Source organism: Schistocerca nitens, chromosome 1 (genome assembly GCF_023898315.1).
Source record: "Schistocerca nitens isolate TAMUIC-IGC-003100 chromosome 1, iqSchNite1.1, whole genome shotgun sequence".
NCBI lineage: Eukaryota > Metazoa > Arthropoda > Insecta > Orthoptera > Acrididae > Schistocerca > Schistocerca nitens.
Genome location: NC_064614.1, coordinates 511,369,535 through 511,491,430, shown reverse-complemented (window position 1 = coordinate 511,491,430; position 121,896 = coordinate 511,369,535). Strand labels below are relative to the sequence as shown.

The window sequence follows — 121,896 nt, the reverse complement described above, 5'->3', positions numbered from 1 at the left end:
ATGTTACGGACTGTGTGAATTAGCGTCTTTCATTTCTTGTTTGTAGCAAACTTCCGACTCACTGTAAACTTATTACTAATGTAAAATTCATACCAGAAACAAATATTAAAAATATTACGTTCTCTGGTGGAAAATCAATCAATTTGACACAACCGAAGTTTTCGTCTGCTACCTTGTGCCCACGTATACAAACACGGATTTCTTTCGATAGGGAGCATCTTTGGCAACTTCGCTGAAGGCGCATCTTTGAATGATAAAATATTGTGACGTGCAGCTGAGCCATGTGGTCAGTGTAAATATAAACATTAACAGTAGTGGAAGAAAATTGTTTCCGAAGAAGGACGAAAATGCCAACAATCGGTATCAAACGCGACTGGCTCTTCGAAGCTCTTGGAGAGAAATACAGTAAGTAACAGCGGACGATAAAAATTTACACAGTTTCTGCTTGGAAATGTCAGTACCTTGGTCAATATTTTGCTAGCCACCGGTATGTCATTTACACGAAATCGGACGATTTGCGCCTCTCAAAATAACAGAATGTTTTTTTTTCGAAGACATATTATATCTTGCTACTGTGACATCGAAGTAAGTGTGGGATATTTCAAGATGCATGAGTATTTCATACACAGAATCAGTTATTTATTATTGTTCAACATAACGATTCACTCGTACTCCACAGATTACGTGTCGCTAGTTCATATCACAAATTATTTATGTGCAAAAAAATAATTGTGTATGTATTCTGTTGGTATCCGCCCACTAAAACCACATAAATTATAAATTGCCATAAGTCATTTGACTACCAGTGCTGAATGAAATCGTACCAATCCATGCTTTACGATCGTTTTCCGTATTCATCGTTGTTGTTCTTTCAAATCAACAACCCTCCAATTTATTTACTTTCCTGTTTAGGCACTCATTGTTTCGATCTGTGTTATATACAAATCCTCATTAACTGGTTTACTTATTTCGTTGTGTATTTGTTTAATTTTCCTTTCAGTGTGTTAACTGTTGATCATTTTAATCATTCTGTAGATGATTTTCAAGTCTACTTTCAAAGTTTCCATGTTATGTTGTTGCATTAGTTGTTGAAGTTTATTAATGTGACTATAGTAGTAAACTGTCATCAGCATAATGGTTACTGTTTAGGTACATATGTTTCATTAACACTCAGTCCTTACCCTTTGCACCAGTTTCACTTGATAAGCTACATGTGACTTCTGGGTTATGCCAAGTTGCAAAAATCTCAGGGAATTAGGCAAGCATTGATGGTGGAATATTGTGTGCTACAGGGACAAGAGATCTTGGTAATGGGGTTTATTACCTTTTTTGTTAATTTTGTGCTTTTTCCTTTTTCGTGTGTGTATGTGGGGCGAGGGGTTTGCTTGGCACTGTTGTGTGGCTGACCATTGATTTAAAAGTAGTTATAAGCTAGGAACCTCTATGAATACTACTGTGTACTGATTGTGTAATACTTGCCCAATAAATGGAGCTGTGTGTGGATGAACCCTTATTTCCATAGCTGTCATGGCCCTTAATAGAGGCTATTCAGTCTATAAAATAAAAAAGTTAAAATTAGTTACAATGGGTTGTGTGGCCTGCTAGTGAGCACACACACTCAGTCAACACAGAGAGCTTGGATGGATAGTTTACCAGAGCAAAATAAAATCTTGAAACTACTGATTTTTACCAAAATGTGTATTTAGTCATAAAAAGAGAAGTTGTCCTCATTTTACATTGAAAAACTGTTAGAAACCTTGAGAAAATACATCAATTCTTTAAAAAGATTAGAAATTACACCTTTTTCATGGAATGTCAACATCCAATTAGGCAGAATGCCATCTTCTATGCAAGAAGTTGGTTAAGCATGTTGTCGCCCTTGAAAGTCACAACAAAATGAAAGACAGCAGTGGTGCCATGGCCTGCAAAAGAAATAGTCCATATAGATCATTATAAAGGTGAGTGGGATTACCGAAACTTTTAGTTCCAACAGCCTTCTTTGACCTGTGATACGATCAAGATTGTGGCGACCCATAGTTAAGCATATTCAATATGGTGACCACAACACCACTTATTACACCTGTAAACAAACATAAATAAGAGGTGAAATATTTAACTTGGGCGGTGAACTGGAATTAACAGGACAACTGTTAAAGTTTTGGCAGGGGATTAACTGTATATCCAACAATAAGAATAATGATGCCGCCCTGAAACAAGTATTAACCAAAACATGACAAGCATGAAATTCTTGACAATCGACCCAAACAAAAAAATTCAGAATACACATTATTGTTATCAGCAAGCCAGATACAAATCGAACACCCGGTATGGCAAATTTCACTTGAACTATACAGCTCAAATGAAGACAGTGATACCAGAAACACCAATACAACTTAAAAACTGTTACCACATCTTTCACCCAACTTATATAGCCCAACTGTAAACCACAATCCCTCCAGTCCCCCTCCAGCTCCCTCCAAACTGACAAAACTGGACAACACCTACAACAGCCATCAGTGTAAATTAATAAATATCCTCAAGATAATACAAACTGATTAAGCATAAATGACAAAATCCACATTGCAAAGAAAATTACTTATATAAACAAACTATATTCTTAAAATGAAATTGTAAAGATCACAAAATGTACTTACCAAGCACAGTCAAATACAAAAATAATCTGGACATCACACACACACGCACACACACAAACACACACACAAAGAAAAACATTCCAAAAAACCATCCTGCTCAGACCATACTCCCTAAACACTGCCCAACTACCAGCTAATGCCCGTCTTCAATAAAGTACCCACAAAAAAATACCAATTAACACGTACACACACAATTCACAACTCCCGAACAGATAAACCACAAAAGCAAAACAGACATGCCAGCCTAATGCCATAAAAAAAAAAAACCCTCTTCCTGCCACAAAACCCTAAACTGCATGATCCCCCTCCCCCTCTCCCAGTTTAACTATCTACCTTCAGGCTATACATTTTATGCACCAGCTTCTAACACATTTAAACGGACATTAATTCTCAGGCACACTTTTCCGCCAACAATACTTGAGATGAGATTGCAGAGTCAAAGGGTGCGTCTTGGACCTCCCCTCCCCCCTACCTACCTCTTCACCCCCCACCCCTCCTCTCTCACAACAGATTTAACTGATCCCCAATAATCCTCAAAAGTGTTAGTGCCAGCCACAATTGAATAATCCTTAAACTCTGCAGTGTGGTTTACAGTCAGATGCTCTGACCCAAACCCCTAGAGGAAGAACCACATTCTACAGATAACCCTCGCTCCCTCTATAAAACCAAATAGGATAATGATAACATCAACAGTATGTCAACAACACAATATCATGCAAGGCCAGCCTAGATTGCTCAAACCAGGGACCTCACCTAATTTATCTCAAAACATCACCTCAGTGACACCTCCACTCATGTGAGTCCCTTGCTTGTGAAAGAAGGAACTCTAGGAAACCTTATCAGCTCCCTACACCGGTGGCACCTAACACACACATCAAAAAAACTAAGTAGGTTAACTGTAGAACCTTTGACACGAGTCATATCATCCCCTGTGGCAGCTTCTAATGACTAACTGCTAAATTTAAAAGTTGGATCCGTAACTAGAAATGAATGACAAACATACTACATTCAATTTAACATTCGAACAAATTTGAAATGATAAACTAAGAGCTACAAAAATCAGAAATGAAAAAGCCATTAAGTAACGAATTTGAAAATTAGAAGTCAACAACTACCAAAAAGACAATGTACAGCACTGAAAAAAATCCAATGTAATAACCTTCAAAAAGTTGACATACAACAGTGTAAAAATCCAGTATGACTCTACCATTACTCATAAATGGATTAGAAAAGCAAACATACAATACTAGAGTGTGCCATCACTAACAACATGCCCTCTACAAACAAGATGTATTTCAAATATACTGCATCCCCCTGACTACATACAACACACTGCCGATGGGTGGATCACAGCTGTCGGCTGGCCCAGGTGAGGAAAATCATAAAAAGTATAGCTAAGTTAGAAAAATGGCTTCCTTAACTTATAAATCACTGACTTTTTCCAAATATGTCAAGGCAGCTTCTCTCCAGCTTATAGTGTGATGATATTCTCCAAAACCAATATTTTGTAGTAAATGTTGATATTATGGGCATATTATCTTCCTTTGTAAAGGACAAAAAATGTGCAGTAGCCACCATGAGCCAGCTTGTGAAGGAGGAAATGTGTCTGCTATCCATGCTCTGTGCAAAGTGCTTGGATGGTAAATCTGCATGTAGCCACAAAGAAAGGAAAATGCAAGAAATCAAGGTGACAAAATTGATGCCTTATGTGGAAGCCAAAAAGCCTACAAGACAGTGAAGTCTCTTTCTTTTGGAGTGCCCTTCACTTCATTTGAAAAGAAGCAACACAAAAATTTTACCTGCCTACTTAGTCTCAAACAAGTAACACTAACATGAATACATGTGTGTGCAAATTCACCTGAAAATATAGCATAGCAGAAATAAAAACTAGTATAAGATCAACGGCAGAGGGTATAGGCAAGTCACCAAAGATGACAACCAGTTGTAGGCAAAGAATATGAAAAAGAAAAAAACCAAGAAAGGTGGGTCCAAAGTCACCAGACCATCCAATAATTATTTTGTCAGGAAATAGTAACGATAAACTGCTTATCAATGTATAGAACTGTAAATCAGTGTGAGGGAACTAAAAGGTTCATATATATCTGCCTTGACCAATACAGACTCCAACCAAAGGTAAAAAGTTAAAGAGAGTCGCATAAAAAAATTCAGTGATAAAATGGCCCTCACTCTAAATTGAAACGTACTGGGTTCAGGACTCACATTAAGAAACTGAGACTGGTAACACAAGTAAGGCATTATGTTTGCATCTCCAGGAAACCCAATCCAAAGATGGGGCCCCTGTTCTTAGAGCTTATATACTCCACAGAATGGATGACCTCGGTGGGAGGAGGGCTAAAGGTGCTATCGCCACATTAATTAATGTGGAATATCGCTCCTTACCTCTCCCATTAGATGTCAGCTTGCAAGCACTTGCTGCAACAGTGCATGTGTTGTGTAGAATGGCCACGTGGACCTCAGTATCGAACCCATATGACGTTCTAGATAACAAATTTCAGAACCACCTCATCACACAGTTCCACCAACCATTTCTTCAAGTTTTAATGCATACAGTATGTTATGGAACTCTGTTGAAACATGTCCATAGGGCAGAGCCTTTGAGAGCCTTACACAAAAAAGAGAATTATCTCTTCAGAACATAAAACCGAGCACACATTTCAGTATTGCTACTAATTTTCCCAGCTCTCTCTGACAGCATTCATTGGAACTTCGTCAACAATTTGCACTTCCCAACCTGGATACATCGAATAAATCAGGCACTGCCTGAAAGGAAGCTGCCTGAATGAATGATCAGCAAAACTTACTAGACACTATACGTTAACGAACTGTGTTTCAACACTGTGACAGTGTCCAAGAATGGCTGGATCACATTACAACCGTTATCCATGTTGCTGGTACAGCCATTCCAAAGTCATTAGTTCACTTGCAAAGATCATATGTCTCTTTGTGGAATCAGAGACAGAGGAGTGGCTCGTGACAGTTGGAATGCAAATCAGCCAACATTTACATGGGAGATCATCAGGAGTATTTCTGCAAGCGGCAGGCAGTGGCAGGACATTTTGCAGAAGTTCACATCTAGTCGTAATGCATAGTATGCCAAGTTGTGGCAGCTTGCAGGTAATGTAAAGGAAATCCTTCTGTTAAAATCTGTGAAAGAAACAGGAGACATTCTTGACTCTTCAAGGGATGCATTCCTGATCCCACTCCTGAATCTAGGGAAAGACTGAATTTGCCTGAGTGACTGTTGTGGTGTTGCTCTTAAGAGCTGCATGGGAATTACCTTAAAACGTATGGTGGATTGCCATCATGTGTGTTTTCTCAAATACCAGCTGCTCCTCAGTGAGTTATAGTGTGGGCTCTGGAAATTGATAACCTTACCCTCCTGAAATTGTTTTAGCTTTGCTATGCAAGCAACATGCCATAAAAGACTTTCTCAATCTTGATGAGGCCTACAATATCCCTTGGAGGCAAACCATCTTCAGTGAGGTACCCAGAAATGACTACCCATATTTACATGATCATTTCTGTATTTCTGCCACAGAGTTATTTCCTATCCAATCCAATCAGACCCATTTGTGCAAGACGATGGTGCCCAACAAGAAAGCAATATTTGTCACCTTACTTGCCATCATCATTAACAGCATAACATCTACAATAAGATAACCATGCCAGAGCTCATAATTTTTGTACAGTTTTGTCCTTCTCCAACCCAGAAACAAATTAGTTATCTTTTGCAACTGACATTTAAGAGATAAGAAAATTGACTGCATGCCGAATCTTAAAGGTCTTGACTGTTGTTCATGCCACTTGTGTGATCTCCTTGAAAGTGATGCAGGAACAGAAACTGTGGAGAGTTGGTGGAGGAAATGTTTGGTATCTTTTATACAGGGTGGTCCATTGATCGTGACCGGGCCAAATATCTCACTCAGTGAAAATTCTGGACCTCAAATAATAAATTATATTAAAAAAAAAAGTTTGGGGCTACAACACTTGTAAAACTTGAAAACATGATCCTTCAGTGCACTCAATGCTTCAACTATGGGTCTAGGGGAGTCTATTTGGGCAACTATTATGTGATATATGACTTTTGTGTGGTCTACATTGCATTATCGATGCCTTGTGTGGGAGTCAGTTACAGCACATATAAAGATCTGAAATGTCACCTACTATTAGGGGATGAGAAAAACTGACTGGTTAAAACTGATACCTGTATTTTACTTGTTAATAATCGATGTTATTTTATGTTTGTTCACTGTAGGTTAAACAGGTTTTTTTGCATTTGTTATTGATTACCAGTTAAAAAAACTGGCATACTAATTTGCCAAAGTTTTTGGTTTTCAAATAAAACTTTTTTTTACAAGCGAGTAAGTTTATTCGCAAAATTTCCATCGGTTTGAAGTACTGGATTTTTTATAGACTGTGAGAAAAGCGATAAGTGCTATTTTAATTACAATGCTGACAGAAACAAGCAACAAATGTGAGATAAGAATTGCTCCAGCATTGCTTGGACAATACTGTACCTGTTGCCATGTGGTGTGGTCTGTTAGACAGTGCAGGTGTACGTGAAGGAGCAAATTGTGCCCCCGCCTGGTCTATTCAGCTATTTTGCACTGTCATCTTCAGACATCAGTTGTGTCACAGAATGCCACTTCCCTAGTTTGGAAGGTGGAGACACAACAAACTTGCAACATTATATAAGGAGAAAACATCCATACTGTTCCTTGGAAGAGAAGGTAAATTTGATTAATGTACCTATAATTTTATTGATATGCTATAAACTAGGGATTTCTGTTGAGGAGGACCAGATGAAGCAAAAGGGGGAAAAGATGTTGAGGTTCTGGAGGAATGTGGATAGATGTTGTCACCCTCAATCCATATCGCAAAGATGTCATCAGTGGTCATGAACCAGGTGAGGGGTTTGAAAGTCTGTGTTGTTAAAGAAAGGATCCATGTAGATGGTAGGCACAGGATGGTGCCATGGTGGTGCCCATTGCTGCACCCAAGATATGTTTGTTGGTGATGCATTCAGCAGAGAAGTAATTATGGGTGAGGATACAGTTGGTCGTGGCAACTAGGAAGGAGGATGTTGGTTTGGAATCTGTTGGGCATTGGGAAAGACAGTGGTTCAATAGCTGCATTAGGGATGTTAGTGTAAAGGGAGGTGGTGTCAATAATGACTTTTAGCAGGGCATCATGTGGTAAAGGAACAGAAACTGTGGAGAGTTGGTGGAGGAAATGTTTGGTATCTTTTATACAGGGTGGTCCATTGATTGTGACCGGGCCAAATATCTCACGAAATAAGCGTCAAATGAAAAAACTACAAAGAACGAAACTTGTCTAGCTGGAAGGGGGAAACCAGACGGCGCTATGGTTGGCCCACTAGATGGCGCTGCCATAGGTCAAAAGCATGTCAACAGCGTTTTTTTTAAATAGGAACCCCCATTTTTTATTACAAATTCATGTAGTACGTAAAGAAATATGAATGTTTTAGTTGGACCACTTTTTTTGCTTTGTGATAGATGGCGCTAATAGTCACAAACATTTGGCTCACAATTTTAGACGAACAGTTGGTAACGGGTAGGTTTTTTAAATCAAAATACAGAATGTAGGTATGTTTGAACATTTTATTTTGGTTGTTCCAATGTGATACATGTACCTTTGTGAAATTATCATTTCTGAGAATGCGTGCTGTTACAGCGTGATTACCTGTAAATATCACATTAATGCAATAAATGCTCAAATTTATGTCCGTCAATCTCAGTGCATTTGGCAATACTTGTAACGACATTCCTCTCAACAGCAAGTAGTTTGCCTTCTGTAATGTTCGCACATGCATTGACAATGCGCTGACGCATGTTGTCAGGCATTGTCGGTGGATCACGATAGCAAATATCCTTCAACTTTCCCCTCAGAAAGGAATCCGGGGATGTCAGATCTGGTGAACGTGTGGGCCATGGTATCGTGCTTCGATGACCAATCCACCTGTCATGAAATATGCTATTCAATACCGCTTCAACCGCACGCGAGCTATGTGCTGGACACCCATCATGTTGGAAGTACATCGTCATTCTGTCATGCAGTGAAACATCTTGTAGTAACATCGGTAGAATATTACTTAGGAAATCAGCCTACATTGCACCATTTAGGTTGCCATTGATAAAATGGGGCCCAATTATCCTTCCTGCCACAATGCCGCACCATACATTAACCCACCAAGGTCGCTGATGTTCCACTTGTCGCAGCCATCGTGGATTTTCCGTTGCCCAATAGTGCATATTATGCCAGTTTATGTTACCGCTGTTGGTGAATGATGCTTCTTCGCTAAATGGAACGCGTGCAAAAAATCTGTCATCATCCTGTAATTTCTCTTGTGCCCAGTGGCAGAACTGTACACCACGTTCAAAGTCATCGCCATGCAATTCTTGATGCATAGAAATATGACATGGGTGCAATCGATGTTGATGTAGCATTCTCAACACCGACATTTTTGAGATTCCCGATTCTCGCGCAATTTGTCTGCTACTGATGTGCGGATTAGCCGTGACAGCAGCTAAAACACCTACTTGGGCATCATCATTTGTTGCAGGTCATAGTTGATGTTTCAGATATGTCTGAACACTTCCTGTTTCCTTAAATAACGTAACTATCCGGCGAACAGTCCAGACACTTGGACGATGTCGTCCAGGATACCGAGCAGCATACATAGCACACACCCGTTGGGCATTTTGAACCCAATAGCCATACATCAACACAATATCGACCTTTTCCGCAATTGGTAAACGGTCCATTTTAACACGGATAATGTATCACGAAGCAAATACCGTCCGCACTGGCGGAATGTTACGTGATACCACGTACTTATGTGTTAGTAACTATTACAGCGCCATCTATCACAAAGCAAAAAAAGTGGTCCAACTAAAATGTTCATATTTCCTTACGTAGTACACGAATATGTAATAAAAAGTGGGGGTTCCTATTTAAAAAAAGCGCAGTTGATATCCGTTTGACCTATGGCAGTGCCATCTAGCGGGCCAACCATAGTGCCATCTGGTTTCCCCCTTCAAGCTAGATGAGTTTTGTTCTTTGTAGTTTTTTCGTTTGATGTTTATTTTGTGAGATATTTGACCTGGTCACTATCAATGGACCACCCTGTGTAGGAGGGTAGGTTGCGGGTAATAGGTGTATGACAAACTTTGGCCAAGAAATAGCTGGTCCACCCAGTTGCTGAGCACGCTGTCCAGCAGTGTTCTTCATTTTAATGACTGCTTCACAGCCCATGCCATCAGGATTCTTTCTACCAACACCAGCTTTTCTGAATTGCACAGATGGGAACTCTCCCTGCAGTATCTCATACATTCGCATAATCCTCCTGGCCTCAATTCAGTAGTCATTGTCCTGCACCCTCCTATCCCTTTCATCCCCTTCCCTGTTCCCATTCCTGCACTACAGTGATGAAGTGGGGATTTTCCCATATGACCATTTCACAAGTGTACCATGAATATCAGGAATCTGGTAAAACATCAAATCTCCAACGAGAATCATTCAGTGTGACAGAAGTGCAACAGGATTTGATACCAGATGCCCCAAAGGCAATTGTGGCACATATTTCTGTCATTCGCAGTCTTTAACAGTGGCTTACATAGTGTCTGACGGATTGGTACAAATCTGACCAGTGGTACTGTCTGTAGTCTTCACTAATACCAGGTGACTGGACATTGGAGCTTTGTGGAAATACTTCAGGATAGTTGGCAGTAGATGGGCTGGGATGATGAGTGGCCATTTTCACCACATTGGATTGTAGTTCCATTTATACAGTGCTCTGTTTATTAATATAAATTTCCCTTTGGTCAGTTCCTCCTCTTTCAAGGCTTCTTTGTTTTCAGCAGTGGTGTATCTTCCCTCCTTTGAGCAGTAATGTCATTTAATGAAGTGATGTTTGCGATTTCATCCATTCTACTGTGTTGCACCAAAGTTGGCATCCTTGTGTTTGTGTCTGCATTTGTATGCCACTATGATGTCATACTCCTGAAGTCTCAGTGCCCATCTCACCAATCAACCCGACATATACTTCGGGACAGTCAGCCAATATAGGGATGATGGCCTGTCAAAAAGCTAAATGGTTTGCCAAATAAATTTTAGGCTCATAGAGGCTGTTTAGAGTTATGAAAGCAATTTTTCCATAGTCGACATCGACAACCTTGATCTGCCAATAGCCTGTGTGGATGTCTTGGCTCCTTTCAATTAGTTCAGGCTATCATCATTGCGCAGCAATGGATAATCTTTCTTCATGGTTTTGTTGATTTGTTGGTAGTTGACACAGAAATGCTATGTGCCATCCTGCTTCTTCATCAGGTCACAGGAGAGGACCACATACTCCCTGAAGATTAATTGATGTTATCTTCCATCATCTTCTCCTCTTCCTTCCAGATTATTCATCATTCAGCAGGTGACACATTTGAGCAGTGACTAGTTGATGGATGATCCCCAGTATTGGTAGGATGTTTTCTGTGGGTTGCTTGGTCTGTCTTTTTTCCATTCTGGATCTGAAAGCATCCAAAAATTGACACAGAATGGCTCTCTCTCACTGACGGTGTTCTTCGGCCAGGCCAGATCTTATTGACAATTTGTCAGTAGTTTCCTCCCCTATGTTGTCTGTAGTGGTAGTAGAGCATGATTCTTCATAGATGATACTAAGCTGCCATTCCTGGAGTGATTTGGCTGTCCCTATGCACATACCCTTAGGAATGAGTTGTGGATGCTCATGACAATTAGTGATTCAAAGTTATTCTTGACCATCCACAGCGCTTATGATCATCAGTGGTTTGTAGGTTACCTTTGTGAGCCTCAGAAGTTTATTTGCAGTTGACAGTAGCATCACAGTTCAGCTGAGCACCTCGATTGGTGACTGAATTCCTTCTGTTGATGGTGGGATGACAATGTCTTCAGTGGTAAAACCTCATGCAGAACAATCTTTGTTATGAGTCCTTGTTGGAATAGTTTTGTCAATCTGGAGCTTAGACCTTCCTGTCTATGGCTGATTGTGAAGCTTTCAAGAAGTGTCCCATGTAAGATAACATTATAACTACTTCCTGTTAAAATTAGAGATTCAAAGGGCTGTGTTCCGTCATTGGTAGTTATTCATGCAGTACGTGTTCCTGTCAGCTGGATATATTTCCCATTTGTGACTTTCAGCACAGTCACTTTCACATCATGTAATACAGTCTTGTTTAGCTGATGACGATAAGCATCTGACATTACAGAAAAGGAAGCCCCTGAGTTGACTAGCACTCATACAGGTTGGCTATTGGTGACATTTCCTGACATCTTGGTGTCTGCCACCATGAAGGGTTCGTATCTGTGCTGCCACACCTCCATAGATGGTTGCCTTGTTCAGTTTCCTGAAGTCAGTGGCTAGGTGAGCGTCTGGTGCCTCTGCACGGCAACCTGTTGAAGAGCGATCTTATCCAGGGTACAGTAAGGGGCTTCGTCACAGGTCGACTATAATTGTCTGTAGATATCTGGCGTTAATAGTACTGATCTCTGGCGGTATGGTGGTTGTGAAAAATTCGTTTTCTTTATATGCGGTAGCATACAGTGTTTCCTGGGGTCCATAGTGGAAACGTACCTGCTTGTTGTCCTCTGGCCTCTAAATGTCTGTTCTTCCGTGGGCCACAGTACTTGGCAGAGGAGTTGGTTGCAGTTGCATTGGTTGGATGTATGTTTGTTGTTTGATAGTTGCAGCATAAGCTCAAGTAGGCAGAATCCATTTTTCATGGAACTTTTGACTAATTATGGAAATTGGTGCTATCAATCAATAAGCCTATTCTTTGATGCATCGAGTTGACATTCATGGCTGTTGGCTCATATGTACTCAATCTGACACTCCTAGTTGCCATACAGTGCTGTATGTCTTCTCTTACTATCTGGGGTATGGGAGAGGTGAGCTCATGGACCACCAACTGCCATAGGGACCCATTCAGCAGATGGTCATACCTCTTCCATCCAGCTCTTTTCTGATATCTTTCTTCTGTTTACTGGCACCACTTGATGAATTCCTCTGTTGTTGATGTCCTTTGCCAAAGAGCTTAAGTACATGTCTTCTGTGACCCCTTTTAATCAGGTGTGAGATTTTGTCAGCATCTGTCATATTTGTATTCGTGATGTGGTATAGGACCAAAACATTCTGTGTGTACAACTGCTTCATTTTCCAAAGATGGGATCTGTTCTTTAATTTCTTGTTAACTAAGGAAACTTGCTGTTGATTGTCACAAAACATTTTTCTCAGTTCAGCCCGGAATTTTTCCCAGCTATTGAGCTTCCCTTCATTGTTTGTGAACCACTGATGGTGTGAGCCATTAAAATTAAAGTACACATTTTCTGAACACACTGTGTTGTCTCACCAGTTGTATTTGGCAATTCAGTTGAATCCTTTCTACCATCTTGTTGGTTCCTGACCAGCATTTCCGGAGAACGCTAATGGATGCCTGATGTGCAGCTGACTTACTGGTCGTTTGGAATTCACCTGTCTCCTGAATATATAGATCTGAGGAACATGTTTTGCTTGCATTCTGTTTCTTGTCCATGTATGTGATGGGTTTTCCATCGCCTAGTTGGAGTCACGGTGATGTAGGTGTTCTGAAGTACCTGGTATCTACACCAAGCTACATCAAGTCAAAACTGCAATCAAGTCCAAATCTGAAGGCAAGGTCCTCATTGAAGTAGAACACTTTAGAGCTCAAAGCAAGTTGATTACTGATGCCATTGTATAGCCAGAACAGAACTGACCTCCTGGATGGAGAATGTTGCTATTTATAAAAACATCATTCAATATTCCAGAATATGTAAACAATACAACATAAGATATTTCAAGAATCTTCCAGAAGTGATAAATACTAAATAACAAATAAATGCAGTTGGTCTGGTATCAACTGGCAACCTGCAGGGTGCCAGCCAGCAGTGCTAACTAATACGCCATGCTGCATTGTCACATCTTGCAACAATATTTTCAGTGTAATATAAGTGCTACAGAGCTTCCAGTGGCAGCAGATATTCTTCCATAATCATGAAGCCAAGTCAGGAGACAGCTCTTACAAGAGAAATGCCATACTATCAGTAGGAGGAAGGAGATAATCAGTGAGAATACCTGTATTGCAGTCGAAGGTCATCAACAACAAGACAAAGGAAGAAGGGGAAGGGGAGAGATTTCTGAAACCGATGTCCACACTTCAGCAGTATTTGAATGGTTACAGCACTAACATAGAAGAGTGTAAGATACTACCACAGTTGAAGTCTGTCTTCATATATTTACAACACACACTTCGAGCCTTCTGATTCCTCATTTGTTAGCATATATGAGGTTTATAGGAATGATGACCTCAATAGTGAAAAGGCAAATCATAGAGTATTGTTATCTTCATGTGAATGTCACCACACTTAGCACTTGACTACAAGCTATGGCTGTATCACTACATATTTTACATCTAATAACAGTATGCTGTGTTTACTTGCCCCATCATATTGATAGTAAAGTGTAGTAAAGTGCACACAGACTTCATTCAAGAACTTCTCCAACAATTTCTCATATTTGGATATGTTAGAACTCAATGTGCTTTGAGGCTCTTCCACCACCCACAGCCGGAGTCAAGTTTTAGAAAACCTGCTTCTGTTGGAAGAGTTGTCTTCTAACTGCTGGTAAAATGAGACATTTCAGCACTGCGTGGGGATCATTCTCCATCATGGGGACTTCACAACCATCCTTTGCAGATGCTGCTTATGAGAAGTGATACTGACTGAAAGTCTAGTGACCAGTTCCTTATTCACCCAAAACAAGGGGCAGTATCTAACTCGGAGAGCAGTGACAGCAGCAAAAACAGGTATTCTGGGAAACTAACTGGATGCTGTACAGCCAGTTGCCTGTGATGAACATCATGTCAGTATTTAGAGTAGGTCTACTGTGTGACATAGATCTTCCACAAAGCTACTGATGCAGCCTTCCTGAAATCAGGGTCTTATTTTAGGAGGCAGCCAGTTCTGTGGTGAAACAGCAATTGCCAGTGAACACTGAGTAGCAGGAGAGAGTTGCTGTGAAGACTCGGAAACAGTACATCTGCAATATTTTGAGTAAAGAGAAAGGTTAAAGCTGTCATCATGATTGGCCTTTAGTAGACATGATTCTGTTGGAGGTGGTCTGCCTTAACTTTCCTCTCACCTGTGGACTGACTTACCTAACCAGTTATAGGGGGACCTACTGCTTAACATGGATTCCGAACCACAGAGCCGGTCAGCATTTTTCACTTGAACAGACATCGATAAAGGTAAAAGAAGTGATAAGTGACAAAGTAAATATCTTGGGTGTGACTGGAGATTGATTAGTTAGTTCATTACTTTGTTGGTTATTTAGTTAGTGAATTACATGTTCCATAGATCGTTTGAATGTTTCTTTATTTAAATGATGTGGAATGAGTCAGTTTACAGGTATACTTGATGCATGATTATCGTTAAGATTAAAGAACATATTAATCTGCATTAATAACTGGATCCACAGCTACCAGTTTTACTACTGAGTCAGTTTTTAGTAGCTGAGGCTAAATCCAGTAAGACTGAAGAGGCCAAAACCATATTAATAACTGGAGCCATAGTCTGCCACTATTACTACTGAGTCAGTGTTTAGTAAATCAAAGAAGATTAAAGAGACCAAAACATCGATTATGTGGTGTATAAACCGTCCCACTTCCTCAACAAAAGCATGCTAACCAGTAAGGAGGATTTCTGGGAGAGTATGATTGTCAACCCACTGCTGTAAAACTTTCTATTTTGCACTCCAGAAGTTATTGCCCAGATGGTGATAGAACCATCAGATCAGCTATACCAGCTGAAGTCCCAATGATACTTCATTTGGGATAGATATGCATTTCTGTACTCAACATTACTGGTGTAGGCCTGTTCAATAGCCCTTGATGAGTAGTAATCGGCTCAAATCCAGGTGGTGGCAGGAAGTTTCACCTTGTATTTGGCCATCAAAGTGAGGAGAAGTAGTGATGTAAGATTCTTGATCAGCAGGCTTTGTTCCAGTGTCTTGCATTGAAGTCCATACATCTCTGCAGTGTACAATAAAGTGCTTGACACTCTCGATGGTGGTCCATCTTTGGGATGGATATGTTAATCTTGGAGCCCCACTTGTTTCCAGCCTAGAGGAGTAGACTGTGTGTTGGCACTGGGTTTCACCCTACCCCTTCTCTTATCAATAACAACACAAACTTGACTCTACACTATATACATACATCCATTACTGTCATGTACACTCATCTGATACACATTCATTACTGTCATTTGCATTCATCTGATACTTTTAAACACAACTTTCATACTTTCATGTATGGAGAAGAAAACATTTTCCAATTAGGTGACTGAACAACTTCTCATCATCTCCGAGCCAACAATATTGTGTGACTCTAACTTATTTGTGACAAATAAGATTCAATACAGCATAAAATGATTAAGAAAGAGGGGGGAAAAGGCATTTACACATATAATGAAAACATAATATTTTTTATTTATTTATTCGAGTGAACTTATACATTGCAATAAATAAATTAAAAATTACAGTAAACTTTTAAAAACCTAAAAAAGGAACAGAATGTCTATTTTGTTCATTGCATTCATTTGCATGTCCATTAAGCAAAAAGAATGTGATTCCTAATTAATTCTAGTTTAATGAGACTGCTACTGAGAATTGCTTCATGTGGGCAATTTTACAGTAGGCACAGCTCAGATGGAGTTTTGTACCATGGCACATGGACTGCAAGTTTGATGACATCTCACCACTTTCCTGGTGTACATGTCACAATCTGTGCTTCTCTGCGTGACAGGTATTTTCTCTGTAAGATACTTCTACTACTGAATGGATTGAATCTTATTCAAATAATATACTCGAATGCAGATGGATGACGTCTTCAGCAATTGCTGATATTTCGACATGTGCACATCCAGTCATATTAAAGGCACAAATGCAGTCTCCTAAGTTATTTGAAAATTTTATACATCGGGAGATTCTCAAGTTTTTCACTGAGTGGTTCTTATCTGCAAGTCATGTGTCTTCGATGTTTTCGGGTCACATCAGTTGGCACCAGCAGAGTTTCAGACAGAATGTACCAGTGGGTCTCAAAAGGAATCACAGTGTTGTCAAAGAAGGTCTCAAAATGTCTCCTTGCTCTCTGCCCATCAGCTTATAAAAGCACGGTGCCTACCACTTTCTCCTGTCTCGGAGTGTCAAATCAGGATTGTTCATGCATTTTGGCAGAATTGTTTCATTATTACTGTTGTTCTTTCTTCTCCAGTCTTTTTGCCTGTTCATCTTTTTCCTCTCACTATCAACATATGCAGAAAGTATTCCCAACTTCACTAAACTGCTTCCACATTCTTTATGGGTTTTTTTTCTCCTGGTGAAGACTGGAAGTCAGATTCCTGTGGCAATTACTTGCTTGAAGCTAGTGATCCATCCCTTTGAAGTTTGAAAATCCTGCTGCCCAGCTTATTGCAAACGTCTACCACCACTGTTACACCTTGTGTCTATTTCTGAAGACTGTGTTGAATTAACATGAAAATCAGCTTATAGAATTTTAAGTTGTTATATGACATTGTGGGATATGGCTAATCATGGCCAGAGTGTGGCTGGCTGTTCCATTGCTTGAATCTCCTTGTTAACTGTTGGAGCGTTGTACTTGTGATTGCCAGTCATTGGTTGTGAGGAGAGGAATTTTAATTATGTACTGTGGCATTCACTGCACAGACCCATTCATTACAAGTATGATGCACCCCCACAGCCTGTGATCAAAAGAGCTCACCTTGCTGCTTTTAGCAGAAATTAGACTGATGCTACCCATTACTTTGACTCAAGGAAAGGAAGCCATTTTAATAATGTGCCTTGAAATACAGGGTGTTACAAAAAGGTACGGCCAAACTTGCAGGAAACATTCCTCACACACAAAGAAAGAAAATATGTTATGTGGACATGTGTCCGGAAACGCTTACTTTCCATGTTAGAGCTCATTTTATTACTTCTCTTCAAATCACTTTAATCATGGAATGGAAACACACAGCAGCAGAACGTACCAGTGTGACTTCAAACACTTTGTTACAGGAAATGTTCAAAATGTTCTCCGTTAGCGAGGATACATGCATCCACCCTCCATCGCATGGAATCCCTGATGCACTGATGCAGCCCTGGAGAATGGCATATTGTATCACAGCCGTCCACAATACGAGCACGAAGAGTCTCTACATTTGGTACCAGGGTTGCATAGACAAGAGCTTTCAAATGCCCCCATAAATGAAAGTCAAGAGGGTTGAGGTCAGTAGAGCGTGGAGGCCATGGAATTGGTCCGCCTCTACCAATCCATTGGTCACCGAATCTGTTGTTGAGAAGCGCACGAACACTTCGACTGAAATGTGCAGGAGCTCCATCGTGCATGAACCACATGTTGTGTCGTACTTGACAAAGCACATGTTCTAGCAGCACAGGTAGAGTATCCCGTATGAAATCATGATAACGTGCTCCATTGAGCGTAGGTGGAAGAACATACTGACGAAACTAAAATGAGCTCTAACATGGAAATTAAGTGTTTCTGGACACATGTCCACATAACATCTTTTCTTTATTTTGTATGTGAGGAATGTTTCCTGGAAGTTTGGCTGTACCTTTTTGTAACACCCTGTAGAGTATTTGTACTCGAAACACATTCTTCTCTACAGAATACCATCACCATTTTAAAGAATGTTCTATGGGAATATACAGTTGTTGTAGAAATGTACAGTATTCTAAATTTCAGCAAAGGTATTGCAGCGTGCAAAGAATTTACGCACACCCCAGTGGCAGAGGAGGAGGAGGAGGACTGGGTAGGAAGAGTGGGTAGGTAGTAGTAGTACCATATGCACACATGCATTTAATGTCTGAAGTAAACAAATAGTAGGAAAGACAGCAGCTTTTACTCTTAACTTTGATTGTTCAACATTGGCAGAATACCATAAAGGAGGGTGTACCTATCAAAGTTATAACCGTCTGTCTCAGATCCCACATATTGTTGCAATTATCAGAAGTCCAGACACACAGCAATTGAATATGGAGACAAAGGAATATGTGGAAAATGTGAATCAATTGCACATTAGCTGGGAACACCCCATGTGTTTTGTGTACTTTCTCTGATAGTTGCTCATTGTGGAGCAAGGACTGTCTTGCATTTGGTTAGAAGCAAAAAAATGAAGGATTGAAAATCATTGAACAAATACATCATGTTAAAGCATGGAAGGCATTTAAAGCAGTTAAGTCTGTAGTGTAACCTACGTCATTTACCTTGACACTCAAGTAAATCGTCGCAAAGGCATATAGTGCCACATAGACAGAAATTGATATTGCTGTAAATACTACCTGTATGACCTACAGCAGAAATTCCACACTTGCCAGCAAGGAATTTAGAAACCACCATAATTAAAACAAAAGTTAACATTAAGTATAAAAAGTGTCTGGTGTGGAATCACCACCTTATGCCAGCTCAAGTATCGCTATGTTAACTTGTACCTCCTCTCTCTAATATAAGAAAGTGTTGGCCAGGAAATGTAAACATAAAAAGGGTGAGAACAAGCTAGCAGGAATCTACAGTAGACAGGTGCAGCTACAAAATGGAACTTGATGTACATAACATGGAATCATTAAGTGTTGAAAGCACTTTCTTCCAACACTGTAGACTCACCATCTAGACAGCTTTCATTATGCAGTAGAATGTAAATGGATTCAGAATGTGGGTGGGAGCATTGAAGCTCTTTGCTCATGGAAGACCATTATACATGTGTCTCTGGGAGGAACAATTTAAAGATACTAATCTACCAATTATATGGGGATAAAATCTTCACAAAATGAATGAGCTGGGTATTGATATGCCAAAGATGGCATTGTTGTGTTTGCTAATGACACCTACCACATCTCACCAATCTTTCTCTCTTGCTTGCACAAACACATGTCCCTCCCGTGACCCCCCCCCCCCCCCCCCACACACACACACACAAAACTGCATTAATACACTAACAACTACCCTCTTATATTATTTAGTTACTACTTGCACTAGAGAACCAACTAGTCACTCACTACTGGAATGTGTACCAAAATAAAGGGATATTTTAGTGTGTCACAAATTGGCTGGTCAATCCAGTATTTGTCTGTGACTAATAGACCTTTGTTATCATTTTGTTTGTATTTGAAATATTTATTTATTTGAATCAAAAGCAAATTCAGTATATCATAATTATGATTAAAAACAAAAGAGAGAAATAATTACTAAGCTACACTATTGTTACCCAAAATCTCACAACATCAATTTTACAGAACCACACAATCACTTGAGAATGGTGTAGAAGACTGAAACTAGTTGTGACTAAATAAAATTAATACAGCAAAAGTACAAAATGTCACAGTCTTTTAATAAATTCATTGCCTTGGTACCCACTATGAAAAAAATAAATGGAAAAAAAGAACCACACATCAATTATACTTGGAGTCACGAGCAGGTCATCATCTTCTGTGCAAGACACAGGGAATAGCTGACAGACCAATATGTGTTCCGTGGTGTGTTTGTCTCCATAGTCACTTTTGGTGGTATCCACAGAGAAGTACCATTTCTGGAGGCTAGTCCTGGCTCTTCCAGTTCCAGACTGAAGCCAGTTGAGTGGCCTCCACATGATCCAGCTCTGTTCATATCCAGGTGGGATGGTCTCCTAAGGAGGTGGTCAGGTTCACTTATTCTGGAATCAAGAAATGCACATTTTTTTCCCCTTGTTGTAGCTGCCGCTTGCAATACTGAATTTGTCTTGATGTAACTTTTTATGGATCTCAGATTTCAGGCTACTGGAATGTGTCTGTATAATGGATGGTTTTGTTGATAAATCTGATTGTTCTTTCCACATTAGCAGCTACTTCATTACAAATATTTGGTGGTGCTATGCCTGTGAACTTGTAAAGTTTTACAAATGGCATAGGTTCCAAACATCCTATAGCAAGTGTACATATTTTGTTTGTTGCCCTGCTGATTTGGTCAAGAGACTTTTTTTTTTCTTTTCTTTCCAAGCACCAATGTTATCAGTGTGCTCAAATACTTGCTGATGTATGAACATTGTTTTATCTGAATTGTCCTTAATCACCAGTGTCATTCACCCCTTGCTGTGGGCTCCACATTGTGGAATGGAAAATATTGAAATTCCATCCAGACATTCCTTTGGAAAAAAAGTGCAGCTGGTTTATGTTCATGGATTGCAGGAATGCAGTCACATTAATATCATCAGAAATGAAAGTGGTTGACTGAAGAAAAGTTGTACCACAAAAGGCTCAGCTACAAAAAACAAACCCAAAATGTAGTTGTTTTATAATGTACCTGCTAATTTCCTTTTTTAATATTGTTCTATTGTAATAGCAGCTTTTGAAACAGAAGTAAATTAAATTTTCTTCTTTCATTTGTGAAGTGGCACATTTTTATTTTTTTTCTATCTACAGTGGTGGTGAAAATCCTTGATGGAACTGCAGTGTCAGAAAAATGAAACTGGCCTAGACTGTATAGCAATGCACATAAATGTATGTGTACTCTGTAACCAAACAATGGAAATTCCAAGATAGAATAACAAAAATATTATGAAAAGGGCAGATTGCTTCTCAGAACATAAATGAGGTGTTGGTCACAGGCAGGCACTATGAAAAGATTGCTAAACATTTAAGCTTTTGGACAAAATGTCCTTCTTCAGAAATAGAACACACAAGCACAGTTCATACATATGGCTGTTGTCTGTGGCCGCTGTGGCCCAACTTCGACTGCATCTGACCATCTGACAAGAGCAGCAGTCAGGGGTATGTGGGGGGTGGGATATCAGGGGAGGGGTGGGAGAAGATGTGCTGCCTGTGACGGTGTGCAGGGACATGGTGGGGACAGGACAAGACTGGAAAGTGCAGCCAAGTGGCTGTGCTGGGAAGGGAAGGGAAGGGAAGGGGGCAGGGGAGGGGAGTGGAAAAGGAAGAGGAGAGAAGTAAAGAACGGCAAAAGACTGTAGGTGCATTGGCAGAATAGAAGGCATACAATAATGGAGCAGGAACAAAGAAGGGGATAGGTAATTGGAGGATGGGGGCTAGTGAATGCTGAATCCTGGGATTATGGGAACGACGGGTAACGTGTACGGAGGGTTCCCATATGCACCATTCAGAAATGGTGGCATTGGTAGGAGGATCCAGATGGCACAGGCTATGAAACAGTCATGGAAGGAAGTGCATCTGTTGGGCAGCATGTTCAGCAACTGGGTGGTCCAGCTGTCTTCTGGTCAATGTTTGGCAGTGGTCTTAAAATGCAGACAGACAGCTTGTTGATAAGCATGACTACATAGAATACAGTACAGTGGTTGCAGCGTAGTGTGTTGATCACATGGCAGCTTTCACAGGAAGCCCTGCCTTGAATGGGATAGGAGATACCTGTGACTGAACTGGAGTAGATGATAGTGGGAGTGTGTTTGGAACAGGTCTTGCATTTAGGTATATTGCAAGGATATGAGTCATGAGTCAAGGGGTTGGGAACAGGCATGGTTTAGGGGTGGATAAGTATATTGCCTAGGTTTGGTGGGTGGTGGAATACTATTGTGGGAGGGATTGTGACAATAGTGGATAGGATATTCCTCATTTCAAGGAAAGACAAGATATAGTTGAAATCATGGCAGAGACTGTAATTCAGGCTCTAGTTGTATGTGGTACTGAGATATGAAGTAAATGCTCCCCTGTGACCAGGCAGTGAGTATTTGGAAAGTGGTAAGGTTACTGGAGAGACAAGTCATGGGAGATCTGTTTCTAAACAAGGTTGGGAGGGTAATTTTGGTCTGTAGAGGCCTCAGTGAGACCATTGGCATATTTGAAGACAAACTGTTGGTCACTACAGATGCGATGATCACAAATGGCTAGGCTGTATGGAAGGGACTTGTTGGTATGGAATGGGTGCCAGTTGTCAAAGTGGAGGTATAGGTTGTGGTTCATATGTTTGGTGTGGACGGAAGCACTGATGTAGCCATCCTTGAGGTTTGGGTCAACATTGAGGAAGAGAGGATGTTTGGTTGAAGAGCATCAGGTTAAGCGAACTGGGGAGAAGGTGTTCAGGTTCTGCAGGAAGTGGATAGGGTGTCCTCACTGTTCCTGTCAGTCCAGATCACAAAAATATCATCAGTGGATCTGAACCATGTGAGCCATTTGGGATTTTGGGTGATTAGGGAGTATTTCTCTGTTAGCCCATGAATAGGTTGGTATAGGATGTTGCCATACAGGTGCTCATTGCTGTATCATGGATTTGTTTGTAGGTCACCAAAAAAGAGGTTCCATGTTTTTAGTTAGTTGGTCTTTAGGAAAGGTTGTGTAAAATAGCAGCAATGCCACTGCCGTTGGGGGATGTTAGTGCAGAGGAAGGTAGCATTGACAGTGACGGGCAGAGTGGCATGTGGTAAAGGAACAGGAGTTGTAGAGAGTCGGTGAATGAAATGATTGGTATCTTGTATAAAGGAGGGTAGGTTACGATTCATAGGCTGAGGATGTTGGTCCACAAGAGCAGAGATTCTCTTTGTGGGGACACAGCAACTGGCCACAATGGGGTCTCTTGGGTTGTTGGCTGTATGGACATTGCGAAGCACGTAGAAGGTAGGAGTATGGAGGGGGGGGGGGAGGGAGAGAGAGAGAGAGAGAGAGAGAGAGAGAGAGGGGGGGGGGGGGGGTTCTGGGATGACCTAAGGATTTCAAGAGGGTCTGGAGAGTCTGCTGGATTTCTGGAATGGGGTAGTGTGGTAGGGTTTGTAGTTGGACATATCTCTGCCAGGTAATCCCTGCAGTTCATAACCACAGTTGCAGAATCTTTGTTGGGAGGAAGGATTATAATGTCGGGATCAGTTTTTAGGTTGTGAATTGTGGTTTTTTTTCTGCAGGTGTAAAGTTTGTTTCCACATAGAAGGATTTGGGGAATGATTATGAGGCAAGCTTTGAGGTTAGGAAATTCTGGAATGTTAAAGGGGGTAATTTGGGGGCAGTGTGAATGGATCATGGTTGGTTGGAGGAGTGAACAGTCAGTCAGGGTTCAGTATTGGTTTTATTATGCTGCTTGGTCAGGTCTGTGGTGAAAAAGTGTTTTCACTGTAGAGACCTGGAGAAGGAGAGAAGGTCTTTAATAAGTCTAGCATGATTGGATTTGGGAGTGGGGTGAAAGATAAGTCCTGTGATACTTCTGTGGGACTGAGACTTTTTGAGGACAGGTTTATGACTGTATTTTGGGTCTATTTAGGTTCTGGGTTTTGTATAGCAGTGGGAGTGAGTTTTGATGGTAAATTTAGTTGGTCTGTGTAGCAGGACTTGTTGGCTATGAGCATATGTGGGAGAGGTTTGGTGGAGGAACCCGTAATACAGCAATGGGCACCCACATGGCGCCATCCTGTGCCAACCCTTTCATGGGTCATGTAGAGCACCCAGAGTCCCAAACCCCTCACGTGGTTTGATTTATTGATGACATATTTGTGGTTTGGACTGAGGGTGATGACACCATATTCATTTTCCTCCAGAACTTCAACACCTGCCGAGTTCGGTTAACCTGGTCCTCATCAAACCAGCTAGACATCTTCCTTGATGTTGACCTAAACCTCAAGGGTGGCAGCATCAGTTCCTCTGTCAAAATCAAAACCATACAACAACCAGCAGTATTCTCACTTTGGTAGCTGCCACCCATTCCATACCAAGAAGTCTCTTCCACACAGCCTAGCCACCTCTGGTTGTCATGTCTGTACTGATAAGTAGTTTGTCTCCAAATAAGCCAAGGGTTGCACTGAGGTCTTCACAGACCAAAATTACCCTCCCAACATTGTTCAGAAACAGATCTGTTGTGCCTTGTCTCACCAATCACCTACCACCTCCCACATATCCACTTTCCAGCCACAAAGGAGCACTCCTCTTGTGACTCAGTATGACCCAGGACGGGAGCAATTGAATCGGATATTCTGTCTGGGTTTCAACTATCTCTTGTTGTATGAGGAGCATCCTACCCACTATTATACCTGCCCCTCCTGCAGTGTTATTCCACTGCTCACCAAACCTATGCAGTATCTTTGTCCATATATACTATAGCCCTGCTCCTAACCCCCTTGCCTCATGGCTTACATATCCACAACAGATGTAGATGCAAGACCTGTTCCTTACATCCTCACCGTAACACTTACACCAATACAGTCACAGGCACACCTATCCCATCAGAGGCAGGGCTACCTGTGCAAGCAACCATGTGATCTACGGGCTAAGCTGCAACCACTGTCCTGCTTTCTAAGTGGGCTTGACAACTAACAAGTTTTCTGTCCACATGAATGACCACTATGGTAACCAAGAGACACCTGAACCACCCTGTTACTGAATGTACGGCCCAAAATGATGATGCTTCAGAGCCTGCACCATGTGAAACCTTCCTACCAATACCAACTTTTCTGAATTGCACAGGTGGGAACTCTCCGAACAATGTAGCCTTCATTCCCGTAACCCCCATGGCTTCAACCTCCGCCAGTCCCTGTCCTCCCCTTGCTTGCTCCCACTCCAGCACTACATGTCTTCCACTCCGCCACACCTACAGTCTTTTGCCCTTTTCTGCTTCTCTCTGCTCCTTACAGCCTCCTGACTGCATCTTGCAGCCCTATCCTTTCCCTGTGTCATTGCATGCCCTCACAGGTAGCACAACTACTTCTCCCACTCCTACCCTGCTACCCCTCCCCCTCCCTGTCCCCTTACTCATCCCTTGCCATTTCCTTACCCCTACCACCCTCTCCTGATTGGTGCTCATGTCAGCTGCAGTCACAGTCAGCAGTCGGACCACGGTGGCTGGAGACAGTGGCCATGTATGGGTGAGTTGTACTTTTGTGTTGTATTTTTGACGAAGGACATTCTGTCTAAAAGCTTAAATGTTCAGCAGTCTTTAGAGTGTGCCTGTCTGCAACTCAGTGCCTCGTTTGTGGTGAGTAGCGATTGATCTTCTTCATTATATTGTTGTATTCTGTAACTTGTTAGTTCTAAGAAGGCCATCATCCAAAATCTTCAGCAAATTTTCAGTTTTGTTTATGTGCCCATTGGCCACCCAGTGCGTCAACTACACAATGAGTTGTGACTTTTACCTTTCTTTATTTTCTTGTGATATCCTAAACCTAAATTAATCTAACAAGCAACCAAGCAATATGGAAACAAAAGTCAATTGACTTCATATTTTCATTTGTACATGGGTATCTACATGTACACCTGTTTTCAATAAACCACATCTGAACAGTCTTGGAAGGCCCACCTACTGACCGACCACTGTGACGAATGTTTGTTTGAATGCCTCTGTGCATGCAGTAATTATGCTAATCTTATCTTCACGATTCCTAGGTAAGCGATATGTAGGGGGTTGTAGTATATTCCGTAGAGTAGTCATTTAAAGCCAATTCTTGAAACTTTGTTGATGGACTTTCTTGGGACAGTTTACATCTGTCTTCAAGAGTCGTTCAGTTCAGTTCCTTCAGTATTTCTGTGACACTCTCCCACAGAGTAAACAAACCTGTGACCATTCTTGCTGCCCTTCTCTGTGTATATTAAATATCCCCTGCTAGTCCTGTTTGGTACAGGTCCCACACACTTGAACAGCATTCCAAAACCAGTTGCATGAGTGATTTGTAAGCAATTTCCTTTGTAGATTGATTCCAGTTCCCCAGTATTCTACCAAAAATCGGAGTCCGCCACCTGCTTTACCCATGACTGAATCTATGTGATCATTCCATTTCATATCCATGCAAAGTGTTACACCCAGGAATTTGTATGAGTTGGTCGATTCCAGCAGTGACTCACTGATATTACAGTCATAGGGGGCCACATTTTTTTTATTTTGTGAAGTGCAAAATTTGACATATCTGAACATTTAAAGCAAGTTGCCAATCTCTGCACCACTTTGGAATCTTAGCAAGATCTGACTGAATATTTATGCAGCTTCTTTCAGATACTACTTCATAATAGATAACTGCGTCATCTGCAAAAAGTCTGATTTTACTGTTAATATTGTTTTCAAGGTCATTAGTATACACTATGAAGAGCAAAGGTCCCAGCACACTTCCGTGGGGCACACCCAAAGTTACTTCTACATATGACAATTAGGCTCCATCCAAGGTAAGATGTTGCATCCTCCCTAACAAAAAGTCCTAAATCCAATCACAAATTTCACTTGACACCCCATGAAAACTAACAACCTGTTTCCAGTACAGAATCTAAATGATGCAGGATGAAGAATTATTTTCATTTATCGAAATATAATAAAATGACCAGCAGTGATGTAAGAAAATACTGATAAGCTCATAGAGCATAATTGGTCCAGATAGTGTTAAACTAGAAATCTTGTAGTGATGAATCCATAATTTTAAACTCACTCACATTTGATGGCCTTGTATGTAGTTGTTCTCCAATTATCCATATTATAATCCAAAGGTCACGTACCTTCCAAGTGTTCCATTCATTATATACTGTTTCTTTGTCATATGTTGTCCATCATATCTTCTGATGTATTTCAAGTTTGAAAACAATTTAAGATGTTTTGGTTGCACCACGAAATTTTCCCCACCTTTCAAGTACTGTTTCTGCTCTTCTTCTTAATAAGCCACAATAATACTTACCTCTGAGAATAATGTAACCACCCAGCACAAGCACATTTATTTCTAATGAAATAATATTTGAATTATAACACAAAATCATATAAATTGTGTTCAAATTTTAACATAAAATGGCATAACATAGAGTAGGCCATATTCTGTTGACAGTAAACATTGTCTAATATTAAATAATACTTGAGATACATAGTGATTAAGAGTTACATTTTATTGTGAATAAGTTAACAGATATTGCAGTTAAGTGAGTTTTGAGTTCTTATTTTAAGCAGAAATAATTAAGTTTTACATTGTGTCATACACACATCAAAAGAAGTTTTGCATCACCCTGGTTCCCAGAACTCCTGAAGATAAACGTTGACTGTGAATACTGTATCACAGACACAGTCCCTTTGACTGTTCAGAGATGTCACTAAACCCACCCAAAGATTTAAACAACCAAGCATGGGCAGCATTTTATTAGATGGAGGTGGTCCGACAGCTGATCAGTTCCAATCATTCCACCAGGAAGGAGGTACACAGCTTGTGTTGTCTGTAGTTCAACCATGCCTAGATGGTCAATATCTGGGTACAATTGCGTCCGCACTGTTACTTTGTGGCAGGAGGGGCTCTCAACAAGGAAACTGTCCATGTGTCTCGGAGTGAACCAAAGCGATGTTGTTCGGACATGGGAGGTACGGAGAGACAGGAACTGTCTGACATGCCTTGCTCAGGCTGTCCAAGGGCTACTACTCCTTAAACAGTTGAGCAGGCTCTTGTGATGTATGCAATCATAGGCCTTCTTAAAATCAACGAATAAAATATGCAAATCTTTACCATATTCACCCAGTTTCTCAGTGAGCTGCCGGAGACTGAAGATGTGATCTACTGTTGACCATCCTGGCCAGAAACCTCCCTGGTACTCCCCAATCACTGATTCTGCCACTGGCTGAATTCTATGTGTGAGGCAATTAGACAGGATCTTATAGGAGACGTTAATCGGGGCGATTCCTTGATAGTTGTCACATTTCAGTTTGTCGCCCTTCTTATGTATTGGACAAATCAGAGCTGTTTTCCATTCTCCTGGTAGTTCTTCTTTGGTCCATATTGCCTGTATCAGCTGGTGTATTTTTTCTGCAAGTTTCTCTCCTCGTGCCAGGATCATTTCAGCCTGTATTCCATTTTCACCTGGACTCTTATTCTGCTTAAGGTGTTTGATTCTGGTTTTTATCTCATCCAGGGTAGGTGGTGGATAGTCTGCATCAGCTGTAATTGGGTACTGGAAATAAAACTGCAGTTTGGGTTCATCATAATTTAGCAGCTGTCAAAAGTACTCTTTCCATCTCTCAGCTACGTCCCTATCGTTCGTCAGGATCTTATCATGGGAATCTTTGACAAATTTCTGCTTGGCCTGATGACCTTTGCAGAGGTACTGGACCTTCAGAAACATTTACCTAGTCTTTTGTCCTCTGAAGTCTGTTTATGCTTCAGTTATGATAACCCTTATGTATTTCCTCTTTGCTCTTCTGAGAGTTGCTTGTGTAGTCTTTCGGAGCTCCTCAAATTGTGCTTTGCCCTGTGCCAGATTTGTCCCCTTCAGCCACTTGCTCCTGGCTTCTGTCCTCCTTTCCATGGCATCTGCACATTCCTTTCCAAACCTGATCTTCTTGCCCACTGTGTTTCCCATGAGTGTTTCCTTTACTGTATCCCTAACTGAGCTCTGGATGTTTCTCCACATTAGTTCAAGGTCCTGATTCGCGTCCATTTCACTGAGTGCTTCAAAGCGGTTACTAAGTTGCGACTGGTATCCGGTCTTCGTTGCTTCATCTTTAAGTTTCTCTACATGGTACCTTTCCACTCTTTTTAACTTAAGTCCCGTTCTTCCTTTACACTGTATGTTTAACAGGCCTCTGACCAGGAAATGATCACTCCCACCTTCGGCACCACGCGCTGTCTTAACATCTAACACCCATCTCTTGGCTCTGAGATGAATGGCAACATGGTCTATTTGATTTATAGTTCTCCATCTGGTGACACACAGGTTCCTTTATGTATGTTTTTCCGCTGGAAGTTTGTGCTGGAGATGAACAACCCTAATGATGTAGTGAAGCTGATAAACCTAACCCCATTGTCATTGCTTAGGTTGTGTAGACTGAGCCTTCCTGTTGTGTCTTGGAATATTTGTTCTTTCCCAACCTTGGCATTCGTATCACCAAGGAGTATCCTCAGGTGTCCATTTGGTATAGCGTCCATCACTGCCTCTAGCTGTGCATAGAACTCATTGTTCACTTCACTTTCGCTCTCCTCCGCGGGAGCATGACAGTTCACAAAAGTCACCTTAATATGCTTTACGTCCAGTGTTAGAACAGATATTCTTGGGTTGACTGAAATGAACTCTGAAGCATTAGTGGCCAAAGTCTTACTGAGGCAGAAACTAGTGCCTAACAGATGACCTTGTTCACAGACTCCATACAGAATAGTACAGTTTTCAACATCAATGCTGCCAGCATCCTCCCACCGGATTTCTTGCAGTGCAACTAGGTCTAGTTCATATTTCTGAATTTCCTTGACGACACTGATTGCAGCTCCTGTCTTGTACAGACTCCTTACATTCCACATTCCAGATCGTATACCGTTTCTTTGCCATTGACACCGTCTATTTTTGTCAGTAATGTTCCGAGGCTTACTTGTAATCTTGAAAGCATGTTTAATTTTTTACAAAGAGAGGGCGCTGGCCTCCCATCCAACCTGTGGTGTTAAACTCACAGCTTACAGGATTGCTGGCTTTTCTTAAGGGGCGGGCTCCCCTCAGGAGTTGGGTTAGAAGTAGGAATAAGAAAATTGGAAAGACACCCTCAGGCCTCGAAACCTAATACCGTTGGCGTCGAAAAAGCAAGAGTTGGCCAAGGAGGGCCGACAGGGAAGGAGAAAGAAGGAGCCTGACACAAGTAAGTGGAAGCAATGTCAGACTCAGCTCGGGTCCCCGCGGACGCCACCCGCGTACTTCTAGCTGAAGTCCCCTGGGGGATGAGCAACAATAATATCATCAGTAAATCACAGTTTGAATTTCAGAAGAGTTGCTCAACTGAGAATGTGATTTACACACTCACTCAACAAATTTTACTATCATTAAATAACAAAATAACATCAGTCGGTATCTTCTGCAACCTATCTAAGGCTTATGACTATGTGAATCAAAATATTCTCTGAGATAAATTGAGGTTTTATGCAAATGATGCTTTCGTCAACCAGTGGACTGTGTAGTACCTAACATAAAGAATGCAGAATGTTGTACTTAATAATCCACCCAGTGCAGTCTTTTGTATAGGAGGAAATCATGTAAAGAGTTCCCAAACATTCAATCTTAGGCCCCATGTTGTTCCTCATGTACAGAAATGATGTTTCATATAATGTACAACAAACAGAATTATTTCTTTTTGCTGGTGACAGTAGCATTGTAATCAGTCCCAGCATACATACAGCACCAGAATAAATTGTAAACAGTCATTGACTCTCTTTCTGCAAATCGTCATACTCTAAATTTAAAAAACGCACAATATATTCAGTTCTGTACATCTAGAGATTCTACACCAGTGATACGTGCAACACAGAATGAGGAAATAATGAATAGGTTGGAAGCTTCTTAGTTTTTAGGTGTGCATATTGATGAGAATTTATACGGGAAAAAGTACATTTTGGAACTCCTAAAACAACTCAGTTCAGCCACATTTGCACGTAAAATCAATACCAGAAGAAAAAATGACATTCATTACTCCACATGAAGATTGTTTTTAGTACGGGAAGGGGTGTAAAGTGTTGCATCCAAAGCTTTTGATCACTTATCCAGTGGTATAAAATGTCTGACAGACAGCAGAGTAAAATTTGAAAACAAACTGAAGAAGTTCCTCCCTTATAACTCCTCCTGTTCTGCAGAAGTAATTCTGTTATTGTATATAGTAAAAAATTATCACACAAATGATCCATAGAACATGAAATTAACTATCTAACCAATTTTGGCCAACATTGGCCATCCTCAGTTAATAAAATACAGGCAGTGCTTCATTCCCAACTCAGCAGAAATTGAGAGGCAGTCTGATTCTTTCCAAAACACTTACCTCTGTTTCATCAAGCTGATTATGAATTCCTGGATAATATTAGTTCTCCAGCATAAATTTTTATCCTGTGGTATGATGCGCACGGTTTTGAAACTTCCTGGCAGCTTAAAGCTGTGTGCCAGACTGAGACTCAAATATAGGATCTTCATCTTTTGCAGGCAAGTGCCCTACTGACTGAGCTATCCAAGAAAGACTTACGGTCTGTCCTAACAACTTTACTTCTGCCAGTACCTCATTCCTACCTTCCAAACTTCACAGAAGTTCTCTTTCATAACTTGTGGGACTAGCACATCTAGAAGAAAGTATGTTGTGAAGACATGGCTTAGCCACAGCCTAGGGGATTGTTTCCAGAACGAATTTTCACTGTACAGAGGAGTGTGCACTGATTTTTGCAGAATTGCTAGTCCTGCAAGGTATGCAGGAGAATTCTCTGAATTTTGGAAGGTAGGAGATGAGGAGTGAGGGCAGTTTGAGTTGTGTTTGGATACCTCAGTCATTAGAGCAGTTTTCTGTGAGAGGCAAACTTCCCACATTCGAGTCCTGGTCTAGCGCACAGTTTTAATCTGTCAGGAAGTTTCAGTATTAGTTCGGGTTGATATGTACTTGTGTAATTGTGCAATTGTGTCCTGTTCATTTCTCCCTTCTTGACCTTGGAACTGAGAGATAACCGATTACATAATTTTTTCTGTTGTGTTTCAAAGTCATTGTTGGTTAATCATTAACCAAGAGCACACAAATATTCATTGTTTAATAGCAATTAATTACTAAAAATAATATCTTATCTTTCTCAGAAACCTTGATATCTGCAAGATAAGTTTGTGAAAAGTTCTTTCGTTAAGGTAGTACAAAAGTCCAGTTTTAAAGATATTTGTTGAGTTTCTTTTTCTGCCAAAGTGATGGTTCTCCCAGCTTCCTATTATTGCAGTTGGACTTCATTATGCTGTTAGTTAAGCTAGGATTCTATCGTTCTATCCACTAAGATTTTGTATGTTTTCTTTTGACTCGTGTGGAAGCCTTGGTATTGTGCCAACAAGAATCCTATCACCTTTTGAGATTGATTTGATTCTTTTCTCATAATTTTTTGGTACATATAAACCTCTGTTCATTTCCCTGTTCTGGCACATTACATCACTTATTTCACAACCCTTGGCAGCCGTATCTGAAAACAAAAACATTGGCTGGGAGTATTGTGGTTAACCTTTGACATGTAATTTCTTATGAACAAAGCAGCAATTTTCACTCTAGATTCTACCACTGTGCAGCATTTGCAGAATAGCAATGCTAGAGCAACAATCCTGACTCCACAGAAGTGGTGAAGCTGCACTTACACAGTAAGAATCAAAACTACTCAGGAATGTACTGTTTTTACAATACTAAGAATCAAAAGTACTTATAGCATTTACAGGATTTTACATACTTTTAAGCCAAGAAAAAGACGCAGCATAAGGATGGCTCCAGGAACAAGATGCAACAGAAAGGAATCACTAAAGTGATGGAACAATATTGCAGTTATAGGTAAAGTTACCTCCCATGAACCATGGACCTTGCTGTTGGTGGGGAGGCTTGCGTGCCTCAACGATACAGATAGCCGTACCGTATGTGCAACCACAACGGAGGGGTATCTGTTGAGAGGCCAGACAAATGTGTGGTTCCTAAAGAGGGGCAGCAGCCTTTTCAGTAGTTGCAGGGGCAACAGTCTGGATGATTGACCGATTTGGCCCTGTAACACTAACCAAAATGGCCTTGCTGTTTTGGTACTGCGAACAGCTGAAAGCAAGGGGAAACTACAGCCGTAATTTTTCCCGAGGGCATGCAGCTTTACTGTATGATTAAATGATGGTGGCGTCCTCTTGGGTAAAATATTCCGGAGGTAAAATAGTTCCCCATTCGGATCTCCGGGCGGGGGACTACTCAAGAGGACATCGTTATCAGGAGAAAGAAAACTGGCGTTCTACGGATCGGAGTGTGGAATATCAGATCCCTTCATCGGGCAGGTAGGTTAGAAAATTTAAAAAGGGAAATGGATAGGTTAAAGTTAGATACAGTGGGAATTAGTGAAGTTCGGTGGCAGGAGGAACAAGACTTTTGGTCAGGTGAATACAGGGTTATAAATACAAAATCAAATAGGGGTAATGCAGGAGTACGTTTAATAATGAATAAAAAAATAGGAATGTGGGTAAGCTACTACAAACAGCATAGTGAACCCATTATTGTGGCCAAGATAGACACGACCCACGCCCACCACAGTAGTACAAGTTTATATGCCAACTAGCTCTGCAGATGATGAAGAAATTGATGAAATGTATGATGAGATAAAAGAAATTATTCGGGTAGTGAAGGGAGATGGAAAATTTAATAGTCATGGGTGACTGGAATTCGACAGTAGGAAAAGGAAGAGAAGGAAACGTAGTAGGTGAATATGGATTAGGGCTAAGAATTGAAAGAGGAAGCTGCCTGGTAGAATTTTGCACAGAGCATAACTTAATCATAGCTAACACTTGGTTCAAGAATCATGAAAGAAGGTTGTATACATGGAAGAACCCTGGAGATACTAGAAGGTTTCAGATAGATTATATAATGGTAAGACATAGATTCAGGAACCAGGTTTTAAATTGTAAGACATTTCCAGGGGCAGATGTGGATTCTGACCACAATCTATTGGTTATGAACCGCAGATTAAAACTGAAGAAACTGCAAAAAGGTGGGAATTTAAGGAGATGGGACCTGGATAAACTAAAAGAACCAGAGGCTGTACAGAGTTTCAGGGAGAGCATAAGGAAACAATTGACAGGAATGGGGGAAAGAAATACAGTAGAAGAAGACTGGGTAGCTTTAAGGAATGAAATAGTGAAGGCAGCAGAGGATCAAGTAGGTAAAAAGACGAGGGCTAGTAGAAATCCTTGGATAACAGAAGAAATATTGAATTTAATTGATGAAAGGAGAAAATACAAAAATGCAGTAAATGAAGCAGGCAAAAAGGAATACAAACGTCTCAAAAATGAGATCGACAGGAAGTGCAAAATGGCTAAGCAGGGATGGCTAGAGGACAAATGTAAGGATGTTGATGCTTATCTCATGAGGGGTAAGATAGATACTGCCTACAGGAAAATTAAAGAGACCTTTGGAGGAAAGAGAACCACTTGCATGAATATCAAGAGCTCAGATGGATACCCAGTTCTAAGCAAAGAAGGGAAAGCAGAAAGGTGGAAGGAGTATATAGAGGATCTATACAGGGGCGATGTTCTTGAGGACAATATTATGGAAATGGAAGAGGAGGTAGATGAAGATGAAATGGGAGATATGATACTGCGTGAAGAGTTTGACAGAGCACTGAAAGACCTAAGTCGAAACAAGGCCCTGGGAGTAGACAACATTCCATTAGAACTACTGACAGCCTTGAGAGAGCCAGTCCTGACAAAACTCTACCACCTGGTGAGCAAGATGTATGAGACAGGCGAAATACCCACAGACTTCAAGAAGAATATAATAATTCCAATCCCAAAGAAAGCAGGTGTTGACAGATGTGAAAATTACCAAACTATCAGTTTAATAAGTCACAGCTGCAAAATACTAATGCGAATTCTTTACAAATGAATGGAAAAACTGGTAGAAGCCTACATCGGGGAAGATTAGTTTGGATTCCGTAGAAATGTTGGAACACGTGAGGCAATACTGACCCTACGACTTATCTTACAAAATAGATTAAGGAAAGGCAAACCTACGTTTCTAGCATTTGTAGACTTGGAGAAAGCTTTTTACAATGTTGAGTGGAATACTCTCTTTCAAATTCTAAAGGTGGTAGGGGTAAAATACAGGGAGCGAAAGGCTATTTACAATTTGTACAGAAACTAGATGGCAGTTATAATAGTCGAGGGACATGCAAGGGAAGCAGTGGTGGGGAAGGGAGTGAGACAGGGTTGTAGCCTCTCCCCGATGCTATTCAATCTGAATATTGAGCAAGCAGTAAAGGAAACGAAAGAAAAGTTCGGAGTAGGTATTAAAATCCATGGAGAAGAAATAAAAACTGTGAGGTTTGCCGATGACATTGTAATTCTGTCAGAGACAGCAAAGGACTTGGAAGAGCAGTTGAACGGAATGGACAGTGTCTTGAAAGGAGGGTATAAGATGAACATCAACAAAAGCAAAACGAGGATAATGTAATGGAGTCGAATTAAGTCGGGTGATGCTGAGGGAATTAGATTAGGAAATGAGACACTTAAAGTAGTAAAGGAGTTTTCCTATTTCGGGAGCAAAATAACTGATGATGGTCGAAGTAGAGAGGATATAAAATGTAGACTGGCAATGGCAAGGAAAGCGTTTCTGAAGAAGAGAAATTTGTTAACATCGAGTATTGATTTTAAGTGTCAGGAAGTCGTTTCTGAAAGTATTTGTATGGAGTGTAGCCATGTATGGAAGTGAAACATGGACGATAAATAGTTTAGACAAGAAGAGAATAGAAGCTTTTGAAATGTGCTGCTACAGAAGAATGCTGAAGATTAGATGGGTAGATCACATAACTAATGAGAAGGTATTGAATAGAATTGGGGAGAAGGGAAGTTTGTGGCACAACTTGACTAGAAGAAGGGATCGGTTGATAGGACATGTTCTGAGGCATCAAAGGATCACCAATTTAGTACTGGAGGGCAGCATGGAGGGTAAAAATCATAGAGGGAGATCAAGAGATGAATACACTAAGCAGATTCAGAAGGATGTAGGCTGCAGCAGGTACTGGGAGATGAGGAGGCTTGCACAGGATAGAGTAGCATGGAGAGCTGCATCAAACCAATATCAGGACTGAAGACCACAACAACAGGTAAAGTTAATGTCCCCTCACTTTTCATCGACTTGAGGATTTAGCTTTTTTTTTATGTAGCGATGTCAGGTTGTGTTTGGCCTGCTTGTATCTTGTGCCCCCAAGCAATGTATTCAAATTCAGATCAGCAACATTGAAGGTTTCAATGGAATAAAAGTCAGCAGTTTGAGAAACCAATTCTGATGTCTATATCCCCCTAAAATGACAAAGCAGTTCTGAACCAATGTGTTACTAGCTGCTATTAAACCTTGTCCCAGTAATTCTGTGAAATTGCTGTCCTATCCCCCATGACAAGAAGTTATGTTTCAATAAATTGCTAACAGCTTTATGGATGGGACTCTTCCCTGTACAGCCTATATGCCATGGGCTGGTATCTCTTATGTTTCGATAGGCTCTCCCAACCTAACAGCTGCCACTCTGCTAATGGTGTTGTCAGATGATGGCACGCTGGAGCTCATTGCCAGATGCTGAGAGGAAGGGTGGCATCCCTCTGAAGTCTCTGCTGCTGTCCCAGGCCACTCACCTTTTAACAAGCAGTTATCACTGTCAACAGTAAGCCAGCGCCTCCACAGCAGTTCTGTTGTCATTAGTAGTGAGCGATGTGTTGTACCCTCCAATCCTTCCCCCTCCAAGGGATGTGCTCACTTTGATTAGTTTTATGGCGTATTGTTTCTGTAATATGCTTAACTGTTGCTTGGTTGAGAAAATCATTTTTATTTTGTATGTACAATTTTAGATTAGTATCTACCTTTTCCCTCTTTGTCAGCATCAAATATGACATTATGAGCGTTTCTTAGTTTCTTTCAGCAATGACAGGCTTTCTGCTCATTGCTGGGGCTGCGTGCCCCTTTTGTGCCTTTGCTCATGATGCCACAACAACTAAGGCAACCATATTTGGCCCCTTGATGCATTATTGTACATATTTAATTAAAAAAAAAAAAAGATTCCGCACATTTGATCATGAAACATAACTGTAACATTGTTACAATGTCATTGCTGAAGGGATATATGTTCTAAAACTTGTGTAATATGTTGCGTGGCAGAGACAGCGTATTGGTGTATTATTTATTTATTTTCTTTTTTTTTTTTCAGCTGATGAACAGTTTAGTGATTTGTGTTTTAAATTTGGCTTGGAACTTGATGAAGTGGTGAGTGTTATAAACTACTTATTACTTCCAAAGTAGTTTTTATTGGAAGTCTTTTTTTGTGATTTTAGACCAGTTGTTCTGTTTAAGTTTTGTGTTGAAAAGCTTATCTCACTTCTCTTTATTTATTAGTTTGATATAATTCAAAATATTGTATGAAGTTGGTATGGTGATAAAGCATGTGGAACATGCTACAAAGAGGCAGAATAAACTGGAAGACTTTCTTGTAATACAATAATTTAGACATACAAATAATGTCAAACAGTAATGTATAAAGAAAATATGTGTGAAAAATTGAAAAATATGAGAACCGATAGCACTTATGTCAAAGCAACATTAAAAATCTGTCAAGTGCACATACATTCTTTACTTCGAGCAGGCATGCTCATAATGTTACTTTCAAACTTTACTGCAACTTAATATAAATATTAGAACATGCATAATTTTTAAAGGTGCGTCATAAGGAGGCAAAATAAAAATTAACAGTTGCTGCATAGTTTCCTATGGAGTCTTTAATGGAACAGATTGGCAGAGCGGTTAAACACTATAACTTAAAACCAACGTTAGTTGTTCACAAATTTGATTTACTTTTGTGTCAGAGAAAAGTGTTAATCAAATGACACATTCCTCACCCCTTGCATGTAATCACTCATAGGAAATTTAATTTTTGTATCACCAGCCATTTGTGGTGCATCAAGAGTCCAGCTCAGCTGGCCACCCTGTACAGTGTCCCACTCCTACCCCAGCTAACATAATGACCAAACATCAAACATGATGCTATGTAGCAATGGTGTGGGATAGACTTTTACTGTGGAAAAAGCTTAGACGCATTATATTGTAATGATGAAAGTAGAAAATATTACGTACGAGCACATTGTCAAAACTAATGTTCCAATATTTCCTAGCCTTCTGAATAAGTTGATTAAAATTTCGTCTTTATGCCGGCTTATTTTCTGTACAGATAAGTCATTCCTACAGGTTAAGAATGTTGTGATGTTGTGATGGCTATTGGATGTGTTTAACGTTAATGAATGTCACAGCCAGCCAGCTGGGCACTACTTGTCACTTCACTGGCCCTGCAGTACTTGCCACATACTGAGGTCATCTTGGCTGCTACTCCACGTTGGTACAGTGCAAATGTCAGACTGAAATAAAGTGATTATTTTGATATCTCTGCTTCTCTGAGCCATCTATAGCCAGCAACCCCGCCACAACTGTCTGCTGTCAGCCACCCTGCTCCAAAGTGCCCTACCACCCTGGGGGTCAGCTTCATTTGGCATCAGAAATGGGATCTTTGACCCTGTCACCACATTGATGGCGACAGAAGGATTGGTACTGTCTATAAATGCAATCTGTGGATGAAGAAGGTGGCTTGACTACTGCTAGTTTGCAGTCTCTTCAACATGTGATTGGGCGAGTGCAGTCTTTTTGTCTTGTTTGACTGCAAGTATCGTGGCAAGTCAGTGGACCTTTGATCAGATGTATAATTGTTCAGGGTTATTACAAATGATTGAAGCGATTTCACAGCTCTACAATAACTTTATTGTTTGAGATATTTTCACAATGCTTTGCACACACATACAAAAACTCAAAAAGTTTTTTTAGGCATTCACAAATGTTCGATATGTGCCCCTTTAGTGATTCGGCAGACATCAAGCCGATAATCAAGTTCCTCCCACACTCGGCGCAGCATGTCCCCATCAATGAGTTCGAAAGCATCGTTGATGCGAGCTCGCAGTTCTGGCACGTTTCTTGGTAGAGGAGGTTTAAACACTGAATCTTTCACATAACCCCACAGAAAGAAATCGCATGGGGTTAAGTCGGGAGAGCGTGGAGGCCATGACATGAATTGCTGATCATGATCTCCACCATTACCGATCCATCGGTTTTCCAATCTCCTGTTTAAGAAATGCCGAACATCATGATGGAAGTGCGGTGGAGCACCATCCTGTTGAAAGATGAAGTCGGCGCTGTCGGTCTCCAGTTGTGGCATGAGCCAATTTTCCAGCATGTCCGCGGGCTACGCGTGAAACTTGCACGCACGCGTTCAACCGTTTCTTCGGTCACTGCAGACCGACCCGTTGATTTCCCCTTACAGAGGCATTCAGAAGCTTTAAACTGCGCATACCATCGCCGTATGGAGTTAGCAGTTGGTGGATCTTTGTTGAACTTCGTCCTGAAGTGTCGTTGCACTGTTATGACTGACTGATGTGAGTGCATTTCAAGCACGACATACGATTTCTCGGCTCCTGTCTCCATTTTGTCTCACTGCGCTCTCGAGCGGTCTGGCGGTAGAAACCTGAAGTGCGGCTTCAGCCGAACAAAACTTTATGAGTTTTTCTACGTATCTGTAGTGTGTCGTGACCATATGTCAATGAATGGAGCTACAGTGAATTTATGAAATCGCTTCAATCATTTGTAATAGCCCTGTATTTATCCACTAGTGGCAGGTAAACACAGATGTTGTTCTCTGGATGTGGAAATAAGAATGTTGGTTTTGCAGTTGGTGTTATGAGCAATAGGTTTGACTTGTCGTATCTAAGTTGTTAACCAAGTGTAACAATTCAGGAGATGATTCTAAGTCGTTGTTGAGATGTGTATGTAATAATTATGAGCTGTCACTTGGGCAAGAGTAGTTTATTTGTAGTAAGAAGTAATATGATAATGTTATGGTTAAGTGTTCTCGTAATTTGATTTCATTCTAATGTATTTACTGACTGGAGTTATTAAGACGCCAGAGTCTGAGACTAGTAGGAAACATGGCAGATTGTGTTGTGACCCTAACAGTGGGTCCTTTGGTTACTCTGGGAGAAGGCTCATCAAGCTAGAACACACAAAATATTAGTTGAGTTCGTTACATAAATTAATAAAAGATTTACTTAGCTTTGACACACTTCTTTGCCACTGGATAATTTACAACAGTCATTGACTATGAAAGCATCATCTGATGCACTAAGTTACAAACTGTTCTCTTGAGATATGGTGTTTGACATTTACAACAGTTCTAGTTCGTCTGAAACCTTACCACATTGTTGGTCCTACACCATGATGCTGACTCCTTCAGATGAGGCCACAAACTGGGCTGAGCTCTTGCATGCTTGGCACTATATTGACCTCGGTGTGAGGGTACCACTATGCTGAAAGGGAGGTGTGGTTTTGTTGAGTGCCTCCCAGAGGTTGTCGTGAATTGTAGTGAGTCCTCACTAATGTCACTGTTGACTTTGATGTGGCACTACAATCTCTGTACAATATCACAGTTTGTGCCATTTGGAATGGACAGGGTGAAGAGCAAGGAGTATGGCTCAATGTGTAAAGCATGTAAAGTAGTGAGAGGTGTGGGATGGTAGTGCGCTTAAGTGTCCTTGTTGCTTGTGTGTCTAATTGATAAAAGGTAATCACACCATGGTCAGCGTCAAAGGGGGCAATCATGGAGTAGATGTCAGAAATTGTAGCAGCCAAAGCAGATAAAATGCAAAGGACATAATTGTCTAAGACATGGAAGCACTGCGGGATAGGGAGAGGGAAATAGCTTATCGCAAGACTCCAGAGTACACAGAAAAGCGATCAGAAAGACTCAAGGATAATGTATTGAAAACAGGCCTCAGGATGTAAGGAATAGGAAGATTTTGGAGAAGATGGAAAGGAGGGAAGCAAATGGAGGGAGAAGGAGAAAATATGAAAGGAGAAGGACAGACCTGGGGATAGTTTGCCTGTACCTGCAATACTTTCAACAGCCATTAATGTAGTTGAATCTGTCAATCCAGTAATGGACAGGGCAGAATTTGATGATTGGTGGTACAGGTTGTTGAGTTGTAACATTAGGATAGTTAGTGACAAGAGAGATGATGTTATGGAACTTTGTGAGATTTTATGCACTACACAGAATAATAACAGAGTCAAGGAGAATACCGTGGCAGTACCAGCTCTGAAATCATGTGGAATTGTGAAGCGTGGGTGGCAGGAATGGGTGTGGGCTGTTCCAAATTGAATAAGTGTTTGGATAACAACATGGGTGATGCTAGTGCAGCAGTATCATGTATCCCACTGGGGGGAGGGGGTGGGGGTGTTGATTAGAGGGTGTGGACCTTAGGCCTGATCCATAGGGAATTGCAAGTACTGGTGATTTTTGCATCATACAAAATGGAACTGCAGACAATTTTGTTATTACAGATACTATGGGAAATGCACAAGAAGTTGTTGCAGATGTTGTGGCCAGAACAGTACAGCCAATTTATTTCCCCAGAAGCAGGATATGCATAGGAAAAGGAAAAGGGGATGGAGATGTATTTGTGAAGTTAGTGATTGGGCCGACAAGATGGAATCTGTTGAGGAGTGTGTGCCAGAGGTTGGGAATGTAACAGTGGCACAAGTAATTGGTCACAGCCTTGCAGAGCAAGCTGCTGATATGTGCTGTGAGTTGTTTACAATGCAAGCACAGTGTGATATGCACAAGTGCAAGGTAGGAAAAGTGTATGCGGCATAAAAAGTAGAAGGATATGAACAAATCTGAGCGTAAACTTCCTGACTGAACATTATAGCAAAATTGACCTTTGGCAGTGGGAAATTGTTGCCAGTGTAGAGCCGTCACAAGATGCTTCTGCCATTATGGAACAAATTGGTTAAAACCGTGTACAAGTATGTAAAAGGCTTAATTTGTATGATATCGTGCCACTAGGATCCAGGGAGTTTCTTTGAGGGAGCAGGAGTACCAGGAACCAAGCATTTTGTGAAGGTTTCAGTCTTGATGAGCACTACATGGAGGGGGATTGATGGGACAACTTGTTGAAGTATTGTGAGTGGTTGGTTGGTGGTTTGGTTTGAGGAAAAGGACCAAACAGTGAGATCATTGGTCCCATCAGATGAGGGAAGAATTGGGAAGGAAATCTGCCATGCCCTTTCAAAGGAACCATCCCGGCATTTGTGTGAAGCGATTTAGGGAAATCATGGAAAACTTAAATCAGGATGGCCGGACGCGGGTTTGATCTGTCATCCTCCCAAATGCAAGTCCAGTGTGCTAACCGCTGTGCCACCTTACTCGGTGGTACATGTGTGAGGATAGATTTGGAAATATATTTTGTAAGCAAGTGTAAGAAGAACTGTTTTTGGAAGAACAAATCTGCGAATGATGTTCCAAAACAATGGGTTACAAAAGCCTCCAGATAGACAAATGAGTTGCCAAGCATAAGAGTGTAATGGAGCCAGACAAAGTATTGTTAAAGTAGATATGTTAAGGATAAGTTATTAGGAGATAAGAGTTCTCCAGTGTCATTTTAGTGTGGAATGAGAATTAGAAGTTGTGTGTGCATAAGCATGCCAAGTAGTGAAATATGTTTAAAATAATGAGGAGAGCATGAGGCCCATGAGAGATGATGTGACATTAAGCAATGTGAGGAGAGATTCCAAGGTGACGAAAGTCATAGTGAATGCATATGTGACATTGTCGTGTGTGTGCTGAAGAGAAATGTAATCCATACACTTTGAGGATAAAAGGCCTAGGAACAGGACATGAGAGCATGGAGAGAGATGCCAAGGGCACAGTACTTGCAGGACAAAAAATAAAGGTAGGATGTTATGTGTGTCCCAAGAGAACTAATGAACTATTAAGTAGAATAGTAAATAAATAGCTTAGCAGCATAAGAGGAAGTCTAGTGATGAGTAAACATTGTAGGTTAAATTCAGTCTCTTAACCATGTGGTTTAAGCCACCGGACACTCCTTTAGTGAAATTAAGTCATAGAACAGAAATAAATGTTCCTGGGTCTTGAAAGTGGTTGAACGCTACTCACTTACACCCAAACCAAAGACCTTGATGGTACACCTCGTCAGCCAAAAAGTTTCGAGACTGGGTTAGTAAAAAAACAAAGTTCAGAGTGGTTTTAATGCCTGAAGTATTCCAGATAGCCTCCCCTCACTTGACACACTTGAGTATAATGCATAGACTGTTCATACAGTCATGTTAAAGCCAACCCACAGGGCGCTGGATGGCTGATGGTGAGGGGTTGTGGCAGGGTTGCTGGCTGGGAGTGGCCCACAGAAACACAGCTATCAAAATAAACACTTTGTTTCACTAAGACACTTGCACTCTGATGACACAGAGCAGCAACCACACCCCGGCCCACAGAAACACAGCTATCAAAATAAACACTTTGTTTCACTAAGACACTTGCACTCTGATGACACAGAGCAGCAACCACACCCCTCTCAGCACATGGCAAGGACCTGCGCAGGACTTGCAGGACAAAAAATAAAGGCAGGATGTTATGTGTGTCCCAAGAGAACTAATGAACTATTAAGTAGAATAGTAAATAAATAGCTTAGCAGCATAAGAGGAAGTCTAGTGATGAGTAAACATTGTAGATTAAATTCAGTCTCTTAACCATGTGGTTTAAGCCACCAGACACTCCTTTAGTGAAAACTGGTCCCGTAAATGTGACATGACATCCACTGGACTTGGGTATCTCCTGTGTATGCTGGTTCTAGGTGGGGAACAGGGGGGGGGGGGGGAGGGGGTGCAGATCTTCCCATAGAAGGTGGTAATGGTGCCACTTCTATTGTGTGGTTAAATCTGGGGGAAGATAGTGGTAAAGCATTGCAGCTGACACTGGCAGCTGGCAAGTGTGACATGTAAGAATTGCCGTTATGGTAACAGGGGTAACAGGACTGTTTATTCATTGTGAAACAGGCCAAGCACGGCTCTGCAAAACCTGCCTGCACAGTGGTAAGATACGGTTCTTGCAGGGGTTTCTCCACTGACAGGCTTCAGTGGTGGTGTCGAGAACATGACTAGATGTTGCGCAGTAGCATAATAGATGCTCTGCTAGTCAGTATTAATAGCTATCATTTTGTAGCAGATTCATTTATAGCCCATCATTGCTACTAGGATGTGGAGGCTAAGCCTGACAGGGGGTGAAGTCATGGGGAGAGTTTAGGTCTCCGTTGTTGTTATAGCTTCCTGCACTAAATCTCCTTTTCGGACTTGTGCCACTGCATGGCAGGGCTATCCCATGCCCACTGCTCATGGGTGCAGTGGGTTGAGTCTCAAGTACAGTGGCCATCTTCTGCTGCTTCTGGTGCAGGTGCTGTTACGCATCACGGCATCATCTGCCGGGATGCATGTGTCAACTGTGAGCTGGCTACCTCTGCAAGAATTCTGGCCACCTCTGAGTGCCGATGATGCCGTGTGCTTGTGGCACAACTCACACAACTGGGTCATGTGCCAGTACTGGGCCAGTACCCATACCGGGTGCACATTTCGCAGTCAGCTGTCTGACCACTAGCTGTCATCTTGCTGGACCCAAGGTCCTTGCCATGTGCTGAGAGGGGTGTGGTTGCTGCTCTGTGTCATCAGAGTGCAAGTGTCTTAGTGAAACAAAGTGTTTATTTTGATAGCTGTGTTTCTATGGGCCACTCCCAGCCAGCAACCCTGCCACAACCCCTCACCATCAGCCATCCAGCACCCCGTGGGTTGGCTTTAACATGACTGTATGAACAGTCTATGCATTATACTCAAGTGTGTCAAGTAAGGGGAGACTATCTGGAATACTTCAGGCATTAAAACCACTCTGAACTTTCTTTGTTTTTTTACTAACCCAGTCTCGAAACTTTTTGGCTGACGAGGTGTACCATCAAGGTCTTTGGTTTGGGTGTAAGTGAGTAGTGTTCAACCACTTTCAAGACTCAGGAACACTTATTTCTGTTCTATGACTTAATTTATATCTCCGCACTTTACAGTGCTCTAATGTACTTTGTTGTTGTGTTCCCAACTCCTGATGGCATTATGAATCAGTCCTTAAACACAGTCCTGGGTGGTATCTTCCTCAGCTTTTCCACAGAAATTTTGGTGCTGTCTTTGATGTCATGTCTATACCTTATCCTTGGTTTTTCTCTTCTCATATGACCAGCTGTTCCAAGTAATACTGGTGGGTTTCTGCTTTCATGACATGCCCAACCTACTTTAAATTTATTTGCAATATTTTAGCCTCTAAATGTACTCTTTTTAAAAATTGTCTCCAGGACTATTTTATTTTGTGCTTTTTCAGTCTATGAAATCCTTTGACTCCTTCTTCAAACTCAAGTTTCGAAAGATATATAATTTTTTTTTCAGTAGTCTCCTGATAAGTTTGATGCATCCTGCAAGGATTTCTTTTCCTCTCCCGACTTCTTCATTTCAGAATAGCACTTACACCCAGTGACCTTAGTTATTTGTGGGATATATTTTGATCTGTCTCTTTACCTACAATTTTTGCACATTACAGCACTGTAAAAGTTATTCCATAATATCAGAATACATGTCCTATCATCCACTTCCCTCTTCTAGTCAGTGTTTTCCATACATTCCTTTCATTGCTGATTCTTGAAAGAACCTTCTTATTTCATATCAGCACACTTGATTTTCAGTGTTCTCCTTTAAAACCACATATCATATGCTCCAGTTATCTTCTTTTCTGTTTTCCCCCACAATCAGTGATTTACTTCTATACCAAACTGTGCTCCAGAAGTTCAGATTCCCAAATTTTCTCAAATAAGTTGGGAATTCACTTCTGCAGGACAATGAACCAGCGGTAAACAAACATCAGCTTTTATTATGAGCAGCTTGCAGATATCCAGGCTAAAGAAAACTGTTGAAATTATGAAGCAAATGAATAACTTAAACTGGGAGATTTGCAATAATCTCCCAGCATCATTATCATCAGTGACTGCAATCCAATGTGACATGTAGGCTTCCTGGCCATACAAGTCACTAGCCCACAATAGAACTACCATCCTTTGTTCTTAATCACCAACAGCTAAAGACTGGCCCCCAGTAATAGGCTGTCAGTTTACTGTTGGTTAAGAGAGATCAGCGTGTGCAGAAAAGAATCTATAAACCAACTCCCTTGTCTCTTCTGTTCATGCCCGTGTCCATTCCTCCTATTAAGGCTGTTGGTGCTTAAAACAGTGGCACCCCTCACTGCATGACCATCAAAATGAGAAATTCCCATTCCAGGAAGGAATAGTTTGAACAGCTTAAAATAAAACCTTTGAAAGTGCAATGAAACATGATCTCTCATATTCTATTTTATTTTACAGTATATTACAATATGACACAGCATTACACCCACAAGGATGTAATAAACATGCATAAGAATTAAAATATTAGGTGATATTTTCTTATTATATTATTTAAAGTGCGTTATGTCTGTTTCAAGCTGAGTATGGTAAGTATGAGAATATAAAATTTAATCTTTCAATTTTGTCTGAAATGATAATGTTGGTAAGACATTTTAAAACTAATTTCACTATTTATCAATAACATACATAGCATTAATTTCTGGTTTCTACTAGGATATGTAAAAATAATGAGCTCTGTAGAAGCTTGAAAATTTGCTTTTTAAATGTTTTTTCAGTGGTTGAACTACTGTAAAACAGAAATAATATTACTTGACGCATTTGATTACAGTTAATATATTCTTCCTTCAATACAGACCACAGAGAAGCAGATGCAGGCAAAGGAACAAGGATTGGAGCATACTGAAACAGCAGCATCAGAAGATGTAATTTATAGGATTGACATACCAGCCAATCGGTATGATCTCCTTTGTTTAGAGGGCCTTGTCACAGGACTTCTTGTTTTTCTAGGAAGGTAGGTTTTCGAGTAAGCTTACATAGTCATCTTATAAATGTGAAGAAAACATTATTAGTATATGTGACATGCATTTTATGTTCACTAAACTGTACATTTATGTAATAAAGGAGCTCGTAATCTCCTGTTCATACAACATATCATTTTGAAGGATTGCTAATGATGCACACCGATGAAACTATTGTTACTGAATGTATCACTGCAGTGCAGAAGCTGCAAGGGCTGAAAGGTGATGCTAAATTAGTCTTCCATAATAGATTAGAAGACATTATTACTATGCATGACACAAATTTCCCATGTTTACTAAACTGTAAATTTATGTAATAAAGAAACTAGTAAGTTCCTGTTCATACAGCACATGAACTTTCAGAATTGCTAGTGATGCACACTTAAGAAACTATTATTATTGAATATACCGCTACAGTATGATGACACAATGGTTAAACCCTTAGCTTACAATGTCATGTGAGAGACGTAGCGTGCCACCCTTGCCAAACATCACCTAGACATATCAGAGACGTGGTACGTTTACCGCACCAAACAAGTGCATGTCATGTGAGAGATGTCATCGGTCAGCCGCGCCAAATGTAAACAGAATGTCTCTGACATGTTGCAGAGCTGATTGAGTACATGTGGCATACACGAAGTGTTCTTTGCCGCATTCGGACCTGCTGACATTGCAAAAATACTTTCACAATGTTCCCGATGTGTAGCAAATGTGTTCACAAGGAAAGGGAGACGTGCGGTGGCATAGCCAACAATGATTTTGCAGGATATTTTGACAGCGGCAGTGACAGTGGTAGCGACATTTTAACTCCTGTACGAAAACGGTGTAAGCGGTTGGTGATTGAAGATGATACTGATGAAGAAGAGCAAACCTGGCAGCAACAGTCAGAATCGTGGATGTGGCAAAAAGAAGACAATGAACCAACAATCTGGACATATATGGAAATTCCCAGGATAAAGGAAACAGCTTTACAGCACGTGAGTACAAGCATAAGAGAATTAGACGTTTCTACGTAATATTTAATAGTACATTTTGGGAAGACATCGTAACTGAGATGAGTAGATGTGCACAAGACGTACTCAACAATGAACATAAGAGACGAAAAATGGACCAAAAGTGGTCTCCTATTGGATGTAATGAAATAAAAATATACATTGCGCTATGTAGAAGGAAACCGTCTATTCAGCTGTATTGGTCTAAGAGGGCCGTTATAGCAATGCCAATATTTAGGAAGATGATGCCATTCAGGAGATTTCTGCATCTAGAGAATAACAGTTTAGCCAACAACACAGATAAGCTGTACAAACTAAGGCCAGTCATAGATAAGTTCAATCAAAAATTTAAGGAAGTATACACAATGCAAGAGAATATTGCCATTGATGAATCATTAATGAAATTTAAGGGGCGCTTATCCTACAAACAATTTAACCTATCAAAAAGAGCGAGGTTTGGTATTAAAATTTATAAATTGCGTGAGTCAAGTTCAGGACACTGCTATGATTTTAAGATATACACAGGTAGTGACAAACATGATGCTAGTGGTAGTGCCTCTGAAAGTGTAGTTCTAGAACTATCACAGTCGGTATTGCACTTAGGGCATACTTTATATTTAGATAACTGGTTTTCTTCACCGAAACTTTTCAAAACTCTCCTCACCAATAAAGCTAATGTGATTGGAACAGTGTGGTCAAACAGAAAAAATATGCCCAGAGACTTCCTGAAGGCAAAATTAAAGAAGGGAGAATATACAGTGAGGAGTTGTAATGAAATATTGGCACTAAAATGGTAAGGTAAACGAGACGTTTACATGCTTTCCACAAAACATTCAACAGCAGAAATGATTGCCACAGACACACCTCTCCGCAATGCGTCGTGAAAACCAAAAGGTGTTGTCGAATACAATAGAGGCCTGATTGGAATTGATCGCCAAGATCAGATACTTGCATGCTTCCCTGTGATTAGAAAATGTACGAAAGGATACCGCAAGATATTCTTTTACCTATTTGATGTTGCTTTATTTAACACGTACATTTTGTATTACAAAATAGATTGCAGCAAACGACAGAGCTATGCAGAATATAGGATTCACATTGCAGAATCATTGTTGAAAACTATAACTTTACCGGAATATAATCGGAAGGGACGATTAGCATCCAGCGATATACCACAAAGACTGCACGTGCAACATTGGGTACATTTTCCCAAACATATTGATCCAACACCATCAAAAGTAAATCCTGCGAGAGCTTGTGTAGTGTGCAGAAAGCATAAACGATGCAGCGAAACAACGTGGGAATGCAATAAGCGCAAGGTTGCATTACATGTGCCAGATTGATTTGAACGATATCATATAATCGAAGACTATTAAATTAGTGTACATGTCATTGTGAAGGTGTTGCTTTTGAAAATATGTTTGCCAATGTACTAACATAACAGGTCCCAGAATGTTTTGAACAAAATATTATACAGTCTTAGAGCATTGCATTGTTGTGAATATTATTATTAAGATGTATTTCATCAATGTATGTTTACTTATAAAGGGAAATAAAATGTGTGTGAATATATCATTGCGTTTGAGACAATGAGTGTTTCATTTCCAATGGGCAACTAATTGTCATTATTTATGATACCTGTAGAAATGTCACGTTACTTACAAGTCCCAAGGGCGTCTGCAGGACTTCGGACGCCACCAGGCGTAGTGCATCACAGCCTTAGCATGTGTAAGGGCTGGGAATCGTAAGGCACATCCGTACCTTGCAGCCACTTACGGCTCACACTAAAAGAACTTAAATCGTAAGGCAAAGGGTTAAAAGAGACGCTAAATTTGTCTTCAATAATAGATATGTTTTGTGTCAAATCTCAACATTCCTGCTCCCAAATTTGCAAGTAGATACTTAATTAGCAATGTACAAAGAATATTCGAAAAGTAAGGGCTGTTGATGGTGATTAAATGTTGGAAGTTCAGAATAAAGTTGTTTGGATGCAGTGTCATCAATTAATTGTTTTGATTCATTAGTTATTTGTCTATGAATGAAAGCAAACAACAGTGGTTTCAAAGTAATTGTTCACATGTCGCAAAGTGCATACTGTAATTGAGTTTTACGTGTGCAGAAGAATATGCAATTCCTCCTGTTCATCAGGGACAGTACCTAGTTTATTTGGCCTACAGCAATTGGTGAAGGAAAGGTTAGACAGTGGTGGACGGACTTTAAAATTGGCACTACAAATGTGCTTAATGAAGAGTTGGGTGGCAGGCCCAGTGTTCAGACTGATTAAATTGTGCATGAACTGGGCAAAAAACTGCTGTTTGAACTGGTTTATGAATTTCATGATGAATGCATCACTATTTTCAAAGATGTACAAATCTTGAAATTATGTGAAAAGTGGGAGCTGAAGATAGCTATCAGCCAACCAAAGTGCAAGGAATGTCAGGTGTTTAAACATTTTTGAACCACTGTCAGCAAGATGGAGATGATCTGTTTTCCCATAGTTTCATGGTTGATGAGACATGGATATTCACAGCAACACAGAATGAAAACAGCAGTCAGTGAAGTGCCACCATTCAACATCACCAAAACAACATAAATTTGACCAATTTTCTTACTTAAGTTGAGAAATTATGGATGCCATTTCTTGGGACAAAACTGGTGTTTGTTTTGGTTGATTTTTATGAAAAGTGTGTCAACAGTTACATCTGATATGTGCAGTAGAATGCTCACAAGAATGAGACGTGCCATTCAAAGTTCCAAGCTAACTTATATGCCAGAGGATTAAAGAAGCTAGAAGCTACTGTAAAGTTGTGAAAGAAGTGTCCATGTAATGTTTCAATCAAATCAGATATAAACAGCACTTCAGCTGAAATAACTTCATCTTGTTTCAAAATAAGTTTTATTTCTTTTTTATTTGAATCTAGTCTGGTAGGTTGTTGTACAGCAATTTACCACTATGTACAGCAGTTTTTGAAACGGAGAGCCATTCTTGTTGGGGTGTCATGAAGTTAGTGGCAGGTTCTGGTCCCATGATAGTGCATAATCTGGTACCGCGCGCCACAGAATTAGATTCCCCGCCAGACGTCATGGACGTCGAAGACCCTTAGAGGTCTCTGCATCATCGCACTGTAAGCTGTGGCGGCGCGCGCATACTGGCCTGCATATAGTGTGAGGGCGCCACAGTGGAACACATGGTTCCAGCAGCCAATAGCAGCACCCCCGATAGAGTATTTAAGAGCCGGCCTCTCGCTTTGCCAGAGAGTCTAATCGTTGTGTGTGTCTCGACAAGACAGCGTGTTTATCGTAATTTGATCTCGTTAATCGTGGACGTCTTGGAATCGTTTGATTGTCTCTGTCACTCCGTTACGTCTTGCGTGTTGTCATTGTAAGGTCTTTCTCCATCGACCGTCATTGTTTCGTGTCCGTCCTTTCCGTTTGTTTGTTTGTGCACAGGCCGCTCTCTGTTTGGTCCCACAGCGCTTCCTCGGCCACCCCGCGACCGTTCTGGTTACGGTCGCAACAGGTTCCAACACACAGAGATGTTTTGTCAATAAGCATTAAAGGTTCTTAGACATGCTCATTGTGAAAACCATATAAGAATGGCAGATTAGGCTTTTTATGCAGAAAATAAAACCCAATATAATGCTTTCTTCTTTAGTTGAAAATAATTCTGACTGATTTTTTAAAGTTTTATTTATTTATTTATTTATTTTTAAAATTTGACAGCAGCTCGATTCTGGGAACTGTACACCAAAAGTTCATTCTGTACCTGTAAACTGAAAGTATGCTTGATATAATTATGAAAAATCTGCCTCAATTGCACAAACTACCTGGTGCTTACCTAGGTTTCAGTGTGGGTAACCACGCCTTCTTCAGAACAAATATAAAACAGCTTGCCTAAATAGGCATAGTCAAAGGCTAAAATCTACACCTACAGCGGCAAGATCCCTTGCCTATTTAGGCAAGCTGTTTTATATTTGTTCTGAAAAAGGCATGGTTACCCACGCAGAAATCTAGGTAAACACCGGGTAGTTTGTGCAATCGAGACAGATTTTTCATAATTATTTCGATACTTACGATTGCTGATGCGCTGCAGTGCTGAAAGTTCTATGCTTGATATGTCTGTAATATCATGTCCATGTTACAGCTTATGTTCAGCACCCATCTTATGTAGCAAATAATTGACAGTTCATCCGTGAATTTAGAGTAGTAATGCTGTGCTGCAGTCAGTGAGCAAGGCAAAGATCAGAAAAATAAAGGTGCAAGTGGGACTACAAATAAATACTGTAATCCTTGTGTTTCACCACTTTGGTCGTATGGGAACTTGCTCTCCACTATATGTTTTTCTTTCATGAATCATTTGAACTTAACAGGGGAAAAAACACAAAAATACACATTATTTCTTTCATACAGTTGCTCTTAGCTCTTTTTCATACCTGTCCTTTCTCCTCCTTTTTTGACCACTATTCTCTCTCTGTTCACCTAACTTTTTATTTAGTCATATCTGTAATTTACAATCAGTAAACAAGATTATTCCAAAGAACTAGGTAGTATGGTACAAGTGGTGCAAGAACTAAATCAGTATCTCAAACAACTTGTTTCTGTTATCAAAGTTGAACACTGTTACTATATGTGTTATGGACCATCTATTATTAGAAGAGAGTACTATGATCTCTTGAGTAAAAGTTTATATTGTTTCTAATAATAGATCAGGTTTACAGATAATGTTATCCTGTTCTTCTTTTGTTGCTCTCTTAGAATTAATTTTTGCAAAGTACAAGGTGCACAGATGTTATTCCCAAACAAAGACACTGCCTGCAGAATAACGGTGAACCAAAGTCTCTGATATATCCACTTTTTATGAGATGCTATTCCCATAGCACAATATTGCTGGAATTTGAAGGAATGGGAGCAGTCTGTGAGAAATTGAAGCTTTTAGTTGGTTTTTGTGGTGAGCTGTAGTTGCGTTGTTGTGGAGTGGTTTGTTTCATCCAGGTTTATGTTTGTCTTACCGTGGGCACCTATTTCATGAAGTGATGTGCCTCCCTGATTCTGTTTGTAACATTGTTTACCTCAAATATCTTCTTACGGTCGTCGTTTCTCGGATTCTTGATGCAATGGTCCAGCGATGCAGTGCCACTACTTGTACCATGGGACTTCATTTCTATTAGCAGAGTAATTTACTGGCAGTATCTGATTAGAACTGTAAGATTTATTGCACACATTAACACATTAAACACAGTTACAGGAACTGTTGTATTATACAGTTTACAGAATACCAGCAATGTAAAAGATATATGCACAATCAAGGCATATATTTTGAATTCTCACCCCATCCCTCCCCCCTCCCCCTCAACTAGAATCAAACCTACAAAAAAACTAGCAAAAGAGAAACACACACCATTCATACATTCATACACACAAGCAAGCACAACTCACCAGCATCTCGGTCAGAAATGCTGGAGTTGGTGGTCATGTGTGCATGAGGTGTGCTTGCTAATGTGTATGAATGATGTTTTTGTCTTTTGCTGATGAAGGCTGTGACCGATAGCTTAATGTAAGTGTTTTTTAATTGTGCCTGTTTGCAACATAACGTGTCTTCTTTATGCTAAGTAGCAGTCTATCTTTTCCTACATTGTTGATATTCCTATCTGGAGTTCCCTTTGTGTGAAACACAAAAAGTACATTTTCAGTCCAAACTCTTGTAGCAGCAGATGGTGGCAACGCTTTGCCACAAGTTTTATCATAATGTCTGCCAGCATTTGATGTGAAGAAATGTGCTCTACTGTGACTTGGGCTGACTTATTTTCTTCTCTTATAAAGTTTTTTTTGTATCTATGTGTTTGGTTCAATTCTTGTAGCCACTAGTCTTAGATAAGTCAATTGTTGCTTTGTTGTCTCATAATAGTTTGATAGGATCTTTCTAGTAGTTTGAAGATATTTCCATAAAGCCTCCTGATATGACAACATCAGGGTCATATATTCTGCCCCAGTTGTGGATGAGGCTATGGTTGGCTGTTTCTTACTCTGTCAGGATATTATTGCACCTTAAGATTGAAACAGATATCCAGTTGTTGACTTCCTGTCTTTGGAACCTCTGGCCCAGTCTGCATCACAGCAGTCCTGTGCTTTAAAAAAGAATAGCTTTGTATCATTCATTCCTTTTAGATATCTAAAGATTCTTTTGACTGCTTGCCAGTGTGGCATGCCAGGATTGTTACAAAAAGATTGATAATTCCTGTAGAATATGCTTGATATGGCCTTGTTCCTAACTGAGCATACATTAAACTTCGTATTGCTTCACAAAAGGGTATGTTCTTCATAGCTTCTTGCTCCTGTTCTAGTTTTGGACTTATCATGAGTGAGCACTTGGTTACTGTCCAGAGATGTAGATATTGTTAAAATGTCTGAACCTTGATTTTTGTAATAGACACAAGGATCAGCTGTAGATGTCTTGAAGTTTAGATTCGGCAATGTATTGTCTAATTTCAAGTTCTGGCAGCAACCCCCTTGCTTTAATCTATACACTGTCTTTTTTAGTCTTTTATTATTAGTATCCTCCGCTGTCTTTGTAACAGTCTACTTCTGGAACTTCACATAAATCTCTTCATGCAAATCACAGCCGTGACAACATATAGATGATAAATGTCAAAATCATGTTTAACAGCCTTAATTATAAATATCTTAATGAGTTATATTTTATAACTGGTGCACATGTTTCATCATAATCCAGGCCTGCCTTCTGAGCACAAGTTGCGTACTAGCTGTACTCTATAGCATATAGTGTGGCCTTTCAAATCTATTTTTGTTTGGAGTACCTGTTTCACATTTGTTGGTTTCTTATCCAAAGATGAAACAACAGACTTCCATGTGTGGTTCTCTTCGTGCGATTGTAACTCTTCTTGTATTGCTTTCAGCCAGTTTTCAGCATTGTCTGACGTCATTGCTTCTTGCACTGGGAAAGGGTTGGTGTCGGATGTCTGTTTAGACTGATAAGCTACAAAGTCACATGGCTTTGGTATTCTGAATGACTTTCGTATTGGCTGAAGTTCTGTGGTTGCTCATAGCATCATTTGCATTATCTGGACATGGTTCCTCATTGCAGCTAGTATTCCTTAAAGTACTGCTTGATGTGATAGTGTCAGTTTGGGTTCAGAATCTTCAGCTTCGGTCAGTATTTCATTTTGCTTCTTTTCTGTCAGTGGGAGAAACAATTTAGTTGGTTCCTCTGACTTGGTTTCTTCTTTATACTGTTTAGAAGTACCTTTGTGCAAGAAAACATCCCTTGTTTTTATTTTCTATGGGTATTAGGTTCAAAAAGTCTGTATGCTTTTGATTCATCGCAATATCCTATCAATAGTTGTTTTTGTCCCATTTTTATCGGTTGACTTTCAGAATGTGAACATAGGCCTTGCTTCCAAATATTTTGAGGTGTTGGAGATCTGGCGTTGTGTTTGTCCAAGCTTCTTCTGGCTTCTTGCTTTTTAATGCCTTAGTCAGAGAGCTGTTAATTAAATAGACTGCACCAGTGACTGATTCTGCCCAGAATTTATTTGCCAAATTTGCTTTGAAGAGTAAGCATCTCGCTTTTTCTTCTACGGTTATAACACTCAGTACTCTATTTTCTTCTGGTGTATATGGCACTGTAGTCTGATGTCAGATTCCTACTTGTCTAAAAAAGTTTATCAGTTCATCATATACACATTCTGTGTCATTACCTGCGTGTAGAATGCCAATCCTTTATCCATTTTGCCTTTCAGCTAGAATTTTAAAGCATTGGATCAGCTGTGGTACTTGATTTTTATTTCTGAGAGTATATACAAATATTTTCCTGGAATAATCAGCAATTAAAGTAACAAAGTATCTGGTTCCTTCAATTGACATAGTTTGCATCAGCCCACACAAATCTGAAGAAAGCAAGGAAGATTGATTTTAAACCTGCCGTCAACATCGAGGTCATTAGAAACGGAGCACAAACGCATTGTGTCAGGGATAAGGAAGGAAATCAGCCATGCTCTTTTAAAGGAACCATCCTGGCATTTGCCTGGTGCGATTTAGGGAAATCATAGAAAACTTAATCTGGATGGCCGAAGGCAGCTTTGAACGGTTGTGCACCTGACTCTGAGTCCCATGTGCTAACCACTGCACCACCTCGCTTGGTACACATGTTTAGTGAACTAGCTTGAGAATTTCTGTGTCTGTTGAGTCAGGTCATGAAAAAGGAAATCTTGTTTGTTTGCCCTATAAGCAAATAGCACAAGGAATATTAACTGTTCCCTCAAATGAAATTCCGCTAGCCAGGCCTTTGTGAAGTGCATGCATAGCTTCAGAATGCAGATTAAGAGGCAGTGAATGTGTATTTACAGAACTCATTGCATTAGCAGTTATGTGGTTTCATATTCCTGCTCGCTGCTGCTAATTTCTGCTATCCAATGTTGTGGTATTTATTTTTTAATATTACGATGAATTATATAGTCTGGGCCCATAACATGTTAGCAGAGTAATTGCTGATGGTATCTGATTGGAATTATAAGATTTATTGTACACATAACATGTTAAACACAGTTACATGAACTATTGTATTATACAGTACACAGAATAAAGAATAACAATGTTCCTAGTAGCGCAAAATATACAATCAAGTCAATAGATTCTAAATTCTCACAATTTCCAACTGGAGTGGGTCAAGGGCTGAGAGAGCAAGCTTGCATTCTATAGCAACATTATGTAAGCATTTTTTAAATAACTCTTTTGTATTTAACATTTATCATATGCCATAATAATATTGAGTGAACAGATATCTCATTTACTGTATGTCCCTAGCCAGTCTAGACATAAGTCACTGAATGACAGATATTTAGTTAGTTAATTAGTAAGTGGTTACATAAAATAGCTTTATTTGTTCTGATTTTAGGACTTTATCATCTTCAAGCGTCTTCTTCTCTGGAGTACACAGCATTCTCAAAGTGCAACTGGAATAGTAAAGTGTAAATGACGTAACCGTCCCAAGTAAAGACACTTGCTCATCGTCACATCCTGTGGATGCATTATACTCACATATCATCCTTCTCATCTGGACATGAATCCAAAAATGCGCAGACAGTGGGTCATTCTTCCCATACTGCTACTTAAAATCATGTTTTTCCATGAACATCCTTCATCGGTATAGCTGAAAGAAGTGAGACATTTTGCTATATTAAATAACAATATGTACCACTACAATTGGTAATGCACTCCCATTGAGGATTCCCTTCTGGCATGCAGTCGACCATTGAAGTTGATCATATTCTGCTTAGCAATGTGTTTTAAAGTGAAACTTCCTGGCAGATTAAAACTGTGTGCTGGACCGAGACTCGAACTCGGGACCTTTGCCTTTCGCGGGCAAGTGCTCTACCAACTGAGCTACCCAAGCACGACTCACACCCCGTCCTCATAGCTTTACTTCTGCCAATACCTCGTCTCCTACCTTCCAAACTAAGAAGCTCTCCTGCGATGGTAGAGCACTTGCCCACGAAAGGCAAAGGTTCCGAGTTCGAATCTTGGTTCGGCACACAGTTTTAATCTGCCAGGAAGTTTCATATCAGCGCACACTCCGCTGCAGAGTGAAAAATCTCATTCTGTTTTAAAGTTGATAGTCAAGCTTTCTTCCAAGCACCATTTGACAAGACCATTCATGTTGTGCGCAGACAACTGGTTGGTGGTAATGCTCACTTACAGTAATGTCATGTGGTTATTGATATAAATTTGGTATATTGGTCTGACAGATGACCTTGCTGTTGATTTTACCAGTGGAAACTTTTATGAGCCACTTACTCAAACTGGAAAGGGTGCAACTGTGGTTAGCTCATGAACATGGGGTTTAAACTTAACAGATATTGTGAAGGAACTGTAACATGTGATGATGAATTAATGCAATGATGCCACAGAGGAGAAGGAACAAAAGAAAATCTATAATGAGTTCAATGTTGTTCATATTATCTCCTCATATCCTCACAGTCTTAGTACTAGATGTTGTGGCTAATTAACACTGTGATGTAGCCAATAAATAAATTTAATAATATGTTTATTTTGTGGTCTTGTTAGGGACTGTCAGTTCTGGGCGTCTGAAGTATTTCCGTTATAATGGAAGGACCTTGGAAAGTCTCCTACATTTGCAACTGTAGCATTCTTAACGTCAGTGTACCTTTACACAAAGCCCGCCTTTCAAATAATCAAATGATTGGTTACAACCTGTAAAAGGGTTAAAAGAATTACCCACCTGTTGTTGAGAGGGTCCTGTGGACTCATACCAAAAATTTTTACTATCATACTTTTAGTTTATATCATGGCTGTCTACAAATGGGTGCTCATCTTTTGTGTTGGACATCTCTTTTTATTGTACTTGTTGTTAACACCAGCACTTTTCATACAAATGTATGTGTGTTGTTTTAGAAAGCCATTGCCGAGGTATAGAGCAGTGGAACCAGAAGGATCCAGTGTTCAGAAGATTATAACGAAACCTGATGTGAGTACATTAATTTACTTGCATATTTCTAGTTTACATTATGAATATTTTAATTTTTGTTAGGTTTTTCTTTGTTGCAGACAGGACTGATACGGCCTTACGTAGTTGCTGCTGTACTAAGAAATATAACTTTCAATAAAAACAGATATGAAAGCTTTATTGACCTACAAGACAAACTTCATCAAAACATATGTAGGAAACGTTCCTTGGTGGCAATTGGTACTCATGATCTAGATTCTGTTGAAGGTCCATTCATTTATGATGCTAGGTCACCAGCAGACATCAAATTCAAGCCTCTTAATCAGACCAAAGAATATACTGGTCATGAAATAATGGAACTTTATTCAGTAAGTAAATGTTTATTCTTATCTTTGAATAGTTGTTCACTTCTCACCGACATCATTTGCTGAATAATTCTATATCAGCAAAGTTAAATATGTAGTGATATACATTTTCTCATATATAGGTTAAAGTTACAGAAAATGAATCATGATAATCCTCATCTTTCACACATAAATACAGTAAATTATTCTGGAACTGAAAGGTCATTCATTTGTTTGTGTGATTAAGCATTATGTCTACATCCTTTGTTGGATGCTTGTATTTTTAACTGCAAATTGTTACCACTTCATACAAATAACAGGATTCAGTTTATATAACACTTAGCTTTTGTGACAGATCTCTTCTTCAGAAGAAACCTATGTCCATATCACTCTTACCAGTCCCAGCAATACCTCCACGTTGAGAGCTGCTATCCATCCCATGCCATAAAGTCACTCCCATACAGCCTAGCCATCCATGGACACGGCATTTGCAGGGGAAGTCAGCCTCATTCCCAGTACACCAAAGATCATATTGAGGTCTTTAAAAACTGAAGCTAGTTTCCCAATCTTGTTCCAAAACAGTCTCTTACACTCTATCTCCAAACACACTTACCATTACTCACACAGAGTCTGACCATCCATAGGAGAGCATCTCCTTCATCACTGAGTATGACCAAGGACTGGAACAACTAAATTACATTATGCCCTGAAATGAAGAATATTCTAAAGAAATTGTGTCAAGTGAGAGGGAATAATAAAATGTCCACTTCATTTGTGTCCTAGGATGAACTGTCCCCCAGGTGGGAGAGACCTTTCAGGAGGGGTTGAGAGCAGAGGCTGCAGTCAGCTGTGGATGGTTGCTCATGTCAGCAACAGTGATGTCTGTCACCTGGGCCCAATGAATGGATCCAAAGCTTTCATTCAGACTCTTATGGATCAGTCTGATGTTGAAAGAAGGAAGAAGACAGAAAGTAGAAATCTTAAATTTTGCATTTAAACATGTATTGAAACACAAGGATTCTGCCATTCCAATATTTGAGTGCTGCACAGACTCAGAAATTAGGGTTAGTGTCATAAACACCCTCAGTATTGAAACACAATCAGGGCTCCTCAGCAGGAACAAAGCACAATATCTGACAGAATGCCATTTAGATTTTGCACTGGATATGTTGTGAATTAGCCTGTTTTCTAGCCTATGTTTATTGAGAGTATCCTGTATAGGGAATAGTTCTTTGTGACAGGAAAACAGTGCAAGCTGCTCTTGCTTACAAAAAGGGTAAAAGAATGAATGCACAAAATAATACAGACCAGTGACACTTACATCCTTCTGTGGCAGGATCTCAGAGCATATTCTAAGCTCAAACATTATGACATTACTTTAGAAAAACAATCTTCTCTCAAAGAATTGCTGCGGATTCAGGAAGAACCATTCATGTGGAATACATCTTGCATTATGCGTACAGTCTTTTGCAAACAGTGAGACAGGTGAACAGATAGATTTTATCTTCCTGCATTTCCGAAAGGCATTGAGCACTGTTGCAAATTGTCAACTATTAATCAGCATACAATTGTACATACTTACTTTGTAGATATCTGATTGGCTTGATTAGTTTTTGATTAATAGAACCCAATATGTCGTACTGCACAGAGAAGATTCAGCAGAACTGAAAGTATCATTTAGTGTGCTCCAAGGAAGAATAATAGGACCTCTAATGATCGCAATATACATACATGATTAATCAGGTAGAATCAACAGTACTAGCAGATTGTTACTGATGATGCTGTTGTCTGCAGGAAAGTACTGCAGTTGGACATCCATAAACAAATGCAGTAAGATTTGAACAAAATTTTCCTGGTAGCTCTCTTTAAGTGTAGATGAATGCGATAATACCTATGACAGAGAGAGAAAGAATCTGATAGTGTATGATTACAAATTTAGAGCTTGTGACATCATGTAATCCAAGAAATGCTATCAATTTGGATGAATATTTGAATGAGATGCATGATTGTAGTTGTAATGGAAAAATATTTTCCCTGAAAAAAAATATTAGTTCAAGTTCATTTATTATACTGACTCCTGTGCTGCATTAATCTAAGTTCCTTCCAAAAGTGCTACACTGTAAGACAACAGAGGTCATCATGGGGTATCCTAAAAATAGAGTTCTGGCCATCAAAATTTCAACACTAAGAAGGATAGCAAATAATGATGTTTTAAATAAACATGATTAAATTTGTAGATGATTTGGCATTATATAGGATGTGGAATTAAGTTTGCAGAGCTGCTACCCCTTCCAGTAACAGTGGCCATAATCCATTAGGGCGTCTAGATGAACTGATCTTGGGTGACAGATGTGATTATGACATTTCATGCTGCTTTACCTCTGTGCTAACGTTCATCATTTTTAGTGACTTGATAATGCTGGAATGCCAGTCTTTCAGTAACCTGTGACTGGATGTTTTCACTGGGTGAGAGATGTGGAGGAAGTGTTGGCCAGGGCAACAGTCTAAGACCCTGTGTTTAGGGGTGTGTCAGGACAGCATGGGCAGCATGTGGAATCACATTATTTTGTTGAAAGGTAACGACTTGGAAACCCAAAGACAGGGCACAACCACTGGCCTCAACATGTCAGAAATGTAATGGCTGCTGTTCAAAACTTATCAGCTGTACAAACTTGAGGTGATTTTGTTGAGTATCCAGTGGCATCTCTTACCATCAGGCCAGGTGTCATGTCCATATGACAATGGTGAGTGCAACCTGACAATGTCCATTATCCTCAGAGCTTACATATATGGATATTTCTATCATGATGCTGTACTGTACTTGGAAATGGCTCTCATCTGGAAAGATCATGTGGTGCTACTCCTGTGTCCTGTGTTAGTGTTGGGTGCACACTTTTGTTGTACCTGTCTCTTCTACTGCCATGTCAAGGGAAGCCACGATAATGGTTGCTGTGCTAACAGCTTGTGGTGCTCCAAACATTGTAACAATTTCTGTGTGGTTATTTGTCTTGCTGTGTACAAGCCTGTTTCATAACTCAAGGTATGTATCATGGCTGTACCATCCTGCACAGCCAATTGAGAATTTATACCTATTCTCTCAGGCACTAGTTGAATGGGTCCATTGAGACCCTGCATGACATTGAGTCTGGTCCTTCTAAATCCAACGACTCCATACTTGCTTGACAGCATGGGCTCCTGACCAATGTAAAGTAAGTATTAGTATCAGTAGTGTTGAGAAACAGGTGAAATCATTAAAGCTGGACAAAGGTCCGGGGCCCAATGGAGTCCGCATCAGATTCTGTATTGAATTTGCAGCTGAGTTGGTCCCACTTCTAACTGTAATCTATCGTAAAGCCCTCAAACAAGAAACTGTGCCCGGTTCTTGGGAAAGAGCACAGATCACATCCTTCTACAAGAATGGTAGTAGATGTGAACCACAAACTGCTGCCCAGTATCATTGCCATTGATTTGTTGTATGATCTTAGAACATATTCTGAGCTCAAACATAATGAGGTACCTTAAACAGAATGCCAACCAGCATGGATTCTGGAAACATCAATCATGCGAAACCGAACTCGCCCTTTTCCTACATGAAATAGTGAAAGCTTTGGATCAAGGCAGTCAGGTAGATGAGTATTTCTTGATTTCTGAGAAGCATTTGACTCAGTACCACACCTACATTTATTGTTAAAAGTATGGTTATATGGGGTATTAAGTGAAATTTTTGATTGTATTGAGGAGTTTTTGATAGGGAGGACATAGCATGTTATTTTGGATGGAGAGTCATTTTCAGATGCAGAAGTAACTTTGGGTGTGCCCCAGGGAAGTGTGTTGGGACCCTTTCTGATCATGTTGTTAATTAAGGGCCTTGCAGGCAATATTAATAGTAAAATGAGGCTGTTTGGAGATTATGCAGTTTATCTGTAATGAAGTACTATCTGAAAGAAGCTATGTAAATATTCAGTCAGATCTTGGTAAGATTTCAAAGCGGTACAGAGATTGTCAACTTGCTTTAAATGTTTAGATATGTAAAATTTTGCACTTCACAAAATGTAAAAAACGTGGTCCGCTCTGACTATAATATCAGTGAGTCACTGTTGAAATTGGTCTACTTATACAAATACATGGGTGTAACATTTTGCAGGAATATGAACTGGAATGATCACATGGTTCAGTTATGGATAAAGCAGGTGGTGGACTTCGATTTATTGGTTTAATAAATGCAGTCGGTGTACAAATGAGATAGCTTAAAAATCACTCATACAACTGGTTCCAGGATATTGCTCAAGTATGTGGGACAAACAGGGGCTATTAAATGTATACACAGAATGACAGCATGAATGGTCACAGGTTTGTTCAATCCATGGGAGAGTGTCAATAGATACAGAAGGATCTGAACTGGAAGACACTTGGAGATTGATGTGAATCATTTCGAGAAACTCTTTTAACAGAGTTTCAAGAAATGGGTTTAAATGAGACTCTGGAGATATACAACAACCCCCAATGTATCACTTACATAGGGATCGTGAGGATAAGATTAGAATAATTACTGCAGTCACAGAGGCATTTGAACAATCATTCTTCCTGCACCCGACACATGAATGGAATGGGAAGAAACTCTAATAACTTGTACAATGGGATATACCCTCTGCCATGTACTTCGCAATGGTTTGCAGACTATAGATATATATGTAGATGTAGGTGTAGCAGCAACATTGTGGAATGACAAACTGCAGGCTCTCTAGGCCACAATCCTGTAACTTTTGATTCCTGTCACATGCTGGTAGGCATTTGTCCTTTTACATGAGGCATAACACAATCTTCTCACAGACAACCAACATTCAGATGTGATTTCTGAGTTAGATACTTTCTGCATAAGCTTTGCTTATGTACAGAATATAGATCGTATTACTCCTACCTGTTTTATATGGTTGCACTGAAATGCTAAGCAGTCACTTTTCCAAGCGCATAGTATACTTCATGCCAGTTTGACCTGTATTGCGTGCCGTCTTCGGTCACTGTCCAAATCAATACACAAGTTGAGGGAGTGATGTGTAACACCACAGTGAGCACAGTTGTTCAGTTCAAGGCTTCCATTTACAGTTTTCATTAATGAGCACATTAGACATGGGTGCAATGTAACCATGTTGTCTCTTGTAATGAAACCAAGTGCCTGTTTCAGCACTGATAACAGCTGTATATATATATATATATATATATATATATATATATATATATATATATATATGTGTGTGTGTGTGTGTGGTGGAAGCATGTTTGTATGTATGCCAGAAAGTGGGGATCTACTCTTGTCAGAGTAATTTCATACATGCTGAATACTGAAGCCCAGGTATTGAGCAGGAATATCAAGAATACTCAAGTTATGCAACAGGGGGCTGGATTTCAATGTTCATGATAGAGAGCATTTTGTAGAAAATTTTACCTTCATGCACTGTGAGCTGAGCCGAGCACATCAGCAGTGAGGGTGTTGTAGTACACCACAGTGAACACAGGAAGTGTTGTCAGAAGGTGACACAGTGTTCAAGTCAGTTTATACCTGGCAAAGTTATCCTATATGTGACTTCTTCTTTGATGAGTTGATTTTTGCCAATGATTTGGTGGAAACAGATGACAATAGAAGGGAAAAGTTTTTTGTGTGAGTATTCTCAAGGCAGAGAGTCAAATGATAGTGAAAAGTGTCTGAAGAAGTCATGGAGTTTTACGTTAATATTGGTTTGTTAGATAACAAAAAACTGTTGTGAGCAGGATAAAAATAATCTTCAAAAGTTTTCATCGTACCTGTAGACAGTTCTTTTAGTAAACTGATTGCTGTAGGAAAAGTAGCAGCAGTCAAAATGCTGATATTGCTTTTGATTGAGCAATATTTTTGACCAATATAAACTACAGATTAATACAAAGAAACATGGCAGTCAACTCAAATTAATACCAAATAAATGGAATTGGTGGAAAGACAGCGAGCAACTATAATTTTTGTTTATAATCTATTCAAATAACAAAGCTGTTGTTTCGGAAGCTAAACCAAACAAGCAGTCAAAATTGCTACAATGCTATGTAATTTGGTTTTCAGTTTCCTAGGAGGAGATAGTGATGAGTTAAAGAAGGAAATCCGTTAGAGATGGAATGAGTGTTCAGTTGAAGGACTGGAGAAATGCTTAGCTACTGTTAAGATGAAGCAAGCACCCCTTTATTCTCCAGCTACGTTTTGAGGAATTTATGGAAAATTTCAATCAGGATATCATGATTGTTTGAACTGCACTCCCTCCAGTATTCTAACAGTGTTACTGTCGTCCTTGGTTTAGTCTGAGGATGATCCATCTTGATTTCTGTGGGTGGATCCTAGATCTGTTGCTATATGTGGGCTTCAGTAGTTTGGTGATTGTTAGTACAGATGAAATTTATGAATATGATGAGAAATGAAGACACCCAGACAACCATCAACCTATGGATCAGTGACTGTTACGAAAACTCGGCTACAATTAGAACAATAATTTTATCATTTTTAATTCTTTTGAGTAAATAAGAATCATAGATACCTAATTCTTCACAAAATGTTGTTTGAATATATGCACTTAGTTCAGGATGGGGAATACCCTCAATGTGTTCTACTGCAGAATGGCGCTATTGAAGTTTTGTATAGGAATTAGGAATACACAATAACATCACTGTTGTGTTAGAACTGGAGGCATGTACAACTGTTTTGGCACAGTCTCTCAATTGTATTGCTTGAGGAATCAAAATAACCACTTGTTCTTCAGCAAATTCCTCATTCTTTTCCATTCCAATTTTTCTCACAATTTACTCTAACTTTTCTTTCATTATGTATCATTACTTATCTCCCACTTTATGTCTCATGCTTTCACTACCTTCTTTCTATTCTTTGCCATTTTACTCAGTTTCACTTTTAACTAATTTAAATTGCTATTTATGTACGCTAGTTGCTTCTTACTTAACATTCATCTTGAACTTATTAATTGCTATTCTTTTTATTTATTTATTTATTCATTTATTTGACATGTCTGTGTGTCATTCAAATGTGCCTTTACCACCACATTGCAATCTTGTCCACTTCTGTTTATCTTGTCCAATACTTCTCTCCAGTGGTTGCCAAAGAATGATATTCTGATTCTGAAACAGGAAATTCCCAAAAGTTGTTTGTATCTGCTGGATAAACAAAGCACTTCTATTAATGTAATTTTTATGTTAAAATAATTTTCATTTCTTCTACAGAATCATGCACAGCTGAAACAATATTTGCCCATAATCAGAGATAGTCCAGTATATCCAGTTATTTATGACAGCAAAGGCATCGTTTTATCTTTGCCTCCTATAATTAATGGAGATCACTCAAAAATAACACTTAATACAAAGAATGTGTTTATAGAGTGCACTGCTACAGATTTGACAAAGGTAAGTAACTAAATTTATTTTATTTGTTATTACTTTACTCTGCATATACTTTATATTTGTTTTGCCCATTTTATAATCCTAATGAATTTCATTAAGCAGAACTGCTTTACGAATTGCCTCCTCACTGTAATTTCAAATAACATTTTTCTCACTGTCATTCTTCTTCCAAAAAATTTTGCCATGAAAAATGACTTGGGGGGAGGGGGGGGGGTAACCAAATAACTATACTTGTTCATTCACTTCACTTGTAAATTTTAGTAAAGATATCCTCCTTAGGATTCACATCTGTTAATATTGATCATAATGGATTCAGTTGACAATAATGGCCTAGTAATATCTTTCCTAGCTACAAATTAGGAAAAACTGTGAAAGAAATTAGTGGTTTACTGTGAGTGTTTAAATTCTTCTTTTTAAGCATTCAAGCTGCTGAAATTTGTGCAAAACAAGATGTTAGATGTGTGTCAGCACTTCAAGGAGCATTTCTGTAATCATTTAAAATTTCCAACAACATTGAAAATCAGGAAATGATATGCGCATTCTATTTACAGTCACCAGTAGATAAGCTGCAGCTACACAATAAAACATATAATTGTAGCAGTGACCAGCAAAAGAAAAATCTGTAAATTATGTAACTGGTCACAAGGGTGTTGGAGTGTGAGGTTACCTAGTTACAAGTGGTTTCAGTTCCTGTAACTAACTGTTATGACTTAACAAGAGTGAAAAGCTAAGTGCATTGTATGTAACAAAGGTGAGAGGGGAGATAGCGAAAAATATATAAGTCAGAAAATGAAAGATGCAGGAAACTAAATTGGACTGAAGAAAGGAATAGTTACTGTGAGTAAATGCTGAGACGGAAGGAATTAATGTAAATTAAGGCCAGGTGAATGGCGAGAACCAAGAACATCTTATAGTGCTTCTTGTCATCTGCGGAGTTCTGAGAAACTGGTGTCTGGGGGAAAAACCCAGGTGGTGCGTCTGGTGAAACAGGCACCGGGGTCATGACTGTTATGTTGTACAGCATGCTCTGCAAAAGGATATTGTGTGTTGCATGTGTACACTCTCTGCCTATGCCCATTCATCCATTTCTCAGAACCCCTGATGTGGGGTTCTGTGTTACTTTATTGAACTGTACCCCTTTCCCTAAACCTCTCCAGTCCTTTTCATCCACCCCTCTTCCTTCCCCTTCACCTCTGCTGTCAGAAGAAGGAGCCACTGGCTCCAAGAGCTTGTAATAGTAATATCCTTTTGCGTGTGTGTGTTCCCCAGCCGCCACTTGGTGAGTGGATTTTTTATCTATCCATTTATATTATGATATGTTCAATATTTCTTTACAGTAGAACTGTTTTGTTGGCTATCACATCCAAAGTTGTGTAATTATTCTTCTCATTCCTTTCATAATTTTTATTCTGCATTGATTTTTAATTCAAATTACACTTGCTCCATTATGCTCATATGGAGCAATTCAGTTTGGATTGTTTAAGTTGAAAGCGTACTTATTTGCCGTCAGGATTATGCATTTGCATTTCAAAGCTGAATTGTCCCAGATACTGTTTGACAAAAAACTTGAAGTGCACAGAAGAGGAGGAGAAATTAAATGAAACTTCACAAGTTGAGAAGGTGTGTGATGTTATTTCGGTGACTACAAAATCAAATCAAATCAAATTTATAAAGAGCTTGGTATTATGAACCCACTTCTCTGTATGATGATCCACCCCTTCTGGCCTGGATGCATGAAGTGAATCGGTTGGGAAGGATGTCAAAAGCCATTGTATCCTCCATGAGGCAAGCTGGCCCATAACTTTAATAACTGGTCCTTGACATATCTTGGATACTGACACTGGGACATAGTTGACACCAATTGTGGTCTTACATGTTCGATCGAGTACAGATCTGGGGCTCTTGCTGCCTATGGAAGTACCTTAACATCACACAGATAGTTGATAGATTAGATTTACTTTCATTCCAATTGATCCGTTGTGAGGAGGTTTTCCAGGATGTAGAACATGTCAGAAAAACAACAGTACATGACAAATATTTACAACTCAAACAAATAAGCTAATGTACCATTCCACAGGTCCCAAGTGGCATGGTCATCATTTTTTAATGAACGCTCTATGAAAGAATCATTTTACAAATACTAATGCACTGAATTTAAAATAAAAAAGTTTTTTATTTATTTATAAGGTAATAAACGTGTAATACAACTACTAAATACTTATTTACAATGAAGACATTACTGCACTGAACTGGTGCAGAAGTTAGATTGTACTTACACACACACACACACACACACACACACACACACACACACAATTATTTACAATGAACACATTACTGCATTGAAATTGTACAGAAGTTATATTGTACTTACATACATATATACACACACATCAGTTGGTTCTACTGAGAAATTCATCAATGGAGTAGAAGGAGTTGGCCACCAATAAATCCTTTAGGCTTCTCTTAAATTGAATTTCATTGGTTGTTAAGCTTTTTATGGCTGCTGGCAAGTTATTGAAAATGTGTGTTCCTGAATAATGCACATCTTTTTGTACAAGACTAAGTGACTTTAAATCCTTGTGAAGATTATTCTTATTTCTAGTATTGATTCCATGAATTGAGCTGTTGGTTTGAAAAAGTGATATATTTTTAATGACAAATTTCGTTAGGGAATAAATATATTGCGAAGCAGTAGTTAGTATTCCTAGTTCCCTAAACAGGCTTCTGCAGGATGTTCTTGAGTTCACACCACATATAACTCTTACTGCACGTTTTTGTGCCCGGAAAACTTTAGCTTGGCTAGATGAATTGCCCCAAAAAATAATCCCATATGACATTATGGAATGAAAGTAATCATAGTATGCCAGCTTTTTCATTTTTATATCCCCTATGTCTGACACAATTCGCATTGCAAATGAAGATTTGTTAAGATGCTTCAGCAGTTCTGTGGTGTGCTCCTCCCAGTTGAATTTATTATCAAGTTGTAATCCCGAGAATTTAACACTGTCCACTTCTTCTTTCTGCTTGTCGTCGTATGTTAGACATATACTCGTGGGACACCCCTTACAAGTTCTGAACTGCATGTAGTGTGTTTTTTCAAAGTTTAGTGACAAAGAATTGGCTAGGAACCAGTGATTAATGTCCACAAATATTTTATTAGCTGACCTTTCTAAGACTACACTTGATTTGCTATTTATTGCAATGTTTATATCATCGGCAAACAAAACAAACTTGGCTTCTGGTAATGTTACTGATGAAAGGTCATTGATATACACAAGAAAAAGTAAGGGCCCTAAAATGGAACCTTGTGGGACCCCACATGTAATTAGTTCCAAGTTGGATGATGCCTGATAGCTTGATACATGTCTCTTTCCTAATAACACCCTTTGTTTCCTGCCAGAGATATAAGATTTGAACCATTTTGCAGCATTTTCTGTTACACTATAATATTCTAATTTACTTAAAAGGATATTGTGATTTACACAGTCAAATGCCTTTGACAGATCACAAAATATACCAGTTGCCTGCAATTTTAGTCTAATGAATTAAGCACATTTTCACTGTAAGTGTAGATAGCCTTCTCAATATCAGAATCCTTTAGAAATCCGAACTGTGACTTTGACAGTATGCTATTTGAGATAAGATGGTTATAAAGCCGATTGTACATTACTTTTTCTAAAATTTTTGAGAATGATGGCAAAAGTGAAATTGGACGGAAATTTCATGCTATTTCTTTATCTCCCTTCTTAAACAGTGGCTTAACTTCAGCATATTTCAACCATTCTGGAAATATTCCACTGTTAAATGACTGGTTACACAGATAGCTTAATATGTTACTTAACTCAGAATCACATTCTTTAATTAACTTTGTTGATATTTCATCATACCCACTAGATGTATTTGATTTTAAAGATTTTATGATGGATATTATTTCTGCTGGGGTAGTGAGGGTCAAATTCATATTATGGAAGTTACTTGAAATGTCTGGTCTGAGGTATTCCATAGCAGCATCTACAGAACCTGACAACCCCATCGTGTCAGTAAGAGTTATAAAATGTTTGATAAAAAGTTCTGCAACACTATACATGTCTGTCACCAATGTATCATTTACTCTTAATGCTATTTGTCCCTCTTCATGTCTGGTTCTAGCAGTCTCCTCCTTCACTATATCCCATATAGTCTTTATTTTGTTATCTGATATGACTATCTTTTCCCTGTAATATATTTGCTTTGATGTCCATATTACAGTCTTTAATATTTTGCAGTATTTCTTGTAATGTGCTATAGCATCAACATCGGAACTGTTGCGGATTGACAGATACAGTTTTCTTTTTGTTTTACAAGATACCCCTATTCCTCGAGTAATCCATGGCTTCTTTGTAGACTCTACTCTAACCTGGGTAAGTTTTGGGGGAAAACAGTGTTTGAGTGAGGTAACCACTTTATTAGCAAAAGTGTTATATTTTTTATTCATGCCATGAGCACTGTGAACATCAGTCCAGTGAATGTCTCTGAGGAGTGTCCTAAAATAATCAATTTTTGGCTAATTGATTACCCTCTTGAGCTCAGATTTAACAGATTTTATATCCTGTTCAGTATTAACATTTAACAGAAGGAACTGCATGTCATGGTCTGAGAGGCCATTGACTATTGGTTTTGTAATATAATTTTGTTCATTGGACTTTTCTATAAAGATATTATCAATGGCTGTTTGTGAGCAATTGGCTACCCTAGTGGGGAATTTTACAGTGGGAATTAAGTTGAATGATAGTATTACTAACTCAAATAAGTTCTTATTGGGAGAGTCTTTAAGGAAATCTACATTGAAATCACCAGCAACCACTATTTCTTTGTTTTTGGTTGTTAAATGGGCCAATACAGCTTCAAGGTGGTTTATGAACAGATTAAAGTTACCTGCAGGTGCTCGATATACACTTAATATTATGAAGGATTTTTTGTGAAATTCTACTTCTGTTGCACATGCTTCCATATGCTGTTCTAGGCATAATTTATGAATGTCTATGTTCTTAAATTTATGACAGTTCCTGATGAGAGACAATTGCCTTGTGGGGACAAGTATTGTCCTGGCACCACAGTACATCATGTACTATTATGCTGTCAGGGTTTCCTTCATCATTTCCACCTGTGACCTTAAGTCATACCTAATGGCTCCTCATCTCACTGGTGCCTCTCCAAAGTGTTGGAAGAATGCTACCTCTTCTCCTGCCACTGCGGTATTTCCCAGTGATAATCTCCCAGGATAGTGCAGAATGGCCATTCATCACTGAATGTAGTACAGTGTCATCTTCCCAGTCACAGCATCACTGCAGGTGCAGACACTTGTGTTGTGGTATTAATGGCAGCCGACACATGGAATAGTAATTTTTTACTTTGGCCACTGCTAATTCCAACCAATGATGTGGGATTACACAGAATGTTGCGAAGAGTCCATTATTTGTTGTCGGATTGCAGGCAAAGATGTGAACGAGTTATGATGCCCTTCATGCGTAATATAGCAATCTTCCATTACAGTTGTCAGACATGGTTGATTGGAACCTTGTCGACAAGAATGCATGCCCTTACGTTCTCTTGCAACCCAACATTGGACCAGTGTCACATCTGAAAGCCTCACAAATCTGGATATTCTGTTATTCAACCAGCCAGTCAAATGGAGACCCAAAATGAGATCCTTTTCAAACTCTGTCAGACCCTGATAACACTATCTCACATGAGTTTGCATCAGCTCTGTCTCATTCACAGTGATCACTCAACATCTGATGCTGTTCATGTCTCTTATATACCCTACCAGGCCAGTTATCAACACTAAACATAAACAAAACTAATGCACTCTGGTTACCATTCTATCTGCCAAAGAGATTGCAATTCTAATAATTTATGTACCTGTGGAGGGTGTGTATATGTATGAAGCTATGTTGACTTGTGGCCATGTCTTCTGGGACCTTAATTTTGTTTGTTGGGCAATGTATTTATTTATTATATGTAATGATGACACCTGAGGATTGAGTGGTGGTGCCCAAAATGAAAATGAGTCAACTAGTTTCACCCTGATGAAGACTGCTTTCAAATGCTAGTCAAAACATCAGTAGTTTTAACACAAATGATGCAGTTACACAACCAGAAGAACTTTATTGGAATTAACTGTAAGCTCAAAAACTTATAATCCTACATTTTAACAAAATGTAAGCTGGTCTTCAGTGGCCATACGGATGGTAGCTGATGTGCCAAACATATAGACAGAGGGGCTTCAATGTCTTTTAGTGAATGTGATACTCAGACACCTTCAGTGGTCACATGTAATGTATACTGATTTTGTTTTGAGAAGAGGGAGGATTATTTCAAGAAGGGGATACAGCATTGAAATGAGAGGGAAAACACGAGCTTCAGAAAGAATAGGTGAGGAGCATGATTTAAGTGAAATAAATAGACAGAGAAAGTGAAAACATTTACATGCTCATGTGATTACACATACTTATTAAGCCCAAATAAAGAATGATTACAGAATATGTAAGTTTTCTGTGTGATATAGTTCTTCTTTGTGTAAGAAACAACATAGATTTTGTACCCATATCACCCTACACATGCAAAATAACAGAATAGAAGAGAAAGTTACCTCAGGCAATCACATAATGTCAGTAATAAAAATAGTGATGGAGAAATGCAATAAGGCATAGAAAAATCCTTGAAAGCAAATATTTGTGAACAAATCAGATAAACTAAACATTACAAATCCTCATTATTTAACTACCATATACATATGGTCAATGTTTGTCTTTTCTTATAATTTTATGTAGCATACACTTTAAGACATAAGGGGCAGATGTGGATTCTGACCACAATCTATTGGTTATGAACTGAAAATTGAAACTGAAGAAACTGCAAAAAGGTGGGAATTTAAGGAGATGGGACCTGGATAAACTGAAAGAACCAGAGGTTGTAGAGTGTTTCAGGGAGAGCATAAGGGAACAATTGACAGGAATGGGGGAAAGAAATACAGTAGAAGAAGAATGGGTAGCTCTGAGGGATGAAGTAGTGAAGGCAGCAGACGATCAAGTAGGTAAAAAGACTAGGGCTAATAGAAATCCTTGGGTAACAGAAGAAATATTGAATTTAATTGATGAAAGGAGAAAATATAAAAATGCAGTAAATGAAGCAGGCAAAAAGGAATACAAACGTCTCAAAAATGAGATCGACAGGAAGTGCAAAATGGCTAAGCAGGGATGGCTAAGAGGACAAATGTAAGGTTGTAGAGGATTGTCTCACTAGGGGTAAGATAGATACTGCCTACAGGAAAATTAAAGAGACCTTTGGAGAGAAGAGAACCACTTGTATGAATATCAAGAACTCAGATGGCAACCCAGTTCTAAGCAAAGAAGGGAAGGCAGAAAGGTGGAAGGAGTATATAGAGGGTTTATACAAGGGCGATGTGCTGTGGACAATATTATGGAAATGGAAGAGGACGTAGATGAAGACGAAATGGGATATAAGATACTGCGTGAAGAGTTTGACAGAGCACTGAAAGACCTGAGTAGAAACAAGGCCCCAGGAGTAGACAACATTCCATTAGAACTCCTGATGGCCTTGGGAGAGCCAGTCATGACAAAACTCTACCATCTGGTGAGTAAGATGTATGAGACAGGCGAAATACCCTCAGACTTCAAGAAGAATATAATAATTCCAATCCCAAAGAAAGCAGGTGTTGACAGATGTGAAAATTACCGAACTATCAGTTTAATAAGTCACAGCTGCAAAATACTAACGCGAATTCTTTACAGACGAATGGAAAAACTGGTAGAAGCGGACCTCGGGGAAGATCAGTTTGGATTCCGTAGAAATGTTGGAACACGTGACGCAATACTAACCTTACGACTTATCTTAGAAGAAAGATTAAGAAAAGGCAAACATACGTTTCTAGCATTTGTAGACATAGAGAAAGCTTTTGACAACATTAACTGGAATACTCTCTTTCAAATTCTGAAGGTGGCAGGGGTAAAATACAGGGAGCGAAAGGCTATTTACAATTTGTACAGAAACCAGATGGCAGTTATAAGAGTCGAGGGGCATGAAAGGGAAGCAGTGGTTGGGAAGGGAGTGAGACAGGGTTGTAGCCTCTCCCCGATGTTATTCAATCTGTATATTGAGCAAGCAGTAAAGGAAACAAAAGAAAAATTCGGAGTAGGTATTAAAATCCATGGTGAAGAAGTAAAAACTTTGAGGTTCGCCGATGACATTGTAATTCTGTCAGAGACAGCAAAGGACTTGGAAGAGCAGTTGAACGGAATGGACAGTGTCTTGAAAGGAGGATATAAGATGAACATCAACAAAAGCAAAACGAGGATAATGGAATGTAGTCAAATTAAATCGGGTGATGCTGAGGGAATTAGATTAGGAAATGAGACACTTAAAGTAGTAAAGGAGTTTTGCTATTTAGGGAGTAAAATAACTGACAATGGTCGAAGTAGAGAGGATATAAAATGTAGACTGGCAATGGCAAGGAAATCGTTTCTGAAGAAGAGAAATTTGTTAAAGTCGAGTATAGATTTAAATGTCAGGAAGTCGTTTCTGAAAGTATTTGTATGGAGTGCAGCCATGTATGGAAGTGAAACATGGGCGATAACTAGTTTGGACAAGAAGAGAATAGAAGCTTTCGAAATGTGGTGCTACAGAAGAATGCTGAAGATAAGGTGGATAGATCACGTAACTAATGAGGAGGTATTAAATAGGATTGGGGAGAAGAGAAGTTTGTGGCACAACGTGACTAGAAGAAGAGATCGGTTGGTAGGACATGTTTTGAGGCATCAAGGGATCACAAATTTAGCATTGGAGGGCAGTGTGGAGGGTAAAAATCGTAGAGGGAGACCAAGAGATGAATACACTAAGCAGATTCAGAAGGATGTAGGTTGCAGTAGGTACTGGGAGATGAAGAAGCTTGCACAGGATAGAGTAGCATGGAGAGCTGCATCAAACCAATCTCAGGACTGAAGACCACAACAACAACACACTTTAATTTATCTCAAAGAAAACAAAAATTGTACCACAAAAAAGACACATGTGTTTAGAGATTTTTTTATATTGAATAACCGCTATTGATGTTTGGAATATCCATACGGTATCAATGTATTATGCCATTGTAAGTTGTGATGAGACTGTGTTGTGTGGAAGACAGCTAGATTACACACCAAAGAAAATTGTCCCTTATTCTGCACAAGAAGACCACACATGGAGATGATTTTCACTGTTGTGGATAGTAAGGTCTGATTCCAGTGTGTATTTTGAAAGGATAGATACCTCATTTACATTAATTATCTTAGAAAGGGCAGCACAAAATGTAAAGACCCCTGAACCTTGGATGATTACCAAGTGCCCTTCAATTAGCTCTCTTCTTTAGCATAAATAAACATTTTTGCTTGAGCACTATTTTAAGAGTGAATGACTCAAATGTTTTCTTTGCTTTTCAGTCTGCCCTAATATTGCTCATAGGCAACTGATCTTGAGAAAGTGACAAGTATAATGTTCCTGTATGTGACACTGTTATAAAACAAAGCATCTTAGCGTAAGCTGAATTAGTGATTTCTTGGGTGTGTGAAATGAATTCCTATCTATGTTTCAAATTACTATAAGGTGCTATCTTTGTGTTTTCTCTTTGTGCCTTTCTAATTGAGGACGGGATAGGGAGCGGAGAGGCAGAGGAGGGAAAAATGGTGGGGGGGATCACTATATTGCAGTAGTGAGTGTCATGGCTAACACTGTAGAAGAGAGACATATTGTGAGCTTCAGTGACTCATGTGGCATTGCCAGTTGCCAACAAGATAAAATGTTTTCTGCACAACACACAGCTCCAGCAATGAGTAAGACCGCAATACAGAGATAGGAATTCCTTACACTGATGCTATGAAAATAAATACTGGAATCTGGCTCAATTTTTGTAAGGAACAAACGAAGAATTCCTATATCATAAATATTCAGGCGTTTCTTTCTTTCTTCCTAATATGATTAACAGCACTGAATCCTGATTCCATGAGGTATGAGGTAGGAAAAGGAATCAATAAACTGAATGTCATTTTCCACATAGTAGGATGGAAGACATATATTTTTTTTTTAGTTTGCTATAGGTTTTCATGACCAGCACTATCAAATTTGTTTACTGTCTTCACCATATATAATTTCTAACATTTCTTCTTGGCAAGTTATATTGGTCTCTTCAGCATTTGGGGTAAAAGGAGTTTTATCCACTCGTACATCTTCAGTTTCAAGATATCTTCAAATCATTTTTCCATGTTCAATTTAATTGAAGTGGCTACTGAATCTATGAATATCATGTGGAATGACATGTTAATGTAGGAAAGTGATAAACTTCTCGCATCACTAGGTTAAGTAGTTCAAGTTTGACATATTTTCTGTTGGTTTCTATCTTGGGTTCTTCGGTCAATGTTTGTTTGACAATTTTTGTAAAGTTTTGCCAGCATAATGGGCTGGCATTGTCAAAGCCTCATCCTCCATTGCTGGTCATGGGTTGTAGTTGAGTTTTTGGCTGTAGATTTTATGTGCCTGTTGTGCCAACATCTGAGAGATTTTTCCCTTGTCATTACCACTGTGGTTCTCCACTTGTTAGCTGCAACAGTTATTCTCTGCAGCATGGGAATCCAAGATCTGTTCACCTTGAGGCTTACCTCTTTCTTGTTGAAGCTATTGTCATGTTAGTGGATTTCTATGGCTTCTCTGCACAAGTGTGTGTGGTAGGTCTACACCACAGCTAGTACTTCCATGTCGGTGAATTTTATTACGTGATTGGTCTCTCACAGTGCATGTCCTTTCATGGCTGATTATCATCGTGTACCAACCTGCAGTACCATTTGTGTTTGGTGATCCTGTTGTTGATTGATCATCCAATCTCTCCAACGTAGACTTTTTCACATTTACACAGTATGCCGTATATTCCTGATATTGTGAGTGGGTCCCTTTTACCCTTTGTCGATCTGAGACACTTTTTGATCATCTGAGACAGTTTGTAAATAGTCTTTATGGCATGTTTGCACAAAATATGGCCAATCTGCCCTTCACTTTGTGGATGTTTGATGGAGAGACTACCTAACATTCCTTCTTCTGATGTAACTTTGCTAAGTGTTAGAGTTCATAACATTTATCATGCAACTGGTGGAGTAATTATTGCTCCTCAGGATGGTTCTTAGGTGTTGCATCTCACATCTGAGGTGCTACAGCTCATGTATTCATTTTGGGTGTGTTATGAGATTATTAAACACTCTCCTTTTTGGTTTATATGATAGTCTGTGCAAGTATCAGTCTGTGTGTGTCAGTTTTCGACACATGCTGTGTCCGAGGTTCTCACCATCCCTCATAACCAGCACATACAGAAAGGGTGCTGTTGATCATTTTTCTACCTCTATAGCAAATTTCATTTTTGCATGGAGACTGTTAAGACATCTTAGAGAGTCACCAAGCTGTTCCTCGCCAAGGCTCCAAACAATGTAGGTGTCATGGATGTACCTACACTACACCTTAGTTTTGCAAGATGTGGAGTCCAGCCCCTGTGTTTTGAAATGTATCTAGAAGAAATTGGCCACCATTGGACACCATGGCAAAGGCTTACAGCTGTTCATAGAAATCTTCATCCCACATGAAATAACTTGAGGTAGGACATGCATGAAATAGCTTGGTCATGTCATGTGGGAAAATGGAACTGATGTGCTCCAGAGAATCACTGAGTGGCATTTAGATAAACAAAGCAACAAGATCAAAGTTGACTAGGATGATGTTTCATCAAAGTTTTAGTTTCTTAAGCTTCTCAGTGAAAAGTCTTGAGTGCTTTATGTGTGTGTTGGTCTCTTCCATATGCAGCTGAAGCAGAGAGACCAGGTGCTTGACAAATTTATATGTCAGTGAGTCAGGAGCACAAATGATTGGTCTTAATATTACATCATTTTTATGGGTCTGTGGTAATCTATACAGCCGTGGTGGTAGGGCCCGTGTGTTGCTTATGTTCTTCTGTACATCTGCCAAGAGAGAAGATACCTTTGTTTAACTGATTCATATTCCTTGTGATCCGCTGCATCAGACTTGTGTTTAGCTTTCAGTACCTTGGTGGATCTAATAGGTCCTAAATCTTTTGCTCTGATCCTTTGGTCTTCAATGTAATGATCACATTTTCCTTGTTGGCAGGCAGTACCGATATGCTCTTGTTGGTGTTAAGCCTCTTGATAACTTGTAACTCTTCTCTTTTCACATTGCAAGCTGGTGATTTTGCTCGGTGCACTATCCTGGCAGTCTCAGTGCATATTTTTGCAACTTTTTCTAAAGAAAGGGTCCACGTGTTCACTTCAGTGTTAAGCACTGATATTCTTCTTAGGTAGGCATGATAGCGAAATTTCCTCCTTTTTGAAGGACGGACCATTCTTCCGATGTCAACAGTTGTTCACTAAGGTTAACTACTGTGTGTGGCATGTTGAGAGTTGACTTGTTGATCTGCTTTCCGCATCTTGCAAACTTTTTTATTCTGTCCCTGCAGCAGTTGAGTTTGTTCTGGAAGCTCCGGTGAGTAATGCTGTCAGTCTTATCCAGTGTCTCAGTGCATGCTGCCACTTAGTTAATTAAAAAAAGTCCAAAAGCTGCTCATCACTTCTTGCCAAGTCTCCCCATGTTACATGAATTTGCTCACAAAAATAAGCTCTTTCTATTCTGTCGTAGGTATCCTGCAAATGGGTGGCAGTTGACTAGATGCTTACATTTCAGGAACTCTTGAGTGTATCCTTCATCCTGATACTATGACAAAAAAGTGAGAGAGGATAGCAAACAGGCTTTCTTCTTCAGTCGCTAGTCAAGGTGTCAGCACAGTCTTGAAATCTCATCCCCACAGAGGCATAGTACAAAATTTTTTGGGTTTCTGAGACCTCTATTGACATATTGCATGTTGTTTTCTGTCTTGTGTTCTTTGGCTGTCTGTTGTTTCATTACTTTTCTTATCTTTCACAAGCACAAGTGGCTGGCACTGTCAAACCCCACCTTCCATTGCTGGTGGTGGACTGGAGTTGAGGTTGCAGACATAGATTATTTGAGCTTGTTGCATGAATTCTGTGGGCTTTCCCTGGTCATGACCACTTTGGTTCTTCCCTTGCTACCTTCAATGGTCATTCTCTGCAGTTCAGGAATCCAGGATCCATTTACCCTGAAACTTTCCTCTTTGTAGTTGAAGCTATTGTTATATTTGTGAATTTCTATAGCTTCTCTGAACAAGCAGTTGTGACTCCACAGCAAGAACCACCAAGTCAGTGAATCTTACTATGTGATCGGTCTCTCTCTGAGTGCATGCTGCACCATTACCAATTTCTCCGCCTGTTCCAAACCGCATTACTGTTTGTGTTCAGTGAACCTGGTGTTGATAGAGCATCCAGTCATTCCAACGTAGACTTTTACACTCGCACATGGTATATGGTGTATTCTCAACATTGAGAGTGGGTCACTTTTGTAATTTGTCAGTCTGAGACACTTATTGATCTGGATTGGTTTGTAATTAGTCTTTACATTGTGTTGTGCTGTTTGTTACCCTGGGGATGTTAGCAGAAAGGCTGCATCCAACATTTCATCTTTTGACATGTAAGATTGACCACATAATAAACATTTTCTGTCATGGAAGTTATTGCTCCGGGGAAGAGCTATCAACCCTGCTGGTTGAAGGAAGCCATAGAAATCCACAAACATGACAATAGCTTCAACAAGAAAGATGAAAGCCTCAAGGTGAATGGATTTTGGATTCATATGCCGCAGAGAATGACCATTCTTGGTAGCAAGAGGAGAAGCACTATGATAATGACAGGGAAAGCCCTCAGATGTTGGCACAATGTATGTATATAATCTACAGTCACGAGTTCGACCCCATACTGCCAGCAGCAATGGCAGATGAAGTTTCTGCAATGCCAGGCACTCATGCTTGTGGTATATCAGAATGAAGAAACCGAGACAGAAATCAGTGCAGTTTGCCACAAAAGCTTTAACAGTTTTGTTGTTCAGGTGTGTCAATAAATAATGAGACATTACTTTAGCAAACAGTATGAGTTTGCTCTTCAAAGGTGCAGATTGAAATAATGAAATCTCTTGAAAATATCTACCAGATAAAAGGCACCATTCCTTACTGTTTGGAACTGTTGTCACAGATTAGTCTCATTACCATTTTAATAAATTTTGTGACACTATCAGGTAATGCTACAAAATGAACAAAGATTTACACTACTTCTGTATGCAAAAGTAAACTAGTAAAGTCTTTATAACTGTCCTGGCAAAGCTGTAAAAACATTCTGTTATTTTTTAGATTGGATTTGATTTTGTCACGGCTTGAATTATTATAGCTAATAAGGAATGGAGACTTGTACTTAGATGTTCTCATGCAAGATATTGTCTGTACACCACACAAGAAAACATAAAGTGTTTGGCACTTCTTTCTACAAATAATCAACAAATCTATGATAATGACCCACCATTTAAGGTGCTCCATCATTAATGAATGCAACAATATTATTCAAAGGAATATTATTTTTTGTAAAGTGTAATGTCACAGTATTAAATATAGATAATCCTTTTGGGTATGTAATGAGATTTATTGTAAATAGCATTCCTTCTCATAATGTATCTTTTTCATCAGAATAATGTACATAAACCATCAATGAAGCATTATTATCTACAATGGTGGACTCATCCAGTTGCATGGAAAATGAAGAGTTTTGAAGAATACTTACAAGCTCTCTCTCTCTCTCTCTCTCTCTCTCTCTCTCTCTCTCTCCACCATTAAGTGCCATTTCTTCAATCCCTCATTTTAATGTGCCATTGCTTTCATTACAGTTTCTCCATTATTATAGCTTTTACCATATTTTTGACCCCAATTGTGAAGTGTGTCGAGTGAGGTAGTGCCACTCTTAGCACTTTTATTGGGAAGATGTTGATGAAATCCCTATTCAGCCATCCCAATTTAAGTTTTCCATGATTTCCCTAAATCACTTTAGACAAATGCCAGGATGGTTCCTTTGACAGGACATGCCTGATTTCCTTCCACAGCCTTCCTTAATCCGAGCTAGTGCTCCATCTAGTGACCTCATTGTCAACAGGACATTAAACACTAATCTTGTTTCTTAAATGATGCAGTGATTGTTCAACAATTTTGAAATTTTTTATTGTTTTATGTCTTGAAAATATTCAATGGGCTTGTCCTTATTATTTGAATTGTTTTATTTCTTGAAAATATTCAATGGGCTTGCCCATATCATTTGAATGCTTTGTAAAAAGATGTTCTTCCAGTCATCTTAGCTTCATTGCCCCATTGGATGATGATGTATTACACAATAAACACATTGAATGTTTTTTGTTGACAAAATATTCTTTGAAACCCATCTTGAGATACTCTGGCAAAGTCGCAAACGTGTAATTTTTTTTTTTAAGCCACAGGTGCACACTATTTCACAATATTTTGTTTGAAGCTGTAGGCTTGTGCTCACTCTTACAAATACTACTGTATACTGACTAGTGTCACTGCAAATAAAAGAGCCTGTGCCATGTATATTCATCAGCACATGCACATTGCACACTGTGGATTGGGTTTGGGGTGGAGACGGCACCAGCTACAAACTCTGCTGGGTGGTGTGGGGAGAGATGCACGAGCTAGTCTGGAGCGAGGCTCTTTTCTGTTCGTGGTCTCACAGTAGCACCATTTAGTTTCACTTACATAATATGAACTAAACTTATGCATGGGTGATACAGATAGTATATTTTTGAAGTTTAAACTGTCACAGGTGATTTTATGAAAACCTAATGAAAATGTTTTTAAAATCCATACTGTTTATTTCGTATAATGAAAGCTGGAATGGCCACAAGTGGATGATAGGTCTCTACCACTGGTTAGAGCCATAATTGAAGTGTAGGTCTCTCACGCCCTTCCCCCCTATAACTGTCTGGGTATGTCAGTTGTAGCACATTGCACATTATTTCATCGCCATACAGCAGTTTTTATATTTTTTCTTTCTGTTGATAACCATATTCATGTTTTTGTTTTGTGTCTCTTTCTTCCTGCCCTTTCAAATGTATCTTTATTTTTGTTTTTACATATAGCTCATGATAACTGGAACTTTAAAGGGATCTCTGATGGCATACATTGTGAAGACTGTTTGTAGGTGAGAGCTACATTCTTGTTTTGAGAGAATGCTAATATTTCAGCAAGTGTAACTCATCTCCCCCCCAGCCCCCTTCTTTACCAACTATATTTCTTACATTGTGTGCATTCTTAATGCTGTAAAATTATAAAATGTAAGGCTTTGGCACAGATCTAGTATTCAGATTTACTATTTATGCAGGTAAAAAAATTAAAAAATCCTTGTGCTGTACTTACATAATTGTAGATTCACTGGGCAAACATTGGCTGTAAGACCTTGTAATAGGGCATATGTTGCCAGAGGCTATGATACTTGGTCTGTTATTATTAATGAAGAAAGGAAATTAGTCAGTAGGAACTGATACTTGTTAGTTGTCTAATCAGCGGTGGACAATACAAATCCTGTCATAAGATATGTCAGTGGTATATTTAACTGAAACCAATCATTTGCTTTAATCACCTCATATCTTAATGTTGCTACTTTGTTGTAGAAAATGTGAATGTTTTGTTTTGTTTAGGCAAAAGTCGTTTTGGACACTCTTGTCTGTATGTTCAGTGCATACTGTGATGACCAATATGTAGTAGAATCTTGTGAAGTTGAACAACCGGATGGTGTTACCAATTTGTACCCTGCTCTGGTCTACCGTGAAGAAGTTATTGAAGTTGCAAAAGCCAATGACTATATCGGTGTGTGGTACGTACTGCTTTTATTCTGATTCACACAACAGACTTTTTGTATATTGTGTTGTGATTTGAAGTTGGCATAATTCCACCATTTTATATTATTATAGCACAGAAACTCTGTGTAAGTATTTTTGTTACATCTTGCTACAAGTATTTTTGTTGTTTTTGTTGCTCCATTGTCCAGTTAGCTGACAAATAATGTATTCTGTGAATACCAAACAAAAGCTTGTTGCCATGAGGCAAATCCAACAAAGGAAACTCCAGGTAGGACTATCAACAATATAAAGAAAAGGATAGGTTGCGACTCACCATAATGATGGCATGTTGACTTGTAGACAGGCACAACAAAAGGAATGTTACACAGTTCACTTTCTGCCAAAGCCTTCTTCAGAAAATATGTAGCCCCTTTGCCATCCGATACCACCTCGGACTGGAACAACTGAAGCACATCCACTCTCATTACCTACCAAAGATCTTTCACATCTGTCCTGATGTGAATCATATCCCTGCAGAAGATCCAGGTGCAAGATCTGTCCTATCCACTCACCCAACATTTCATACTCCACTACTATCACAGGGTTAACCTACTGTCCCATCAGAGGCTGGGCTACTGTGAAAGCAGCCATGCCATGTACCGGCTCTGCTGCAATCATTGCACAGCTTGTTATATTGGTGTGACTACCAACCAGCTGTTCACCAGAATGATTGGCCGCAGCTGTTGCGACAGCAAAGTAGACCATCCTGTGGCACAACATGCAGCTGAACTTAACATGTTTGCTTTCAATGGCTGCTTCACAGCCAATACTGTCGGGTCCTTCACTCCATCGCCAGCTTTTGTGTACTGTCGAGATGGAAGTTATCCTTGCAACATATTCTCTGCTCGTAAAATTATCCTGGCCTCAACTTGTAGTGACGTATTGCCCCCGCACCCTCCACCCAAGAGTTTCTTCCCCCTCAGTCCTATCACCTCCTCCCTATTCACGCCCCTGATGCTCATTGTGTGCCACCCTCTGCCAAAGCACCTGCCTGACTGCCTTTCCTCTTCCATGTCCCTCTCCTTTTCCACTCCCTTCCTCCTCCCCCTCCTCCCCCCCTCCCCCCCTTTTCCTCAACTCCATGTCCCATAGCCTCCTGACATACGCCTGGTGGCTCACCATCTGCCCCATCGTCGATAGAACCGACTGTGGTCCTTTGGTGCAGAGCCGAGTGGAGGGTCTGAATCAGAGGCTCAGGCAGTTCTGTGATCGTGTAGGCTGCAGATTCCTCGACTTGCGCCATCAGGTGGTGGGTTTCCACTTAATAGCTCAGGAGTCCACTACAAACAGAAGGCGGCTACACGGATAGTGGGGGCTGTGTGGAAGGGACTGGGCATTTTTTTTTTTTTTTTTTTTTTTTTTTTTTTTTTTTTTTTTTTTTTTTTAGGTTAGAGGGTCTCAGGGAACCACAGAAGGGGTGTCCGTCTAAAAGTGGGGAGGTAAAACACAGTAAGGTAGTTGTAGAAATGATTGGTATTGTAGTTGTAAATTGTCGTAGCTGTGTTGGGAAAGAACCAGAGCTCCAAGCCCTAATAGAAAGCACTGAAGCTCACATAGTTGTAGGTACAGAGAGCTGGCTAAAGCCAGAAATAAGTTCAGCTGAAATTTTTTCAAACAGTGTAACAGTGTTCAGAAAGGATAGATTAAATACAGTTGGTGGTGGAGTATTTATTGCTGTTGAGATAGTTTGCCTTGTAGCGAAATTGAAGTAGATAGTTCATGTAAAATAGTATGGGTAGAAGTTATACCTGGATAATCGGACTAAACTATTAATTTGATCGTTTTACTACGGACACCCCCCCCCCCTCCCTGACTCAGAAGATATAGTTGCTGAACAGTTCAAAGAAAACTTGAGTCTCATTTCAAATAAGCACCCCACTCATACAATTATAGTTAGTGGTGACTTCAGTCTACCCTCGATATGCTGGAAAAATTATATGTTTAAAGCTGGTGGCAGGCATAAAACGTCATCCGAAATTGTACTGAATGCTTTCTCAGAAAATTATTTTGAACAATTAGTTCATGAGCCCACTCAAAGCGTAAATGGTTTGCAATAGCTTACTTGACCTTTTAGCAACAAATAATCCTGGACAAATAGTGAGTGTTTTGACAAATACAGGGATTAGCGACCACAAGGCAGTTGCTGCTAGGCTGAATATCGTAACACCTACAACCATCAAAAAGAAATGCAAAGTATATCTATTTAAAAAAGCTGATAAAAATGCTATTAACACTTTTTTAAGAGACAGTCTTCACTCCTTCCGATCTGGTCATGTAAGTGTAGAAAAGTTGAGGAATGTTTCCAAAGAGATAGTATGGACAGCAATTGAGAGATATATACCACAGAAATTAATAAGTGATGGTACTGATCCTACATGGTACACAAAACGGGTCAGATCGTTGTTGCAGAAGCAACGAAAAAAGGATGCCAAATTTAAAAGAACGCAAAATCCCCAAGATTGGCAAAGTTGTACAGAAGTTCGAAATATAGCGCATACTTCAATGCGAGATACTTTTAATGATTTCCACAATGAAACTCTGTCTTGAAATCTGGCAGAAAGCCCAAAGAGATTCTTGTTATAAATAAAGCACACCAAGTACCTTCACTGCGCAATAACAATGGTGAAGTCACTTATGACAGTGCCACTAAAGCAGGGTTATTAAATGCGATTTTCCGAAACTCCTTCACCTAAGAAGACAAAACAAATATTCCTGAATTCCAATCAAGAACAACTGCCAAGATGAGAAACATAGAAGTAGATATCCTTGGTGTAACAAAACAGCGTAAACCACTTAATAAATGCAAGGCCTCCGGTCCAGATTGTATACCAGTCAGATACCTCTCAGAGTATGCAGATAAAATAGCTCCATATTTAGCAATTATATACAACCACTCGCTCACAGAAAGATCCGTACCTAAAGACTGGAAAATTGCTCAAGTCACACCAATACCCAAAAATGGAAGTAGGAGTAATCTGCTGAATTACAGGCCTATATCACTAGTGTCGATTTGCAGTAGGGTTTTAGAACATATATTGTATTCGAACATTATGAAGTTCCTCAAAGAAAACGATTTATTGACACATAGCACGAATTCAGAAAATATCATTCTTGTGAAACACAACTAGCTCTTTATACTCATGAAGTAAGAAGTGCTATCGACAGGGGATGTCAAATTGATTCCATATGTTTAGATTTCCAAAAGGCTTTTGACACCGTTCCTCACGAGCGTGTTATAACCAAACTGTGTGCCTATGGAGTATTGCCTCAGTTGTGCAACTGGATTCTTGATTTCTTGTCAGAAAGGTCACAGTTCGTAGTAATGGATGGAAAGTCATCGAGTAAAACAGAAGTAATATCCGGCGTTCCCCAAGGAAGAGTTGTAGGCCCTCTTTTGTTCCAGGTCTATATTAACGACATAGGAGACAATCTGAGTAGCCGTCTTAGATTGTTTGCAGATGATACTGTCATTTACCGTCTTGTAAAGGCATCAGATGATCAAAACGACTTGCAAAATGATTTAGATAAGATATCTGTATGGTGCGAAAAGTGGCAATTCACCCTGAATAAAGAAAAGCGTGAAGTTATTCACATGAGTACTAAAAGAAATCAGCTAAATTTCGAATTCGCGATAAGTCACACAAATCTGAAGGCTGTAAATTCAGGTAAATACTTAGGGATTACAATTACAAATAACCTAAATTGGAATGATCACATAGATAATATTGTGGGTAGAGCAAAACCCAAGACTGCGGTTCATTGGCAGAACACTTAGAAGGTGCAACAGGTCTACTAAAGAGACTGCTTACACCACACTTGTCCGCCCTATTCTGGAGTATTGCTGTGTGGTGTGGGATCCACATCAGGTGGGACTGACGAATGACGTTGAAAAAGTACAAAGAAGGGCAGCTCGTTTTGTATTGTCGCGAATTAGGAGAGATAGTGTCACAGACATGATACGTGAATCAGAGTGGCAGTCATTAAAACAGAGGTGTTTTTCGTTGCGACGAGATCTTCTCATGAAATTTCAATCACCAGTTTTCTCCTGTGATTGCAAAAAAATTCTGTTGCCACCCACCTACATAGGGAGAAATGATCATCACGATATAATAAGAGAAATCAGGGCTCACACAGAAATATTTAAGTGCTCGTTTATCCCGCGTGCCGTTCAAGAGTGGAACGGTAGAGAGACAGCTTGAAGGTGGTTCATTGAACCCTCTGCCAGACACTTTATTGTGAATAGCAGAGTAATCATATAGATGCAGATGTAGTCTTCTGTTCCCTCCATCTAGTCCCAGCATTCTCCACCAACAAACAGTGCTCTTCTACCCCCCCCCCCCCTCCCACCTGTACCTTGTTATCCCTTCCCCAACCCCCAATCCTCCAGGCAGGTTGCTGCTTTTGTTCCATGTGACAGCTAAATTCTGGTCCAAGCTTCCATAGATGACAATCATATGTGCATGTGATGTGATGTGCTTGCTTGTGTGAATGGATGTGTGTGCGTGTTTCCTTTTATGAAGGATGCCCATGGCCGAAAGCTAAATATGCAACACTCTTTTGATTGTGCCTGTCTGCAACTCATTGTGTCATCTTTACAATGAGCAGCACTCTATCCTTTTCCTTACTTGTTGTCATGAGTTTTTAACTATTGAGATGGATATTGTGTTTGTATTGCCTGTTAACTTCTGTCATTGATCTTCAGCTGATGTGTGTTTGATGATTTTTCCTGATGTTTCACCAGCATGAGTGCCTGGCATTGTAAAAGGCCCTGCATTGCTGAAGGTGGACTATGTGGCAAGTGAACCCTTGACAGTGTCAACCGCCCTTGCTGCAAAAGTCAGAAAAATTCTTAAACAGACATCAGCTGAAGATCCCAAGTTGGAAGCCAACAGGCGATACATCAACAAATGACCATGAAAGCCTCAATTATTACGATTTTGTCTTAATTGCATCATTTTCTAAAATGGAACCAACTGCTTTGATTGTTCCCTGCTACTATATTGGAACTTAAGTACCTGCCTTTACCGAATGCGCCTTTGCACTGAAGATGCTCTCTCACTTTTTTGTGTATATTTCTCATAACATGCTCCCATCAATAAAATTTGCAAATACACAAATACTTTTTGTTTTTTGTGAGAAGATGATGGTTTATGCTTTTGAAAGGACCTGGGTACCGGTATATTAGGATAAAATCTTTGGACATATTTTGTATTTCACTGTGCATGAGACAAGTATATTAACAATAAAAGGAAAAGGATAGATTGCTACAAAAGGATAGAATGCTATTCAACATAATGATGACACATTGAGTTGCAGTAGGCATGACAAAAAGGCTGTTACATTTTTAGCTTTCAGCCAAAGCCTTTTTCAGAAAAGGAAGCACGCACGTATGCATTCACACACACTTGACCACCATCTTTGGCAGCTTGGGGCTGTTTTATTGTTGATATTCCAACCTAATGGTTTCCATTGTTAGTCAAGTACATTATGTGATTAAAAAAGAGAGATATTTCAAAAGGAGAATTCACTTGAGAAAGTTTTAAAATTGCAAGGAGACACATGGCTGGCCCAGTAGGTAAAAGTTCCAGTACTCAACCATTTACTATATTTCCCTTTTCTCAAATTTCTCTTTTTCCTTGTCCCCCACTTCCTTTCTTCTTTTCTGTATCATCTTATTTATCTTCACCTCCCTCCATCTCTCTCTCTTATTATTTCCCATCTCCTTTTCTGCTTGCTTCTTAGTTGTGCTAATCTTCCTACCTCTGATTTATCGTATTGCCATGTCCTACCATCACTGGTCTGCAGGTGGCTTGCTTCTGCCCCTTCATCTTTTCTCCCCTTGTCTGCAAATCAGATGGGGTCCTCTCATTCTTAGATCTGAGTGACCTGCCCCTTCTTCCCAACCTACCAAACTGTATCCCTCTTTCCTCCCTGATAAAAGAACTGATAGTTCCAGAAGTGTGGAATTGATCTTTCCGACTGTTATTGTGTCTGTCAGCAGTACTGGAATTTTGTCTCTGAATCTAAGTACAAGCCACCTACACTGTCTTCTTTTAATTCTACACAGAAAATATTTAAACATTGTGTTTTTGTACTTCTTGTCTAATTGTTTAGGGCTCTTAGTACACATATCATGTGAAGTGTGATCAAAAAGTAATGGAATTTTTTGTTTTTATTAAATAATCTTTATTTAATCATCATCAGCTTTGTTCACTTAAAGTAAACCTGTCTGATATAATACACTTGTATCAGCACCTTTTCCAATCTTGGAAGCACTTCTGAATCTCACTTTTCGTTATGGTGGTCAGATCCTTCAGCAATTCTGTTTTTATCACGTCAGGGATAGTGAAACAACACCCTTTCAAGATTATCTTCAGCCTGGTGAATAGAAGGAAGTCACAGGTGCCATGTCCAGCAAATATGGTGGCTGTGAGGCAACATAATGGTTTTATTTTCTGTCAAGAAATCCTGTATGAGTATTGAGGAGTGAACAGCAGCATTATCATGATGGAATTTCCATGAGTGGCTTTGCCACAGCTCAGGTGATTTTCTTCAGACTGCTTCATTCAGACTGTATATAATTTCCAAGTAGTATTCCTTATTGACCGTACGACCATAAGGCATGAACTCATGATGCACTATCCCATTGTAATTAAAGAAAACAGTGACCACAACTTTCACATGTGATCAAACTTGAATTTTTTTCAGTCTTATCTTTTCAGGCAGTTTCCATTGGGACAGTTGGGCCTCAGTTTCAACATCACAGCCGTATACCCAAGTTTCGTCACCCATCGTAACCTTCTTTAGAAGTTCTGATTCGTTGTCGACTTTATTCAGCAGTTCCTGAGTGATGTCTACACAATGTCATTTTTGGCCAAAATTCAACAATTTCGGAACAAACTTTCCTGCTACACATTTTGTGCCCAAAACATCTGAAAAAATTGCTTGGCATGAGCCAAAGAATATTCTGACATTTTCAGTAACCTCTCTGATAATAATTCAGAGATTTTCCAGAACCATTTTCTTTACTTCTTCCACAGTGTCAGCAGTAATCGATGTGCTAGTATGGCCATGGAAGTTGTCTTAAAAGTCATCTTACCCTCTTTGAAATGTTTCAATACTACTCATCTTACTTATAGTAGATTCGCCAAAAGCCACAGTCAGCATTTTGAATGTAGTGGTGCACCATATTCCATTTTTGAAGCAAAATTAAATGAAAATTGTTTGATCCATCTTTTTCAAAAGTAAAAATTCACCAAGCACTCGAAAACACTTATAACCTTTTCAACTGTCAGTAATACAGTACCAACAAGATAAAAATTAATAATAATAAAATAAATTTTTAAAATCAGATGTATAAAGCCTGCAAATTAAAAAAAAAAATCCTGTTACTTTTTGTTCACACCTCATGTAGTGATCACATATCTTTCAGTTATTGTTACCATTACATCCAAGGTGAATTTTGGGAGGAGGGAGTGAAAATTTTGAGTATGCAATTATCATAGTATTTTACAGTATTATGTACTTGTCAGTGGTGATGTATTTAATATCCAAAGATCTGGATTGTGTTCTTTATTTCATAGATTATATATTGTCATTTCTTAGTTTTATTGTCTGTGTTAATGGAATTTTTAAATAGAGGAATGTGTTTCAGCACTAAAGATTTATGATAATATTGCTGTAATTTTAAATAGTTAATTTTTGATTTTAGGTCAGTCTGTTTATTCAAAATGTCAGGATATTTCATCATATACGTGAAAAATTTCTATTTCTATTTAGCCTGCTACCTTTTCCAGCGGTGTGTAAGATTGACAAGTGTTGTCTTATGTTACTAGTTGTGGGGTTTCGTTCTTTCAGATGTGAACTAAGTGAAAATAGGTTTATGCCTGTGAAATTAATATGGTCTCTTAAGTTTGCTTTGAAATTTCTTCCTGTCTGTTGTATGTGCATTTTCTCATAGTTATCCTATTTTAACTTACAAACACTCAAACGAATGAATTTGCAGGACTGTTCTAGGGAATGACGAATTTGTAATCATACTGTATTGTGTTTTCTGAAGCTTCATCCTCAGATTGATTTTTTGGAACGCGAGTTTGATTTTATCTGAAATTTTTTCCCGATGTGATATGACAGTGAATGGAGCTTTTTTGTTGTTATGCGGTTTTGTTAGGGTAATGCTGTCTTTCATTTTCATTGCTTATAGCTTACTACTGTACGTCTTAAATGTATATGCACATATTGGGTGTCCCAGGAGGAATGGTCGGTGTTCAGGTATGTGAGAAGAAAGATCATTTGATACAAAAAAAGTCTAGTAAATTCTCTAGAAGAGATCTATTTTTCACAGTAGTGAAAATGAAGTAAGAAGTAAAATATGCACTTGGAACCCATGTTTACAGGACTTTTTTTTACCAAATTATTCAATATATTGCAGAGAACCACATCTTGTAAGTTAGGGGTGCAGGCCTGAACTTCATTCATCAGTTACGTGACACCAGACATTAAACCTAAAAAAAATCACTACAATTGTTTGTCTTTATACTAAAACAGAATGTATAATAGTATAATAGTATTTTTACTTTAAGACATCTTTGAAATCCATGCTGCTTACTGTAGAGAAATGCAGCAATTCGAAATAGCCTATTTTTGTCGTCATTCGTTTCTTAATCCTGTGGAAGATATTGGTTAGAGATAAGCCATTAAATTTTTGTGGACAAGCTTGGTTGTCTCCTAAATAAATTGATGTAATTTATGGTAAAAAATTGTGAACTCATTTGCAGCTCTCTCTCTCTCTCTCTCTCTCTCTCTCTCTCTCTCTCTCTCTCTCTCTCAATTCACAAATTTTAGTTCATATTTGACAATACTGGTAATTAATTAATTAATGTCTAACAATATATTTGGTTTTCATTGTACAACTTTTCAATCTTGGTAACTGGTCAGCATAGAATCACAGCCAATTCAATAACAGTAATGAGGAATAAGTGCAAAGTAAATTAAACATTAAGTACTTGTAATGTCAAGCTAATAGTTTTTATCATAGGTACTGAATGAGTGTTACATATACTACTATTATTTATAGCCGCTTGTGTTCTTTAATTAACTATCACTGATTTCTGTGTCAGCCTCCATTTTCCTTTCATGTAACATTTTGTCTTGTAATTAATTGTGTCATGATTTCTCTGCTCTTCTTAATTTTTAGTCTCATGTATAGCATATTGTATTTGTCTACTTTTCCTCATAATATATGTAAACTGGAACATACGTTTTGGTTTGTTACTGTCCTACTTAAATATAATTTCCTATATTGACCAGCAGTATGTTTGACCTCAACTTATGATTGTTTATACTGTTTTCAGGGATTTGAGCAACTTCACATTTATGTTAGACTACAGCTGACAAAATGTATTGATGAGAAAGCTTTTTGTCTGTTGAACATGGAAGTGGTGGTGGTGGTTAGTGTTTAACGTCCCGTCGACAACGAGGTCATTAGAGACAGAGCACAAGCTTGGGTTAGGGAAGGATTGGGAAGGAAATCGGCCATGCCCTTTCAAAGGAACCATCCCAGCATTTGCCTGAAACGATTTAGGGAAATCACGGAAAACCTTATCAGGATGGCTGGAGATGGGATTGAACCGTCGTCCTCCCGAACATGGAAGTCATCCTTATTGCATAGCATTTTGACAGAAAGTATGGTTTTTAACATGACAGCATAATGGACTTGAATGTGTTGTCTACTACCAAATGTTCCATCTTTCCATCACTTGTAAGCATTCAGGCCATCCGTTGCAGATTAGTTTCTGTTACTATCATAGTAATCTGTATTCACTCTATGACAGGCTGCTCCAACACTGCTCTACTGTGCGAAGGCACTACCTGGTGCTCCTCAGCTTGCCCACAAGCATGTGCAATTAGTATAAGCCACCCGGAAGGTGGTCCATGCGCATTCTTCACATCTGAAGGGCAAGTGGCCACCCCTGTCGGCACACGTTCTGTTAGTATTGTAGCATTATGCAGGCTGCTTGCATGGCTGGTTGCTTGATAGCAGGATTGTGTTTGATGCATCGTCACATGAACTAAACTCTCCAACTTTGAATGAGACCCTTTAAACAGGAACACATTTACTGCCAGACATACTGGCAACCTTGTTACGATTCTGCAAACTTCTGATGTGGCTAGTCTGTGGACCAAGTCTTCCGAGCAGGACATAGATCTCACTGGGTTCTTTTGGTATTGTGTTGAACAAACTAAGAATGGAATAGCGAGTGTCAACCCTCATTGATGATTTTATAATCATGGACAATTTTGTGTTTAGTGTGAGAGACAGTGAGGAAGCTGCAGTTGTTTGCTAGGAATGGGCAGAACTCTTCCTGCAAATAAGCCTTCCACTTTCCAAATGAGCAACTAATTTGAAAAATGTGTCAATATAGGCAGGGAAAATCAGGTGCTAAATAATTGTTGAAATTCGTTTTGAAAACCTTCAGCTGTCTTTTATTATGCACATTGCCACTAGTTTTGGTCATAGACCATTTTTGAGCTTAGTCTAAATGAGGAAATACAAAATGTTAGAGAATGTACAATTTGACAAGTTAGTGTAAGGTTATAAACATTGTGCATAAATGGCAGGAATATTGTACCTTGATGTAAGCAATTACAAGTTGCTGATGCAGACCAACCACAGTCAATAAAATTGTCAGCAATACTATACTTCTACAGAGCAGTTAATACCAAAAGGCTTATTCATACAAAAAATCAATAACAAACTAACATATATTAGCTTCCTACCTTTTTACTATATGTTCATTCTCTGCTTTGTCCTATAGATAAATAAACTTGGTCAATAATTTTGTTTTTGGGTTTTCACTCCCCTGTAACATGGACTCTGCAGATACTTTATTTATTTACTTAATGAATGTATAAGATAATACTTTACTCTTTAATTTCCCTTGTCTCCCTTCATTGGTTCTCTTTTTCTCTCTCCCCACTCCTTCCCACTCCTCAGTTCTACTCTCTTTCTCTATTACCTTTTCTTTTTTTCACATTGCCCTGTGCTTATAGTGGATTGTTAAAATTTCACTGTAAAGAAAAGCTTCCAACCCCCCACCCATCTTTCTTCTAGTTATGCTGTTTAAAATTAGAATATTTTTCTAAGCACTCAGTTCAACTGAAGGCTCTACACAGAAATTATAAATTTATTACTAAACATTTTGGTCGGTTTCAATTTCTCTGTTTCTGTATGTGTGTTGTACAATTAATATTGCAATATATTTCGCAGATGTAAGTTGTTGTTTACTTTCAATTAAAAACCACAATGTTCCATTACATCTGTTACATTAATGTTTCACTTTTTAGTACATACTGTACATATTTTATCTTTAACATGGCATTATCTTTGCCTGTTTTTCACTTTCTGTTTGATGTATTTTCATCTGTTAATTCATTATTGATTTTCATGTGAATAAGCCTTTTGCTGACGATTACTCTGTACAATTATTATATTGCTGACAATTTTACTGACTATGGTTGGCAACATCAAGATATAACATTCCTGCCATTTATGCCGGAAAGTATGGTGTTTGTAACCTTACACTAACTTGTCAAATTATACACTAGCCAACATTTCGTATTTCCTCGTTTGGGCTAAGCTTGAAATTGGTCTATGATCAAAACCGGTAGCAGTGTGCAAAATAAGACAGCTAAAGGTTTTCACAATGCATTTCAAAAATTTGAAAGAACTGACGGCAATAAGGTATGTTGTTCTGTACGTACGGACAACTGCTGAAGTTGGTTACACAGCACATTTTGTTGGCAGCAATATCAGGTTGGCACCAATCAAGAAAGTAACTTTACCTAGGCTGGAATTGCTTGCTATATTGATAGGCTCATGACTCATTCGTTACTTTTGCCAGAAAATGGGAGTCAATGACAACAAGGCTACATTGTGGAGCGATTCAGCAGTCACCTTGGAATGGATATGAAATGATACAAACAAATTGAAAACTTTCATTTGAAATTGGCTGACAGAAATCCTGATGTACGCTACACCCAGTCAGTGGAGGCACTGTTCTGGAAGTCAAAGTCCCACAGATCATCTCATATGGGAACTCTAAGCAGACTTGCTAATAGCACTTAACATCTGATGGTGTGGACCACCATGGTTTTCAGAAGACAGACAGTCATGGCTCTGGACATCCCATCTCTACTTAGATTAATGCCAGAAGTCAAAATCCGCACAAATGTCATTCTGATCATCATCGCCAAACCCCTGGTCAGCATTGCAAAATTTAGATCCTGCTGGTGAATACTTCATGTAACTGCCCTTGTATTTTGACTTGTTGAGAGTACAAAGAAAAATATTAGAAATACTAGTAGTCTGAGTACTCTGGAGTTACACAATGCCCATATAAACTTGATCAAAAGAGTTCAAGAGGAGCTATTAACTACCAAACTCGCTGTATTGCTTTAGGGAGAATAGTTGCTTAAAGCATCAAAGATAGCTCGGTACAATCCTTTCCTGTTGGTTGGTGTGATTTTGTTAGTTTGTAGGGTGCAATGCACTGCAGTCACTGTAAAAATTGACCACCATATCAAAAAGTTAAAACAGTTCCTATTCACATGTGCCACAACACGGGCATTTCACATTGAACTTGTCAGTGATATGTTCACTGATACATTTATAATGGTCAGGCAACACTTTGTAGAACATGGAAGCCTACAATTTACTGTTTACCCTGACAATGTTACAACATTCCACGCAGCCAACACAGAACTCTCTGAACTCTTCAAAACTGTCCAGCTTACTGACATACAATATTGGTGTGTCCACAATGAAATTATTTGGATTTACATTCCACCACGGGCAGCTTGTTGGGGAGGAATTAATTATAGGCTTCATCAGGCAGTGTTTGAGGAAGTAACTTGGTCACTCTCAGGTGAATGAAGAGAACTTAAAACACCATGTTGATAAGAATACAAGCCACAATAAAGTCAAGAATGACTGAAAACTATAATGGAGACAGTGGATTAAAGTGTGAGCTGTAGTTATTGTGTTGAATTCCTTTAATTACTAGTGAGTTGCAACGCTGTATTTTAGATATTAATTATTTAGTAATGGCAATCTCTTTAAAGTTCATGGGCTCGGTTCAAAGGAGTTTTTCATTGGTCTGAATAATGCCATTTTGTAGTAATGTGGATAATAAAGAGTGTTGTCTTGTGTAACATTGGTCATAGTAGATGGTCAGCAAATTGGAAATTGTGGTTGTTTTTCTCCGTAGATAAGTAGTTGAAAGAAATATATGCCTTCATTTATCTTGTGCTCTACTGTGAACATTTTGTGTTTTGTTTGTTGCTGGAGTCTATTAGCTAATTCATAAATTTCATCAGTTGTTTGGTTGAGAAGGATAAAACTGTCATCAGCAAAATTATTTTAGTAGATAAAGTAACTTTCTGGTGTACAAGGGTTCTGGAATTTTTGCTTTCAAGGTAATTTATATTTACAGCAGTTGTTAAACAATCTGTACAGCCAACCACGTGTAGATAATCTTTTTGCATTTTCAATTTATTATGATATTAGAAGTAATTAAGTGACAGAATTAGTCCTGACAATTCAGTAAGTTCTTATTTCTACTTGGTTCTAATTTATTATGTTAGTAGGTTGCTATTAATGATTTTGAGAGCACTTTCAACAGGTACATTTATGTAAATGTTGGTGACATTGATTGAAATGAATCTCATTATGACAGGTGTACGAAAGTCTTGGACTTGATTAATAAAGTAGGGCATGTTTGTAACATAAAATGTGTGTATTTGGCCGCTAGTATGTTACTGAGCATCTTGGTAATCTGTAGCATCTTGGTAATGTGGGCTGGCTGGTCATAGAGTTGACAGTAAGTTGCATGGGTGGCTACGTTTGTGGGTACTTAATTGTGACTTCAGCTTTTGGGACTGATTGGCTTATAAAAACACAGTATTGGGCTTCAGAAACTGTTGATGAGAAGGAGATGTCCTACATTGTAAGATAAAACTTGTCATGAGCTGTATGTTCAACAAGCATCATTCTCTCCTCCTCCTCTTCCTCTTCCTCCTACTCAAGTCCCTTACAAAAGTCTGCTTCGTGTAATTATGTTTGTATAAGTCTGGCCAAAGGCTGATATGTCCAATGAATTTTGGATCTAAATTTGTAAAAATCAAGTCTTAAATTAATAAGTTAACATTTTTTGCTTTTTTTTCTGGTTCAATAAATGAGTCTATTGCCAAAATTTTCCTGAATCACAGCACCAGTATTTTTTCTTCTGTGAGTTATTCCAGGCTAAAACAAATCCCATTTCATTGTCATTGTCTGAGGATCCTTGAAAGAGATACAGTCCACAAAATTATTACCAGCATTCTTAGTGTTATGCAGCTGTGATTAAATCAGGTTTTTATTAAAGAGCAGTACTTCTCAGTCCATTACTACATTCCTCAGTAAAGGCTGTTGTACACACATCAAACAAAGTATTGCATCATCTCAGTTCCGAAAGTTATGGAACCTGTACAGAAAACTGAAATAGAGACCAATATAAACATCATTTCCGCCCTTTTTGTTGCTCATGAAAATCATACTTTGCATGTTGTACCACCATACAGCGAGACCTTCCGAGGTGGTGGTCCAGATTGCTGTACACTAGCACGTCCTCTTGCATTGATGCATGCCTGTATTCGTTCTGGCATACTGTCCACAAGTTCATCAAGGCACTGTCGGTCCAGATTGTCCCACTCCTTAATGGCGATTCCTCATAGATCCCTCAGAGTGGTTGGTGGGTCACATCATCCATAAACAGCCATTTCGAATCCATCCCAGGCATGTTCAGTAGGGTTCATGTCTGGAGAACATGCTGGCCATTCTAGTCGAGCAATGTCATTATCCTGAAGGAAGTCATTCACAAGATGTGCATGATAGGGCCATGAATTGTCATCCATGAAGATGAATGCCTCGCCAATATGCTGCCGATATGGTTGCACTGTCAGTTGTAGGATGGCATTCATGTATCGTACAGTCATAAAGGTGCTTCCATGACCACCTGCAGTGTACGCCGACCCCACATAATGCACCCCAAAACAATGGGGAACCTCCACCTTGCTGCTCTCGCTGGTCAGTGTGTCTAAGGCTCTGAGCCTGACCAGGTTGCCTCCAAACACGTCTGACAATCGTCTGGCGGAAGGCATATGTAACACTCATCAGTGAAGAGAACGTGATGCCAATCCTGAGTGGCCCATTCGACATGTTGTTGGGCGCATGTGTATCGCGCCACACGGTGTCGTGGTTGCGAAGATGGACCTCATCATGGATGTTGGGAGTGAAGTTGTGCATAGTGCAGCCTATTGCACACACTTTGAGTTGTAACATGACGTCCTGTGGCTGCATGAAAAGCATTATTCAACATGGTGGCGTTGCTGTCAGGGCTCCTCCGAGCCATCATCCGTAGGTAGTGGTCATCCACTGCAGTAGTAGCCCTTGGGCGGCCTGAGCAGGGCATGTCATTGACAGTTCCTGTCTCTCTGTATCTTCTCCATGTCCAAACAACATCGCTTTGGTTCACTCTTCACTCTGAGATGCTTGGACACTTCCTTTGTTTGAGAGCCCTTCCTGGAACAAAGTAACAATGCGGACGTGATCGAACCTCGGTATTGACCGTCTAGGCATAGTTGAACTACAGACAACATGAACCGTGCACCTCCGTCCTGGTGGAATGACTGGAACTGATCGATTGTTGGACCCCTCTGTCTAATAGGCACTGCTCATGCATGGTTGTTTACATCGTTGGGCAGGTTTAGTGACATTTCTGAACAGTCAAAGGGACTGTGTCTGTGATACAATAGCCACAATCAATGTCTATCTTCAGGAGTTCTGGGAACCAGGGTGATGCGAATTTCCCCAGATGCATTCAGGTAAATGCCATTACTGTGCCTTCAACAAGACATTGCATTCCTTCTTTCAGACACTTTTAATAGAAATGTGACTTGTTGTGTGGATAGTAAAGTATAATTTCTTTTTTAAAGTAAGACAAAAAGAAAATAAACCGTACCGTCAATAAGGGAAAAGGTAGAGTTCATTAATGGTATGCTATATAAAACTGTGATGTTAATGAAATTACAGTTCATAAAACCATGTCAATAACAGGAAACCCTTCACATTGAATTCTGAAATCAAGAAAATATTATTATGTTTGTTAGACTTCATGTTATGTAAATGTGGTATCAAGTCAGGGTGATTACTACCATTACATTTTTTGCCATCGCCAATGCAGAGATTTTTATATACACTCCTGGAAATTGAAATAAGAACACCGTGAATTCATTGTCCCAGGAAGGGGAAACTTTATTGACACATTCCTGGGGTCAGATACATCACATGATCACACTGACAGAACCACAGGCACATAGACACAGGCAACAGAGCATGCACAATGTCGGCACTAGTACAGTGTATATCCACCTTTCACAGCAATGCAGGCTGCTATTCTCCCATGGAGACGATCGTAGAGATGCTGGATGTAGTCCTGTGGAATGGCTTGCCACGCCATTTCCACCTGGCGCCTCAGTTGGACCAGCGTTCGTGCTGGACGTGCAGACCGCGTGAGACGACGCTTCATCCAGTCCCGAACATGCTCAATGGGGGACAGATCCGGAGATCTTGCTGGCCAGGGTAGTTGACTTACACCTTCTAGAGCACGTTGGGTGGCACGGGATACATGCGGACGTGCATTGTCCTGTTGGAACAGCAAGTTCCCTTGCCGGTCTAGGAATGGTAGAACGATGGGTTCGATGACGGTTTGGATGTACCGTGCACTATTCAGTGTCCCCTCGACGATCACCAGTGGTGTACGGCCAGTGTAGGAGATCGCTCCCCACACCATGATGCCGGGTGTTGGCCCTGTGTGCCTCGGTCGTATGCAGTCCTGATTGTGGCGCTCACCTGCACGGCGCCAAACACGCATACGACCATCATTGGCACCAAGGCAGAAGCGACTCTCATCGCTGAAGACGACACGTCTCCATTCGTCTCTCCATTCACGCCTGTCGCGACACCACTGGAGGCGGGCTGCACGATGTTGGGGCGTGAGCGGAAGACGGCCTAACGGTGTGCGGGACCGTAGCCCAGCTTCATGGAGACGGTTGCGAATGGTCCTCGCCGATACCCCAGGAGCAACAGTGTCCCTAATTTGCTGGGAAGTGGCGATGCGGTCCCCTACGGCACTGCGTAGGATCCTACGGTCTTGGCGTGCATCCGTGCGTCGCTGCGGTCCGGTCCCAGGTTGACGGGCACGTGCACCTTCCGCCGACCACTGGCGGCAACATCGATGTACTGTGGAGACCTCACGCCCCACGTGTTGAGCAATTCGGCGGTACGTCCACCCGGCCTCCCGCATGCCCAGTATACGCCCTCGCTCAAAGTCCGTCAACTGCACATACGGTTCACGTCCACACTGTCGCGGCATGCTACCAGTGTTAAAGACTGCGATGGAGCTCCGTATGCCACGGCAAACTGGCTGACACTGACGGCGGCGGTGCACAAATGCTGCGCAGCTAGCGCCATTCGACGGCCAACACCGCGGTTCCTGGTGTGTCCGCTGTGCCGTGCGTGTGATCATTGCTTGTACAGCCCTCTCGCAGTGTCCGGAGCAAGTATGGTGGGTCTGACACACCGGTGTCAATGTGTTCTTTTTTCCATTTCCAGGAGTGTATATAAAAGTGCACTTGGACTGGCATTCTAAGACATTGGATGGATAATTCATCTGTATCATTCTGTGATGGGTTAAAACATTTTCAGTACAAAAGGCGTGCTGGTGCAGTTGTGTGCAACTCCAACACTATTTGAATTATACATGTTTGCATGGGTGGAGTTACAGTTTCCTTTTTGTGAAGATTTTGCATGTTACTGCAGTATTTGAAGCATATTTAAATAATTTATTTTGGGTCCAAATGTTTATTTTCTATGTATGTCAATATTGTGTTTTATAATGTAAATGGATAGGAAGTATCATAAATGCAATCTATCCATTTACATAATATTATCAACAATTGATTATTTTTGTTGTAATATTATGTTTGTATTTCAGTCAGTCACCTAAAGACATGGCCAAACTTCTGTCAAAGATGTGCCTTGAAACAGATGTAATTTCTGATGGCAAACAGCTGAAAGTCCGAGTTCCTCCGACAAGACATGATGTCATTCATGCTTGTGATGTGTATGAAGATGTAGCAATTGCACATGGATATAACAATATTGAAAGAACTCTACCAAAAACATCCACTATTGCACAAGAGGTGAAACATTAATAAGGATCTTTGTGTGTGTGTGTGTGTGTGTGTGTGTGTGTGTGTGTGTGTGTGTGTGTTTTTAGGATAGCTGAGCATAATTTGATACTTTCTGTCTGTTAAACAGTTTCCACTGAATAAACTCTCGGACCAGTTAAGGGAAAACGTTGCACAGGCTGGATTCACAGAAGCTCTCACATTTTCTCTGGTTAGTAACAATTAGTATTTTCTAGATTGATTTGTGCTGTTTTGTTTAATTCACTTTGTTTGAACTACAGAAACATTACTAGCTGATACAGTTTGCTTAGCTTCATTCTCCAAAATACTTCTCTATTTTAATCTGTTTGCTGTGATACACATTTTGTTGCACAGTGTATTCAGAGTAAAATGTTGATGTGTCCATTATACATGTAAATTAGAAGTGTTGTGTAGTATTTTTGTGGTATCTTAAAGATAATAGTGCATTATAAAGTTATCAAATGTTGTAACTGTCAGTTTTCTAGTTATTGTTGTTTTATCTAAAAATGTAAGAAAACGACTACAGTTTCAGTAAATACAAATAAGAGAAGTAAATTCTAATTCTAGAATGAAATACACATCTATATGGGTGTACGTTGGAGGAAGAGTGGTTCTTCCATTTATGATACTTCCTTTGAAACAATATTCTCGACTATTTGTCTGAAGATTACTGTTTGTGATAGGCTAAATAGTTCTCTCTTTACCTTGTACTTTGTCATCTGCAGAATTTATTGCTTCCCATGAAATTGCAGTTGACGTGTGGTTTGTTCATTTCTATTGTTTAAATTCCTTTGTTAGCCAGAGGATGTCAATGAAGAGCTGAGAAGTTACCCCAAAGCAGATGGGGTTGTTGTTTTTCTGGTGTAGTTGTACCTGCTATATGTGGTCTCTTACATGTTTTAAGAGGCAAGTAAACAGTACAGCACCAATGTTGGCCAGCAGATATCACAGCTTGAGTTAGTCTTGTACAACTCTGAAGGAAATGAAGTGCAGTCTGTATTGAGGTATGCGATGAAGTGAAAATATCTTGAAATATGTGAAAGTGGTCCTGTAAATATTCTACATCTATACGAAGAAGACACAGAAACTTTCTTTCAAATGAAATATGAGAGCATATTGAAAGGTACATTACATGGTAATTGAAAAGGAAAACACTCACTGGTGGTTTGTATACCTGAATGTATATCATCAAAACTTTCATGTGAAGATGGTTGTAAGTTGGCCTTTAGGTTTGGTTCCTTTTTTTCCCTCTAAAGACATTCTTTTGAGTGTCTGGTATGCTCTTCATTATACTAAATCACATTCATTCATCACACAGAATAATATACTGTTTTGGTCTTGTCATTGGTCTGAAGATTGATTTGATGACCTCTGTCCTGAGCAAGCCTCTTCATCTCTACTTGACTAATACACCCTAGGCTTACTTAAACCAGCTTACTTCATTTGATCTTAATAAGTATTCCTGTACAAATTTATGCTCACCTCTCCTACTTGCATCTCTTGCTTCTGTGATGAGTCTTATATGCCTGAGGATATGTTCTACCAAGTGATCCCTTCTGTTTGTCAACTTGCACCATAAATTTATTTTTCTACTGGTCTATGTTTACAATCCTCAGCATTCTTCAATAGCACCACATTTCAGAAGCTTCAGTTTTTTTTTTCATATCTGTACTGTTTATCATTCACGCTTCACTTCCATAAAGGGTACGCTCCAGACAAGTATTTTCAGAAACAACTTCCTAATACTTAAATTCCTATTTGTTCTTAACATATTTTTCTTTTTCAGAAAATCTTTTCTTGCTGTTGCAGCTCTAAATTTTGTATTGGGTTTTTCTTCTGTCATCTTTAGTTATGTTGATTCCCCAAATAGGGAAAGTCATCTGTAATATGCAAAGCCAAAAAAAGAACGCATCATGAAGGAGCTAAACAAATTGGTTACAGACTTATATTCATATGGGTATCAATGGGAAATACAAGACTGTAAACGTTGGTGGCTGATGGGTGAATGTGTGATGCTGCAACACAATTTTACCACACAACTGGCTAAGATAGTAAACGGGGCATGTTGATACCAGGGCATAACATCTTTGCGAATTTCATGCTGTATACTCAGTTAGGCAGTAAGTGTGCCTCGCAGATAGCCGCTTGAACGATATATGCAGATGTCAGCATTTGTGAGAGGATGTATAGTTAGGCTTAAAGGAGCCAATTGGAGTAATCGGTGAACCACTCTATATTTGAATAGGAGTGATGCCACTAATCAACAGTGTTGGCGGGAGTGGATGAACCTCAGAAGGAAGCAGTCAACCTAGACACAACAGAATGTGAGAACTGAGCAATTGTCAGACAGGCACTCAGAGTCCTGGATTCATCTTTATCATCAATGCAACATGCAAATGGTGCTTCAGTGACTACAAGGACCATTAATAGGCAGTTCACAGAAAGGGGACTAATGTCATGGTGCCCCTTGCCCAGACTACCATTGACCTCTGTACACCAGCAAGCCCATTTGCAGTGCTGTCTGGCACATTCGACCGGGAATCTCATTGACAAGGGTGGAATTGTCTTCAGTGATGAGTCCCAATTTGAACTGAGCCCTGACAACCAGCAAAGATGTGTTTGGAGATGCCCTGGACAGTGGTGGGATACCAACCTGACTGTCGCCTGCCGTATGGCGGGACAGCTAGGAATGATGATCTGATGTCCCATTTCATGTAGCAAGATCACTTTGCCATCATTTGCAGCAGCCTTAAGTATAGTGGCATGTTGTGGATATTGCCCGCCATGGAAAGCCATCCTGAGCTTACATTTCAGCAAGATAATGCCTGCCTGCATACAGCAAAAGTTTCTACTGCTTGTCTTCATGCTTGCCAAACCCTATCTTGGTCATCAGGGTGGCTGGATTTTGCCCCAATTGAGAATGTTTGGAGCATTATGGGCAGATCCCTCCGACCAGCTCATGATTTTGATAACATAATGCACCAGTTGGACTAAATTTGGCATGGTTCTCCTCAGGAGGACATCCAACCACTCTGTCAGTCAGTACCAAGCTAAATAGCTACTTGCATAGGGGTGAGAGGTGCACTAATATGTTTATGACTTGCTCAATTTGTGAAGCACTTTCTCTTGAATAAATTATCCAATTTATAATCATTTGTTTTCCTGTGCATGTACATCACTTCTGTTGATTCCATTTGGATAATTCCTTTGTGGTGCATACCCCCCACCCCCGCCTTAGATTGTTTTTTAGTATCTCATTTCCTAATTAAATTCCCTTAGCATCACCTGATTTAATTTGACTATACTCCATTACCTAGTTTGTTGATTTTCATCTGTAACGTCTTCTAAAGGCATTATCCATTCCATTCGACTGATTTCCAATTCTTATGCTGTCTATGGCAGAATTATGACGCCATTGGCAAATGTCAGAGTTTTCATTTTTTTCTCCCTGAAATTCAATTCCCTTTTGAGAATTCTTTTCTTTAGTGCTTGTTCAAAGCACAGATTAAATAATTTAGGGAAAAAGATACAACACTGTTTTACTGCCTTCTCAACCGATACTTTCTTTTCATATTCTTCAACTCCCATTAATTCAGTCTGCTTTTTATACAATTTGTAGCTGACCTTTTGCTCACTTCATTTTATTCCTGCTACCTTCAGGATTACAAAGTGTATATTCCAGTCAACATTGTGACAAACTGTCTCTAGATTTAGAAATGCTGTAATGAAGGTTATTCTTCATTCAGTCTATCCTCGAAGATAAGTTGTTGTACCAATTTTGCTTTGTGTGTTCGTACATTTCTCCAGAACTTGTTGTTATTTGTTGCTGGATTAATTTTGGGAAGATGATGTTATAGAAAATAAGTTTATATATTATTATCAAGAGTGCTGAATGCAAACAATGCAATTCTGCTTACATTTTCCATACACTGGTTTCTTACAGTTGTCATAAATGTCAATCATCTTGTTCCAGCATTTTAAAACCCTGCACTGCTCTCTACATTTCTTACTCACCTGTTCATCTTCATTATTTTGATTACAAGAAGTACTTTTTAGCATGTATTTTACATGTATTTATTCCTTAATGCTTCACGGAGACTTGGTGGAAACTGCTTGTAGCTGAAAACTTTCATGTACTGCAGCAGAGTCCAAAAATTTGTAAAACACATGTACTGCCCACCTCTGTAAATGTGCATTCTCAAAATATTATCTAACCATCTGGATCATTATACCTGCTCCTTGTTTCATTTTACTGTAAAATTCCACAATTTCTGGAAGATGTTTTAAATCTTACCCCATTTCTTCAGTTAAATTAATTGTACTGATAATAAGAATATTTTTATTTTTCTTACCCTGGTATATGGACAAGGTTGTATCTGTGTGCTCATCACAACAGTTTCATATAGTGGGTTTTACTCATGTTGATATTTCTCTTCTTGAAGGGTCTGTTGTTCCCACTAGGCTTGTACACTTACCATTCAATCTTTTGGCCAGGAGCAAAGATGTGAGAAAAATATGTGTTGTCACATTTTTTCTTCATCTAAGAAATGGTGCCACAAGCTTCATGATAACATATTCAGAAAGGACAGGTATACACTCGCGCGCGCACACGCACACGCACACACACACACACACACACACACACACACACACACACACACACACACACACATATATATATATAACATTCCACGTGGGAAAAATATATCTAAAAACAAAAATGATGTGACTTACCAAACGAAAGCGCTGGCAGGTCGATAGACACACGAACAAACACAAACATACACACAAAATTCAAGCTTTCGCAACAAACTGGTGCCTCATCAGGAAAGAGGGAAGGAGAGGGAAAGACGAAAGGATGTGGGTTTTAAGGGAGAGGGTAAGGAGTCATTCCAATCCCGGGAGTGGAAAGACTTACCTTGGGGGTAAAAAAGGACGGATATACACTCGCGCACACACACACATATCCATCCACACATATACAAACACAAGCAGACATGGTCTTTAAATACACTCCTGGAAATGGAAAAAAGAACACATTGACACCGGTGTGTCAGACCCACCATACTTGCTCCGGACACTGCGAGAGGGCTGTACATGCAATGATCACACGCACGGCACAGCGGACACACCAGGAACCGCGGTGTTGGCCATCGAATGGCGCTAGCTGCGCAGCATTTGTGCACCGCCGCCGTCAGTGTCAGCCAGTTTGCCGTGGCATACGGAGCTCCATCGCAGTCTTTAACACTGATAGCATGCCGCGACAGCGTGGACGTGAACCGTATGTGCAGTTGACGGACTTTGAGCGAGGGTGTATAGTGGGCATGCGGGAGGCCGGGTGGACGTACCGCCGAATTGCTCAACATGTGGGGCGTGAGGTCTCCACAGTACATCGATGTTGTCGCCAGTGGTCGGCGGAAGGTGCACGTGCCCGTCGACCTGGGACCGGACCGCAGCGACGCACGGATGCACGCCAAGACCGTAGGATCCTACGCAGTGCCGTAGGGGACCGCACCGCCACTTCCCAGCAAATTAGGGACACTGTTGCTCCTGGGGTATCGGCGAGGACCATTCGCAACCGTCTCCATGAAGCTGGGCTACGGTCCCGCACACCGTTAGGCCGTCTTCCGCTCACGCCCCAACATCGTGCAGCCCGCCTCCAATGGTGTCGCGACAGGCGTGAATGGAGGGACGAATGGAGACGTGTCGTCTTCAGCGATGAGAGTCGCTTCTGCCTTGGTGACAATGATGGTCGTATGCGTGTTTGGCGCCGTGCAGGTGAGCGCCACAATCAGGACTGCATACGACCGAGGCACACAGGGCCAACACCCGGCATCATGGTGTGGGGAGCGATCTCCTACACTGGCCGTACACCACTGGTGATCGTCGAGGGGACACTAAATAGTGCACGGTACATCCAAACCGTCATCGAACCCATCGTTCTACCATTCCTAGACCGGCAAGGGAACTTGCTGTTCCAACAGGACAATGCACGTCCGCATGTATCCTGTGCCACCCAACGTGCTCTAGAAGGTGTAAGTCAACTACCCTGGCCAGCAAGATCTCCGGATCTGTCCCCCATTGAGCATGTTTGGGACTGGATGAAGCGCCGTCTCACGCGGTCTGCACGTCCAGCACGAGCGCTGGTCCAACTGAGGCGCCAGGTGGAAATGGCATGGCAAGCCGTTCCACAGGACTACATCCAGCATCTCTATGATCGTCTCCATGGGAGAATAGCAGCCTGCATTGCTGCGAAAGGTGGATATACACTGTACTAGTGCCGACATTGTGCATGCTCCGTTGCCTGTGTCTATGTGCCTGTGGTTCTGTCAGTGTGATCATGTGATGTATCTGACCCCAGGAATGTGTCAATAAAGTTTCCCCTTCCTGGGACAATGAATTCACGGTGTTCTTATTTCAATTTCCAGGAGTGTATGTCTGCTTGTGTCTGTATATTTGTGGATGGATATGTGTGTGTGTGCAAATGTATACCCGTCCTTTTTTCCCCCAAGGTAAGTCTTTCCGCTTCTGGGATTGGAATGACTCCTTACCCTCTCCCTTAAAACCCACATCCTTTCGTCTTTCCCTCTCCTTCCCTCTTTCCTGATGAATCAACCGTTGGTTGTGAAAGCTTGAATTTTGTGTATGTGTTTGTGTGTCTATCGACATATCAACACTTTCGTTTGGTAAGTTACATCACCTTTGTTTTTAGATATATTTTTCCCACGTGGTATGTTTCCCTCTATTATATATATATAATATGTGCATGTGTCTGTGAAGTTTCTTGTTCCTTAACATCAATCTGTCTTACTGCCATTCATCTTAATTTTGTGTTATGTTGCATAAGAGGTAATTATAGATCAGTTTTACATTTTACTTAACCTGAAAACAATATTACCTATGGATGTTGTTCACTGGATTTTGCACTAAATCCCTACAGATGTGGTCTCTACCCATTAACAATTTTTTGCTCACCTAGTAAACAGCATGTGTTCCATTATAAACTAAGAATTCTTGTATTGTCTTTTAAGCATTCTTGTATTATCTTCCAAACCTGTTATGACCTGTTCTCCCACCTCATCAGCTGAACATGACGACTTGTTTCCCACTCATCAACTGAACATGGTCATGGTATGTCTCTTTTAGAAACTCATTAAACTGCGATATATATTTCAGAGGTGACATTGTGAAAGATAAAATATAATGGTTTATCAACAATGTAAGAAAGATAGATTGCCTACTTACCGTAAAGAAGACACGTCAACTTGCTGACCCGCACAATTAAAAGACACTCACATGTAGCTTTTGGCCACAGCTTATATCAGTAAAAAGAAACACACACACACACACACACACACACACACACACACACACAGAAGTGAGCGTGCCTCATTTCCAGCATCTCCGGCCAGAATGCAACATCGTGTGGTATGCAAGCAGCAGCCTTGAGGGGGGTGGGGAAGTGGAAGGGATAGTAGTGTGTAGGTGGGAAGAAAGACAAATGCTGTCTGGTGGAGTGTACAGAGACTAGACGCCAACAGGTGCCGTGTCAGGAGGTTGTGGGCAGGGATGTGGGGGGAAAAGGAACAAAAAATGAGGAGCGGGGAAAGATGGGCGGATACATTGGCAGAGTGCTACAAGTAAACAGGGTGGGAGACAAGAATGGGGAGTAGATGATAGGACATAATGGGTGGAAACTGTTGGGTGGTGGGTGCAGAGACAGTATTGTACTGTAGATGGAGGCCAGGATAATTACGGGACCAGAGAATGTGTTGTAAGGATAACTCCCATCTGTGCAGTTCAGAAAAGCTGGTCGATGAGGGTAAGGTCCAGATGGCCTGGTTAGTGAAGCAGCCATTAAAATCAAGTGTGTTATGTTCAGCTTCATGTTGTGCCATAGAGTAGTCTACTTCACTCTTGACCACAGTTTTATGCTGGCGGTTCATGCTAGTGGACAGCTGGTTGGTAATCATACCAATATAAAAAGCTGTGCAAGGACTTCAGCAGAGCTGGTAAATGACCTGGCTGCTTTCACAGGTGGCCCGGCCCCTGATACGGTACGATAAACCTGTGACAGGACTGGAATGGGAAGTGCTGTGTGTGTCGATTGGGCAGGATTTGCACCTGGGTCTCCCACAGGGATACGACATTTTTGGCAGTGTTGGGAATGGGAGTAACATGGGGATGGACTAGGATGTTGTGGAGGTTGGGTGGGTGGAGGAACATCACTTTAGGAGGGGTGGGAAGTATCTTGGGTAATACACCCCTCATTTCAGGGCATGGCAAAGGATGTGGTTCAGTTGTTCCAGTCCCAGTGACATTCGCTTGTGGCCGGTTTTTGGGGGTGGTGGGAGGTTTGCGTTTTGTGAGGGGAAATGGCACGGGGTAGCTGTTTGCAGGCTAGGTCTGTCTGTGAAGGCATCGGTGATACTGAGCAAGGGAGTTTTTGTCACTGCAGATATGCCATCCATGGGTAGCCAGGCTAAATGGGAGGGATATTTTGGTGTGAAAGGGATGACAGCTGTCAAAATGCAGATGCTGCTGGTGGGTTTAATGTGGACAGAGATGCAGATGGAGCCATCAGAGAGGAGGAGGTCATCATTTAGGAAGGTGGCACACTGGGTTGAAGAGGACCACATGAAGCAGATGGGAGAGATGGTGCTAAGGTTGTCAAGGAAAAAAGATAGTGTGTCTGGGTCCTGGGTCCAGATCATGAAGAGATCATCAATGAACCTGAACCAGACTAGAGGTTTGGTGTTTTGGGGGGCTAAGAAGGTCTCCTCTAGGTGGCCCATAAAAAGTTGGCTTAGGAGGGTGTCGTGCGTGTGCCCAGGGCTGTGCCACAGATTTATTTATATATCTTCCCTTCAAGTAGAAGTAGTTGTGGGTTAGGAAGAAGTTAGTAACTAACAACTTAACCACATCCTTCGCCAGGGCTTTGATTACCTATCATCGTGCTCTGAAATATATTGGCAGTGGTGGTAATATACAAGTGGGCACATTGTGTAGCAGTACTGTTCACACTGGAATGTGGCTGACCCATGATATGAACTTCCACAGATTGATATTCTTCCTTTAGATGTGTATTTGCACAAGAAATTGTCATTTTTCAGTTTCTGTGTTTTACCGTTATTTTTGCTGGGTGTCAGTTACTTTTATCAGAACAAATTACTATAATACAAAACATTCTCTAGTGATTTATTGTTTGAGTTGCATTGTAAATGTAGCTGAGAAACTGGATTTGATATTGCCTGTTGTTTTAATATGGAGAAATATTGTGACAACGAAGGCTTTCCCGGCGTAATAATTGATAAAATTCTTCTCGGGTATGCAGCCGGATATTTCCAAGAATAAAGTTCCCTCCTCGTGGGACATTACATATAAATATGCAAGTCGCTCATTAATTTATGTAATTTACATCACTAAATCTCACCATTCACAAGTTTTCAGAAATAATTTTTTTTTCCAATTCAGTTTCAGGCAATGTTTGAAACTAAAGTACAAAACCATCATGTCAACCAAAGACTACATGATCCGCCTACCACCTCAAACCAAATTTCCAAATGTTACTATTTGGGAAAATAAAGGTTCAAACTCGCATAAGGCCATCCCGAGTTAGGTTTTCTGTGATTTCCCTAAGTCGCTTCAAGCAGATGTCGAGATGGTTCCTTCGAAAGGGCACAGCTGACTTCCTTCCGTAATTCACTGACCTCGCTGTTTGGTAGCCACTCCCAAATCGATCAGCCAACCGATCCAAATGTTGCTGTACCTGAATGGTTTTGTGGGAATCAGTTGTACTGTATAATACACAATTTTCTGTAAACTTAACCTACGGTTTACCAGTTCAGTTAATACACAACAAAAATCTCTTCTTTCGGTTTCATTGTGACTATCATTAATTATTTTCTTCTAGTGTGCTCGAGATGATGTATCATCAAAACTTGGACTAGATTTGAAGAATGTTCGAGCAGTACACATTTCAAATCCGAAGACCTTGGAGTTCCAAGTGGCCAGAACCACCCTCATTTCTGGATTGCTGAAGACACTTGCTGCAAATAAAAAAATGCCTCTCCCTATGAAGCTGTTTGAGGTGTCTGATGTAGTGCTGAAAGATGAAACCTCTGGTACACTTTTGAATTCTAGTATAATTTTCTAATGTGCATGAGGCTGAATAATATCTCTGATATAGTAGTTATGTTTCTAATTTATGTTTTATAATTTATCTAAGTGGTGTATAAGGGGCATTCAAATGAAACCCGGTCACTAGTGTAAACTAATGGTAACAATTTTATTAACTCAAAAATGTAGTTATACACAATACATAAACACAAAAATAATTGCCAAAACTATTGGCACATTTATTCCATTGCGACACTAGCTGGTCGATTCCATCCTTGAAGAAACTAGTAGACTGCTTTCGGATCCAACCTGGACCCAGTCACACACTTCATCGTCCATTGTGAATCGATGTCCTCGAATAGCTTGTGTTAGAGGTCCAAACACATGAAAGTCACACGGTGAAAGGTTGGGACTGTACGGTGGATGTTCCAGCATTTCCCAACGAAACTGCTGCAATGTCATCTTCACCGCATTGGCCGTATGTGGGTGGGCATTATCATGCAGGAGGATAATGCCATTGGACAACATGCCTCGGTGTTTCGACTTGATGTCTTGTCTAAGGCTCCGTAAAGTGGCTTGATAATGCTGGGCATTGATGGTGGCTCCCCATTCCAGGAAGTCGACAAGCAGTGGGCCCTTATGGTCAGAAAAGTAGGACATCATGACCTTATCAGAACTGGTGTGCATGGCCTTTGATTTCTTTGGAGGTGGTGAAGTTGCATGTTTCCACTGCTTGCTCTGACGCTTGATTTCCTGTTCAAAATGGTAACACCATCTTTCGCCACCTGTGACAATGTGCGACAGAATGCCGCATTCCTTCTCATGAGAACTTTGCAGATGACTCAAAGACAACACCATTCAAGTATTGCGCTGTTTAGCGGTCAGTTGGTGGGGAACCTACTGCGCACAGATTTTTTGAAAGTTCAAATGTTGATGCATTATGGTGTGGGTGGTGCCTGTGCTAGTACCCAGTAACCAATGGACCCCATACACAGTGATGCTGTGGTTGTCTAAGACTAAAGCATTCACTTCCATGACCATTTACACTGTGATGATACGATGAGCCTGTCCACGACGAGCTTCATCTTCCAGTGACTCTCACCTCTCATGGAATCATTTGCGCCATTCCACAACACTTGAATGACTCAGACTGTACTCACGGTACACAGCCTTCATCTGTCGATACATTTCACGGCCTTCAACTCCCTCTGCTGCCAAAAATTGAATCACACCTCATTGTTCCTGCTTACGCACCTGCATGTTCAGTAGTGGACGATAACTTGTGTGACCACCTTCTCTTCGGCGGAAACCACACTGGTACTATGCAACATCAAACAGTGCGCACAAGTCAGTCTCTCTGCCAATAGATGGCGCCACCATACCCGCAGTTACATGGTGCTATCTTTCGTGTAAGGCAAAGGTAGATGCACTGATCAGGTTTCATTTGAGTGAATCGCATTTACTATTGTAATGATTTCACTGAGTCCTTATGAGCATTGAGGAAACACTTCACACAAGTAAAGCACTGGGCATTCTCTACCTGTATGCATGTGAAGCTTACTACATAGAGATAAGGAAAACATACTCCATAGTTTTTTGTTAATCTGTTTCTAAATGAAACTGTGGTGTATTTTCTGTTGTTGTGAGATATAAACTACTGGCCATTAAAATTGCTGCACCACGAAGATGACATGCTACAGACGCAAAATTAAACCGACGGGAAGAAGATTCTGTGATATGCAAATGATTAGCTTTTCAGAGCATTCACACAAGGTTGGCGCCGGTGGCGACACCTACGACATGCTGACATGAGGAAAGTTTCCAACCAATTTCTCATACACAAACAGCAGTTGACTGGCATTGCCTGGTGAAACGTTGTTGTGGTGCCTTGTGTAAGGAGGAGAAATGCATACCATCACGTTTCCAACTTTGATAAAGGTCGGATTGTAGCCTATCGCGATTGCAATTTACTGTATCGCGACATTACTGCTCGCGTTGGTTGAGATCCAATGACTGTTAACAGAATATGGAATCGGTAGGTTCAGGAGGGCAATACGGAAAGCCATGCTGGATCCCAATGGCCTTGTATCACTAGCAGTCGAGATGACAGGCATCTTCTCCGCGTGCCTGTAACAGATTGTGCAGCCATGTCTCGATCCCTGAGTTAACAGATGGGGACATTTGCAAGACAACAACCATCTGCACGAACAGTTCGATGACGTTTGCGGCAGCATGGACTATCAGCTCGGAGACCATGGCTGCGGTTTCCCTTGACGCTGCATCACAGACTGGAGCGCGTGTGATGTTGTACTCAATGACGAACCTGGGTTCACGAATGGCAAAACGTCATTTTTTCATATGAATCCAGGTTCTGTTTACAGCATCATGATGGTCGCATCCGTGTTTGGCGACATTGTGGTGAACGCACTTCGGAAGTGTGTATTCGTCATCGCCATACTGGCATATCATCCGGCATGATGGTATGGGGTGCCATTGGTTACAACATCTCCGTCACCTCTTGTTCCCACTAACAGCACTTCGAACAGTGTACGTTACATTTCAGATGTGTTACGACCCGTGGCTCTGCCATTCAGTCGATCCCTGCGAAACCCTACATTTTAGCAGGATAATGCATGATCACATGTTGCAGGTCCTGTACAGGCCTTTCTGGATACAGAAAATGTTCGACTGCTGCCCTGGCAGCAGCTGTACCTATACACGCCATCCAAGCTCTGTTTGACTCAAGGACCACGCGTATCAAGGCCGTTATTACAGCCAGAGGTGGTTGTTCTGGGTACTGATTTCTCAGGATCTATGCACCCAAATTACGTGAAAATGTAATCACATGTCAGTTCTAGTATAATATATTTGTCCAATGAATACCCGTTTATCATCTGCATTTCTTCTTGGTGTAGCAATTTTAATGGCCAGTAGTGTAACTCCCTACTAAGATGACTTGGTGGACAATGAAAACGAAATTAGATGATGTGCCAATTCACAAAGAAAGTGGCAATCACATGACATGAAACAGTTTCATAGCATTACTTTCACACAGTTACAGTCTCGTCTTGCTAAAGTAATGATAAATAAAGTGTATGCTAAAGGTTGATGTGGCACTGTGAACTACCATTTGAAAGAAAGGCATCTTAAGTCAGTCTTTGCCATTATTAAGATACATTTTTAAGGCTGCCAGAAGATAAAAATGTCACTGCCATTAAAAAGACAGATAAGTCATCAGTCCAGCAAATCTCCAATATAGAATGATATTGTGAAACATATTGAGAATAAACATGAAGTTTCATTGTCTCTTGTAATTACACTGCCTCACAAAATTGTGAAGCACCCTGAATAGGGGAAAGAAATGCAATGAAACCTCACAGATTGAGAGAGTATCAGTGTTATTTCAGTGATTACAATAACGAGCCAAATTTACAAAGAACTTGACAGTCTGAGCAGTCCACTTATCAGTATGACATTGTATCCCCTGTGGTCTGGATACATACACTAGTTCGCTTGAAAGGATGTCATAAAGCCATTGTATTCTCTCCTGTGGCAGTCTGGTCCACAGCTGTTGTAACTGGTTCTTGATATCCTGGATATTGGCACTGGGATGGTGTTAACATCGGAGCAGGTCCCACACATATTCTAGTGTGGACAGATTTGGGAATCTTTCTGGCCACAGATTACCTCTACATCATGCAGACAACAGCCTGGAACTGAAGTCATACCTAATGGCTCACCACATCATGATGCAAGGAGTAACACCGCTGTGTCCCTCCAAAACATTGGACCAATGGGGTCTCTCCTTATGCTGCTGCTGTACTCACAAACGATGGTCATCTGGAGTAGTGCAGATCCGCAGTTCATCCCCGAACACAGTGTGATGCCGTTCACCAGCAGTCCATGCTTCCTGGCCACAGCACCACTCTAAATGCAGCCATTTATGTTACAGTGTAAGCAGCAGCCTATGCCTGGGATGGTAATTACATAGCCCAGCTGCTACTAGTCCCTGACCAATATTGCAAGGCATCCATTATTTCTGTGGGATATCGTATGCAGATGTGAGGGGGTGATTGATGTGCTTGGTGCACAATACAGTGATCCTCCCTTTTTGGGTCAGATGTGATTGACTGGAAGCTTAAGTATGTCATGCAATCCAACACTGGGCCATCGAGCAGGCGGTCAAAAGGAGACCCATTTCATACTCTTGTCAGGTGGCAATAACGCAGTGTCACACAAGTATGCGACATCTCCATGTTCTTCACAGTGATCACTCAACATCTGATGTTTGTGGCTCTTATTTACCCTGACAGGCCTGGTAACAACACTGAGCATGAACAACACCAATGTACTCTGGAGATAAATAGAATGTTTTTCATTTATACAGGCACTGTGATGAAGGCGAAAAGCAGGAGACGAGAGAAGCATAGGTGAAGTTTTCCCACAGTACTGATAATTTATGAAGCTGGATTGAGGGAAGAAGTTGTCTTGATTATGATATAAAGGGCAATAATAGTAGAAGAATGAAAGATTAGCCGGAAGACAACAAATTGGAATTGAGTTGCTGGTCATACAAAAATAGAATTAACTTTGGAGTAGACCTGCAGTGTTCAATGTGAAACTTTTCTGTGGTGCCTTTTATTGAAATGTCATCACACTGAATCCAAGATGAAATTCACTTAGCATAAAATATACACCTCAGCCTGCTAAGTAATCACATCAGGAACATTTAAAAAGGACAGGAAATGGGATTTAAAACTATCAGTATTCTATGTCAGTTTTCATGTGTCTTGGCCTCGCAATAGTATTTGAAGTTATGGCTAAAGAAAGAGAAAAAAAATTATGCTTTAGCCTGCTCTTTAGCCCATTTCTGCCTTTTTGTGTATATCAACAAATAATAACTACAAATGGTGTGTATTTATTTCTTGACATATATAAATTTATTTGAACTACTAGTCCTGTGTTCACATAAATTTTGCCATGTAGAAAAGAATCTTGTCATAAATTACATGTTGATTTGCTACATTGTCACTCCCTCTGTTTTGCCACCTATGTGTCTTGATTCTGTATTTTATCACACACACACCATAAACCATTGTTGTGAGACACAGGCACTGAAAGGAGCATCTTGTTTGTGTATGCTATGGATGAAATTCATCTACTGTGAACACCACTAGCACTACAAAGTTGGTTTCCACTTCATGATGTATTTGTATTGAAAACTTTGGACAGTCTTTTTAAAGTCTGCAGTTTACGGATTTGTGTTACTATAAAGGAAACTGCAAAGTAAACAGGCATTTTATGCTAAGCTGAAATGTCTCTTTGCTGCAAATGACTTAATTGAGTGTTTCTCCAGCATGTTCAAAATACATGATATAACTTTTTTCAGAGTTCTTAAATAATGTTATTTTGCTAAAATCTGACATGTAAGACCAAGTAAGAATGTAGATGACTTCTTTCTGATATTGATAGAGCTACTAGATGCAATTGTACAGTTTAGAGACAAAGGAAGTAACAGTTTCAAATTTTACAAGTTCATTTGGACTGTAATACATATTTTCTGTATTATCTTTTACATTTTGATGTTTAATGTGTTGCAATAGCATTAGTTTAAAATTTATGTGTCTTATTCTCAGAGGTAGGTGCTAGAAATGAAAGGCGGCTTTGTGCTGTATACTCCAATAAAAATTCAGGATTCGAAATAATTCACGGTCTTTTGGACCGGGTAATGCAGTTATTAGAAGTACCTTGGGATTTGCATAAATCTGGAGTGGGATATCATCTGAAAGCAGCTGATGGTGAGTTTGCTTTATGTTTTGTCAGTTAAATTTGTCCAGCTTGTCCCTTTTAAAATTATTTTTTACTTCATTGTTGTTCTTTTCATCGTTTCAAAACATCGTAAAAGATAAAACTAGTTTTGCATTGCTTTATTACAAAATAGTCTTGTGATTTCCAGTGTATGTGTGTTTCAGATCCTTCATTTTTCCCAAAGAGATGTGCTCAGGTAATTGTCAATGGAAACATCATTGGAAAACTGGGCATCTTACATCCTGATGTAACAACGAAATTTGAATTGACACTACCTGTTTCATGTCTAGAGATGAATGTAGAACCATTTTTATGACAGCAAAGATAGTCCAGTAAGATCACTGCAATTTTACAGTGATTCCTTACTGCATATTATCTGATAAGTGATATACATTATTCTGTTATTTATATTTGGTAAATAAAAGAGTCCAGATACTTTTAACTTACATTTCTTTATGTCCTCTGTACTGATGTGCCCTGAAACTTTACACATAAATCTGTACTTTAAGGTTTTTATCTCGGATCTCTCTCAAAATAGGTTGTTGAGAGATTCAGCATTCTCTTTATATACTATATCATTGTCACACTTTTCTCCATTTGTAAAGCACATTGGTATTAAAGCCTAAAATTTTGTATTACCCTTTTTACATCGGTGTAGTGGAAATAAGTCCCTCTCGGAATAAGTTGGTTCTTTGTCTTTTATGTGTATTAAGTAGCTAAGAAATGTATCAAAACTCATCAACAATATTACAAAACAATGTATCTCATTTCAATTAGATTGCTTATTGGCCCCACCAATTATTCATTTAATATACAGGGCTACTATAAAAGATTCAAGTTTTCAAAGTTCTCTATTTCCCAAATATTAGATGTACGAGTATGATGCACGAACTGAACTGTAAGTTCACCGAGTTTGTATTGTGCCCAGCAGTTCGTGTTAAAAGAGTGCAATGCCTTGACAAAATGGTGACACAGCAAGAAAAGGTTTTTTGTGTGTTATGATGTGTGAGATGTTCATGTGTTACAATAGTGCTGTTTGTGTGTGTGTTCAGAAATAATAATGGAAAGAACAGTCATGTAAACAGAGCATTGACACATTAGGGATACTGGTTGTCTCTGATAACAGAAAGGTGCTGGTTGCCCATGTGTGCCAGATGCAACCATGGAGAGGGTGAGGGAAAATTTTGTACACAGTCCAATCAAATCAGTGGTCCACAAGCCATGAACTTGAGATACAGCAGCGAATTGTGTGGACGACTGAAGTGTCCTACTGAGATGTTTACTTAGGTAGTGATTGATTAGAGCACTTCAAGTAACACTGTTTATTGAACATGAACTGAATCTAGTTCAGTTTGATGACAAAGTCCACACATGAAATAAAACTGAAATGTCCTTCTGTGATGATGCAAGCATACAATGGAAATGGCCTTCTGTGCCAGACATATGGGCGGTGTCACTGAGACGAGGTCCCGAGGGAGCATTGTCTTCTGCAGTGGTTGTTGCACGACAGCGATTGGGAAATTGGTGAAGACTCTAAGTGGAAATGTTGGTTATGTCGCAGCAGTGGCAGGCATAGCATATACTTGCAATGTGGCTGGTAATCTGGAGGCTGAAGGTGAGCTGGCCTTCAAGGAGCTCAGTGGCAACCTAAGTACTCACGGGGAGGAACATAAGCACGGTGTCACGTGAATAGGTGACTATGAGTGGCTCCCCCATGACTGCATGTCATGTAGAGGTGCAGCCTGCATTCCCATGGACACTGTGATGGCTGCAGAAAGCTTGGCGGTAAACAATGCAGCAAATCTTTTGGAAAACAGCTGCTTGAGATAATGCAGGGGCCACGCGTGGGTTACAAAGCATGTGCACAAATGTGGTGGGCAAATATGCTGGGCTCAGCCCTGCATATACAGTGGTTATATTTCACACCGTACTGCCTGCGGCTTGTGCAACAATTAAAACTGGGAGGATTATGGCTGGCGCCTTTAGTGTCGCAACACAATGCAGCAAGCACTTAAAGATGAATATTTTGCCTCCAAGCTAATATTCAGTAGCCAAAATTGTGGTACATGAATGAGATTTGCTATGGGTTTGTGTTTCCTGATAAGATAAAGCTGTATGGGCCATTTTTCTTCTGTGAGAAGACTGTGATGGATACTTCTTACCTTGACATTTTACAGTCGTGGCTGTTTGCACAACTGATCGATAATTTCATCTTCCAAGATAGGACTCCCTCCATTGCAGCATCAATGTTTATTTCTACCTACACAATGAACTTCTGCCTTGCTGGATTGAGTGTAGTGGCGAAGGTGATGTGGCTCTGTTCCCCTAGCCCCCAGGTCATCTGGCTTAACACCTTGTGACATGTTCCTGTGGGAGTATATTAAGGACTGTGTGTATGTACCATCATTGCTAAGAACACTGGAAGGGTTCGGAGGACACATCAGTCCTGCTGTGATGACCATTGACAGGATGTTGCTGTGTAAGGTTATATGTAATAACTTGTAAAATAAAGAGCTTTGAAAATGAACGAGTCGTTTACATTAGCCCTGTACTATAGCAACTGTACGTTGTCATTAAAACATTACCATAAAACAAAAAGACAGACAGGCTGGCCAGTTTTTATCTCTGTAAAGTGCAGCTTCCAGTTCTGGTAACAGCAACACTTAAAATATAACAAGCACACCCAATTATCAGAACATTAGGTTCATTTTTCAGGAATCAACATTGGAAATGGAGGCAAGTAACAAACAACCCAATAACACGTAGATCCCTTTTAGCCCGACCTACGAGTGATACGCCTTCCTTTCAAACCAATGGACTCCTCTTTTATTCCCAAAGAAGGAATGTATCATTGTAAAATTAGGATTGCTGTCTTTTATTTTTATTGGTAGTTGTACTTCCTGAGGCATTGCATTTTCCATTTTATATAATTATGGTAGCATATCAGTTATATTCTATTTGAAAATGAATTTGTATAATAAACTTTCACATCACCAAAAAATGAGTTGAATAACATGAACTATTGTAGACATCAGTAAATATATTTCTGTGCTCCCAGGCAACTCCATTAAGTCCAGTTCCCACAGGCACAAAACTTGCTCATGCTTGTCTTCAATGTTGCACCAGCCAGTAAACTGGCCTGTGGAAACATCCTGCTGGTTCACTGTCATGCCAGCTGGTCTCACAGTCAGAAACACTAAAATCTCTTTAACTGGCTGTCCAAGAGCTTCAGCAACTGCCACAAGGTGAATCTGCTCTCACTCCATTTTAGTTTGTCCGACAGCATGGAAGCCACAGATCTTGAATCGTTTGTTTGTGTATGTGATACATAGTGGGCTTTGTCCTCAACAAACTAAATAAATACTTTGTAAACCTTGCAGTGGGAGTTTCATTCAGCAGTTATTCACAATAATATTGTTTGAAATAACACAGCACTTTTAATGTGCAGCCAGTGTAAAACGAACTGCATGTGTGGAAACACTCACTGGCCTCCAAGGGCGATAGTGAGGGAGGGGGTGGTATGCGCAACCTTTAACTGTCTGTGTGGAAACATGGCTTCACTGCACAGTTACTTTTTATCAAAACATGCCTCACACATGAAGTGTAGAAGAAAAATGGGTGCTTCTTATGGGGACATAAGGTTGTCTGATAACAGTAAACATCTGAAATTTAGTATGTTACAAGAGCCATATCTCTCATGCAATTATAACCTTGTCTACTGTCATTATGAGAAATACACGTCACTAAGATGGTTATCATTTATGGTGTGCAACTTGAAGTTACTCCATAACAATGAATAGCAGTCGGCAGCATTATTCATGTATTTAACAGAATGTTTGATACTGCCCATCATGTTCTGAGTAAACTTACATACAAAATGTTTTGTTTGAAGTATTGGCAAAAAACAGCAGCTGAGTTAGTTTGAGATGGGGTGAACATACTTATTTGAAATAATTCCTGAGTTAGTTTGAGATGGGGTGAACATACTTATTTGAAATAATTCCTGTGATCAGCTTCAGTAGATTTGCAGTAATAATAATTTCTTGTTAATATACTTTGTATAAGGAACCTACAGTTACTACTTCTGCCTGTTAATGTATGATTTGACTTGGTCTGCACCCCCAAAGGCTCTGTTTTGTCATGGGATTTATGAAACATCAGGTATGAGTAAATGAATGTTTGTCTTTACAATTATTAAAATTAGGGAGTTATTACTTTATATTTAAAATTATGAGGACGTGAAAAAAAAGGCAATGGTTAATTAGTGGCATACTGTGAAGTATGTTAGAAATGAATCAACAATTCCTAAGAAGAAATTAGTGTACGCCATCATTTCATTGAGTGGTGGGTGTTCTTTTTTCCCTAATTACCACTTTTGGTTTTGGCAGATATTATGCACATTACACTGGTGTTTTGATTATGTATTGTGAGAGGCTCTTTGAGAGTTGTATTTCTGTATTTTTATACACAACTTT

General features: G+C 39.9%; 1 protein-coding gene across 1 annotated transcript; it reads left to right on the top strand.

Moving 5' to 3' along the window:
- The first annotated feature begins 241 nt into the window (after positions 1 to 241).
- On the top strand, positions 242 to 117,867 carry LOC126253170 (phenylalanine--tRNA ligase beta subunit). Its single transcript, XM_049954329.1, has 12 exons — positions 242 to 405; positions 37,377 to 37,432; positions 46,893 to 47,050; positions 58,478 to 58,550; positions 58,631 to 58,897; positions 66,122 to 66,301; positions 82,985 to 83,160; positions 101,278 to 101,485; positions 101,604 to 101,684; positions 111,408 to 111,618; positions 117,250 to 117,411; positions 117,586 to 117,867. The coding sequence occupies exons 1-12, from the start codon at positions 348 to 350 to the stop codon at positions 117,735 to 117,737; spliced, it is 1,782 nt and encodes a 593-aa protein (XP_049810286.1). The 5' UTR covers positions 242 to 347; the 3' UTR covers positions 117,738 to 117,867.
- Positions 117,868 to 121,896: the final 4,029 nt, after the last annotated feature.

Coding starts and splice junctions, on each gene's coding strand:
- LOC126253170 (XM_049954329.1), top strand. CDS start 348: ATGCCAACAATCGGTATCAAACGCGACTGGCTCTTCGAAGCTCTTGGA. Junction 47,051..58,477: donor CTTCTTGTTTTTCTAGGAAG/GTAGGTTTTCGA, acceptor GTGTTGTTTTAG/AAAGCCATTGCCGAGGTATA. Junction 66,302..82,984: donor CTGCTACAGATTTGACAAAG/GTAAGTAACTAA, acceptor TGTTTTGTTTAG/GCAAAAGTCGTTTTGGACAC.